We start from the raw sequence: 108343 nt of genomic DNA, 5'->3' as shown, positions 1-108343 counted from the left end.
AACCATTCCCACTGAGAAGCCAGCTTGTTTCCTGCCTATTCCCAGCTCCCAACACATCCGGTATACAGCAAGTGCTCCATTTATAAACAGTAGGTGAGCCGAAGCCGGTTTGACTCAGTGGATAGAGCGTCGGCCTGCGGACTAAAAGGTTCAATTCCGGTCAAGGGCATGTACATTGGTTGCGGGCACATTCCCAGTAGGGGGTGTGCAGGAGGCAGCTGGTCGATGTTTCTCTCTCATCAATGTTTCTAACTCTCTATCCCTCTCCCTTCTTCTCTGTAAAAAATCAATAAAATATATTAAGAAAACAAAAACAACAACAAACAGTAGGTGAATGAATACGTAAACAGGTAATGAGTCCACAGGAGCATTTGGAGAAGAATAAAGCACCTTCCAGGGGTGAGTTTTGTTTTGTTGTTTTTTTAATATATTTTATTGATTTTGTACAGAGAGGAAGGGAGAGAGATAGAGAACTAGAAACATCGATGAGAGAGAGTCATTGATTAGCTGCCTCTTGCACGTCCCCCACTGGGGATATGCCCACAACCAAGGTACATGCCCTTGACGGGAATCGAACCCAGGACCCTTCAGTCCGCAGGCCGACGCTCTTTCCACTGAGCCAAACCGGTTTCGGCCCAGGGGTGAGTTTTTCAGGACCGAATGTGGAGTGAGAGATGGTGCCGATATACAGTAGTCCCCATTATCAGCTTTTACGCTTTCTGCAGTTTCAGTTACTTGCGGTAAACTGAGGTCTGAGAATATGAAATAGAAAGTCCCAGAAATAAACAATTGGTAAGTTTTCAATAATGCACCAATCTGAGTAGCATGATGAAATCTCTCACTGACCCACTCTGTCCTGCCCAGTACAGGTATCCACATGTATACACTCCCTGTCACTTTTTTTTTTTTAAATATATATTTTATTGATTTTACTCAGAGAGGAATTGAGAGGTATAGAGAGTTAGAAACATCGATGGGAGAGAAACATCGACCAGCTGCCTCTTGCACACCCCCTACTGGGGATGTGCCCGAAACCAAGGTACATGCCCTTGACTGGAATCGAACCCGGGACCTTTCAGTCCGCAGGCCGAAGCTCTATCCACTGAGCCAAACCGGTCTCAGCTCCCTGTCACTTTGTTAGTCACTTGTAGCCACCTCAGTTATCAATCAGATCAACTATCACTGTAGCACCAAAACTGGTTTGGCTCAGTGGATAGAGCATCAGTCTGTGGACTGAAAGGTTCCAGGTTCAATTCCGGTCAAGGGCATGTACGTTGGTTACCGGCACATCCCCGGTGGGGGGTGTGCAGGAGGCAGCTGGTCGATGTTTCTCTCTCATGGACATTTCTAGCTCTCTACCCCTCTCCCTTCCTCTCTGTGGAAAATTAATAAAAAAAAATTTTAAAAAAAGCTATCACTGTAGCACCGTGCTTGTGTTTTACTTAATGGCCCAAAGCGAAAGCGTAGTGCTGGTGGCAATTTGGACATGCCAAAAAGAAGCTAAAAGTGCTTCCTTGAAGTGAGAAGGTGAGTATGGTACAGTAAGATGTTTTGAGAGAGAAACCACATTCACATAACTTTTACTTGAGCACATGGTTAGAATTCTACTTTTAAAGAATTGATTTGAGAGAGAGAGGAAGGGAGAAGGATAGAGATGGAAACATCAATGAGAAGCAGCGATTGGCTGCCTCCTGCACGCCCCCTTCTGGTGCCGATATACAGTAGTCCCCATTAACAACACGGGCGTGTGCCCGGACCAGGAATTGTACCAGCAACCTCTGCGTTCATGGGTTTTCTATGCAAACATACAACTGAGCCACACCTGTCAGGCATAATTGTTAAGTTTATTATTATTGCGGACATCTTGCTGTGCCTAATTTAGAAATTAAGCTTTATTATAGGTATGTATGTATAGGGGGAAAAACAGTACATAAAGGGTTTGGTACTAACCTGGGGTCTCAGGCATCCACGGGGGTCTTGGACACCCCCCACAAGTAAGGAGGGACCCTTGTTGCTAAAGACCAATCAGTGGGCTTCTTTCTGGAGCCACAGGCCTGCGTGCAGGAACAAGAGTGCCGTTCTGGGACGTCATCTTTGACCCCTCCTTCATCTGCCAGAGCCGATCACTCTCCAGATTCTGCATGGCTCCTCCCCAGTGCCTCTCCTCTTCATCCCTCCATCCCTATCCTTCTCTTGGATTTTTTTCGCAGCAACTCCTACACAGGTTTCTCTGTCTCTAATGTCTTGAATTCAAAGGGAGCCTCTAAAAACAGAAAACTGATTGGGGTGCCATCCCTCTCTCCCTTTTCCTCACTAATGAACAAACCTGCCGCGGCTCCCTGTCTTCCTCTGGATAAAGCCCACACTCCTCACCCAACCCCTCCCTCCGCGCTTCCAGCCTCACCGCCTGCCCCTCTCCTCCGCAGGCCCTTTGCCCAGGCCACTGTACTGCTATATAGTAGAAGTTAAGAGCATGGAAGCAGAGAGACCTGGTTCTCCATTCTGTCCCACCATTCACCTGCTGTGAGTGTTTGTAAACGTATCAGTTCCCTTCTCTGAGCCTCAGTTACCACGTCTGGAAAATGGGCGTAATGATAGTACCCACTTCCTAGCACCCTTGGAGGGATGCAATGAATGCATAAGGCGCTGAGCACAGTACCTGAGACTCGGAACAGTCACTGTAGTTCTTACACTTTCCTCTGCCACCGAGGGCACTTCTTACTGTCAGTCTTACGAATTCTTTATGACCCAACTCAAGTGTCACCTCCTGGTAGAGATTTTCCTTGATATTCACACCCTGTTCCCCAAGTGAAAGCAGCCTCACTCTCTACACTCGCTTGCACTTTGCACCTCTCTGAAGCACATGTCATGTTGTGCCCTCTTTCTCCCATTACCCCAAGAATTCCCTGAGAGCAGGAACAATAGTGCCTTTTTTCCTTCCTTCCTTCCTTCCTTCCTTCCTTCCTTCCTTCCTTCCTTCCTCCCTCCCTCCCTCCCTCCCTCCCTCCCTCCCTCCCTCCCTTCCTTCCTTCCTTCCTTCCTTCCTTCCTTCTTTCCTTCCTTCCTTCCCTCCCTCCCTCCTCCTCCTCCTCCTTCTCCTCCTCTTCCTCCTCCTTCTTCTCTCTGTCTCTCTCTCTTTCTGTCTCTCTGTCTCTGTCTGTCTCTCTCTCTCTTTCGGGGGGAGAGAAATATCAATGTGAGAGAGACACATCAAATGCTTGTCTCCGGCACACGCCCTGACCAGGGACTGGGAATCAAGCTTGCAACTGAGGAATGTGCTCTTGACAGGAATTGAACCCGGGACCCTGCAGTTCATAGGCCAACGCTCTAGCCACTGAACTAACCAGCTAGGGCTATAGTGCTCTAAACTCCAGCTCAGAGCCTGGCCCGCGGCAGGTACTCAATAAACATTGGTTGAATGGAATGGAGTCACCACTGTCAGTGCCTTTCTTGAGTACCTTGCAGGGAGGAGACCCGAGTGATAAGAAAGCTGGACACTGCCGGTACCTGATGGCTAAGTCCTCCTTCAGCTCTGGCTCCGGCATATTGGTTTCTGTATGAGCGGATGGAAGAAACTCCTGACCTCGGGGTTCTTTCTTTGCGGCAGAGTCTCTGCCATCCTCCGAGGGAGTGAGGAAGAGGGGCACGGGGGCGAGGAGGTCCCGGTGCTGAGCAGGGGTGAGGTGGGGCTGTCGAGGGAGCTGGCGTGTGGGTGGGAGCTGGCAGACTCCTGCTCCCCCAAGGCCAGGGCTGGGCGTGGTCCTCGCAACCCAAGTCCCCACCTGCCATGCCCTGCCTCATCCCAGCACATGGATTAAGGGACTTTTCAAGCTGAAAAGCTGCTTCTTGATTTGCAAAGGAAGCAGAATCCAAGCCTGGCCTGTCCGGTTGCTGAGCTGGGAGAAAGGGGAGTTTCCTTTTACTCTCCTTTCTGTGTGGGCAACACCTTGCCATCCTGGCGTACATCAAAGGGGGTGATGCTCAGTTTTGCAGACCTAGATTAAGGTCACACGTTCCCCAGCTGCTGCTTCAGTTGCCGCTCCTGCCACTCCCCCTATTGAAACCTTCTCTGTTTGCCTAGCGTCCTCGGGATAAAGCCCTGGCTTCTAACCCAGCCCACGAAGGCCCGGATGGTCTGGCCCCTGTATGCTTCTCGGGCTTTCTCTCCCTTCACTCTCCTGCTGCCTACGCTTCGTTTCTCCTGGCCTTTTCTCAGTTCTTCCCACGGAACCGGCCCCTTCTTTCCTCTGGGCCTTCACACATACTGTCTTCTCTGTCTTGGCTGCTTTGCACCATCCCCTGACAATTCCGTTTCATGTTTCGTGCTTTTGATGCCTAAGAAATCCTCGCCTGTCCCAAGGTCAGGGAGATATTTCCATATATTTTCTTCTAGCGGCTTTGTAGCGTTAGCTTTCACACCTAGGCCCGTGACTCGGGTTGAATTCATGCTTGTGTGGTTCGAGGTAGGGACCGAGAGTCATTCCCACACTGTGAATTCATGCTTCCTTACGATTCATCCTATGCCTCACCTCCTCTGAGAAGCCTTCCATGACTGCTCCTGCATGAGATCCAGTCCTCCCGCCCCACAGCCCATAGCACCCTCTATTGTAGCATTTGGTACACTTGTAATTGAAGAATCATTTCTGTAATCACTTGTTTAATATGTCATCTCCTCCAGTATACTGTGGCTCTGTGAGCTCAATGCTTGTGACTGTCTTTTAAAAAACTTTTTATATTTTTTATATATCAAAATAGATAGCTTGGTGAATTTCCACAGACTGCACACACTATGTAATGGTCCCCAGATTCAGACATAAGAACATTCTGCTGTTGCCCATTTCCTATACCTAGAAGCCCCCTCATGCTCCTGCCAGCTACCACTGCCTTTTTTTTTTTAACTCTTATGTTTTCAGCACTCAGCACAGGCTCTCAAAAAAGAAATCTGTGTGGGATGAATGAGTTCGCTGGTGATGCTTAATTCTTCTTTCAAGAACTGGACGCGGAATCTAATATCTCAGCTCCAGCTCCAGCTCAGGGTGACCCTGCTTTCTAGGTCTCTGTTTATGAAACGGAGGTGGTGGATGGAGGCAGGTTGGGCTAATAATCGCTTTTGAGCTTTTCCAGATACGGCATTTGGGGCAAAGTTACCCGCCCTGGGTTATGAAAATACTTTGCCAGGGACTCTTTGGGTCTCCTTCCTGAAAACGAGGGCCTGGGAGGCTTAGAAACTTGATGCAGGTCACGTGTCAGAAGCCCGAGCCTTTGAGTCAGAAGGCCTGGGTTTGAGTCTCGGCCTGACCTCTGGGTGACCTTGGGCCAACATCTTCCCTTCCCTGGGCTCCCTGGATCTCTTCAGCCAAAAGGAGGCGCAGGCTGACCTCGCACACTGGAAGAACAGCGACGCTGGCTCCGGGCCTCTGAGCACCGAGGTTCAGTTCCTGCGGGCTCCTCCCTGCCGGGCACCGTCGGGGGAGAGGGAGGCGCAGGATGCGATAACCGCCCTGGGGCAGGGAGCTCGCAGTCTGGCCAGAGGGACCCAATGTTCAGCCAGGAACCAAATGGAAAACGGGCGGATGGTCCAAGTGATTCTGTGTGTGGGGCTGACGGGAGAGGAGCTGCAGTTCCAAATAGGGGTAGGAGACCTGGGCCTGGGGGGGCCGGGCGGGGAGAGGCAGACATGGCTTCCTGGGGGAGAAGCCTTTGGAAATTGGCAGGGCGGCCTGGGGGCGCTTCCCAGCGCTGGGAGGAGGCAGGAAGGAGGAAATTGGGTCCAGGTGACCACAGAGCAGCAACTTGGCCGGGGGGTGGAAGAGGAGGGGCTGGCGGGAGCTCCGGCAGCCGCCCCACAGCTGGGCTTTAGGGGGGGCCCGGGGCCGCCTCTGCTCTGGCCCTGGGAAAGCACCATCTTCTCAGGCCGCCGGCTGGGAAGCAGGCATGGCTGTGAGCTCAGGCCCGGGGGGCCTCTCTGCGCAGCCCCCAGGGCCCTGCCTGGCTGCGCCGGGCTGCAGAGGATTCAGAGCAGAGTCAGGCTCCAGCCCTCAAAGCTTTGCCCATAGGACCCTCCCTCCCTCCCTCCGGCTTGGCTCACTTTTTGGCCTCTTCCTGGCCTTACAACCAGGGGGCACTCAGAGCCCCTGTACCATACCCATTCCGCAGGCAGGTGAGAGGCAGAGTGGCTGCCAGCCAGACTCAGAAACGGAGCTGTAACTATGATGATGGTAAAACACAGCCGAGCTTACAGGTCAGAGCATAGCCAAGGCCCCACACCCAGGTCTGCCGTTCATGAGCCGCATGAGCTTAGGAAGTCCTTAACCCTTCTGTGCCTCCATTTCCTCATCTGTAAAGTGGGATGGTGCCATTCCTTATATCCTGGGGCTGTTGTGGGAATGGAAGGAGATAATGGATGTGAAGTATGTGAACATGGAGCATTGCCACTTCAGAGGCAGTAAAATGAACACGTTTGGAGTCGCTCCTCTGGTCTGAGCCTCAGTTTCTCCATCTGGAAAACACCGCCAGTTCCTGCCTTCACGGGCATGTGTGACGATTGGTAAGGGCAAGCTGGTCTCTGATAAGGATCCATCGGAGGCCCGTCTCCTCTCTCATCCCCTCCCCGGCCCACCATCTGCAGGTTCAAGCTCTAGTCACCCGTCCCCAGAACAGAGCTGCCCCTCGGCCGCCTCTCTCAGGCTTAGGAATCCACCCTGACAGTGGGGTCTGGACCAGGCAGTGGCCCTTTTAGGCCCTTGAAACTACCCGAAGGGACTCTAGGATCTGGGTTCCCAGAGGTAGGCCTAGAAGGGGCTAGGGGTGTGCTCTGGTGTGCATGGCCTCTTGGTGTATCTGGCTTCTCACTCGGTGAAGAAGAGCCTACTACAGCTGGGCTAGAGGGGGCCCTCTGAGACACAGGGGCTCCCGTCTCCCTGGCTGCCTGGGCCTCAGAGCCAAACTAATTAGGAGTAAATGGCAAAGCTCGGCCTAGCACATGGTAGACACTTGGGAGAAAGTAAAAATGGCTGTCACTCATGCTCTTCACAACAAACCTGGAAAGCGGGCACCATTCAGCCTATTTAGAACATGAAGAAACAGACTCAGAGAGGTAAAGCCACTTGCTTGAGGTCACACAGCTCTCTAGAAGGGCACAGCTGGTAGCTGAAGCTGGATCTGATTCTGAAGGGGCTGCTAGCCCACGAGTGGGAATCTCAAGGTCACCAGCAGATCCCGGTTGGGGCTGGGCCAGGAGCGGGGGGCTGGCTGGCATGGTGTCTATCCCAGGAGGATAACCAGATCCACTCCAGAGAGAGGCTCCCGTTGACCCTCAGAAACCTGTCTGTGAGCCCATCTCACACCCTCCAGTGTTCCAGCTGAAGTTATTTATTCATCCTACACACGTTCGCTCTCCCCTCCAGTGCATAGAGCTCTAGGCTAGGCTCTGGGGACCCGATCCCGTGGTCGGCAAAACGCGGCTCTTTGGCCCCTTGAGAGTGGCTCTTTCACAAAATACCACGGCCTGGGCGAGTCTATTTTGAAGAAGTGGTGTTAGAAGAAGTTTAAGTTTGAAAAATTTGGCTCTCAAAAAAAATTTCAGCTAAAACCGGTTTGGCTCAGTGAATAGAGCATCCGCCTGCGGACTGAAAGGTCCCAGGTTCGATTCCGGTCAAGGGCATGTACCTTGGTTTAGGGTGCATCCCCAGTAGGGGGTGTGCAAGAGGCAGCTGATGGATGTTTCTAACTCTCTCTTCCTCTCTGTAAAAACTCAATAAAATATATTTTTTAAAAATGTTTTTCAATCGTTGTACTGTTGATAATTGGCTCTGTTGACTAATGAGTTTGCCGACCACGGCGGCCTAGACGAACCATACTACCTTTGGAAACCAGGCCAGTCATTTAACCTTTTGGGCCTCGACTTCACGTGTGTGAAGTGGGGGTGATGACAAGATACTTATTTAAAAGATCGCCATGAGGATTAAATAATGTCACCAACACAAAGTTCTTCTCTAAAGTCTAGCTGCCAGCCTGGCACCTCTGAAGAGGCATTCGATGAGCATTAACTGCCTGCACTGAAGGGCGCAGACCGAACACTGGCTCTTGTTGGGGAACAGGGTCAGGGCCTGCTCGGAGAAGGGACAGCTCTGTGGGCCCTGACGAATGAAGAATCCACCTGGGGAGGCCGTTCCAGGAGGAACGTGCTCCCCGGACGAAGGCCCAGCGATGGGGAAGGAGGTGGCTGTCCGGGTGTGGCCGAGCAGCGTCAGCCGGGAGGAGCGATAGGAAATGAGGCTGGAAAGGCGGTTTCCAGGGCCTCAAGGGCCTGGCTGCCGAGTTTAGACTTTAAAGGCCTGGGGACAGAGCAGGACTCTCGGAGCTGGGCAGGGACAGGGCTGTGCCTATTTTAGAAAGATGATTCTAACTGTAGTGCGGAGAGTGAACCGGAAGGGGAGAGCCTGGGTGTCGGGGAGCAGATCTGAGCATGCTCCCTGGGGCTTTCCGCTCCCCACCAGCCTAGAGGCCAGGCCCTGGCCTGTCTCACGACCCGCCCACCCACAGGCTCGTTCCTGGACGGGGCATATCTTTCCTCCCCCTTTGTTCGGCCACTTTCTCACCCTCCTCCAGGTCTCTGCTCACCACACTTTCTCCTGGAAGCTCCTCCTCCTCCTCCTCCTCTCCGGCACTTGTGGGCGTGCCCGCCTCCCCGAGGACTCTAACCAGAGCAGGCTGTGTGGTCCCGTGCACGGCCGGCCGTGTCCAAAGGTCCCAGCAGAGAGCACAGCACACGGAGGACACGCAGCCGCCTGACCAAAACCGTTAGGGGGGGGGGTGATAGCCGGAGGGCAAATGACGGGGTCTGCGGTGGCAATGAGGGGGGTCTGCGGTGGCAATGAGGAGGGAGAGGGTGAGGGAACTGACAGGACATGTGACTGATGGAAGGTGAGCCCAGGGGACAAGAAAGAGTTGGTGAGAACTCAGAGATGGCTCCCTTGGGTAAGCCCTGATAGATAGGAAACACGGGTGGGGGTGGAGGTGGGGCCGGAGGGGCAGGCCAGGGCGGCGCCTGGGGCCTGGGGCCTGGGGCCTGGGGCAGGCTGTTCTTGGAATGCTCCACTTCTCCATCTCCCCAAGAGTGGGTCCCCATCAATGTCCACGACTCTGCCGAAATATGGCCTCCTCAGAGAAGCCATGCTGGCCGCCCTCGCTGGGCTGACCCCTACCAATGAGTCTCCACCAGCCTGGCTGGGCAGCTCAGTTGGTGAGAGCATTGACCTGATAAGCCATGGTGGTGGGTTGGATCCCTGGTCAGGGAACACACGAGAAGCAACCGATGAATGCATCCATAAGTGGAACTACACAGTGATGTGTCTCTGTCCCCTGCCTGACACCAGTAAATACAAACAAGAGGAAGAGAGCAAATGCTGTCTTAAAAAAATCATTCTCTCCCCATACACACTCTCCACCTCCCTCCCGGCCCTCCTCATGAGTGTGACCGGGTAGCTGCTGGTTTGTATTTTACTTACGGAGTGTCTTCCTCGCTGATTTGGAAGTGCCTTCAAGTCAGGGATCCTGCTTGTTTTAGTGACTGCGTGTACCTGCTGCCAGAGTGCGGGAAGGAAGGAAGGAAGGAAGGAAGGAAGGAAGGAAGGAAGGAAGGAAGGAAGGAAGAAACTGAATGGGAGATAAGGAATTTGACTCCTAGCCTCGAGGGGATGGGGAGCCATGGAGAGTTCTGGAGGAAGGCGGCATTGGGATTCAGCTTGTGTTGCAGAAAGCTCGCCCTGGGGGCTGAGTGGAAGATGGATCTGGAGGGGAGGCAGGGAGGATGGAGGTGCCACAGGGGGAGACAAAGACATAGCACCTGGGGCTGGGCTTGGGAGCCCCCCCCCACCACCCCCCCCCCCCCGCCTGTGGGAGCCCCAGCCCCCTCCCCGTCCTCACCGCCCCCGCCCAGGCCTGTTGTCTCGGAGCCGGCGGAGGGCGGTGGGAAGAGCAGGGCTGGCAAAGCTGACACTCACTAATCACGGCCCTCACCCCGGAGGAGCCGCACTGACTGTCTGGTCTCCATGGAGACACGGCAACCTCCGGCCACTTGTTAATGGCAGCTCAACAAGGCTGCAGCAACAGGGACGGGCCTGGCCGGCGTGCCCCAGCCCTGCACCACCTGTCGCAGCCTCCTCCGCTGCAGCGAACCCCAGGGGGCGCCGGAGTTGGGGGACAGGCCCGGAGGAGGCCTGGTGGCTGGGAAGCTCCCCCAGCCCCTCCGCAGCCCCGCCTCCCTTGGCACTGCCAAGCAGCCAGAGGGCAGAGACAGTCTCTGCCCTGGCTGACTCCTCCGCAGGGCTGCTGGGAAGCTGAGCTCATGCGGGTCGCCCAGGCAGGGCCAAAGGGCTGGAGGGGGTGGGGAGGAGAGTGTGGGGGCGACCTGCCTGCCTGCGTCCCACGCACAAGAGGAATGGAGGGGAGGGCACGTTGCCTGCCCTGACAGCCCGAGGCAGGGGCCCGATTGGGAACCATCTGTCCAGAACCTCTTCCCTCGTCTGCTGTCACTGCATCTGAAATCTGAAATGCCACCATTAGCCATTCGCTCCTTTGGGAGGCATTGTGGCCGAGCACACAGACGCGGGCTTTGCAGCCAGGCAGGCCTGGGTGTGAGGCCTGGCTCCAGCGCTCCGCCTCTGGGTGTGGGTTTCTGTAGAATGGGGCCATAAGGGCGCCTGGTCAGACACACACTGCAGCGTGCATTACTGCACCAGGCCTATTCAATTTACCCCAGAAGCCTGAGCTCAATGCCTGTGACCCCTCTCAGCGGCTTTCCTTCACCCCCAGGTGAGCTGGGCGCCTCCTGCAGAGTGCTCGGGACAGGTCCCACCGCACTCAGCACCCTGCGGGTGTGTGTCCCACAATGTCCTCCCCACAGACTGCCCTTAGCTCCGGAGAGGGGTGGTCTATGGAGTAAACAGAGGAGGTGGGGAGGGGGAGAGCCTCCTGCCTTTTGTTTTCCTTCCTCCTCAGGGGCTGCTAAGCACTGGCTGAGGGCCTCTCTTCCCTTTTCTCCTTCACACCTTTGTTTATCCATCTGTCTCTCCATCCATCCGTCCTGCAAACTCTCCCAGAGAAGGACCAGATGCACCCCCAGCCTATAGGTGAGGCAGGGGCTCAATCCCGCTGCCCCAAGCACCTGAGACACACACGTGGCCAGCGGGGACCTTGGTACAGCCAGCTCCCCCATCACGTTTCTCCTGGTCCCGCCCTAGGCGACTGTCCAAGCCGAAAGGGCCCTGCGAATGGTCCAGCCCAACCGCTGCAGAGCCAGGGCCCAGAGAGGACTGTGGCTTGCCCGAGATCCCACAGCAGCTCTGTTTTGAGTTGACAATGTACCAATTATGTGGGGCTGCTTGGGAGGCGGCTTCTGGCTCTCTGGGCCCTGCTGACAGCTGTGTTCCCAGTGGCAGCTGGAATGCTGGTGGGAGGCCTGTCCGGCCTTTGCACCCTGACTCCCCAGGCAGAACCAGGTGGCTCTGGCGGGGCCCAGGGCCGGGGCGGGGGGAGGGGAGGGGATTCTCAGGGGGGCCGTGGGGTATGTGGGATGACTGGAAGAAGAGAGAGGCCGCACAGCATTGATTTTAGAGACGAAATCAAGAGCCCTGCGTTCCTCTCCCACCTCTGCCACTCGCTAGGGAATATGGGGTACATCACTGACTTTTCTGAACCTTGGTTTTCTTTTTTTTAATGTAATGATTATTTTTTATTGATTTCAGAGAAGAAGGGAGAGGGAGAGATAGAGATAGAAGCATCCATGATGAGAGAGCATCATGGATCAGCTGCCTCCTACACTCCCCCTATTGGGGATCAAGCCCACAACCGGGCATGTGCCCTTGACCGGAATTGAACCTGGGACCCTTCAGTCCACAGGCCGATGCTCTATCCATTGAGCCAAACCGGCTAGGGTTGAACCTTCGTTTTCTTCTCTGTCAAAGGGAGCTACAACACATTTTGTCACCAGTGACAGCTGTGCAGAGGCGAGGACAGAACGGATGCATCTCTGAGAGGGAAGGGGCTAGGCTGAGGCCACGGCGTGAACCCCTGTCTCCCTCCCGAGTCGTCCGCACTGAACTGACATAAGCATTGGGAGCTAGAAGGAGTGTCCAGTCTGGAATGCTCCCTTTCTGAAGGAGAAATAGGACCAGGAAGCAGGAGCCAGTGGCCCAAGGTCACCCAGTGAGTCTGGGGCCGGTGTGGGCCCGGAGCCCAGGCCAGGCACGCGGTCCCCCTGCCCAGCTGCCTTGCTTGCTCGTCCAGCCACCTTGGTTTTGTCTCCCTCCGTGAGTGGGCGCCGAACGGGCCCAGCTTCCTTCCTGCCGCCCTGCCCGCCGTCTGCCACGTTGGCAGTCGCCCGCAGCCTCCTCGCCCCTGCTGCTGCTGCCGCTGATGCAGCATCAGCAGAGACCAACCCGCAGAGAGTTTGCCCAGAAAAGCCAGGGCTGCTGGAGCAGGGCTGTGCTGGCTGGCTCTGCCAGAGGGGAGGGAGTGGGAGCGAGCCAGCAGGCAGAGGGAGGGAACAAGGGCTGAGCCAGCCTCCTACCTCCCCAGCCCCTCTCCACCCTGAGCAGCCGAGGGAGGGGGGCGGGAGGCTGTGGCGAGGGGCTGGGGCTGGGGTGTCTGTGTGTGAGCGGCAGAGAGCCCTGTCTGTCTCTGTGAGCAAGCGCACTGCAGTGTGCAGAGCGGAACAACACGCTGAAGTGATTTGTGAGGCTGTGCTTGCCTCCATGTGGACGGGTGGTGCTGTGTGTGTGAGTCTGTGCCGAATGGTGCATACCCAGGGGCCACCGTGTGTTGGTGTACGCACAAGGGGAAGCCAAGTTTGAGCACCAGCCTGTGTGCACACAGGGAAGACAACCAACCGTTAGCGACCGGGAATCCAGTCTGTGTGTACACAATAGGGTCAGCTCATGGGTTTGAGTCTGTGTACTCAGCTCATGTCTGGGTGTGATGGGGGCTCCTGTGAGCTTGTTAGGCACGAGAGGAGAAGGACATGGCTGTGAGTTTGGGCTCATCTGTGTGCGCATAGGAAAATGCTGCATGTAGCTGTGATTTTAGCATGTGTCTCTGTGCCCAGGAAGACACCGTGTAACCACGTGGGCTAGTGCAAATGCCCAGGGTCTAGGCGGGCAGTGTCTCTCTCCCCACAGACCCTGCAATGCAGCTATCTATGGCGGTGCAGGGGACCACCATGTGTGGCTGTCTGTGCTTGGCTGTGTGCACGAGAGAACAGGCGGCACTGGCTTTGTGTCCCTGTGTCGCAGCCGCACAGGGCGGTGGCGGTGGCGGGGCTGTGCTGTGCAGGGAGACAATGTGCTATGGTTTGCACTTGTTTCCCTGCATGGCACAGCCAGCGTGTGACTGTGCCTGTGCGTGTCTGTGAGCACCGCGTGCTGGAAGCCGTGCGTGCTCCTGAGTGTGTGGGGAGCCGCGGGGAAGGAGGGGGAGGACATGGCTGTGTTTGTACTTGCCTGTGAGCCGGGGTCAGATGCGCTCCGTGTGCTGCCTCCTGTGTGCACAGGTGGCCGCTGTGTCCAACCGTGTCTTTGTGTGTTTCGGGTCGTCTGAATGCGTGCGGGAGGAGGACACGGAGGGAGGACTTGAGTGCGTGCCTGTGCAGGCACCTTGAACGTGGCAAGTCTAAGAAATGTCGGCCTTCTTGGCAGCGGATCCGGGCTTGGTTCCACTGGGGGTGTCTGCAGAGAGGGGCTCTTAGAAGGGACGTGCTTGAACGAGAGAGACAGGAAGGGAAGGGGGGGCCAGCCCCAGCCTGGGGTTTCCAGGAGGGAAAGCCAGACATTGGAACTTGTCAACGCTACCTCCTTCCCCGCCCCCACCTCCCGGCTGCTGCCTCCCCTCCTGGCGCCTGAGAGCTGCTGGCAGCTGGACAGACAGAAAGACAGTGCACACATAGACTGGCTCACCGGCCCAGAGCCCCAGTGTGAGCCCCTAAACACACAAGCCTGCACACCAAACGTCCAGGAGGACAAAGGACGGGACTAAGACTGGGGGTGGGGGGCACATGTGTTTCTATGTTTTTGGGGGCAGGGGGTGCTATTGGCCTCTGGTGTATCAACTCAGAAAGGAGGAGGCTGCAGGGAGGGTGTGGGAGAGAGGGGAGAGCCTTCGGGGGGAGGGCTCTGACTGCTCTAATCAGGCTCCCAGGGCTCCCAGCCCCTCCCTGATTAGCTAGACGCTGCAGCGTCTCTGAGAAGCTCGCTGCCTCTGAAATCACTGAGCGCCACTCCCTCTCTGCACAGAGCGGAAGAGAGCCAGAGAGGGGCAGCAGCTACTCTGGGCAGCACAGCAGAGGCAGGACTGGAACCCAGGGACTCTCTCTCCCAGTTGTGCCTGCCGGGCATGCTGCGTGGGCCAGTCCGTCCCCTTCTTCCCGTGGCTCATTTAGCACCTTCTCCCTCCCAGGTCTTCAGGATGGAGAGATAGATTGTCCTGAGTGACCTGTTCGCTTGTTCGTCCATCTGTCTGTCACAAGGTTCCGGGGCCCTCTAGGGCAGCAGAACCTGGAAGAGGAGAGTTTGGTTCTTGGCCAATTGTTCCTGGGGAGGTGGGGGTGGGATGGGGAGAGGGAGGAATTGGAGGAAAGGAACTCACGGAGAGAGGGAGGAGGGGAGAAGCGTGAAGGAAGGGGCCCGGGGGCTGAGGGCGGATCCAGGAAGCATAGATTCTCCTTCCTGTCCACTTCCAGCCTGGGCACCAGGGGCAAAGTCTGAGCTCAGGGGGAGTCCTGCCCCTTGGGGACTGGGATAGGGACCCCAGGGTTTCTCTATGGCCTGGACTCAGCCCGTAAAGCCAGGGCAGCAGGGCGGAAATCTTGGGGACAGCATTCTGTGTGCTTGTGTGGCGTGCAGTCACCAAACTCACCTACTGAGAGAGGAGGGAGGGGTTTGCGAGGAAGGTGGGTGTGAACCTGGGTATACATTGAGTTAGGGTATGTGGCCTCTTCTTTGGAACATGGGAGTTGGGTGTGTACGTCCAAGTTGTGAGTGTGCTAGGACTCTGTGTGTACACCTGTGAACAGGTTTGGATTTCACAGGGTGAGGGGGAAATTGTAGGAGTGTGTGCATGTGTGTGACTGTAACAGGCGGAGAGAGAAATTTTACTGAGGGAAAGGTTGTGTGCCTGTGTGTGTGGAGTGCATGAACCTGGAGGCTGTATTCTGTGTCTGTAGGTAGGTAAATTATATAGTTACGTACAGTGTGTGTGTGGTTGAATTTATGTGTGTATATGTGTTTGGACTGCATGAATATATGTGAAGTGTGCAATTGCATATGTGTACTGCTGTGTCCACACATCTGTGATTTTTTTTTGAGGTACATAGTGAAGTTTGTATGAGTCTTGACTATGGGTTACGTGTGCAACTGTATGTATTTGTGGGGCAGTGAATGTTAGAGAACTGTTTAAACATGTGGTTGTATATTTTGGGGGATTGGCTTATATGTGTAGTTCTTTGTTTATTTTTTGTTTTTTTTGTCAAACTTCCCCTGCCAGAATGTAAACTCTAAACGGGGTGGAATTTTTATCTATTGTGTTCATGGTATCCTTAGTATTGAGAATAGTGTCAACACACAGTAGACACTGAATCACATTTTTTTGAATGAATGATGAATGAGTGTGTACTTGCTTGGCTAGATGTGTGAAGTGTGAGATATATATGTATGTGATATATATAAATTAGTGTGTGTGTGTGTACATGTATCTGGGTATGTGAATAGATGTATTTTGTGTCCAGGTGTGAGAGGTGTTTGTTTTTATAAATATTTTTATTGATTTCAGAGAGGAAGGGAGAGGGAGAGATTGAAACATTAATGATGAGAGAGAATTGTTGATCCGCTGCCTCCTGCACGCCCCCTACTGGGGATCGAGCCTGCAACCCAGGCATGTGCCCTTGACAGGAATCGAACCCCAGACCCTTCAGTCCGCAAGCCGAGGTTTATCCACTGAGCCAAACCGGCTAGGGCCAAATGTGGGATGTTTTAGGCATAAGTGAGTGGCATGTGACCAAATTTGAGCAGAGGTGCGTGTGTGCCTCCAGGTTTGTGGCTGTGTGCCTAACACTGTGCCACATGTGTGAGCCTGGGGAGTAGTGGGGGGCGGCTGTGTGCGTGCACAGTGGTGTGTGCGTGTGCACTGCGCATGGGGGCGGGAAGGCGCTGTCGGCTTCTCCCAGCCTTCAGCACTCACTCAGCTTCACCCCAGGTCGCCTGCTGTGAAATGTCAGTGGCAGAGAAGCTAAAAATATCCCTTCTCCTCCTCCTGCTCTCTGCTCGGGCTGATGGGGCTGTGGGGCCCCAGCAGGCCCCTTGGGCCCTGGGGGGAGGAGGAACTGGTGGATGCGGGGCAGGGTGTGGGGTAAAGAGAAGGAGGCCCTTCTCGGCACACTCCCTCCCCCCTTTCCTTTTGGGCTCCACAGCCAGGCCCCGGGTTCCCCTCTGTCAGGAAGCCCTCAAGAGCCCCCCAGGAGCTGCCACATGTGTGCATGTGTGTCTGCCTGTGGTATCCAGGGCTGCCTGGGAGGGAGATACGGTCTCCATCAGCCTGGGGCTCATCTGGACAAGGCCTCTCTGTCAGTCCAGGGGCTCTGGAGGACGGAGCTTCAGATGGGGGCTCTGGGGGCTGGGCTGTATCTTTCCACTCCGTCCGGGGACTCCAGGGAAAGAGCTGGCGCTGCTTCCTCCCTCGAGCGGAGGGTCAGGGGTGCGGCCCGGCCGTATGGGCCCGTCTGGTGCCGGCCCAGCGGCCACTGGCGCTCACTGACCCCAAGGCACATCTGCTGCTGCTCAGGGCTGTGGGCAGGGAGCCGTCTCAGCTCTGCCCACGCCCCGGGCAGGCATGTGTTTGTTACGGGTCTGCGTGTGGGTGTGGTGTGACGTGTCGGGGCCTGTGGTCTTTCGGGGACCTCTTCCCATGTTGGGCTCCTGGGCGTGTCTCCGCCGACGGCAATGGTGTCAGCAGCCGCCTGCCTCGAGCGTTCTAGGCAATCGATACACGCTGGCGGCATTGTGAGTTTTTCTGTGTGCGTGTAGGTGGCTCCATGGGTGGGTCTGGGTTTCTCTCTTTCATAGTGCAGACCTGCAAACTCTAGCCGGAAGGAGCCGTGTCCGTGTGAGAGGTGCTGGGTTGACACCCGGGTGTTTCCGTGTGTCTCTGCCGGACGGTGAGTGCCTGCGTGTCCTCTGCATCACGAGGTTTGTGGGGATGTCTGTGCTGGGCTTCCGGTCACTGGGTGACGGTGTGTGTCTCTGTCTGCCTGAGTATCACCGTGTCAGCAGGCATCTCTGCGCCTGTGCGTGCGGCCTGAGTCAGTTGGATGTTTGTGGGTCTGTGTGTCCACGTGTCCCTGTGAATGCCGGTGTTCTCTGTGTGGGTGGAAATCTAGGCACAAGCTCTCCCCCAGTCCTTGCTTAGTCTCCCACCATTCTGTGCTGAAGGCCTCAGGTTGTGTGTGTGTGTGTGTGTGTGCACAATCAACTTTCCCCAGCACCAAAGTCTCCAGCTCTGAGCTCGGCCCGCCCACTCCCTCTGGCTGGACTGGAGGTGGGAGCTGAAGCCCAGGGCAGGCAGGCACAGAGCCCACCGCAGCTGGGGCCGGGGCCAGGTTGCCACCAGGGCCCTGCCTCAGCTTTCCTCCAAGCAAGCGCTAAGCCAGAGCCTCAGTTACATGTAAACACCAGCTGTGTCAAGACTGCGCAGCTTCTTCTAGGTCAACAGACAGCTGTGGGGTTGCTAGGCAACCGCCTGGCTCCCCCCTCCATCAGGCCCCCCTCCCACTGCCTGTACCTGCAAACCCTCTGCCGGCTGCCCCCACCTCAGGGTACCGCCGGGCTCCTCCATGCCAATTAAAACAGTGGGGCTGCGGGGGGAGGAGGGGTCACGGCTGGGCTGCGGTGAAAACAGGGCTCTGGGATTGGGATCAAGGTATTGGGGTGGCGTTAACCCTGCCCGTGCCGCTGCCCCCCTCCCCTCGGGCCTCAGTGCCTCCTCCTCACCACCACGTCACCAACCATACAGAACAGAGCTGGAGGGATGGTAGCTGATGCCTCCCCCCCACAGGTCTAGGCAGGACTGGAGAGATGCTGGAAGCAGCTGGGAAGAGAGGCATGAGGGCTGTGTTGGGGATCGGCCTGTGCCCCACCCCAGCCTAGCCCAGGGCAGAGAAGGGTTAAGTCTCCCCTTTATTTCCCCCTCACAGGACTGCTGCCCCCACGTCCAGAGCAGCACCTGCGCTCCCAGCTGCATGCCCTGCGGTGCCCGCTGGATGCCCGCGTCCAGGCAGAGCAGCCCCGCAGCGCCCAGGCCCTCGGCCCCGCCTGGCCCGGGGCCTCCTCTGCGGGTCCTGCCGCCAAGCGCCTCCCGATTGCCCCCCAGGCCGCGGGGTGGGGGTGCGGGGTGGGGGCTCAGACTCTGAGTGGGGAGCTCGGACCCGCAGCGGCCGGGCTGGGGCGGCCTTGGAGGAGCGGGAGGAGCCGGAGGAGGCGGCAGGCGGGGAGGCTGCACCCCTGGCCGCCCCATTAGTATGCGGCCACGCTCCCCTCGCCATGGCAACCGCTCCCCCGCGCCTCGCAGCCGGGCCGCCCCGGGCGGGCGCAGCGCGCACCTCTCCTCCCACAGGTGGCGGCGCGCACCGGCGGGCACGCACCCGGGGCCCCCGCGGGCGGGCTGGGGGCGCCAGGTGCGCCCCCGTGGCCTGTGGGCGGCTCCCAGGTGCTCCGGGAGGAGCCTCCAGGGGCCGGGGCGGGGCGGCGTGCACTGCGGAGGCTCAGCCCGTGCCCCATGCCCCGGGTGCTCCTCAGGGTGCCTGTGTGCCTGTCTCTGGCGTCCTGGAGGGTGTTTGCCTGGCTGTGCTCATGGTTCTGCCTCTCCATTCCTGATCGCACGTGGCTGAGTAGGATTGCCACGGAGTGCGACTGTCTTTGCTAACCTTTGTGCCTGCGTGAAGGTGTGTGCTTCTGTCTGCATGCCCTGGGCCCTGGGTTTCCTCTAGATGTATGCCCAGGGGTGCCTGTACCCGGAGGAGTATGTCTCTCTGTGTGTGTGTGTGTGTGTGTGTGTGTGTGTGTGTGATCCCTCGGTGTCTTCTGTGACCCTCTGCATCCTGGTGTGCTCCGGGCACAGCTGCATGTGGCCATGTGTATCTGTCCGTGTGCATTCCCTCTGAGTCCCCGAGGACCCAGCTCTCCATGTCGCCGTGTTCCTGCGAGGGCCCTGAGTGTGTGTCCTGGGGTGTGGCTGTGTCCAGGGGCTGCTGGCTCGGTGCCCTCCTCGGCTTCGCTCCCTGCTGCCTGAGCAAGCCGACACCTGCTGCCTGAGCACGGGCCCTCCCCGCCTGGCAAGGACAAGAAAGGACAAGGATACCGAGGAGACCTGGAGACAGAGACAGAGAGACTTGGAGGGGGAACGCAGAGAGCCAAGTCGGCTGGAGACGTGGTGACCTGGCGTCATGTGACCCGCCTTTCAGTCCAAGACCCAGGAGAGGGAAACAGAGACGGACATTAGGCAGAGGGCGGCCCCGGCTCACACAGAGACCCAGAGCACCACGTCAGAACCGCCGAAAACAGGCCAGAGATCAAGATGTGGGGCCCTGGCCTCCTCTGTCTCTTTCCCTCCTTTCCTCCCACTCCAGAGTTTCCAGCCCTCGCCATGCCTCCTCCTCCACTTACCCTGGCCCTGGGGCTGGAACCCCACCTCCTCCAAGCAGCAGCTGGCGTGTGTGTGTGTGTGTGTGTGTGTGTGCATGTGCCACCATCTGTGTGCTGTTCTGGGCTAGTGACCACCTTGCTCACAGCCCTCCCTTACTCCCTCTCCCCACCCCCACCACAATTGGTCATATTTTCTCAAGCCCAGATCATGCACACATGCCACACAGTCAACCATACTCATTCAAACCCCGAAACACGCCCAGGGTCTCCCTGTCTCTAACACATCTGCACATACAGCCAGAAGATCCACCCGCACAGCTGCACCCAAGACCTACTTTCCTAAGCTCTGCCCTTCACCCCTCAGCAGGCTCCGAGGAGCTGCAAACCTCTGCCACCCACAGGGAAAGCAGAGGACCAAACCGGCCAGTTCCATCAGGCTACCCGCAAAGGCACGGCCCCGTCTCTTTTGTTCACTGTCGTGGCCTGGGACATACCTGAAATCTTGTAGGTGCTTAAGAACTATTTGTTAAATACATTATTTGTTATATAAATGTGTGTATAGTGTCTAACAGTCATTCAGAGAATCCATAGTAGTTTACAGCCACTCAGTGAAAAACATGAATGCACCCCATAGTGTACACACAAGAAGGCATCTGATACACACCTAGGACACCTTCCATATAGGTGTGTGCACACAGGTGCCTGCTTGTGTGCAAACAGTATAATACCTAGGTTAGAGGTTCTCAGCGGTGGCTGCACAGAACCACCTGGGAGCTTTTATTTATATTTTTTTAAATCCTCACTTGAGGATATTTTCCCCATTGACTTTTAGAGAGAGTAGGAGAGAGAAAGAGAGAAATATCCATTAGTTGCCTCTTGTGCGTGCTCTGACCAGGGCCTGGGCCAGGGAGGAGCCTGCAACCCCGGGCATGTGCCCTGATTGAATCGAACCCGGGGACCCTTGGGTCCAGTTTGGTGCTCTATCCACTGAGCCAAAGTAGTTAGGACCCACTTGGGGGAGCTTTAAAAAATTCCAATGCCCAGGCCCCACCCAGTTCAATAATCTCAGAATCCCTAGACTGGGAACCACCGATCTAGATGAATGGACTCAGAAATGTTGACAGTGGGGTTATTGCCAGGAATGGCAGTGAAGTAGATTTTAACAGTGAAGCAGACTTCTACAATCTAGCGTTTGAACCCTGGTGTCACTGTTTACTGAGTGGTCTTTGTAAATTACCTCTCTATCTGTAAAATGGTGATAATTATCGTTACAATAAAAAGCCTCGTAGAATTGTGAAAACGGAATGAGTTCATACACACACACACCCACACACCCACATATATATGTTAAATGTTTAGAACAGTATCTGGGACATAGTGTTATAATTGTAAAATTATTTCTGATTTCTATTTGTATAATTTAAATTTTTATTATAGAACAAATCATTTTTTGGATGAATTTTATGAACAGGGTCCCCCCCCTAAACTGTTATGAAAAGGCCAGGGCTCAGAGTCGGATTCCAGGCCAACCTACTTCTGTCACTTCCCATGTAATCTTGGACAAGCCACTTACTCCGAGTCTCTGAAGCTGTCTTTTCATTTGTAAGTGAGGTGAGTATCTTTCTCTACGTCAGCGATTGTTTTGAGGAATAAACACCTCCAGGAAGTATTTAATAAAAGGTAGAACTGAAACCGGTTTGGCTCAGTGGTAGAGCGTTGGTCTGCGGACTGAAAGGTCGCAGGTTCGATTCCGGTCAAGGGCACACCCTTAGTTGCAGGCACATCCCCAGTAGGGGGTGTGCAAGAGGCAGCCAATCGATGTTCATCTCTCATCGATGTTTCTAACTCTCTGTCCCTCTCTCTTCCTCTCTGTAAAAAATCAATAAAATATATTAAAAAAAAAAAAAAAAAAAAAAAAAGGTGGTAGAATCCAAACATCTAGGGGCTAGTGGCCTTATACATTCTGGGATCAGGGGTGGGACTGTGGCGATTGTGGTAAGAACAGATCAGAGCGCTGTGCCATGGCTGGTTGTCTAAGTTGGTTAGAGCATAGTCCTGTACACACCAAAAGGTTGTTGGCTCGATTTCCAGTCAGGGTGCATAACAGGTTGTGGGTTCGATCCCCAGGTGCAGTGAATATGGGAGGCAAGAGAGATGTCTCTCTCTCTCAAATCAATAAGAACATATCCTGTGTGAGGATAAAAAGTAAAATAAATAGGGTAGCACCCACCCTCCCCCACCCACCTGGGCAGGGTCTCTGTTGTCCTTTCCCCAAGGCCCCAGGGCCCAAGGGCACAGAGAACCTTAGATCCCAAAGGCTGGGCCTTGGCCTTTGGAGTTTGTTCTCCAAAATACATCTCAGCTCTCTTGCCCCTTACTGAGCTATAGAACCCCGCCCTCCCCCATTATCTCGCTGACCCCTCCTTTCAGGGAACCTGCTTTCCTTACCAAGCCTGCCTTCCATCCCCAAAACTATAAGCTCTTCTCCGAGTTCCCATCTCTCTCCTGATGCCCCTCCTTTTTTAAAGAATCCTCACCAGAGGCTATTTTTTTCCATTGATGTTTTTAGAGTGGAAAGGAGGGAGGGGGAGAGAGAAACTTTCATGTGAGACACATCAATTGGTTGCCTCCCCAACACACCCTGACTGGAGCTGGGGATCAAACCTGCAACCCAGGTACATTCCCTTGACCAGAATCGAACCCACAACTCTGGCCCTTTGGTGTGAGGGGGTGGGTGCTCTAACCACTGAGCACACTGGCCAGGACACCCCTCTCTTTGTAGTTAATCCCCTCAAGTTAAGCTCTCACATTCATGAGCCCCCTTGCTGGGCTATAATCACCTCCCTGAACTCCCATTTCCTTCTTGAGCGCCCCCCCCCCTCTACCCCCACTCTTATTCTGTGGTAGCGACTCTTCCCATCTCTAGACCAATCCCAAGTGGAGCCCCCACTGGGCACTGCCTCTGCCCAGCCTGCCCACCTGGGCAGCCTCTCGGAGTCTCTTCTGCTTCCTCAGCAACCGCAGAATGTTTTCCCTGCAGGCGATTCCTGGGGCTGAACACAGCTCCTCCGGCCTCCCCGACTGGCTCCTGCCATGCCCCCCCCCCCCCCCCCCAGCCTCCTCCCTGCCCGAGTGGTCTGCCAAAGCTCTCCCCTCCCCACAGTGTCTACTCCAAACAGGCCTAACTACGTGTGACTTCCGCCCCCTGCCACCCTCTCACACCTCCAGGCCTTTGCACATGCTCCTTCCTCCTTCAGGAACAAAGCCCCGCTCCCCCTCCGGCCTCCCCGCTCCCCGCCCCCCCCTCCCATCTCTCGGCGCGGCGGCTGGAGCTCAGTGCTGATGCCTCTGCTCTCACCACGCAGGAGGGTGCGGCCTCCGGGACGCGGAGGGGCCTCGGTGGGCGGATGAGCCGTCACACCCAGCACAGGTGCTGCGGTTCTCTTCCCCGCCCCGATCCGAACCCTCCGGCCTCCTCTTTCAGACAGGGCTGCCCGCAAGGTGGGGGTCTGTGTTGCTTTTACATTTCGTACATTTTAGAAAAGTATTTGCAGTTGCTGGTTTGTGAGAAAGGACTCACCTTGGGCTCCCCAGGCCTGGCCCTTGCTGGCTGGGTCAGGGAGGGAGGCCACGGGGAGCTGGCCACGGGGAGCTGGCCCCTGGGGTCTCCCTGAGCCTCAGCAGGGAGGGCCAGGGAGCGGCCATGTTGGACAGAGCTTTGACATACAGTGGGCCGATGGGAAAAGCTGCTGCTAAAGACCAGGCAGCCCAGCGTGGCCCTGGGGTAGTCAAGCAGCCCAGTGTCCCAAGGTCAGGGAGTGGGAACCAGCTCAGTTCTTCCGGGCCCACCAGAAACCAGCACAGGATTACGAGTTGTCTCTGCATTTCCAGCGTTTACAAAAGCTGCCAGGAAACCCAGACTCAGCACTGGGGGCTCGGGAGGGGAGAGAGAAAGCAGAGGAAGGGGTTACTGGCTTAGCCGCTCCCTGCAGTTCACAGGGACAGATGGAGGTGTATTGGAGCAAACTGAGGGCCTGGGGCGAATGGGAGACAAACGGGGTGTGTGTGTGTGTGTGTGTGTGTGTGTGTGTGTGTGTGCGCGCTCCAGTCCTTGTGGGGAAGGGGGTATCTCACAAGGGTTCTTGGGCTTAGGACGGAAGGAGTGTCTCAGACAAGTGCCCCTGAACCAGAGGCTGGGGAAACAGGGCCCGGGCTTAGAGTAAATGCGGGGTCTGGAAGGAGGGGAGGTCAGGGCCCTGACTCAGAGAGGAAACGAGGACTCGGGGGAGCAGGGGTCCTAGAGGCGGGCATCCTGCACTTGGAAAAGGATGGCGGGCCGGGGCAGGGGAGACCGGGGACATGACAAAGGGCCAGAGAATGGGAGAGCTGGGACTTGGGACAGAGGAGGGGTCTTAGAGTGAGGGGAGACCAAGACCGAGGGCAGTGGTCGCCAACTCATTAGTCAACGGAGCCAAATATCAACAGGACAACGATTGAAATTTCTTTGGAGAGCCAACTTTTTTAAACTTGAACTTCTTCTAACGCCACTTCTTCCAAAGAGATTCGCCCAGGCTGTGGCATTTTGTGGAAGAGCCACACTCAAGGGCCAAAGAGCCGCATGTGGCTCGCGAGCCGCAGTTTGCAGACCACGGGCCTAGGGCAAAACGAGGTGCTTAGAGGCAGAATCCCTGCACCCAGGACACCCAGGACACAGTGAACGGACCAGGGGCCAGACGTGCTAGGGGCAGACCGGGGAGCCAGAGGCAGGGAGGCTCAGGGCCTGTCGGGTAGTGGGCCCGGATGTGAGGACTCTGACCTCAGGCAAAAGGGGAAACAGAGAGGGAGGGACCACAGAGCAGTATTTCACCTTCTCTGGGTTCCCAGTGCTGGTGACAAAGCCCAGACATAGCCCTCCTCCCCGCCCTCCCCCCGCCCTCCCCCTTCACAAGACACAAGGTGTGTGTGTGTTTTTGTTTTTTTTTGCTTTTTTTTCATTTCTTTTTAATACAAACTTGGATCTTTGGGTGTGTCCTGCCAACAGAAAACAACAACAACAACAGAAGAGAAAACCCAAAAGAGTGAAAAATAAGAAAGAAAGAAAAAAAAAAAAGCTCCCACAAGAGGTTCTTCTCCCTCCCCCCCCCACCATGCGAATTTGCACACCACGGGACCACAGCAGGTTTACAGAATGCAATATACAATCCACGATTTATAATAAAACAGTATATACAATAAATAGGATATTGTTCATTTTTGTCAGACGACCTGCAGATAAATTTCTCAGTGCACACTGGCAGGGCTCTGGACACCTCGAGGCCCTGCTTGCAACCTCTTCCACGCTCTCTCTCTCTCTCTCTCTCTCTCTCTCTCTCTCTCTCTTTTTTTTGTCTTTTTCTAAAATTGTGTTTTGTTTTTTTAAGTTTTGTACATTTTTAAAAAGTATTTACAATTGCTGGTTTTGTGCAGAAGGGGCTCACCTTGGGCTTCTGCGTGGAGGAGATGGGGGGTTGGAGGAGATGGGGCTGCAGGGGGTGCAGGTGGGGGGTGGGAGGCAGAGGGGCAGGCGCTCCTGCCGGAGGACGATGTGGACGCTGGGAGGGGTCTTGGCGTTGATTTTCTGAAAGCTGCAAAGAGACAGAAGAGAAGAGGCTGAGGTCAGCGGCAGGCAGACACGGAGCTCTGAGAACAGGGAGGCTGAGGGTGGGGCCCCACCTACTTCCTACCAGGACCCCACTGTTCCTCCTCCAAACAGCTCCCCGTGAAGCTCGGGGCTGCTTCTGGCTTTCTCTGAGCTCAGTTTCCCCATCTGTAAAACCATGTGTGGTCCACGGCCTACTCCACGGAGAGGGAAAGGATGTGCTGGGTGAGTGGTTGGAGATCCAACACTTGAACTCTAGCCTGGCTGGCATGGCTCAAGGGTTGAGCATCAACTTATGAAACAGGAGGTCATGGTTCAATTCCCAGTCAGGGCACATGCCCGGGTTGAAGGCTCAACCCCCAATGTGGGGCACGCAGGAGGCAGCAATCAGTAATTCTCTCATCGTTAATGTTTCTCTCTCTCTCTCTCCCCCTCTCTCTCTCTTCCTCTCTGAAATGAATACAAATATATATTAAAAACAAAACGAAAACTTGAACTCTAGAACCAGACACAGCTAAGTTCAAATGCTAGCACCACCATTAATAGCTCTATGACCTAGGGCAAGTTGGGGAATCTTCTGAGAGCCTCAGTTTACCCATCTGTAAAAAGGGGACAACAGAACTATTCCATAGGTTTGCTGGGAGGATTTAGCGGTTCGAGGCAGAGTAAGCCTGGTACATAAATGCATTAATAAAGACACTAATTACTAGTTGTTATTCTTTTCCTGGGGCCTGGGCCAGCTAGTCTCTCCAAGGCTGGTCTTCCTCATGCGACAATGAGTTTAGTCATTCTTCCAACCGAGGCTGTTCTGAGGAATGACATGATGGAGAAGACGGGGCCTTAGCACAGCACAGGTGTGAACTGCAGCTTTAATTTCTTCTAAATCTAACCCTCTTCCAGCCCCCACCAATGCCATTCTGTGTCTCAGAGAGGTGAGGTGAGGAGGAAGTCTGTCTGAATAAAGGAATAAAGAAATCGCCCAACACAATAGCATCTGTGTTTGGCTGCACCTCCTGCCTTCCCGGAGTCCAGGAACTCCCAAGTCCCTGGTCCCTACCGTCACCAGACACTTTCCCTAGAAGGGCCCTGGGGTACTGACTCCCTACCCCGACCCCAGCTTTGCTGGGATGAGCAGGAAGGTGCCCAGCGGGACAGGGATGGGCTCAGTCATTCTCAATTCGCCCAGTCATTAGCCCGACCCTTCCAGAGCTCTGTTCTCTCCGAGCCCTGACATTCACATCTCCCACACTCGGGGAGTGACCGCCCCGCCAGAATCCAGGGGCAGGTGAGGGTGTTAAAAACACCTTCGAAGGCTCCTCAGCGAGCCAGCCCGCCCTCCCCCACCCGCAGGAAGCGGCAGCCACAGAAAGCCTTTCCTCCCTCGTCCTCTTCTTGGCTTCCCTTCCCAACAGGCCACATTGAAATTCTGCTCAGCCTCGGCTGTTGTCTGCTGGGCAGTCAGCCCCGGGGAAGACTTTTGTCCTGAGGTTGGACTTGCCAGGGATCCCCCAAGGCCAGAGCACCCAGGTGGGCTCCCCAAGGTGGGAGCAGCACCCCACCGAGGCGCCTGGGCCCAGGTGGCAAACAGAGATGGGAGGGGGAGGGCGGAGCGGCATCTTTGTTCGGCTGTCAGGTCCCTGCAGCGGAGGGGAGGGTGGAACATTAGCCGCAGGGGTAAGAGGTGTGCCAGGTAGGGTGACAGCTATATTGCGACTGGGGGGGGTGGTGATTGGTGGAACAGCGGCTCTTGGGGCAAGGGGTGCGGTGGATGGCTGCCAGGCCGCCACAGGCAGGGGATAAACAGGAGCAGCTGCAGAGATAAGCAGGGTGGCCATTAGCAGGGCTGGGAGATGGGGGGGAAAGGTGCAGCTGAAGGGCTGGAGGCACCGATCTGCAGGACAGTTCTCTGCGGTTTGAAAACAGCTGCGGAGCTAAGGAACCTCCTGTTGGGGTGATGGGTATAACGTGTTGGGGAGACAAAAGAGGGGGAGACTTAGAATGGGCTGCTCCAAACCACTTAGCGTGGATTCTAACAAACCCCAGCCTCTCCTGCTCCCCCGAAGGGCCCCAGGGCAGGCTGGGAGCCTCCTCACAAATCCCTGTCACCCCCACCCCCTCCAGCCCTTAGCCACTGCCAGTGACCCTCTCCAAGCCGGGTCTCCATGGTGATCTCAGCCCAGCAGGCAGCTCCTGCCAGAACCATTCCCATGGTGCCCGTGGCCAGGCAGCGGGGAGGCTTTCTCACCCTCTGCTAAGCCATCCTGTCTCACCTTCCTCCTCCCACCGCCCGCCCCAGCTTTCAGGACTTGGCCGGAATCTGGGGGATGGTGGGGGAGGGGGAATCGAATCCAGAGGCTCCTGAGCAGGGGAGGATGGAGAAGCTGCGGCCATGTAGAACCCTGCCCTCACTAGGTTCAATTTTCCACAAAATGGAAGCAAGGCTGACGTGCCAGGTGGCCCAGGGCTGCCGCTGGAGACAAAGCAGAGAACACGGCTGCTGGTCCCTGGCCTTGAGGGGCTCACGGAGCAGAGAAGGAAGCAAAGCAGACCCCAAACCAGGAAATTACAAGGCAGGGAGAGGAGGACTGTGCCAAGGGAAGCCCTGGGGGGGAGGGGGCTCCAGGGGCACAGAGGGGTGCCTGGCCCAGCCTTGGCAGGAGGCATGTGGCTTTTGTCCTCACTGCTGAGCACAGAGCCCTGCACATGCTGGGTCAAGAGTGTGTGCTGACTGAACGGCAGTGAAGATGGCAAAGACGGGTCTAAGTCTGAGCAGCATGTCAAGGTCCAGCTCAGGTCCTGCACACCTCCTGGATGCTGCCTCCACCACCCTGTTACCATAGCTACCAGTGCACTTGTCATTCCCTTTCCTGCTCCTCCAGGGCAGACTGTGTGGTACCTCTGTGTCCCCAACACCAGCATGTGCCTAGCGCCCCAGGGCACCAGCCACTGTTCATGCGACTTAACCTTTTAGTGCCTCCATGATGAAGGACTGCAGAGTCACACGCCACCAAGTCCTCCTGCTCTAGCGGTTTTACTGACTGAGGTGTCAGGGCATGAAATGGTCTCTGCCTGTCAGTGGGGGCTGGCACTGGGGGGCACTGGGCAGGGACTCAAAGTGCTGCAGATCATGTACAATCAGCTTGTCTGGAGAGAGCGGCCCTCCCACGAGAGGAGCACACATCCCGTGCTCATTTACAGAACAGCAGACATATATTCGCACCCGCTAACTGCAGGCCCCGGCTAAGACCTAACCCCCACTCCCGGGATCAAACAGGGCAGCGGGGCAGAAGCCAGAAGAGTCCACGGAACGGAACTGACTTGCTGTGCGACCTGGGAAAAGCCCTTTCCCCCTCTGGCCTCCAGCTGCTCGGGAAAGTAAGGGGATTGGGCGGTAATGGGAGAGAGCTCCAGGCGCTGAGAAAGGCTCCAGAGACAAGTGGCCAGAGGCAAGCCACAGCTGCCCAGAGGCTAGCCCACCCCAACGGACACTTCCAGACCAGCAAGCCCCTCCAATGTGGAGAGGACACTGGTCGAGAGAGAGAGAGAGAGAAAGAGAGAGAGAGAGAGAGAGACAGAGAGAGAGAGAGAGAGAGACACAGAGAGAGAGTTGAGGAGGGCGGGGCTTCCAACTGGGAATGGGCAGGCTGTGGGGGGAAGCTCCTTCCATACTCCAGGGAAGTTTAAAAAAAAACCCGAGTCCAGCCCAGGCTAGTGTTTCTCAATGGTTAGAGCATCATCTCACGCACAGAAGGGTCATGGGTTCAATTCCTGGTCAAAGGTACCTGGATTGCAGGTTCAATCCCTGCCCCCAATTGTGGTGTGTGTGGGAGGCAGTCAGTCAATGTGTCTCTCTCACACTGATGTCTCTCTCTCTCTCTCCCTCTCCCCCACTCCTTCCAGTCTCTCTAAAATCAATGGGAGAAACATCCTCAGGTGGTGATGAACGGAACGTAAATAAATAAAATGACCTGTGTCCACCAGAGTGGTGCTTCTTCAGCTCCAGCTTCCCCACGCCCTCCTTCGGGGTCCCCCTTCCTCCTGCTGGACAGACAGGGACGCTAGGGGGCCCAGCAGGCCTCACACCATGGCTGCCCTCCACGCTGCGTGGCCTCTGTCCACCTCCCACCTCTCGGGAGCCTCTGCTTCTTACAGGCGCTGGGAGGCGCCACCCTCACCCCTCCCGCCTCCTGAGGCCGCCTGTGTAGACAGGGATGCCAAGGCATACGTGTTGGGATGCAGCTGAAGCGGATGGAGGCTAAAGGAAGGACAAGAGAGTGGAACCGTGCGATCCCACGGGCCCTTCCTGACGCTGCCACGTGGTGCGTCCTGGCCCGGGTGGGTTGTTCTCGGAGCTCTCCAAAAGCCCAGTTAGCCCTGCCCCCCTTCTAGGAGCTGAGAGAAACCATCTTCTACCCATTCCCCTCACAATTCTCCCTCGTCTACATACTGTTCTTTGACTCAAGGGGAAAAAAAAACAAAACAAAAACCCAAACCCTGACCCTGAAATGTCTCAGGCATGATGAGATGCTGGGGAGGAGATGGGGACGGCGCACGGACATGAGTAACCGGCCCAGAGAGGCCGATGGCCTGGGGCGGACATTCCCAGGAGGGCTGTCACGGATGCACGGAGGTCTGGAGATTAATTGGGTCTGGGAAGGATCCTGGAACGCTTCTCGGAGGAGGTGATGTCTGAGCGAAAGATAGGAGCTGACAGGTGGGAGACGGATGGCGGGTAGGAAAGGGCAGCCCAGGCCAGGGAACAGCCAGAGCACAGGCCCAGGGCACGCTGGGAAGGGCGCCCGCCCCCCACTCCTGGTTCCAGTCCGGAGCCGAGAAGGGAACGCGCGCGAGGAGGTCGGGGTCGGGTCACAGAAGCAGCCTTGAATACCGGGAATACCAAGCCGGGGAGCTGGGCTTCATTTTGTAGGGAAGGAGGCTGGAGCGGGGAGGAGGCACCCTGGCCTGTGGCTCAGTTGGCTGGAGTATCGCTCCATGCACCAGAAGGTGGTGGGTTCGATCCCCAGTCAGGGCAGGTGAGGGAGGCAACTGACCATGTTTCTCTCTCACATCCATGCTTCTCCCGCCCTGCCTCCTCTAAAACCAATAAAAAGAAAAGAAACGCTTGTGAAGGTGTTAAGCAATGAAGTCCTAGGAGCAAATCAAATCGTTCAGTAAATTTTTGGGGGGCTCCAGACGCCAGGCACGGACGGACAAAGCACTCTGGGGTGGCAGTGGAGGGAACAGACCCGGGCAGGGGGACAGATGTTGGGGCAGAGACCGGGAAGGTGCCGGCTGCGCTGCCCAGGCGGCTGGGCGGGCGTTCCGGCTTCCGAAGTCTCAGATTTGTCCGAGGCCCACTTTCTGCCTCCGGGAAGCCCGCCCTGCCCACGCCCTGCCCGGGGTTCACAAGTGGTCCCTGGCACTCCTGGGGGGAGTGTTCCATTCCCCTCCCTGGGGAGGGGTGCCCACACGGAGGCTCTGCACAAACACCTATTTATAGGCTGCAGACGCCATGAGGGCAGGCCACTGCTCGTCCCGTTCAGGGGTCCCTTCAGCGCCAGCTGCAATGCGTGGCCCAGGAAGGTGTCTGGTTCATGTGCGCTGAATACAGAACTGATCTGCTTCCTCCTGCCCTCCGGCATAAACAGAGGGCACTACGGCAGCAGGCGCTGTGGTGACAAAGGTGGCCGATCTGCCAGGGGGAAAACCGTGACCTGCTACGAAGTCACAGGCAGTCTTTTTCAGATTCTCTGCACCGAGAGAGAGGACGGGCGCGGATAGGTGCGTGGGCGGGGATTCTGGCTGACCTGGGTCCCTCAGGGTGAGGCCTGGGACTTCCCTCTTCTCCCTGGCTCCCCGGGGAGAGCCGAGTTGCTAAGGCAACGACCCAGGAAGCATTTCGTCTCCCACCAAAAGCCCCGCACCCACACCGACACCCGAGAGACACCAGGCCCTCCTCGGAGGGAGTCGGGCTGAGCAGGTGGAGGAGGCCCGGCTGCGGCGTCCTGGGCGAGCAGGAAAAGGTCAGGGGTGTGTGACTCACACAGATGGGATCAGAGGCCCCGGGATTCAGGTGGCGAGGAGGATCTTATCCCCCCATTTACCAGCCACGGATTACGTGCTTCCTGTGCCAGGGACTCGGCTAAGTGCTTCACGGGTAATCTCATTTAATTCTCCTACGAGAGGCAGCAAGGTGACGTGACTCACCAGGCCACTTGTCTGGTTTGAGATGGAATCAGATTCTGCACAGAGGCCTGTCTGTGCCCACAGGCGTGCCCCCCCCCCTCCTTTCAGGGCTTCGCTCCCTTGGGTTCTCCTTCCAGGGCCACGGGGATGTGGGAGAGAAGGAGCGTGAGAGGGCACGCTCGTGGAGAGATTAGATTTCCAGGAAATGAGGGCTCAGAACAAGAAGGCCTGGCCTGAAAATGGCTGCGGGAGAGGCGAGATAGCACTGAGGGAGGACGGCCTCGGGGGATGAGGAGAGGAGCCCAGAAGAGCAGGGCAGGCGGCTGACCCCTGACGGGAGGGCCTCTTCTTGCTCGGAGCCAGAGGCAAGATCAAGTGACCTCTTGAGGTTTCAAGACACGAAGAGACAAAGCCCAGAGCAGCCGGGGCCTGGCCCAGGTCCGGGCATGCCTGCTGACCCTGGCTGGATGGTGGCCTTGGAAACTGCTTCCTGCTCTGGTCAGGCCCCAGCTGGCTAACCTTGGAAGACCTGTGACATTTCTCTTGGACTCAGATCCAGGCTGAGAGGGAGCAGCGAGGGAGGGGGACTCGAGATTCCGAACACCTTGGAGGGCCCTTCCTACCCTCCCACCCTCTCCCCCGGCATGGCAGGGCCCCCGGGAGCCAGCCTGTCTGGCTTCGCTTTCCATCGAAGGGACTAGAGAAGCTGCCTGTAAGGGCCCGGGTGCCCGCGACCCCCACCCCCTTTATCCTGTCCCATGAGCTCAGCGCCCAGACCGGTTTGGCCCCACATCCTATACTCTGGCTCCTCTGAGCTCTCCTCTTCTGGTTCCCGTTGGGATGTGACCTGCCCTGGCCCACAGTTCCCTCTGCCTGGGATGCCCCTCCGCCCTTCTCCAGTGTCCAAATCTTGTCTACTCTTCAAGGTCGAGCTAAAATGCAGCTTCTTCCACGGAACCTCAACATCCATTTAAGATGTCAGGCCCAGGAACAGCTGCAGGGAACATCCAACCAATCTGTCATGCTGTGGGTGGGGAGGCAGGGGTGTGGGGTGGCGGGGGAGCAGGGTGGCGGGGATGTGGGGTGGGGGTGATGACAGAACTGGGTTCAGATGCTGGCTCCACCGCTTACTAACTGTGGGTCCCCTGGGCAAAGTCCGCAGCTGCACCTGTTTTCCTCCGCTCCCGGGCTGAGGGTGGGGACTCACCTCCCTGGCTGCTGTACACAGCGCCCAGCACGGAATGTGTCCCTTCCCCACCAAAGGGGCAGAGGGAGGACTTCTGACCTCAGCACCCACTTCCCGGAGCACAGGCTTTGTGGCTCCTGCCTCTTGGCGCCTGCCCCTTCCCCCAGGTGTGCTCAGGCTCTTTGTGTACGTGTGTTAGCTCCCTGGGGTGGACGCTGGCCTCTGAGAACAGAGGTCTCCCACATCTGGCCCTGGGATGGGCATGGAGGGGCTCAAGATGTGGCTTCTCCCGTGCCCGGCACCGAGCGCTCCGTCTGTGGGTGACCGAGCCTGGCACTGCCCTCTCGGCTGAAGCCCTGCTGACAGTGACCCTCTCGCTGCTACCTCTTCTTCCTCACCATTCTAGGTCCCTGCACCCCCAAACCATGCTGGTCCCCACAATGACTCGTCAGTGCCTGGCCCCGGAAGGCTGTCTGAGGAGAGGGAGCTGCTGTGCTGTCTCAGATAACGGGAGAAAGCTCTACCGCGGCCTTGGTCAGAGCCATTGGCAATGCCTGCCTGGTCTCCCTCCCTCGCCACTTGCCCTGCTCCCCGGAGACCCTTGGCCCGTCCCAGCGGAGGGCTGGCCTCAGAGGTTCCCTATTTGTCTTGAAATACAGTTCAAACTCCTTCCTGTGCCCGGCATGACTCTGGCTTTGCCGGCCTCGCCCCCTCACTCGGCATTACTGTCCTCAAAGCTGATCTCCTTCCTGCCTCAGGGCTTTGCCCACTGCTGTTCCCTCTGCCCAGAATGCTCTTCCCACTCCACCCTTGAAGCATCAGATTCGGGACCTGGTCGGCTTGCAGCAGCCTCAGGTTTTCCTCTCTGCAGTCCTCGTTACGATATTTCCCAAACGTGCTGCGCCATTCTGTTTGCAGCCTTCCTCCCCTCTTCCCCTCTAAACTGGAAGCCCCCTCCCCCCTCAACCCCCGAGGACCAAGATCTCATCGTGGTGCTCACTGTGGTGTCCCCACGCCTGGCACGTAGTGCGTGCTGGACAGATGTCTTCGGAATGACTGAATGCACTGGTCTGAGGACAGTGCTGTCAACTCCTGGCTCGGAGCAGGGAGCAGGGCCAGAATGTGGGGCTGGACGGTGTCCCAGTTCCTCCTGTGCTCAGGCCTCACTGGTGGCTCCATTATGCATCTCAGTGAGCTGTGACCTGCCCAAACACCCAGCCCCCACACCTACTTATTTCCCCTCCCAGGGCCTGGGAGGGATGGCTTTTGGATGATTTCACGTTTCTGATTATCCAGGATACATCTCCCCTCCAGTGAGAAGGATCAAGAGTTTGACATTTTAAACCCTAAGCAGCTTCCCCTTGGCTGGCTTCAGATCTGTGGCTCCAGTGCTTGCAGTAAGACGCACAGGGAACGGAAGGCCATTTTAATCTCGGCCTGGCTTCATTAGAAGGAAAAGCAAGCTGGCCCCCGCCCCCAATAAGTTGGATCCATTGTCTGTGCCATGCAGAGTTGCAAGGGCCTAAGAGATTATCACAGTAAATTTCCTTGAACAGATGGGGAAACAGAGGCCGGAGTGGGGATGGGGGTGGGGATAAAAGCTTGGTCGGGGGCGTACAGCAAGTTGATGGCCAATCGGAGAATGGTCCTCTCCAGGCCTCCTGCCTCCCACATGCTGCCCTTTGCCACCTCCAGGCACCAAGGGAGCCGGGTCAGGCAGGGAGGGGGGAATAAGTTTCCACTGACATGACTTCAGGACCCTGAGTCACCCTGGCCTTGAATGGCCTCCCCAGACCAGGGCCGGGGCTTTCCAGGGGCCCGCGATTCTTTCTCAAGGAAGAGACGCTCCCAGGAGGCCGCAGTGCAGCAGAGGTGACGGGTGAGGGGCTCAGACCAGCCCCCGGCCCACTCGCCGCCACCGCACCTGAGCCAGTTCTGTGACGGGCAGTTGTTTGAAAGTGGGATCTGATGGGCCGGTTGTGCCTGTAATTCGGGAGTGGGCTGTTCACCAAGAAAACCATTTCTCCAACCTCCTCCCCTTCCACCATTCTGGGAACATTTCCCCTCTTTTCTTTTCCTTTCCTAAAACATTAAATCTTGAGATCATAAGACGGTGACTCTAACTACTGAGGTCACAGTGCGCGATAGAGACTCTGAACATCTAGCGATATGTAGCTGAGCCCCTGGGAGAGCATGTGGCTTCAGCAAAGGGGCTGGCTTCTTCTAGGCAGGAAACAGCCTGCCCGGGGATGACCCACTGTCCCGGGCTCAGCAGGATCCAGCACCCCTCCTCCCCAACAAGCCCGACCACAGTGAGCCTCCCCCAGGCCTTTGGGGGACCATGGGGGACCAGGACAGGACACTCCGGGCCATTCTATAAGGCCCTTAGAGAGTGCGACCCGCCATCCTGGCTGCACCGTTAGCCTGGCCCTCCCAGACCGCATCTGAGACTGAGTGAAGCTTCTGGGCCAGTGGTCGGCACACCCTGGCTTGAGAGCCACGTGAGCTGCAGTTTGCTGTTCGGATGACTAATGAGTTTGCTGACCACTGTCCTAGGCAAGTCAGGGTTGGTACCTTGGACGGGCCCTGGCAGACAATTACACAACCTGCACTCTGCGGGCCCCCCGCCCCCCCAGCCATTCAAACGACCTCGGTTACATGAGGTCAAGTGGTGACTGTTTCCTGGGACTCAAATGTGCCTGGCGGGCCCTCGCATGAAGGAAGGAAATATCCGGAGGAACCGAACTAGATGAGACTGTCGTCTACGGTTCTCCTGCCGTTTCAGTGACATCCAAGTCCCGGGCTGGGTTCTGCGCCCAAGCAACCCGTTTCCCTGACTGTCCCCAAAATCCAATCCTGGACTCGGCACTCAGTCCCAGTTCCTTGTTTTCAGCCCCCCAACCCTGCCCTTAAATTCTTCCTGCTCATCACTGTACCTCTTCTCCTTGGCCAACCTCTGTCCTCATCTCCGCCCCCACCCCCCAGGCCTCTGCCCACTGCACCCACATCCCCACACTCACCCAGGAACAAAACCTCGAGGTCCAGTCGGCACTTCAGTTGGCACTACAGGGAGGTGACGGTGAATGTGTCCTCGGGGTGAGGCTCCGCCATGGGCCCCAGGAAGCCGCTCTTGGGGCCCCCACCCAGGCAGGGATGCGCCTGTGGCATAAAGCCCGGATACCTGTAGGTGGTATCCTGCAGGGGCAACAGTGAGTCCCTTGGCACAGGGGACAGGGTCAAGTCACTTAGGAGCGGGCAGCCGTAGCCAGCAGCGGCTGCGGCGGGGCCACGGGGTGGCCCGGGCGGCCGGCCCAGCTCCAGGGGCTCCTTGTCGGCCTTGGGTGTAGCTGGCGGGCTAGCCAGGTGTGGGGCGCTGAGGCACGCAGCCTCCGTCCTGCCCAGGAAGTCAGCCAGCAGCCCCGTGCCCACCTTGCCTTCGTAGGGTGGGCTGCGCGCAGCCGAGCCCGGCGGGTACCAATACGCTGTGCCCTTGCAGCTGGGGGAGTCGTAGTGGGGCTGGCCCAGGGGCAGGTCCCGGCAGCTCAGGTGGGCCTGGGCCGAAGCCGCGTGGCTCAGGCTGGCCCCCTGGAGCCCATGCTTGAGGGGCTCACAGGCAGCCAGCTTGGTGGGCGGCGGCCGCAGCTCTTCCTTGAAGCCCAGTGTCGGCGAGCAGGTGGGCGAGTACGCCTTCTGCAGGCCAGCGTCGAACACCGTGGGCGGGTGGGCCAGCGGCGGGAAGTGCTTGCCGTCCAGCTCGGGGGCGCCCAGGCTGGGCGAGTCGCAGTGGAAGCCTTGGCCGAAGGTGCCGTCGGAGGGCGTGGACGGGTTCATGGAGTAAGGCCCCATGAAGTCACAGGGGTCTCGCTCGCCCACCCCGAAGGCCCTGGACTGCGAGGGCAGGGGGGACATGCTGCTGTCCCCGCTGTAGTAGTCCAGGCCGAGGTCCGGGCTGTCCTGGAACAGCGGGTTGACCGGCTGCGGCTTGGGGATGAACTTGGCTTTGGCCGCCGCGCCGCCCCGCTCCTTCTTGGCGGAGCAGGCCCCGCCGCCCCGCCCGCCCCGCGGCTGCCGGGGGCCCGTGCTCCGTTTGGACGGGTAGCCGGAGGCGGCGGCCGAGGCGGAGGACGGGAAGCCCAGATGCGAGGCCTCGAACAGGTCCACCTTCTTCCGCCGCCCGCGGCCTGGCTTGGAGCTGCTCTGGAAGAGGACGCTCTGGTTCCAGTTGTACCCGGGGGCGGACGACGCCTCGTTCCAGTCCATCATGAGCTTCTCCAGGCTGGACAGGCTGGACTGGCCCTCGCTGCTCGAGGCCTCGCTGTTGGCGCGCCGGAAGCCGCCCCCGACCGGCTGATTGAACTGGGTGCTGTCGGAGGACGACTCGGAGAAGGTCTCGGACATGGCCGTCTGCTGCTTCACCTTCTGCGGCGTGTAGTTGGAGATGTCCAGGATCACGTTGGGCTCGCTGACGTGGCAGTCGAACCCGGGATTGTAGAGCTGACTGAAGGCCTCCGAGGCCCAGTCCAGGCCTCCATAGCCCTGCCGGAAAGGCCACTGAGACGCCCCCACAAACTGCCGACAGTTCTCGGGCGAGGGCTGGAAGGAGGAGGAGGAGGAGGAGGCAGCGGAGGCGGTGGTGCCCTTGGGCACCATGTAGCCGCCGGGCGAGACGGTGCTGGCCCGGCTGTCACAGCGCAGGGGCGTGGGGGCTGACCCGGAGAAGGCGGCCCCCTCGGAGCTGTTGAAGAAGGAGGCCTTGCTTGGTGGCAGGCAGGGGCCACCGGTAGGCGGTGGGGCGTAGCCGGCGCTGTGGGCACTGCTGGGCGAGGCGGGCAGGCTGTTGCCGCTGCCGTAGGCAAAGCTGCAGTCCTTGCTGTTCGCACAGTCCTGGCCCGTGAAGGGCTTTGCCGGGGCGAATACACTCTGTCCGGCCCCGTAGCCGCCGTACTGGGGGGTGTAGGTGTTGGCAGGCGGGTGGGTGGTGGGGGAGCGGGCCATGGCGGAAGGCGGAGGAGCCAGCTTCGGGAAGGGCTCGGCTGCCCGGCAATCGGACGTGGCGGGGGTTATGCCGTAGCTCCCCGCCCGGCCCGGGGGGAAGGTCTGGCGAGCAGGCAGGACAGGCTGAAAGGAGGGCTCCGCTCCGGGCCCACTGCTGCCCACCGCCACCGGGCTGGCCTTGGCTCCGCGGCTGGGGAATGCGGCCAGGCCCCGCTGGGCAGGCAGGGCGCTGGTCGGGGGCCCCGCGTAGGTGCCCGATGCCTTCCGGGACTCGGGGCCAGGGCGTGAGGCTGAAAGGGCAAAGTCCAGGAGGTCGGAGGAGTCGTCCGAGTCGAGCAGGGAGCGGAAGTAGCCGGTGAAGAGGTTCTGGCGCTCCTGGCTGAGCTCGCTCTGGCCCGCGGGCGTGCCCGCGCCGTAGTAGCTGCCGCGGCCCGAGGCCCCGCTGTCCAGCCCGGCGGAGGCAAAGGCCCGGGCCTCCGTGCCCTGGAACCCGCAGTTTCGGCCGGCCTGCCCACCCGGGTGCCCGTGGTGCAGGGCCCAGCCGCCGCCCTTGTCCCCGGCCCATTCGGCGCCCGCCTCCCCGAAGCCGGGGCCGCCGGGCACCTGCTCCGGGAACAGAGTCCCGTTCTTCCGGGACCGCCGCTTGCGCTTGGGCTTGCCGGTCAGGGCGTCCACCTCCCCGCGGCCCCGTTTGCGGGGGTGGCCCAACTCGGTGAGGCCGGGGCCCCCCACCCCGGCGGCCGCCACCGCCACCGCCTTCTTCTTCTTGCCGATGCCCTCGAAGAAGTCGCTGAAGGAGCAGCGGGCCGCCTTGGCCGCGTGGCCCCCGCCGCGGCCCCCGAAGCCGCCCGCCTTGCCGCCGCGCCGCCGGAAGCCCTGCACGCGGTGCAGGAAGTGGGAGATGCTCTGCGTGTCGGGCGCCTGGTGCACGGACTCGGGCTCGCTGGGCGTCCAGCAGCGGGGCGGCGAGCAGCGCCCGGCGCACTGGCTCTGGCGGTTCAGGAAGGCCAGCTTGGCCAGCACGTCCGAGTACTCGGCCTTGCTGTCGTTGGCGTCGGCCGCGTAGGACGGCTGCGGCGACGCCAGCTTCTGCTTCCGCCGCCGCCGCTTCTTCACTTCCGGCATGGCCATGGCGGCCGCCGCCGCCACCGTGGCCGCCTCCGCCGCCGCCGCCACCACGGCGGCCGGCTCCTTGGGCTTGCCGGGGCCCAGCAGCAGGTTCTTGGGGGGGCGGCCGCGCTTGCGCTTGAGGATGATGGGCATCTCGCCGGGGGGGAAGACCACCACCACGTTGCGCCCGTTGTTCTTCATCTTCAGCAGCGGCGTGGGCTCCGCCGACACGCGCAGGCCCAGCTCCTTGCCCTCCACGCTCAGGCTGCTGCTCAGCGAGGACACCTTGTAGGTGGTCTTGTTCCGCCGCCCCAGCGACACGGGGATCTTGGCCATCTTCACCACCATGCGGCGCACGCCCCGGCACTTGCTCTTGCGGGTAGGCATCATCGGGATCTGGGAAGGCTCCGGCTCCAGCTCCGGGCCTGGGCCCCCGGGCAGGGCAGGAGGCGGCAGAGGCGGTGGTGGGGGCGGCTCGGCCAGGGCGGCCGCCATCCCCGTGGGCATGGGCATGGGCATGGGCATGAGGCGGCCCTCGGGCCCGGAGTCTGCCTTGCGCCCCCGACCGGCCTTCCGCCGGCGACACAGAATCTTTGGCCTATCGGTGCGCCGCAGGGCGTACTTGGGGAGTCCCTCAGCCCCGGGGGGACCGTGGGGTGAGCACAGGTCCAGGTGCAAGGGCTCGGCCAGCGGGCAGGGCCCGAGGGGCTGCTGGGGCTCCAGACGGCGGCCGGGGACGTCCAGCAGTTTGGGCAGCGGGTCCAGTCCCTGAGGGTCCAGCAGCTGTGACTCCAGGGAGTCGGGCAGGGTGTCCAGGGCCTGCAGGGACAGGCTCGGCAGCCCCAGAGGGTCAGCCAGAGGCTGCAAGGGCGGCAGCTCCAAAGCTTCCCCAAGCGGTTCTAGCGCCTGTGGGTCCAGGAAGCGGGGCTGGGGGTCCAGGAGCTGAGGCTCGGGCTCAGGCGACGGTGGCTCAAGGGCCTGGGCCTCCAGCAGCTGGGCCTCGGGGCAAGTGAGGGAGGCCAGCTCGTTAAGGATGTCGGCGTCGGCGAGTTCCGAGTAATCGGGGCCGTCCGGCTCAGGTTCCGGGGGCAGGCCGGTGGCCGCGGCCGTGGCTCCGGGACTGTGGCCTTGACCGGGCTGAGGGCTGTCTCTAGGCTCAGGCTCGGGCTCATAGAGGGGGTGACCGGGCCGCTCGGACTTGGCGTGGGGCGTGGCCCGCTCCTCTGGGCTGCGGATGCTGTTGGCCAGGCTCGGGGAGGAGAAGAAGCTGTACTGGAGGTCGCCCGGGGGCGGGGCGGGCGGGCGGCTGAGCCGGAGCCCACCGCAGTCCAGGTGCACGCCGCTGTGCTGCAGGTCCTGGGAGAGCCGCGTCAGGTCCTTCATGATGTCGATCAGCTGCACCACCGGACGCAGGTTCACCCGCCCGTTGTCCCAGTGACGCTGGGAGCTGCTGCCGTCTCCAGCAGGGGTGGGGCAGTGGGCCTGTGAGACCGGGCGGGCGGCCCGAGCGGGCAGCAGACTGTCCCCCTTGGCGAGGACGGGCGGGCGCCGGGCGCTAGGGTCCCGGCGTGGGGGTGGGTGGGTGTTCTCGGAGAAGGTCTGGGCGAAGGCCTTGTCAGGTGGGCTGGCGGGGGGCCGGGTGGGAAGCAAGGGGCGGGGGGTGGGGGGGCCGCTGGGGTAGTACTTGGGCTCCCGGAGGTAGTCAGGAGAGCTGCACACGGCACTGGAAGTCACCACCAGGCCCTGGGGCTTCACACGCATCCTGACCTTGTCCTCCGAGGGCCGCCAGGCGGGGCCGGGGCTGACATGAGGGTGCGAGAAGCCGGGACCAGGACCTACCGGGCAGGACAGGCAGGAGGTCCCTCACATCAGCTTCCCGCATCCCCAGTGAACCTCTGCATTCTCTCAAGTCCCCTCCCCACGTCAATCTGCCTGCTGACCCCCAGCTCTTCCCAAACCACCACATGCACCCCGAGCCCCCCCAAGCCCCAGCTCCACTTGGTAACAGCTCACCCCCTTCTAGATCCTGGCCTCTGACAGGGAGGAACAGCAGGGCAGGGCAACCACTCCAGGTCAAACTGAGGCAGAGGGCTAGGCCCCTGCCAGAGGGCCAGGAAGTCCTATCCAGGGCAAGGCCTCTTCCCTCCTTCTTGTCCCCATTCCCAGGGTTCCGGGGGACCCCAGCCACTCACCCTCGGCTCTGCCGCCTGGGCTGTCACACTGGAGATATCTGCGGGCAGCAAGACAGGCAACGGGAGATCTGAATGGTCTGGTGGCTGCGGCCCAATCCCTGCCCCCCTGCCCACCTGCCCGGTCTCCTCCACATACCACGCCCCCCCCCCCCCCCCCCCCCCCGCAGCTGCCTCCAGGACACACACCCGGCTGACCTGAAACAGAGAGGGCCCCCGTGCCTGGGGGCTCGGCTAGCTGCTGGCTGTCAGCAGGGGGTGCAGTGGAACAGCTTCGGCCTGAGCCCAGGCCTCGGGGTGGGGGCAGCGCCTGGAAAGGACCACCGCAACTCAGGTTTAGTGAGCACCTACTGCATGCCAGGCCCTGGGCCAGAGGCTGTCTGGGCATCGTTTCGTTTCATTCTTCACACCAGTCCTGCGAGGCAGGGGCTGTTAATAACCCCACTTTTTGCAGATGAAGAAATGAGGCTAAGAGATGAAGTAACATCATTCATTCATAGTATTTATGGAGTGCCTATTTGCACAAGGACTGGGTAGACAAAAGCATCAGATAATCAAAATGACTTAATTGTTATTGGGATAGAAGCTGTAAAGAGAAAGCGAAAAGTGCCTGAGGTCAGAGGTTTAGCAATCAGACCAGGGAGTCAACAACAATGGAAGCTCATACTTTGGGGACCTTTCTCTGTTGCCAAACTCTGGCCTAAGCAGTTCCTAAGGATTATCTCATCTCACTTCCCTACAAAGCTAAGATCAATGTGATTATCATCCCCATTTTTACTGAGGAGGAGACCACCCACTGTGAGATTTTAAGCACCTCGAGGGCAAGGATTTCTGTCCTGTTCATGTCTGTGTATCTCCCAACACCCTGACTGCACGTGGCCCACAGTGTGCTTCCAAAAACACCGGACGGATGCACGAGGCACTTGCCGGCTCTCTCATTCCTCCCCAGACCCAAGTGTGACCTGAGGAGGAGGAGGAGCAGGGAAGGGAGGGAGACAAGAATGTGGAAAGGGACATTTTCTGACACACACCACCACCACCACCCCCACCCCACCCCCGCTAAACACTCTCAGAGCCCTCTCCATCTCACCTTCGTAGTATTTATCACGACTGCAATCAATTACGTGTACAACTGGCAGTGCAGTGTGTCCCCCTGGAGTGTGGGCTCTTTACGGGCAGGGACTGCATCTGTCTTGTTTATTACCGCCGTATCCCAACCCTAGGGCCTGGGCTATGGATGCTACATAAATATTTACCAGCTGACTCCCCGAGTGGGTCTGGGCAGAGCTGGGATTTAGACCCAGGCATGTCCGACTTTCAAGGGAGCCTGAGGACTCAGGCCTTGGCTGATCCCCAGGAGATGGGATCTTGGGGAGCAAGGAGCGGACTGGGCCCTGCCTACCACGAGGGTCTTAAAGACCCCGACTGTGCCTACTGCTTGGCCCAGGGTCCACCCCTCACAGACACCGCGGGCTCTCACTGGCTGCCCGCGGGTGTCTGTGAGGGGTGGACCCAAGGCATGGGGGAGGGCCCTTCGGTCACCCCACAGGAAGGCTGCAGGCCTGGCTCAGGACGGGATGGTGTACATCCCTCTTGGTGGACACCGATTTGCAATCTACAAAGCGCCTCCACACAGAGGACCCACTGAATCCGTACAGCTGCCCAGGACTCAGAGTTTACCGTCCCCTCCTTCCAGAGGCAACAGGCTCAGCACGATTGTGTAACTTGCCTGAAGTGACATAGCTGCTAAGTGGCAGGATTCCTGACTCTGCCCCAAGCCCAAAGCCTCCTTCTCCTCCCAGCTCCTGCAGCTCTCCTCCAGCCACTCCTGAAAATGCTCCTCCTGGAGCGGTGATCTAATTTAAGGCTGGGAGGAACCGTCAAACCATCTAACCCACTGGCTTCCAAAGCCCGGGCCTGGGGGAGCTGTGGAACATTCCAGATGCCCAGGCCCTAGTCCAGGGGAGTCTGACTCACAGATCTGAAGGACATCTGAGAATCTGTATTTTTACTGATTTTTATTTATTTAATTAATTAAAAAATTTTTTTTGGTTAATCCTTAACGGAGGATATTTTTCCATTAATTTTTTTTGGGGGGGAATGTGGAAGAGAGAAACATCAATGTGAGAGAAACACATCCCGGGGAGGAGCCTGCAACCAAGGTACATGCCCTTGACCGGAATCGAACCTGGGACCCTTCAGGCCAGAGGCTGACACTCTATCCACTGGGCCTTCAATCCAGGCTGGGAGGAAAGCCTTCCAAACTGGCTAGGGCTTTTATTTTTTAAGAGAGAGGAAGGGAGAGGGAAGTAGACACAGAAACATCACTGAGAAGGAAACATCAATGAGAAAGAAGCATTAATCAGCTGCCTCCTGCACACCCCCACTGGGATAGAGCCTGCAACCTGGTGTGTGCCCTGACTAAGAATCGAACAGGCAACCTCCTGGTACATGGGAACCAATCACTGAGCCACAGGGGCCGGGCTGGGAACCTGCATTTTTAAACAGCACCGCCCCCTCAGTGGGTACAATGTTTTAGTGCCACCTCGAGCCCCTCCCATTTCACAGACGAGGAAACTGAGATGGAAGAGGGAAAGGGCCTTTGCCCAAGGCATGGGGGAGGGCCCTTCGGTCGCTCATTCAGGCAGAACATCCCTCTGTCCACTGCCCCTGCCCGCCCTGCAGCTCCCAGGCCTCCGCGGTCCTCACCGTTGTCCGGCCTGTTGATCACTCAGGCTCTGCTCTGTCCGCCTCGCCCCTCCCGGCCGGCTCACCCTGCTCTTGCGGGAAGGGCTGTGGGTAATGTCCCCACCGAGGAGGGAAGGGGCCCGGGCTCTGCAGTCTCCGGTTCTGACTTCCACACGGCTGACCATGGCTCCTGAGACCTTCCTAGAGGTGCCTCGCCAGAAGCCGCCATCCCTCCCTTCCTCAGGGTGGTGTTTACTGAGCAAGCTCCCTGCTCTAGAGACCTCCCACTTGGGACTAGGGGCTGTGATCTTGGCAGAAGAGAAAAACCTCCTTTCCAGTGGCTGCTTCTGTTCCACCCGCCCGCGAAGACCTTTGGGCATGTCCTCCTGCCAGTCCTCTGCGAGCTCGCGCTCCTGCTCGCTCTCTCTCTCTCTCTCTCCCCCCCCCCCCCCAGGCTCTGGGATCTGAGGGAAGCAGCTGGCTCTTCTCCCCACCACACCCAGGTGGCCATTTTCTTGGACCCCTCCCAAGGGTGCCACCTATGCCATGTCTGTGAACAACGTCAAAAGGATCTTTCTGTCTCCGTCAGCTTCTGGGTCAGTGTGTCTGCGCCTGCCCACGGGGACACACGGCGGCGGGAGGGGGCCCCAACCTGCCGTGCACAGTGCCGGGAAGCGCCAGCCCACATCCTTGAGTCCCCAGCCCCACCCTCCCCGGCTGTGGCTGTGACCACCCCACCCCTTCCCCACACGGCCCCCCTCCCCCACCCACAGCCTCCCCAGGGGAGCCAGACTGCCAGGCCTAGCTCTCACTTCCGGCCTCATGACCCTCTCTCCAGCCTGCACACTCCTCCCCCGCCCCCCCACCATTTCCCTCCCAGCCTGGACTGAAGGCCCGGGGATGTCCTCAGATGGAAAACACTACATCAAAAGGGCCATTACTGCTGCTGTGAGAGCTCCAGCATCGCCCTCTGGGGCCTTTATCTCCCAGGACCTGTCCCCTCAGGACCTGTCCCCTCTCCCCCTCTTCAGCCCTCCCAGCCGCCCAATGACACCTGAAAATCCTCCAGCCTGACTGCAGCCCGGAATGATAGCAAAAATAACAGGAATGAAAAGATGTCACTTATTTGGCATTTAAATGGAGGCCCAGAGGTTAAATTATGCCCTTAAGGACGAACAGCCATGATGTGGAAGAGCTGAAGTCTTAATTTAGGTTTGTTGGGATCCTCTAAACCAGACTCCCTCCCTGGCCAGAGCCAGCCCCTTCCTCCGCAGCCTCCTCCAACCGTTCCAGTCCCAACAGCAGTTTTAATTTTTGAATTCTACCTACCCCCTGCCAGCTTCTCCACCCACCCCTCTCACCTCGGCCATCCTGCTGCACTATCCTCCCTCACCACTAGGTGTCCCCTCAGAGCCACCGATGCCCCCAAGGGGAGCAAGCCCCGCCCTGCTCCCCGGAGCCAGCAGCCCCCGCCCCAGCACAGCACACCCCACCCCACCCCACCCCCAGACACACAGAGCTCCTTTGTGAGGCCCTCGCCCACCCCCTTCCTGCATGGAGTGGGGCACCTGGCAAGCAGGTCTGCCCTAGACCCGCCCCTGCCAGCCCCCTGACCTGGGTGCCAGGTGTGCAGGCACCACAGCCAGCTCTGGCTGAACCCGAGGGTCACCCTGCCTGGAGGCCCTCCCTTCCTCCCTCCGAGGTCACCCAGGGACTGTGCTTCCCGCCCTGCTCCGCCCCCATCCCCTCCTGCCCTTGGCCCTCCCAGACTTCTGTCCTTGTCTTTCCCTGTCTCCCAGAGGACTCCCCTCCTCCAGCCCCACCAGGCCCTCCCCACAGCCTCTCACCCCCGCCCACCTCCTTCCCCTGAGAGCTCCTGGTTCCGCCCCCTCCCCCCCTGCCCAGGTCTGAAGAACTCCTCCTCCTGGAAAGTTGCTGCTGGAAAGGAAGTGACTTCAGTGATTTGGCCACAAGGCTGGGCACCGCTGAGCCCAGCTCAGCTGAAGGCCTGCCCGGCCCACCTCCGAAGCACAAATGGTGCCATGTGCACACAGCACCCAGCCCTGCACACACGCTCTCCCAGTGACACACGGAGGGATCCCAATGTATACACACCCCACCCCATCCCGCGTACCCGCCTATCACCCAGTGTACTCTGATTCTTGTCCACACGCCTCCCCAGTGTAGACTGACACCCTGTACACACCATCCAATGTGGTACACACAGCACTCCGGTATTCTCACACCTGCCTGGGACACACTCGAATCCTGCACACTCCTCACTCCAATGTGCTATATACACAGCCCTCAATCACCCCTAACTCAGTCCACTTACACAATAACTCTCATAGACAGATCCTTGCACACGTAGGCTAGAGCCCCCACCCCCACGCCCACTCACACACACACCGGCTTACATGCACACCTGTGTGTATGTACACAAGATGCCCTACACTTTCCCTGTGGGTACACAGCCCCGTATCCTCCCACAACCGAACCTCCCCGCCCTCACAATCCCAGGAGGCCCCACCCCCAGACCTCAGGCCCCAGGAATGCTCTTTTGGAAGTTGGGTGGAGTCCCCAGGCAGGCTGGGCTCCGGGGAGCTTCCTGGAGCCTGGGGCTTCGTGTGTCAGTCAGGGAGTTGCCTCTGCAGGGCAGGGCCGCCCCACCTGGCCTCTGTGGCTCTGGCGCCCGGTGGGCTTGTGTGGGCCAGGAGCAGGGAGGTGGGTGCTGCCCCTGCTCTACCTCGTCCCGGCTGGGCAGCTGGCGTACCTGAGACTGGGTCCTCTCAGCACCCAGCCTTGGCGGCCCAGCCCTTGCTCCCACGGAGTTCAGTCCGGGCGTGGGGAGTGGGCTGCACACACCAGGCACTCTGGTTCCCACCTTTGGCCTGAGTTCTGCTCATTGTTCCAAACCCTCTCTTTCCCATTATCTCAGGTCGTCAAGGAGCAGGGAAGAGTCCCCAGACTAGGGGGCAGGACTCGGGAAACTTGCTGTTACCCCTGGGCCTCGGTTCCCCTTTCTGGGTAATGAGGTGTTGGAGTAAGTTGCGTTAATATATTTGGGTTCTATCAAGGGCCTCTTTTGGCCTAAGCTGGGAGGGGAAAGTCCCTGCTAGGACAGGAAGTAAGTCCCCCTGGTGCCTCCGTGGTGGGGGTGGCCGAAGCTCAGGCCTGGTCTCCCTGGACACCGCTCCTTACCTGAGCAGGCTGAGCAGACAGGCCCGGCTCAGCAGGCAAGGCCAGTCTTCCCCAGTGAGGCCAGGGGGGTCTCCGCGGCAGCCTGAGCGTCGCCCCAAACCCGGGGCCCTCTGCACGCACTCAGATGGGCAGGCTCTGGGGTCCAGGCTGATGGGCAGACAAGCAGGCAAACTCCCATCTGTGGAAGCAAACAGCAGCACAAGCTTAAGCACGGCCACAGGATGCGCCAGACAGAGGGACCAGGAGGCGGTCCGAGGTGGGGGTTCACTTTTGCACACAATTCAATCATCTCAAACCTCATTTCACTGAGGAGTTGTGAACCTCAGGCTCCTATGGGGGAGCAGTATCTTTGCATGTGTAGGCACACACACACATGAACATGAACACATAGGCTGTGGTGGGACGAACGTGGCCCTGGGAGCTAGGTAGTCCTTGGCTCAAACCTCACTAACTGTGTGGTCTCAGGCAAGCGAGTTAACCTCTCTGGCTCTCAGTTTTCTCATCGCGTAAGTGGGGAGATGCTGTGACTCGGGAGGAGCACTCTGGGGGGACTATAAAACGCTAAGAGCTCGTTTGCAGAGCTGCTGCTCAGGGTGATGGTAAATGCAGGTTTCCACGAGGGGTGTCCATGCAGCTGGCACCTCCCCTTCTCCATCAGCTGCTACATCTCCCGTTTTCCTTAACAGCCGGGGCCCTTCGCCCTATCCCGCTGCTTCCTGCCCGTTAGTCTGCCTCCTGAGGTGTGTGTACAGGAGCCAGAAAGGACCTGAGAACTTGGCCCCATGGCCGCCTCACAGGTCTGGTTGCCTTGGGATTTGTATGTGTTAGAGATCCTGCCTGTATGATGCCTGGCTATGCGTGTTCAGTTGTCTGGGTAAATATCCCTGCACACAGGGTCCTGGATCTATGTATGTCTAAGAGTATACATGTATGGGATTGTGTGTGTGTGTGTGTGTGTGTGCGCGCGCGCGCGCGCCTGATGTATATCTGGATCTGGTGTCTTACTTGTGGGTGTGTGCATCTGGGTCTGTTCAGCTCTGTTTCTGTCCACTGAGCCTGTGTCTGCACACCTGTGAGGACAGAGGTGAAAGTACATGTGCGTAGGTGTGAAGAGGTGTGCCCAGCGGTGGTCAGGCCAGGAGTGTGCCTCTCTGCACACACTCTGCCCGGCTCTCTGCATCCTCTGTGCCGGGAGCCGCATGGCGTCCGCCTGTCTCAGAGCTCTCTGGGTGTGCGTGGTGAGGTGGTCCTCGGCTGTCCCTGCAGGTCCAGCGACCGTGGGCACTGGAGTCGCCGTGGGTCAGCACTGCCTCCCTCCCGCCGCCGCTGCCTTCCTCTGCGTTCTCAGGGTCACGGTGTCCCTGTGGGTCTGCTTCACCGTGGGTCGGTGTGTGCTCACGCATGTGTCCGTGTGTTTGTGCGCTGTGTGGCCTTATTGCTGTGCCCGTGTGTGTCGATGGGTCCTTGGTGCCGTGTCATTCTGTCGGCGCAAGCATAGCTCTGTCAGTGTCCACACGGGTGAGAGGGTCTGTGCCAGTGTGCCTGTCAGACAAGGGCGCCTCAGGATCTGTGTGGTACCTTTGTGCGGCTCGTCAGTGCGTGTGTGAGCGCATGTGAGAGGCCCTTTGTGAGACAGTGTGTCTGTGTCACTGTGTTTGTGTGCCTGCTTCCCTCCTCCCTATCTCCTGCCTTCTCTCTCTCTTTCTCTCTCTCTCTCTCTCTCTCTCAGCCAGACAGCTCCCCAAGCCTGGATTAGGGACAATTTATCCACAGGCAGAGAGGAGAATTCCAACCTGCCAGAGCCTCCCTCCTCTGATCCATCCCCCTTTCCCCGTGGTTGGGTGGGCACAGAAACGCAGCCCAGCAGCTCCAAGCCCTCAGGGAGCCCCCCCCCTGCAGCTCCCCAGGGGCACAAGAGGGTGGAAAAGATGGAAATCTGGGTGGCTCCAGAGCCCTCCAAGGCCCCCACAGCTCAGCTCCTCTTGGCCCTGCTCTCTTACACATGGGGGTGGTGGTGGGAGTCTGCATGGGGTCTGCCTGGCCCTGGGTGCAGGGGCGGATGGGGCGGGGGCCAGCGGAGCAAAGCTGCTCCCAGCCCCTCCAGAACCTGATACTCCCCAACTGATAAATGACAGCCCCCCAGTCCCTGAAATGTAAATGACTAGGGAGCTCACGACTGTGCCCACACAGGCTGGGGAGCCAATGGCAGGCGGGGGACAGTGTGGTGGGGGGAAGGCAGCGAGGGGGGAGCCGGGGCTGAGCTGGGACTAAGGCTCCCTTCACGGTGCTCCAGGCGCAAGGCGGAATCACATGTTTTCCATTAGCTGCTCTGGCCTCCTTGTTCAGGGGGTGTTGGCTGGGGGAGATTTGTTCTGGTTGCAGACACCAGCCGAGACCACACAAGAAAGACGGGGAGAGAGAGAGAGGGAGAGAGAGAGAGAGGGAGAGAGAGAGAGAGATTGAGTGCCAGAGGGAGAGAGGAAAACACAGAGAGGGAGAGAGAGAAAGATACAGAGACACCCAGGGGGAGAGACATGAGAGACAGTGACAATCAGGAACTGTGAGATACAGAAACAAACAAAAGCAGAGAGAGCGACTGGAGGGAGGGACAGCGAGGGGACAGACGGAGGTGGAGAGGCTGGTCAGAGCTGCAGAGCGGGTCCGGGAGGCACACGGGAGGCACACGGAGTGAGTCAGGCCAGGTGGGACGGGGAGGGGGAGAGGGAGGGGGCAGAGGGGATGGCAGCGCAGGGAGGCCGGCCTCACAGAGGGAGACAGGAGGGCGATGGAGGCAGACAGGGAGGAGGCCAGGTGGGAGGAGCCAGGGAGGAGAGCTGGGTGCGGAGCCCAGTGGGCAGCAGCGGGCAGGGGACGTGGGTGGGGACAGGCTGGCAGGCGGGGATGGCAGTGTGGGCAGGGGAAGAGGACCTCCAGACGGGCCCGGCGGGGGTGGCCAGCAGGCCGGGAGCCTCCGCCTCCTGACCCTCGAGCCTCGGAGAGATAACAGGCCCGAATAGTGCTGACTTGCGGTTCAGAAATCCAATATCCTCCGCGGCACACTAATCGACTACCTGAGCTCCGGGCCCGAGAGCTGCCCCGATTAATCCTGCGGCTCCGCAGCCTTAATTAGTTTAACAGTTTCGGGGGCAGAGGAGGCAGGGAACAGGGTCCCCAGGCCTGGGGGGACAGCCCCTCTCGCAGACCCTGCCTGGCGCCCCACCTCCCCAGGCACACCTGCCCCGTCCCCGCGGCCCCGCTGCACTCGGGCTGAAAACACCGGTCCTCCCTCCTGGGAAACAGGCTCGGGGCTGGCCCCTGGGCCAGGAGGCAGGTCACGTGGGAGTGAGACACCGCCCCCTCCCCCCACGTGTCCTGGCGTCAGGGCCTCTGCTGGCCACCCCTTTGGGGTCCTGGGGTCCCCACGGGCAGGCTCTGCTAGCTGTCAGTTCCAGGCCACCAGGCAACACGCTGTCTCTTTAGGGTGGAAGGCAAACTCCTAAGTTACTGACAACCTCCCAACAGCATGAGGTCATCACCCACGTCACTCCCCCCCGGCAGCATGAGAGGGGCTCATGGTGACATCTCACACACCCCCAGCAGCTGGAGAGACAGGCACAGGACAGCACTGACCACTCTCCTGACCGGTCACTTCCCACAAAGCGTGAGGTGGGCACAGCTGATACCCCAGACAGTGGGAACGCAGGCTGTCACCCTCACAACGGTGCAGCTGACATACACCCAGGTGCCGGGTGTGAAATGACTGGAGAACCTCCCCCCACCCAACCCCGACACAGACACGAGCCTCACCTTCCAGACTTACCCCCCCCACAACCCCAACCCATGGTCTGTGCCAGGGACACAACCTCACGCCTTCCCCACGAGTCCTCCCTCCAGACGGCCGGGCACACGGCAGGTTACCCCCTGCCCGCTTCGGACAGGTGACAGCATGCTCCCGGGGGCCCCCCCCCCCGCCCCCGTCCGCCTGGGTGGTGCCGTCCTCTGCCTGCAGCGGCGTCACAGCTCACAGGGCATGAATGTCACCCAGCTCTGCCAGAGCCAGGCACAGCCGCACGCACGTTGCCCCAGTGACAAACACCGCCGGCCCCAGGAGGAGGTGGAAGCGCACCCGGCTCCGGGTGTGACCTTGGTCCCTGGACACCGGGAGGGGAGGTGACACCGGCCGCCCTCCTGGGCAACCCGGTGGCCTGGCGCTGGGGAGGAAGCCACCTGGGCACACAGATAACCTGGAAACGCACCAACCCCGAGCTCCAGCCTCACCTCGTTTCCAACCGAATGTGGCTGTTAGCGAGGGAGGGGCGTGAGTGCTCACTGAAGCCTGAGCGCCATTTCCTATGAGGCCGCTCAGAGACCGGTGGCGGGGAGGCAGGTTCTGGGCGGCTCTCGCCATGCCCTCTGGGCACAGCACTGCTGCCAGGGGAGCCCCCTCTCTTACAGAGGCGGCCCTCGTCTCCAAATTCAGACCACAGAGCCCGACAAGGAGGCCAAAGTCCAGGGCCATGACTCACCCAGGGAACAGGCCCAGCCTGCTGGCCAGAGCAAGCGAGGCCTGGGGCCAAGGGGCCTGGGTTCAAGTCTGGGCTCCTCCCAGGCCAGGCTGAGCGACCCTGGAGCCCTGGAGCGGAGCTCGGCCTCAGGCTTTGGAGAGGGGGAGGGGCAGCGGCCGGGGCAGGGGAAGGGTCTGCAAGTGGCAGAGGCTGGAGACCAGCGTGTAGAGCACTGGGGGGGCCATGGGAAGGAGGACACAGCCCTCCATCCTTAGCTCCACCGCTTCCTCACCTTTCCGCACCTCAGTTTGCCCATCTGTGAAATGGGGATAATCATGTCAGCCTCAAGAGACAACGTGACAAAAAGTGGGCGGGTGCTCAAGAAAAGGGAGCTTGTTATGGAAGCGGGGGGACTAGATAAAGAGAGGGCAGGAGACTTGGCCAAGCCACAGAGGAAGTGAACATCAGCTGAGCTCAGCCTCCACCTCCTCCGGCTTCCCACTGGAGCTGTTTTGTAAGACCGCTTGGAGTTCCATGATGTGTGCATGTAGGGGACACAAGGGGGGGCGGGAATGCTGGGGTGTTGTTGGACACAGAACTGCCCTACTGTCCAGCTAAGGCCCAGGAAACGGACAGCAGTCTCTCATACACCTCGACCTTTACCCTAACGCCCGCGTTGACCACCTTCACAGAATGGAAAGAGAGGGGGCCCGCTCTAAGGGAGAAAAGCAGCTCTCACCCCAGCCCCCCATGACCGGCATCAGCACCTGGCACTTGCAAGGACTGGGGGATCCAGGATGTCAGAACCCAGGGCCCAGAGAGGAGCCCAGAGAGGGCCTCTGCGAGCCTGAGGTCACACAGCACGAGAGCAGTGGAGCCAGAGCCCTGGCCGGGGGCAGCCTCGGAGCAGAGTCCCTCTAGCCCCTGGAGGTGGCTGGAGCCGGGGGATCCTGGGGGACTGAGCGAAACGTGGCGACAGATGGCCTGCCGAGGCAGCGGCGATCCGGGCGGCTGGCAGGCATGCTGGTTCCCGCGCAGGGAAACGGCTAATTTTAGCTGAGGCCTTGGTGCCAGCTTTGTTCCCCCCACCCACCAGGCCGAGGGGGCCCAGCATGCCTTGCGTGCAAGCCGCCTCCCCCAGGCACCTTGACTCCCCCTCCTGGCCCCTTGGTAAGGAGTGCCAAGACCCCAGGTCCCAGAACTCCTGCCTGGCCAGGCCTCGTCACACCCAGAGGCAAGAGCTGGGCCCTGGAGTGCTGGCACCCCCACCCCAGGGCTGTTTCCCATGACTCTAACCTCATTCCTTGAAGAGGGGCTGCCAGGAGGAGGGCCAGAGGCCACTGCCCAGAGTGGGAGGGAGGGCCTGACAGCAGGGGCTGCCAGTCTTGGGGAGGAGGCGGGGCACTGTCCTCCACCAGGCGCTTAAGGGGACAGGACCCTTATTCTGCCCCTGCCCCGAGACAAGCTCTTCTGTGCTCAGTCCGAGGGGGTGGGGATGGGGGTGGGGGCTGGGGCTGAGCAAGGGGGTGGGAGTCACTCTACCTTTTCTCTCTTCATAACTGTGACTTTGTTCCGGGAACTCAAAGCACTTTAAAGAAGCCAAACATAGAGCAAGGGCAGTGATAACCTGTGCCACTGGGGGAAACTGAGGCACGGTCTGAGATAGTCGCCACTGTGGCAGGGGAGGAGACACATCCCAGGAACCAGTGAGGTCTAGGCATGCTCTTCTTTGAGTCCTTATCGCCAGGGGGCTCCTCGGGCCAGCTCAGCCCCTGAGGCTCCCCTCTGCCCCTACCCAGGCCCTGCCCAGGCTGGCGGGAGGTAGACCAGAGAGATGGAGCCCCGCCTCTGGAACCCCGGAAAGGGAGGCGGGCACTCTAGGTTCCTAGTGCCCCACCCCATAGGCTCTTTAACCTTAGACCCTCTCCTCCCCACCTGAGACCCAACTGCACCTGCCCAAGGGGGCGCCAGGACACCTGGCCCCTACTTGAGAGGGGACTCCTTTGGGGGTGACCTGGAAGGCCCCTGCTCCCAGCGCCATCCGGGGACCCATGAGGGAAAGATCAGGTGGGAAAATGAGAAAGAAGACGTGAAGAGAATCTACGCCTTTAGAGGGACAGGGCCAGAGAGAAGAGAAAGAGGGAGGAAGAAACCAAGGCAGAGAATCCGATTCAGGAAGAACAGAAAGAAACAGGACAGGTTGAGGCTGAAGGAAGGAAAGGATGAGAGAGGCAGACAGAGAGAGGGACAGAACATATGAATGCTGAAGGGGAAAAAGGGAGGAAGAGAGGGACAGAGGAGGAAGAACAAGACAAAGAGACAGAGAGACAGAGACAAAGACAGAGAGTGAGCAGGATACACGCGGGAGGAGGCGGGGGGCATATGGAGAAGGAGCCTGGCTACAGGGCAAGGCAGAGAGAACTGAGGGCACTGGGGGAGCAGGAGACGCCGCGGACTGACACACCCAGAGACCAGGAGCCAGTCTGAGGAGGAGACAGTCAGAAAATGGGGTGGGAGGAAGGGGGAGACCCTAAATGATTGTGTGTGTGTGTGTGTGTGTGTGTGTGTGTGTGTGTGTGTTGGGGGGGTAGCATAGACAGAGGCAGGAGGGAGGGGGTATGAAGGGGAGAGATGTCGACGCCAGCGCTGGGGGGCGGGGGGAGGACAGAAGTGGAATGTGGGTCTGGGCATGAGGCTCACAGATGCATCAGCTCCGGTTTCAGCTGGGGCAGTTGGCTGCTGGGGGGGGGGGCAGAGGAAGAAGCAAAGCTGTCGAGGGAGGGGGCTTGTTGCCATGGCTGCGGGCACGGCAGGGGCACAGTCTGCTGGCACTTGGAGTTCTGGGCATGGTAGGGGGCTGACTGAGGGAAGGGGGGGCGATGATGTAGCCTCACCCATGCCCCAGGGGCTCTGCCAGGAAGAAAGTTTCCAGAGAACGGATGGGAGGTGCTGGGAGCGGAGGTGGGCTCTGGGCCTGCTTCACCCCGTGGTGGCTGCCAGTGGGGCACCACTTCCGGGGCCGCCTGTGGGCACCCGGGCTCCCACCATGCTTCAGAGGCTGGCCCCTGGGGATCTCGCGCCTCTGCCCCCTCCAGTCTAGCTGCCGATCCAGCATGCTGCGGCAGGGGCTGCTGCTTCTGCTCGCAGGGAGCAGCGAGATTGTGAATTCAGGATCTGTAATCCTAACGTAGAGCCCAAGCCTACCGGGCTCCAGTTGCCAAGGCGACGGAGGGTCAGAGGGCAGCTCGGGGCGCCCGCTCCTCCAAGTCAGAATCCCAATTGTTAAAGCCCAAGAATAAACAGCTGAAGCGGCCGTGGGGGGGCCGGGAGGGGGGCTGAGGTCTGCATTGGCTCAGTGTGGTGTTGTCAAGCGAGATGTCACTAATTGTCTGAAGGAACAGGCTGAGGCAGCTCTTAACTGCTTCTGTGCCACCGGAGACACCTTGGCTGCCTGGCCCCCATCCCCTGGGCCTCCCAGCATTCCTCCGGGGCAGCTTGTAGGTACGGGGAGTGCTGGCCCGGAAGAATACCTGCCCCCCTTGCACTGAACCCCCATATACTTTAGCTCCCAACATTCCTCCTTGCCCATCTTGGAACCTCCCACTTGCAAGCTAAGTCCTATCCCCATAACTAGTCCCCCCTAATCACTGAGCCCACAATGCTTGCAGCCCAGAACTGGCCCTCTGGCCTACAAAAGCCTCCCAGCTCCCCCGATATCTCCTCCCGCTGCCGTTTCCCCGCAGGAGTCAGGGTTTCTGGTCCACGGTGTATGGATTGCAGAGGAAGATAGATCTCGGATTCTTCTGGTCTTTTATTTGGGGGAGGGGGTGTTTACGGGGGGAGGAAAGGCTTATAGCATCTTTCTGTGTTAACGTCTTCCCTATTCTTAGTCACACGGAAGAACCGAAGGACTGAATGGAACCAGGAAACCTGGTTCCTACCTTTGACTGTTCTCCCTACTTGCTGTGAGACTTCTGACAGGGTACTTTCCCTCCACAGCCTGTCCTCACCTATCATCTATCCTACTTTGAGTGAGGCCACGTCTGGAACCCCTATCCAGAGGAACTCCCAATCCAGTGGGTGAGAAAGGCTCATAGTACAAGGCAGAAAGCAATCAGAGATCATCCTCAGGCAAGACATTCCATGAAAAACACGGAGCGGTCGGTACACAGCAAACTGTTCCGTGGACAACCACTGGTGGTGGTGGTGGTAGCACCGGTACTGCCATGACAGGGGGTCGCTAAGGGTGTAGGTAATCCGAAAAAAGACGAGGGTGCAGGTCAGGTCTGGGAGGCTTCCTGCAGAAAGCGGAACCTGGCCCCCGCGGGGCAGAGTGTTCCCAGAGAGCGGTCTGGGGAAGCTCTTCAAGGGGAGCTGAGCTGTGAGGTCTCAGGGCCGCTAGCTCAGCCCCGCCCAGAGCAGGAAGGGCGAGGCCCGCAAAGGTCTCCCCGCCCCACTGGCCCGCCTCGCCGCCTCCTCCTCCACCCACTGCGCCTCAGGCTGGCAGCGAGCGGTGCCCGGTGGGGGCGGGCCGCCCTGGGGCAGGCCTCCCGGGGATTGGTGGTACCTGGGCTGACGTCAAGAGGGGCGTGGTCACGGCTTCAGTGCGCCGCCCGCCCCAGACCCCCGTCCCGAGGCCGGAGCCCAGGGTCCCCGGGCGGGGCGGGGCGGGGCGCCCAGGTAGCGGGCGGGGCCGGGCGCTGCCGTGGGCGGAGAGCTGGGCGCGGAAACAGGGGATCCCCCAGAGAGGGCCCGGCCCAGCCCGAGGCTGGACTCTCACAAAAGACGGCTTGTTCTTTCTTGGGATGCCTGCGCCTTCTCAAACATACCTACAGTCACACTCCAGGGACAGCTACACCCACATATGGCTGCGCAGAGCCCGCTGGCCTGGGGAGACGGGGCTGCTGCCAGCTCCAGAGGTCATGGCGAAGAAGCAGGGCGCCCCAACCGCCCCTTGTCACAGATTCCGCGCCGTTCACCTGACGCCACCCCACACCAGGTGACCTGGATACTCCCACAGCCCCACGCACAGCCCTGGGGACACTGACCCACTCACACTCCCAACCGCCCTCCTCCCTCACCGGCAGCTCGCCGACTTCCTGTTCTGGAGCCACGCTGCATGTGACCTTGGCCCTCGGTGAAGCTCGTTAAGGTGACTTTTTACTGAGCACTTACTCTGTGCTCATCCTCTCACCCTGACCCTTTATGGTGAATACTCCCCGTCCCTTTTTTCGGTTGGGAAACTGAGGCTTAGGTTGAATAGCTTGCCTACGGCAGAGGCAAGGATGTGAACCCAGGTCAAGCTTGACTGCAGTGCCCATGCTCGCCTGTGGGTTATCGCTGCCTCCCATCATCCCACCCTCACACCCACCGCGCACACGGCCGCAGACGCGAAGGTGTAATTCTCCACCCCAAACACATCACCGTCTACTACCGGGCAGTTTCTCTCACTCATCAGTGTGCGCTGGGAGGGGGGCGAGCCCCCCACCTCCTCCTTCCCTCACGGTCATTATAAATGGGGCGCAGAGTGAGAGCAGGGCCGGAACAGGCCACCTCTAACCTCTCCGGCAGGCTCACCTCCGCCTCCCCTGACCCCGGATGACAAAGCACTGACATACTGGCTGGGGTGCCAGGCCTGCGGCTCTCCCTGACCCCTGGGCCAGGACCCTCCCCGAGACCCCAACCCCTGCTGAGAACAAGCAGACACCAACTCCTTCCCGGGGACTCAAAGCACCTTTCCTGGGGGGAGGCGGCGCTGTGAGCCCCTGAGCCTGGCGGGAGGAGGATCGGGTTACTCTTTCCCCAGCTGTGCCTGGACTCCTTGGGGCTGACCTTTCACCTCATCCAGGCCAGGACCCAAAGGGGGCAGGAGTCCAGCCCTCACCCTGTTAACCCTCTGAATTCCTCCTCTCTCCATTCCAGAGCCCCTGCCAGGGCCCCAGCGGGTCTCAGGAAGCCCGGAGCCCAGCGGGGCATGCCAGCCGCTCCCCACCCTCCCATCCCGGGTCCGGTTTCCCAGAGGGCTTTACAGAGTGCTCCTCCCTGCCCCCTGCCCAGGCCGCCCTGCCCTCCCAGGATCAGATACCTCTGCCCAAGCAGCTGAAAATGACCTGGGCTATTTTCGCTCTGGGATCGAGTTGCAAACTCCCCCTTACACTGGCAGCTTCTCACAGCCCTCCAGACAACGGCCCCCCACGCCTCATCCCTCGCCCAGAATCCGTTAACGGGACGGGAGGGCTTTCAGAGACCACTGGCCCAAGCCCCTCGGGAGGGGAGACTGAGGCCCTGAGTCAGGCGCAGGGCTGGGCAGAGAACCAGGCGCCCTGGGTTCCCGCCCAGGTCTCTGTCTACTGTCTAGCACAGCCTGCTCTGTACCCTAGATCTCGGAGCCTCTGACCCAGCCAAAACCCCAGCTGCCGTCGGAGCACCAGAAAGTCACGCTGGAGGCCACCCTCAAATCTCCGTGCCACCGTGCACATCAGAAGTCGCTCTCACTGCCCTCTTTGTTTAAAACGGGGCCCAGGCCTGTCCCCGTATCACAACTCTGAGGACTAAGGATCAGTATGGGAGGTGCGAACTGGGAGGAGAGACTGGGAGACTGCGGCCCGAGGAATGGGAGGTGGACTCAGGCTTCTTTAAGGTTTAGATTGCACAACACTCCCAAGTTCCCAGCAGCCCCTCACCCCAGCTTCTCAGGACCCCCCTCCTCCCGTTTCTACAAACCAGCCTCTTCCTGTCCCCGGCCCCTCCACCTCCAGCTCCAGCCCTCCTGGGCAGGAATGTGACTGGTCAGGTCTGAGCTGACCACATGAGTGCCTATAAGGCAACAGACCCCCCAGCCTCCCATCCCCCCCAGCCTGGGGGAGCTCACATACCAAGACAAGGCGGGAGGGGGGAGGAGTGCTTTAACCCTTTGCAGCCAGGCTTTCGGGGTGAAAAGAGGGGTACTCTACTTCCCACGGCCACTCCCACGTGTGAGTGCTGCCAGGTGAGGGAGAGGAGGAGGAATCGAGGTCACCCAGGGGGTGGGATGGAGACATCTGCCCCTCCCTCAAGTCTCTGTTAAGAAAAACTAGACTTTGCCACCCCAACAGTCAAATCCCATCTCCCGTGCCGTTTGGAGAAAACAGTCCTGAGGCGGTGCTGAAGGGAGAGGGGAAGAAGGCAGCAGGAACCCCAACCTCAGGAGCCCTTAGTCTGAGCGGAGAAACACAACCCTGCCCCGGGGAGCCTGAGACCAGCACGGAGGCCGGGACAAAGAGCCGAGGGCAGGGCGTGCAGGGAGCTGCGCAGGAGTGGGAGGAAGCCAAGGCAGGAGCAGAACAAGCCAGGTGGGGTCAGATCGGGCAGGCTTCCCAGAGGCCCCTCGGCCCGCACCCCTCCCCCAAGGCTGTGGAATCTCGGGGGTCAGGGCTGAGGGACAGCCCCGCCCCCTGCTCCCCTCGGGCTCAGGAATTCCACCAACCAAGGAAGGGGGGGCTGCTTCGGCCCCAGTCCAAGTTGGCTCCCACTGGACCAGGAATTGAAGCTCTTCCCCGGCCCCCGCCCCCACCCAGCCGCCAGGCTGGCCCCGGGCCCCCTCCCCTCCCCCGCCCCGGCTGGCACCGCGTGTGCCAGGCGCTGGCAGAAAACAAACCCGCCGGGGTGGGTTTGCAGGGAGCGGGGTAACCTTGACACAGTTGCGGCAGTCGCTAATGGCAGACACATACTCCGCCTGTTCTGGGGGGACTGTTGCCGTTGCTAGGAAACCGGCAGCCGCGTGAATGGAAATGGGTCAGTAAACCTGGGGAGAGATAGTGTGACACTCGAACCACTGCAGCTGCTCCAGCCCACACCGAAATCCCTCCTCTTCAATATTTATCACTCCCGCCCGGGCCCTCAGCTTCCTCACTGGCCTGGCCCTCAGGCCCCCCAAGGCTCAACAGGGAGGGGAGGGAGAGAAGTTATGGGGGGGGGGGGCTTCTTAGCCGCTCTTTTTTGGGGGGCGGGGGGGAGGCAGGCGGGATGGAACTGGTTCTGGAGGAGGCTGAACAGGAAAACAGAGTCTAATCCCACGGCACGGAAGGGGTTAAAAGGTCAATTCACGCCTGTTCCCGACTTAGGCACCGTGGCAAAATTACTGCGCGTGTGCACAGGCTTGCCTGCCAGCATGCCTACCTGCCCCAGGGCTGATTAGGGCCAGGAGACCTCCCTTCCCGGGTGGGAGTGATGGAGGGGGAAGAGGCGCCCGAATCGTGGCCAGGATTTGCTCGCGGCCTGAAATCGTCCTCCGCTGAAACCCAAGCAATCCCAGCACCGCCCAAGGCTTCCTAACAGCCAGAGCGGATGCCCCCGGTACAATCTGATAAGCACCCCAAGCGGACAGGAGCTGCCCACTGCCTTACAATACCGTTCTGTGCAGACACATGCACCCCAAATAGACACCCATGGCTCAGAAAACCTTTACACACGGGCACAGATACCCCACAAAAGAACCTGACAACTGCCATTCAGAACAGAGAGGCTACAGGCGGACAGACCGAGGCACAAGCGAGACCGCACTGTGTCCGACTGTGCTGAACCTCCTACCACTTCCTCGTCAACGGGAGCCGCCCCACAGCCTGCCATCCTAACCCAGAGCCTGGTTCTCTGGCTCTTTTCCCCCCCTCCCTCTCATTGCCAGCCTCCACGTCTTGCACACACCCCGATATACTGCCCCTGCAATTGCCCTCTGGACACACCATCCCACTAACGAGCTGCCTCGTGCACCACACCCCCATTCCCCGGAGGCTGACTGGTCACTGACACACACATTCCCTTCCCCTGGAAGCCAGCAGTCTCTCTGCCCCGCCTGCCACAAGCTCTGGCTCTTGAGCACAGGCCTCTCTGCTGTCAGCAGGGACCCTGGGATTCGGCGGTACCGCTCACCCGGATGCTATGTGCCCTCCACCCACCGCAGTCTCTGCAAGTGTCCCTGAAGGGGGTGTCTTGGGTAGGCAGGCACTGCAGCCTTGGAGGGAAGGTGGGGGGATGTACCTCAACAGGAATCTCCCATCTTACCGGGTTCTGTGTGCTCCTATCTCCTAGGATACATCCGTCAACACAGGCTTAGAGCCTGTCAGAGCTGGAAGGTGCCTTAGGGAGTCACTAATCCAGCTGCTCTGCTCTGCAGCGGAGCACTGAGGCCCAGAGAGGGGACGCGGCCTGCCCAGGGTCACACAGCCCAACTACCGCTTCCAGAGCCCTCTGTGGGCTCGAGAGCCCCCGGAGGAGGGAGGCAGTCAGCCCAGGAAGGCTTCCCTGAGGCAGGGGGACGAGGGGATTGGGTTAGTGGGAGAGAGAGAATCTGTAACCCTAAAGAGAAGTTTATAAGAACTGAGCGTTCAGTGACAATCTAGGCCGTGTAAATGTGTTCAGAGCTGGACTTTGCCAAAATGATCTGGTGGATACTTATCGCCACTCCACTTCCTAACCCAGGAACCCTGAGGGCTGTTCCCCAGGCCCAAGATACAGGAAGACTGCTCAGAATCCAGGCCTTGACCCCTGGCCTTTTATTACTTAAATACATCTACCAGGAAGACTCTGGGGTCCGTGTGAAAGAGGTTTTATGATAGAAAGTTTTTATTTCAACTCCATTTTGCAGGAAAACAAATTGAGGCTCCCAAAGGTGGGGTGGTTTGCCTAAGTTTGCACAGACAACAAATGGAGCCTTGAGTTCCTTCCAATACACAAGGAAGGCCAATCCAACAGGAAACAGGGAGAACTGGGGGGGCAGGGGTGGAAGGGAGGGAAGGGGGGGAGTTGACACAGGCCCAGGCCCAAAATCCTGGGCTGAGGGGGAGCCAACAGGCATCTGACTTTGAATCTGGGTGTCTGGGTTCCACCCCACCCACTCTCACAGTGGTGGAGTGAAAGGTCAGCAGGGAGCGGGGAGGGAGAGGAAGCAGAATTCCATCAGCCTCTCAGCCAGCCTGGGCCGTACCCCAGGGAGCTGGGCCAGGGCTGCCCCAACTTCCCCCAGCCCGGAGCTCTCTGCCAGCCCCGCCCCCACCGCACTGGGACAGGAGAAGAAGCATTATAAGGAGACCTGGTCCCCTTCATGGACCTATTTCCACATCTGTACTAAGAGCTAGCCTAGCAGGAAGGCCTTGTAAGGGCCCTTTCAGCGTTTTCTTTTTAAATATATTTTTATTGATTTCAGAGAGAAAGGGAGAGGAAGAGACAGAAACACGAATGATGAGAGAGAACCATTGAATGTCTGCCTCTTGCATGCCCCCACTGGAGATGGAGCCCACAACCCGGGCATGTGCCTTGACGGGTATTGAAACCGGGACCCTTCAGTTCACAGGCCTATGCTCTATCCACTGAGCCAAACCAGCTGGGGCCGGGCCCTTCCAGCTTTAACATAGCTTGGTGACCAGTCCCTAGGTCTCAGTCCACGGCACAAATTCAGAAGTGTCCCCCCTGGTCTGAAGCAACAACATTAAGAATGTGTTTAATGAATAAATGAACACTCAAGCCAACATCTTTCAGTCCTCCCAGCCTGAGGGAGGCACTACTTCCCACTGGAAGCCACTGGAGTGTTGTTGGAGGGGAAGGGGGTTTAGATACTCGATGGCTCTGGATGGGGCTGTGTGTTACCTGCTACCGGCTTTAAACGCTGGGCAACTCTGAGCCCCACAACAAGACCACAGCCCACCTACGAGTACCCGGCTTTTCAGACGAGCCAGGGGTCTAAGGCGTGAAGGGGCTTGCTCAAGGTCACAGCCAGGGAGTGGCAGAAAGGGGATTCCAACTGAGTCTGTCCCGCTGCTTTTGTTTAACAAGGTGTGTGTGTGTGGGGGGGGGGGGGGGGCTGGGTTGGGGCTGAAAATGAGGTTGAACTGGAACCATTGGCTGGGTTCACCCAAGGCGGGGGAGGTGCCCATGGAGCTCCCAAAAGGTCCCTCAGTTGGTAGAGCACCAAATGGTCCTGGAACTAGTCAGGTTGTGGGCAATTATCCCTTCTCTCCCCCCCCAGAGGGCAGGGCAGACGCTTCCCTCCCCCAGCCCACGGTGCCCAGCGTGAGCCCTGAGCAGTCACTTACCTGCTCCCCTGGATCTGCCCCTGTGAAAGGAGGCCCCTCCCTCCCGGGGGGCCCTTTCTCCCTGGACTTCGGGGCCTGCAAAGTGCCCAGCCACCCCAGGGACATCTGCAGCCACCGTGGAAAATTGTCCGGGGCTTTTCCAGCTCGCCCGCCCCCCACCTCCCACACACCCGCTGGGCAGTGGCGGGTGCAGGGGGGGCGGGCGAGGGCGTGTTGCGGGGCAGATAGCCGCGCCTCCCACCTGGAGGCCCCAGCCGCCTATCCTCCGGCGGGAGGCTCTCTCCGGTCCGCGGGCCTTCCCGCCGCGCCTCCCGCTACCTGGCGGGCCGGGCTGGCCCCGGTCCCCGCCCCTCCCGTCCCCGCACCCGCCCTCCCGGGGGCCGCCGAGCCCGGACTCCGGGAGGAGAGGACGGCGAGAGGGAAGCCAGGCGCGGGGGAGGGGCGCCTGCACCTGGCCCCTCGCGGCCGCCGGGCCGCGGGCGGGACTGGACCCCGGCCAGCCCCGGAGGAGCGGGGGTGGGGATGGGCCCGGGCAGATAAGGAGCCCCCAGCCCCGCCGCCGGGGCGCCCCCTAGGCCCGCGCGGAGAGGCGCCCCTGCCCGCGGCCCGCTCCCCGCTCCCGGCCGCTCCAGCTGCAGGAAATTCCAGAAGCTCTCCATCATCCCGGCGGCCCGGCTGCCAGCTCCCCGGAGGAGAGCCACATGCCGCCGGCCGCGGCCCGCCCTCCCCCAGCGCCGGGCAGCCACGTCGGGCGGGCGGGCGGGCCCGGCGGCCCTTCCCGCGCCCCGGAGGCGGAATGCGCGCAGCCCGGCGGGGGCTATTTTGAGCGGGAGGGGAGCGGCCGGCCAGTGTTTTCGGCTTTTTCCTGGCCCCCGGCCCGCCCCGGCCCTCGCTGCCCGCGGGCGGGCGGGGTCACGTGGCGGGCGAAGGGCGGCGGTGGGGGGACGGGGCTCCGGCTGCGGCCCAGGCCCGCGAGGCGCCCGGCGGCCGGACCTGCGCTCCCGGCGGCCGGTATAATAGCCCCGGGCCGGGCCGGGCTCCTCTCCGGGCGCCGCTACCTGCGCCCTCCGCGGGGGGCCCCGCGGCCCCGGCACTCCCTCCCCGGTGACGGGTCCGGCCTCCCTCGGGCGCCGGCGGCCAATCACCGGCCCCGTTTCCTTACCTGTGAATTGGGGTAAATTGGGAATGAGCGCCCTGGCTTACAGGGTGGGTACCAGTCTCATAGAGGCTTGGCTCGTCTCTCCTTGGGCAAAATGCCTTCCCTTTTGGGGGCCTAGGTTTTTTCATTTATAAACTGAGGGGGTCTGAGAAGGCTCTTTCCTCCCTCTGGAAGAGCGCGTTTTCACTTACAACCCTTTGGAGCTTAGGGACTGCCCCGTGGTCACAACCTTCACGGAATCCTTGATTACAAGGTTCCCATGAGGTAAGTAATAGTACTATCTATCTCTCTTTTGCTGAGGAGGAAACTGAGGCTCAGAAAGGTTAAGGGATCTGCCACAGGCCACATGAACTCTGACCCCAGAGACGGAGTTAACCACTGAGCCATAGTGGGTAGTGGCCTGAGACCAGGGGGACAAGCACTGCACCCTTTTTACAGAGGAAACCGGTTCAAAGAGTGATTTGCCCAGAGTTGCCTTCGGCCAGTTAGTGGCAGAGCATCCAACAGAGATCTTCGGACTCAGCCTAATGCCCCCTGCAGTGAGGATCGGTCCTAGAAACTGGCAAGTGGCCACCACCCACATGGGCACCAGGTTGTGTCCCAGGGCCCTAGAGATCACCCTCTGCTCCCAAGGGTCAGGCCCAGACCCCTGGACCCCAGGATTCACGATCCCATCAAATTCTAGCCTTAGCCCGACCTGTCACGGGGGTGAGGGAGGATGCACACAGGTGCCACAGCCTCCCGTGCAGACGGCACAGCCTCAGGCCGGGCCTGGAGCTGCTCCCTGCCCCGCCCCCAACCCCAGGCAAAGAAGCACCGAGGTTGGCAGGCCCCCCACTCCTCCCCGGAAACCTGGCCGTTTATTTCTGTCTCTGGGCCCCCTGTTTCCACAGAGCCAGTCCAGGAAGGCTGGCAGCAGCTGGCGTGGAGGGGCGGAGCTCTTGCTGCCCTGCCCCTGCCCCACCTGCCAGGCCAGGCTCGACTTCAGAGTCAGGGGTGACTGGGGATGAGGGAGGGAGGAGCAGGCCTGGAGGTCAGGACGCTAAGGGAGGCACCCCAACTCCCAACCCAGAACCCAGATGCTCTCCCAGGGTGAGTCAGTCTAGACCCAGTTCAAGTCTGAGAGTCCTAATGGAACCTCTGGTGTGTCCAACCCCATTTATTCTGTGTCGTTCTGGCTCATGATGCCTCTGGACCCTGGCCCCAACAGAAATATTGAGCACTGGAAGTGTGGCTAACTGGAACTGGACTGTGCCCTAAGCATAAAATCCATACTAGATTTTGAAGTCTAAATATGAAAAAATAAAATCTCATTAATAATTTTATAGTGATTCTATGTTGAAATGATAATAATTTGGATATGATGAATGAGGTAAAATATATTAACATTCACTTATTTCTTTTTACTTTGTTTAATGTAGCTACTAGAAAATTTAGATTACACATATGGCTGCTATTACATTTCGATTGGAAAACGTTGTTCTAGATCATGTGGTGCTTTAGCTTAGAACCAAGACTTTGCCTGCTCTAGATTATGATCTCTGTGGCTTCAGCTCATCAACTTCCCTATATCCAGACCACAGCCTGTGCATGGGTCTAAATCTCAACACACCATCCTGTCTCACCACACTCCAGCTTCCTGTGAATTTCGGCTCAGCCAGAGATTATGGCTTTGTCTGCTTTAAACCGCTGTCCACTACATTTCTTGTTCAACAATTCCCAATATCTAGATCCCAGCATCTCTAGATCACCTTCCATATTATCCGGCCTGACACCCCATCCTTGTCTGCTTAGAGATCACTTAGTCAGATTTAAGATCTAGACACCACCAGGAGGAGTAAGCTTCTAGATCAAGGGTTGGCAAACTATGGCCCAAGGGCCAAATCCAGCCTGTGTCTATTTTGATAATTCAAGTTTCATGAGAACGCAGTCATGGCCATTGCTTTCTGCATCATCTATGACTGCTTTCAAGGCACAATGGCAGAGTTGAGGACTCATGACAGAGATCCTATGGTTTGCAAAGCCTAAAATTTTAACTGACTTTTTAGAGAAAGTTTGCCAACCCATTCTAGAGGCCCAACTAGTCTAACCCATCATGTATCTAGACGAGATTATGGTCTCATCTGATCTCATCTAGATCACCGCCTGTAAGAGGGTACCACTGACCAGGATCTAGCCCAGAGCTGAACATGTGCCCCATGCTGCTGGAGTTCCAGATTCTGCTGTGATGTTAGGAAATGGGACCCACTACTCTTCTCTGGGATGGAAAGGGTGTTTCCACTTCCGAATTCCCCCAGAGAGATCAAGGCCCATTGACCCTGCTCAGCGGCCTTGAGAAGAGAGAGGGAGGGTGGACTCCAGAGACGGCACTGGAGGCTACGCCAAAGAGTTCGGGGTAAGTCCTTCCCTGCCAAGGATGCAGAACACAACCAGGCCAGAAGGCAGAGGAGCCCCACTCCACCCCTTCCCAGCAGGCTGCAGAGCAGGTCAGTTAGCTGGGGTCATGTGGGACAGATAACCAGCCCATCCAGAAGCTAGACAAAGGGCTCCTAACAGAGCCTTCACCTCCAGCCACCTGACGCCTATCACCGCGGGAATGAGTCGTGCCTCTGCCCCCCTAGTTTGCCTCTAGCTTTGCTTCTTCATGGCTTCCTTTGAAAATCCTCCCACATCTTCCTCCCTCCCTGCCATTTCTCCCTCCAGCCTAGAAATTCTAGCCTTCACCGTAGCCATTAAGATCGTGGGCTCTGGAGCTGACAAACCCAGGCTTCCATTCCAGCTCTGACTCTAGCAAGTCACACCCCACCTCTCTAGGTTTCCTCAGTTTCCCCATCTGTGAAACAGAATAAAAACCATGGCACCTATCTCACAGGGCTGTTGTACAAACTTAAGAGCATGACGTACGTCACTTTGTCCACCTGGCCCAGTAAGCATGAGATGCTAGCTGCTATTTCTATGAATATTAATGATCTAGCATGGTTCCACAGATGGACTTTGGCAGGTCTGTACAATGTTTTAACCAAAAGCTGGTTTTGCACTTTTGTAAAGAGAAGGCCCATGGCTCTCATCATCTTCTCAAAATGAATCCTTAGCCACATGGCTAAGAAAGAGGGGGTGTGGGGGGCCTTGATCCCAATGAGGAAACAGAGGCACACAGAGGGGAAAGGACTAGCCCAGGGTCCTTAGAGAGTCCCCTCCCCCACCCCGGAGTGCCAAGGCCCTACTGCTTCTAGGCCAAGCTGTCTCTCCGGTCTGACTTCATCACTTCTCACCTGCTCAGCAACGAGAGCCCCCCACAGTGGCTCCCCACCTCCAACTGCCTCCACTGAATCCCTTCCACCCAGTGCCAGATTCGTCTTCCTCAAATGCCACTCTCGTGACTCTGTGTCCCTGCTCCAAAACCTTTACTAGCTCCCTACTGCTGACAACAAGGTCAAGGTGGAGGTCTCGAGCTTGACATTCAGGAGCCTTCAAGGCAGCCCTCACTGTTCCCTCTTGTCTGGTCAGTGGAGCTTTCTTCCTCTCCGCTCTCCCCCGCCCCAGAGTCTCACACCACCTACACAGTCACTCGGTTCTGGACAGAGTCTGCCCCTTTGCTCAGTCACACGGTGTCTCCGCCTAGCCTGCTTCCCCCGTTCTGCCCTTAGGGTTGCCCCTGGGTCCAGCCGCTCTCTGAACTCACCCTGATCAGGCCACGCCTGGGTATGCCGACGGCAGCTCTGGCTCCAGGAAGCAGCCCTCTGCCCCTGCTCTCCAGCCCAGATCCGTCCCCGGACAATGCCCCACCTTAGCCGCTGCCCACATGCTCCTCAGTGAACCTCTCCCCTTCTGCCCCCCAGACTCCTCTCATCACAGTGAGACGGCTGGTACAGCACTGTCCTCGACCATGACTCCTGGGTCAGATTCTTTTGAGTTTCGATGTCCCCATCTATAAAGTGGGGACAGCAAAACCTACACCTCACATGATTCTCACGGAGGATTCGTTCCTTATAAACTGGAAGGTGCTGTTTCTATTAAAACTTGCTATACAATAAAATACTATCAAAGCCTCCGTTTATAAGTTTATTTAGAATTGCAACAACAGCCGAAACCGGTTTGGCTCAATGGATAGAACGTCGGCTTGGGGACTGAAGGGTCCCGGGTTCGATTCCGGTCAAGGGCATGTACCTTGGTTGTGGGCACATCCCCAGTAGGGAGTGTGCAAGAGGCAGCTGATCGATGACTCTCTCTCATCGATGTTTCTAACTCTCTATCTCTCTCCCTTCCTCTCTATACGAAATCAATAAAAAATATATATTAAAAAAAATTAAAAATAAATAAAATTGCAACAACACTGCAACCTTGGCACTCCCTAACTCCTTTCCCTGTTTCATTTTTCTCCTTGACACTTACCATCATCTAATAAAACAACTATTTTACTTATTTTTGTCTTTAGTGTGTTTCAAGGAAAGCTCCTGAGGGAAGAGATTTCTCCTTATTTTGGTCTCTGTTGTGTGCCCTAGGAAAGTTCCCTGTGTACTTGTTAGTTGGAGAATGAATGAATGAGTGAATGAATGAATGAAGCAAGTGCTTATTATGTGCCAAGCACTAGGCTGTTCTCACAGATCATCTCACGTTAGGAGACAAGTGCTTTCATCACCTCATTTTAAAAATGGCACCTTCAGGCCTAGCCGGTTTGGCTCAGTGGCTAGAGCATTGGCCTGCGGGCTGAAGCGTCAGGTTCAGTTCTGGTCAAGGGCACATGCCCGGGTTGTGGGCTTGATCCCCAGTGGAGGGTGTGCAGGAGGCAGCTGATCCATGATTTTCTCTCATCATTGATGTTTCTCTCTCTTCCTCCCTCTCTCTTCCCCTCTGAAATCAATTAAAAAAAAAAATATATATATATATATATATATATATATATATATATATATTGTGTGTATATATATATATATATATATATATATATATATATATATATTTTTTTTTTAAAGAGATACCTTCAGTGGCTTGCCCTGATCACCCCGTAGGAAGCAGCCTGGCTAGGATTTGACTCTAGCACCTGCCCTCTTGAACTCTATGCTCTATTTCCTGTGTAGATGGGGGGCAAGAGTGGTGTGTCTTTCTATTTCTTCATTAGCTAAGCCTCTTGAATCTGTCACCCTCCCTATCTCCCTGGGGCTGTAACTCTCCCTGTGCCCGAGGCTACCAGGCCTCCCAATCCACCCTCTGACCGCTCTCAGCCATTTCCTCCCACTTTTCATCCTCACCTCAGGGCCTTTGCTAATGCTGTGCTCGGCCTGGAATGCACTGACCCCTGAATCTTTAGGCTCTACCCCTTTCTCAAGACCCACCTCTTCCAGGAAGCCTGGCCTCCAGTCCTTGCTTGCTCCCTTCGCTGACCTCGAGCCTGGTGGTTTGCTGCTGGGAACACCCACCCACCCGCGCAGCCTGTGCTGGCTCGGGCTGGTCCCCGCTTCCTGGATTTGGCGGCTTGTGCACGTCTGTGGTCTCCTGGCCAGGTCTCTCCTCCTGCCTTCCTCTGCTGAATCACTGCCCCCACCCCGTGTCCTCTTAACCAGGTTTAAAGCTCTGAGATTAAGAGCGCCTGCCTTTGGAGTCTCTCAAACCCCATCTCCACCCCCTACCAGCTGACGTTTTGTCGGACACGTCACTACGCGTCTCTGAACCCGTTTCCTAGGGGCACAATGGGATCACAGGAGCGCCTGCCTCGTGGACCAATGTGCCCAGCACACAGCACACACTCAATACATACCAGCTGTAATTTCTCCTTTACCGTTTTATCACCTTGCTCATCCCTGTCCTAAGGCCTCAGCCTCCTCCCCAAACTGGCAATAATAAGGTTGCTAACATGTACTGACCACTTGTTATCTGCAGCAAGTAAAAATATGTCCGGCATCCAGCAAGGTGCTCAATATTGCGCACTGAATAAACGAAACTAGTTTAATCCTTACAACACCCTAGGAGGAGGCGCACTACTGTTATACCCATTTTACAGACAAGGAAATCGAGGCCCAGACAGAAAGGGTATGCAACTCGCCGTCATTGATTGTGAACCCAAGCAGTCCGACTCTAAAGCTGAGACTCCCACCGCCCTCCGTGCCTTCACCAATCCCGCCCTGCTCTGCTGCAGTGCCAACCCCCAGGCCAGGACGCTGTCCTTCTCCAGAGGCTGGACCTTAGACTCTAGGTCACCGAGCCCCGGCTCCAGAGCTCAAACCCCTCACACACCCTGTGGAATCAGTGCCACGTTATCTCTCACTGACGGATGAGGAAGCCGAGGCGCTGAGAGCAGAAAGGTAACTAAGGTCACAGAGGATTCAAAGCCCCGCTTTCGGCTGCATCGTGTTTGTGATGTGTTTCTCCCACTGTCCTATGCAGCTGCCGGTCCCTGTTGACACACATCTGCCCGCTTTTTCCAGTCAGTCAGAGAGCAAGCTCTCTGCGGGCACAGTCTGGGGCCGCCCCTTCCCTGTGACCGCCGCCGTGAGCCCTGGTCGTCCACAGAGGCTTCCTGGCTGCTGGTCTGCTCCTCCCGCCAGCCACACCTTGACACCCGCCGGCTCCTCACACAAAGCCGGGCTTGGTTTGGGAGCTGTGTCTGCCCGGTCAGCCTTGGGATTGGGGAGGGCGAGGCTGGGTCTGCTCTTCCCCCGAGGTCAGAGGCTCCCCAAATGCCGTGTCTCCCCGGAATTCCAGGCTCCCATCGCCCACGTCGAGGACTAAGGAGGCAGGGTAGCCTGGTGCTTCAGAGCAAGGAACCAGGGCTCCAAGTGTAAAGGCTGGCTCTCCCAGGCACTGGCTGTGTGACCTTGGGCAAGTCAGGAGGCTTAGCCCAAGCCTCAGTATTCTGATGTGTAGCCCTGACCAGTGTGGCTCAGTGGATAGAGCATCGCCCTGCAGACTGAAGGGTCCCAGAATCAATTCCGGTCAAGGGCGTGTACCTTGGTTGTGGGCACATCCCCAGTGGGGGGTGTGCAGGAGGTAGCTGATCAATGTTTTTCTCTCATCGATGTTTCTAACACTATATCCTCTCCCCTCCTCTCTGTAAAAATTCAATAAAAATATATTTAAAAAAATATTCTGATGTGTAAAACAAAGATGATAATAATAGGGCTGCTATGATGATTAAATAAATATCTATAAAGTTAGGTGACTGTCTGGGACATGGTAAATGCTGTGTGTTTGTTAAATAAGTAAAAGTAGGGTTCCAGCCGAAACCGGTTTGGCTCAGTGGATAGAGCGTCGGCTTGCGGACTGAAAGGTCCCAGGTTCAATTCCGGTCAAGGGCGTGTACATTGGTTGCGGGCACATCCCCAGTGGGGGGGGGGTGCAGGAGGCAGCTGACCGATGTTTCTCTCTCATCGATGTTTCCAGCTTTCTATCCCTCTCTCTTCATCCCTGTAAAAAAAAATCAATAAAATATATTTTTTTAAAAAACACCACAAAAACTATAAAAAAAATAAAAATAAAAAAAAGTAGGGTTCCATGGAAGGGTCCCCCGGTAGGGCACAGTGAAGGGACAAAGAGGGCCCGGCTCCACACAGACACTGAAGACACGCAGGGGCTGGACACAGGTGGCCTCTGCCTCACACCCCAGGAAGCCCTTGCGGCAGGGACCCACCCCTCCTTCCCCTACATCCTCCAGAGGCAGGACCCCATTTCCTGGCCGCAGCAGTTTTCTGACCTAATACTCCTGCCCCAATCCCCAAGCCACTTCCCCTCCCCTCCTTCCAGCTGTTAACCCATTCTGCACAGACAGGCGGCTGCCAGCGTCCAGGCCCTGCCTGTCTTATTGCTGTGTGACCTCGGGCAAGTCCCTTAGCCTCTCCGAGCCTCACTTCCTCATCTCTGGAAGAGGATAATCGACCCGGAGGTCTGTCCTAAAGATCGGCTATTTAATAACTGAGATCACGCCCACAGGTGTGTCCGCAGGTGCTTGGACGGAGTAGTGTCCCACAGGCCTGACCACATGGGTGGGTTTGCTGTTTGGGCAATGGGGTGGGAAGGGGCTGATATTAAAAACCAACCTTCACTTTTAAAGTTTTCCCTGCACAGTGCTTAGGGTGCAAGCCAAGCTCCCTGCCCCTTTTAAAGCACCGCCCTAGGATTAAAATACTGATCACCGGGGAGCAGGCCGGGGTCTCATGTCAGGCCTCCCTCCACCGAGTTACTGCATCGGAGACTCCGAAGCGGACATGGAGTGGAGGGGGAGCAGCAGGAGGGACCGTACGTGAGGGCAGGGGAGGAGAGGGCCCCTGTGGAAGAGAAGCAGGGGGAGTGAAGAGGACTCCTGGGTGAAGAGAGGCAAAGGGGAGGAGGGACGTGTCCCCACGGCCCTTCCTCCCCACCACGGCTCACTCAGCCATCGGCGGGCCAGGCCTTCCGCCCTCTGAAAGGGAAGAGGAGCCGGCGGCAGCACGTTACGAGAAACGATTACCTGCCGTTAATTAATTAAAATAAACAGCAAATTAAATACAGCAAAATTAAAATAGCACAGGAAATTAATTCTCTCCCAGCCCCACCCCACAGGTACGATGCCTAAAGGGGCCCTTGCAGCCAGGATGGGAGGGGGGTGTCACTGGAACCTGCCTCACACCACGACTCCCAGCTACCCACAGGCATTCACCTGGCTCTGTCCCCCCAGATTGGCTTCCTGGCTCCTCACCCCCATTCCTGAACCCAAGCCTGCTCCTTGGTCAGCGGGGAGGGAGGGTCCTGACACCCCCTGGGCCAGGAGGCATGTGGCCCACATCGCCAGTCGCGCGGGTCAGGACAGAGGGAAGGGGCTCTGCCTCCTCTTCTGGGTCCCTGCTGGGCTTGGAGTCAGAGCCGGCAAAGACCCCTCCCTGCAGGAGGAGTGCCTGGCCCCTCACATGGAGCACCCAAAACTTGTCTCTGGGAAACCCCTCACCTCCCTCTTCCCTTTCCCTCAGCATGCGCAGGAAGAAAGCGCGGCGGAGGCCCCGCATCCCAGGCCGGAAGATGCCAGGGCCAGGCAGACCAACCCTCAGGACATGACACACGATTCCCTCCTTGCAAGACGAACGGCCTCATTTTAAAGAGGGGGACACTGAGACCAAGGAGGGCCACCATCCAATGGCTTAGCGGCAAAGCCTGGAGCAGAATGCCTAATGGGCATGCTCCATGTCACCGCCAACACGTGGTATTTAAAAAATACACCATGGTATTTTCTAGGGCGCAGCTCTGCCCCATGCTGCCATCCCTCTGAGCCACCCACCACGGCCTCGCCTCCATAATCCCACCCCACAACTCCCGACTCCCCCTTCATGTGGCCAACAACACAAGAGCCGCCCTTGAGCTCTTGTTCACGTGCTTCCCTCCCCCCGAAGCTCCTCCCCCACCTCTACCTGCGGAGCCCACCGGCCTCTTCAGGGTCCGACTCCATGCCTGCCCCTCCATGAGGCACCCCGAGAGCCCTGACAGAGGCTGCCTCACCCTCCTTAACCTCCCAGGGCGCCTTCTCCCTCCCACTCCGATGCCCGGCCTCCCTGCCGTCCGCGTGAGCTGTGGCTGTCAGTGTGTGAGCTTCCTGAACCGGCACTGTCCCCAGCACCCAGAGGTGCTCCGTCAATCTCTCCCTCATTGGAGGTCTCCCACGTCCTACTGGTAACTGACAATTGGCTGTTACTTATTAAGCATTTCCTTTCCTATAAGCCTGGCTCCTGCACTGCCCCATCCTCGCACGACGGACCCAGCTCAGAGTCTGTGGGACGCTTTCCGGGGTTCCAGCTCAGGAACTGGAACTCCACCGGTTCTTGCTTCCAAATGAATCTCCTCCATCCTGCTTGCCTCTTCTAGGCCAGACCACCCTCCTCTCCCATATGGACTACGAAGACCTCTCCACTAGCCCCCCTGCCTCCGCTCCCTCCCCACCCTATCCTGTCCCTGAAGACTTCCCGTGGCTCCGTGTGGACAAGATCCAAACCTCCGAGCGTGGCATCTCAACTCCGGGACATCCGGCCTGTTCTCCTTGCAGCTTCTCTTCCAGTCTCTGCACATCACCCCCTCGTCCCAGCACACCAGGGTGGGCAAAAGTAGGCTTACAGTTGTTCGTATGGAAAAAGATATGCAGGTTATGATTATTACAGTAGCTTGATATTAACTGTCTCACGTACTCACAAATGTAGACCTACCTTTGCCTACCCCTGTATAAATGGTTTGATTCATTTCCCGGCTTTGCACATGCTCTTTCCTCTGCCTGGAAGACCCTTCCCATATTTTTTCCTACACATTCCTCACATCCTCTAAGGCAGTGTTTCCCAAACTTTTGACATATGTGCACCCCTTCTATAATTTTTGTAACGCTGAGTACCCCTCGTACTCATGAGAACGTAGAATTAGGCGCAGCTAAGCACGGTGCAGTGCATATCCCCACCCAACTCCGGTGCAACGCGTACCCCCACCAACCTCTTCCCGTACCCCTGGGGGTACGCGTACCACACTTTGGGAAACACTGCTCTAAGGTATCAAAGGGTATCTTAGAATCTAGTCATACTAGTCAAGCAACAGACAACACTGGTCACAACATTGAGAGCTGCATGAAGGAAAGGCCTGAGTCACCGCAGTATCCCCAGTGCTTAACACAAAATCAGTGTTGATCAAGCGTTGATCGAGCAAGTGAATGTTCCCTATATAACTGTTGACTAAATGGAGAGCTGACAAGCCCACAGAATGCAGGGTTGGAGGTGAAGGGGAAGAGGCTGAGGCCAGCAAGGAAGGCCAAGGACGCAGTGGGCGCAGGGACAGACGTCTGGCAGAGGGAGTGTCTGTGAGAGGCAGTGCTGGTGTGAGGGAGGCTTGCAGCATGTGTGCGTGCACACACGTGTGAGAAAGTGGTGAGTGAGGATGCATGTGTGTGTATGTTTTGCATTTGGAATCAGCCTGTGAAAGAGAAGGTGAGGAGGTACATGAAGGAGGATGTGTGAGAGGTGAGGGTGTGCAGAGCCTCTGTGTATTATCGGGGTGTTGGGTCCGTGTACACGAAGGGTGTATGCCGTGAAGGCAGTGTGTATGTGCTGGAGCCTGTATATGTCTCCTTGGGGGAGGGGGTGACTGAGAAAGATAAGGGGACACCTGAGGGGGGTGTGGTGAGAAATGTAAGTGTGGGAGTGCTAAGACATGTGCAGAAGGAGATGGTGGCCTGTGAGGGCGCCCAGTGGGGAGGGCAAGGTAAGAAAGGTCAGGGCTCTGCTGAGGGTGTGGCTGCCATGGCCTCGGTCACGGGCCCAGCGCCCGAGGTGGGGGCTGGCCCCGGGCCCGGGGTGGGGGGCTCCGACTGTGCAGAAGGCTCCTCAGAGCTCCTCCTGGAACCACAGGCACCAGATTACCATATCCCCAGGCGGGGAGGTCGAGGAGGAAGCCCAGATGTGTGCGCGCCTCACATCTGTCCACGGAAAAACCTCTGGGCATTTATTTGTCTTTGTCTGTGTCCGGGTGTGCACGCCTGTGCTTGTGTGCGGCTGCCGCTGTGTGTCTGTGCCTGCCTTTGTCTCCGTGTGTACCAGGCCTTTGTCTCAGTGTGTGTGGCTGTCGGTCTATGCCCGCCTGCATGGCTGTGATTGCTGTGTGTGTGTCTGAGTGTATCTGTGTCTGAGGGGGACCGTGTGTCCTTGATCTGTGCGTGTTTAAGCAGGGCTGTGAGCATCCCCCTGGATGCCTGTGTATTTGTGTGTCCATGTGGCCTTATTGTGAGTGGGGGCATGTTGTGCTTGGAGGCTGTGGGTCTAGATTTCGGGATAACTAAGTGTGAGCATGCGCTTGTGTCTGTCTCTGTGTGGGAGACTCTGCCATGGACTGTGGTAGGAAAATTGTTATCTATGTCTGTGGGATATACGTTTGTGAGACCAAGGAAGGATATGTGTTGTTTCTGTGCCTGTGCCTGTGTGTGTGTGTGTGTGTGTGTGTGTGTGTGTGTGTTGGGTGTGAGGGGTTTGTCACAGACTGGTGAGCAAGTTAATCTCAGACTCCATGACACGTGGAATAAAATCACGCTCCCATAATGGGATCATTCGTCTTCCTGTCCAAGGAGAGAACCGACTCTTCACCCGCCGCCCTGGGGGAGCCAGTGGGGCCGGGGCCAGGGCCAGGCACGGCCCCCGCCCAGGCCCACTCTGGTCTCAGCACCCGCCCCTACCCCTCCTCTGCCGCACCAGGCCCGTTCTGCCTCCGGAGTGCCCTCGTGCCCACTGCGGGCTGGGCTGGGCTCCAGGACATGTGACCAGGCCTCAGAGGCCTGTCCCGGGCCCCCAGCCCCACCCACTGCGGAGGGCCCGGCCCCAGATGGGAGGGGGTGCAGGAAGGACTCTGGGCCCCTCCTCCTCCCGGAGGGGAGGGATGAGCTGCAGGCCCAGCCGGGATTTTCCATCTCTCAGCAACAAGATTCCTGGTGAGCAGGCTGCAGGGTTTGGCAGGCCGCCTGCTGGAGACCCGCCCTCACTCGCCAGGATGCCTGGGTCCCCAGGGCCAGGCAGCAGCCAGTTCCCTGGGGAGGCAGGAGGCCCCAGAACTCTAGCCTCCTGCTGCCCAGGCCTGTGGGAACGCCAGACCCTTCGAGGCGCCTGCCCCCAAACAAAGATGGCTCCCAGCCCCCGAGCCAACCACTACCCTTCCTCCGGCCGCCCCCAGCCCCGGCCTTTGCTTCAGAAACCCAGCAAAGGCCGCCCGCCCAGCACCACCCCTCCCGCCGGAACCTCGGCACACGCCCGGCCTGGATTCTGGACCTCACCTCTGGGGTCGAGGGCTCCCAAGGCCAAGGCTGTGCTCCTCTCAGACCGGGGCTTCCGAAGACAGGGCCATGCGTCCTGCGGCTGTGCAGTCCCTCTGGGTCTCAGGGCTCCTTCCTGGGTGAGCAGACAGGCACCGGGAGAGAATTTCAAACCCCACGTTGAGGAAACGGGGACGTCGAAGCCCTCTGCCCCGTCTGCCACTGTGAACCAGAGGCACATCCCGGAGTGGACACACAAGGTCTTTATCCTACCCAACCGCAGGACTGACTCCTCCCGCCCCACAGGGGTGCACGGGTGCCATTTCAGAAGTGGGTGAGCACCATTGGAGGGAGAGGGGAGTGGGCAGGTGGACTCCCTTAACACACACACACACACACACACACACACACCCCGCCGCCCTGGATGAGCAACTGGGGAGCAGGTTTGGTGAGAGATTAAGGTGGTGGAGGAGGAAAACTGAGCGGGTCCAAGATTCATGAGCTTAATTCTTTTCCCTTAAATCCCCCTCCGAGCCCCCCAGCACCAGCCTGGTCCTGCCAGGGTCATGCTGTGGCCCCAGGCCAGTATCAAGGCCCGAACCCACCCATCAGCTGTTGCTAGGTTGTCTCCACCCCAATGAGTTCCAGGAGCCCAGATCCATGGGGGGGGAGGGGGGGGCCAGGCCCTAGAGGCAGTGTCAGCACCCTGCACCCTCCCGGGAGTTGAGGGCTCACAGCCTCCAGGGAAGAAGGAGGCTGGTGGGTGGGGCCCGGGAGGAGGTGCCTCCCAGCCCTGGTACCACACCCAGCCCCGCCCTTCCAACAGGCAGAAGACCTGGATCCCAAGGAGCCCGCAGCTCACGGGGTGTGTGAGCTCCTCTCCAGGCCTCCCCACGCGTGAAACAGGAAATGGCTCAGAAATCCCAGGTGTCCCCCCTTCAGCTCAGCTCCCTCAACACCAAGCCCTGCCCTCTCTCCAGTCCAGGGGTGTCGCCCAGAATCTGGGCCAGACGGGGCGGGGCCGCAGCAGCTAACCTGGAAAAGCCCCAGCAGCCACCCACCCAAGTCAGAGCTGAAGGACCTGCGGTGGCTACCCCTCCAGCCATTTTCCGGGAGAGAGAGGCTGGAGCTCTGAGATGGAGCCTGGGTCTGGACCGAGGCCTCAGTCTTGCTGGTGGTTAAGAGTAGAAAGAACAGCCGAAACCGGTTTGGCTCAGTGGATAGAGCGTCAGCCCATGGGCTGAAAGGTCCCGGGTTCGATTCCGGTCAAGGGCATGTACCTTGGTTGCTGGCACATCCTCAGTAGGAGGTGTACAAGAGGCAGCTGATCGATGTTTCTCTCTCATCGATGTTTCTAACTCTCTATCCCTCTCTCTTCCTCTCTGTAAAAAATCAATTAAATTAAAAAAAAAAAAAAAAAAAAGAGTAGAAAGAACAGAAGGACCGGGACTAAAGTTCCAGAAGCTTGTTATGTGAGGTCCCTGGCCTTCTCTCAGCCTCAGGTTCCTCATCTGCAAAATGGGTAACAGTGCTCCCGCCTAAGGCTGGTAAGCTGGCATGAAGGGCAGGGCACCGTATGGCAGCGCCAGCATAAACCCGAGTGGCCAGGCTGAGGGGAGGAACGGCTCCTCCAGCCAGACGGGGACCCCAGGGTCTCAGCCCAGAAGGGCCAACCAAACTCCTCGGAGCCCCCAGCTGCCTCCCCTCTTCGTTAGAGGACCCTCATTAGTGAGCCTGGGCACCTGCCCCTCCGCACATAACAAGCCTCATTAGTATCTTCGCCCCAAGCTCTGTGCCCAGAGTCTGTGTCTGTGCGCACGCACGAGGGTGGGGAGCGGCAACAGGCCACCAGCCGGGAGACAGCATCCCCGGCAATCACACCCCCTGCCTGTCATCGGCGGGGCCCGTCACCCAGCTTGTCACCTGCCTGCCTCGCACCCGCACCACCTGTCACCCACCCAGCTCGTCACCCACCCAGCCCATCACCTGCACCACCTGTCACCCACCCCAGCCTGTCTCCGGAGCTGCCTGACAGGCATCTGGGTGGGGAGCAGAAGATGGGGAGGAGAAGACCACAGGGGTGTGGAGCTGGGGGCCCCAGAGACCCTGTGGGACCCCCACTTCAGCTCAGCATCCTGCAGCATCGCCATGGCAACCTCTCAGCCTGCAACCACTTTCCCAAACATCCCCCGCCCGCCCCCCCCAGCCCTGCTCTTAGCTGAGCTGAGAGGAGCCTGAGTGACAGCAGAATGGGGCGGGAAGGAGGTGCTCATCAGCGGCTTGGCCTTGGCCATCCTTCGCTCTTTGGACTCGGTTACTCCATCTGCAAAATGGAGGGGCTGGGATGGGTGCGGCCTGGACAAAGCAGGCCGTCCCTCCCCGGGCTGCGTCCGCAGGAGCCCGGTGCCAGCTACCTGTGAGGGCCGGGAGGGGGAACAAGAGGACAGGAGTTCCTGGGTCCTTCCGCCCCTTTGCCCCTGCCCAGCCCAGAGAGGCCAGCTCACACAGCAAAAGAGCAGGCTGGACGGACGGGAGGGGGCTCTGCCACCGGACTGCCAGCTGGAGACAGCACACGGGGTGACCCAAGGTGACCGGGGCTGAGCTGGCCCCCACCTCGGAGCTGCATTATTTATAAAACCCACAGCTTGGAGCGGAGCAACAGCTGCAGTGCTGCCCCTCCAGGGGGCACATGCCACAGCGGAATGGAGAAGTCAAGGTGCCTCTTCAGGGAAGGCCCCGGGGTCCCTGGCTCCCTCGATGGCCGGCTAGGGCAGGGGCTGAGGTGGGAGAGGGGCCGCAGCCCACCCTTCCTCTCCCGCCCGGTCCTCTCCACTCCTCCAGCCAGGCCGCGATAGGATTACTTCTGCATGACTGCCTGCTCCACGGGGTTCCCGAGACCCTCCTGCCTGCAGCAATCTTTAAAATTCCTCCAGCCGGCCTCGCTCCCGCTCTCCCAGAAGTGAACGCTCCAGCCACTACCGCAGTGTGCCCGCCGCCGACGCCACCACCGAGCGGGCTGGTGCCCGTGGGCAAAGGAGAAGCCACCCTCAGGGTGTAGCCCCACGTCCCTCAGAGCCCTCGGAAGCCGAGGCCCCAGCCCACCCCCCCTCCAACCCCACAGAGTATGGCTGAAGCCAGAGTCAGGCATGCCAGCTGTGCCAAGGTGGGTGAGCAGATACATGCCAACACACTTGGTGGATCCTCTGCCGCCAGAACCTGGCTGCCCCCACTCAGCTCTGACCCACCCCTCCCCGCCTCACCAATCCCTGCTGCCCCTGGGGTGGGCAGACGGCTGGGCCAGCGCCTGTGGCTCCCCAGGGCACAGGAGGCAGGCAGGAGATCGATCCACTGAATTTTTCAAGGCTCTAATGGAGCCTGCGTCCTAGGACGTGGGGCCTGGGACACGGGGGATGTCTTGGGGACCCCCCCCCAGCACTGCAGTTGCTTCATTGTGAGGTATTGGGGGTCAGGGGAACCTTTCTCGGAGCCTTCCTCCAGCAACAGATGAGGCCCGAGAAGCCCCTGGGAAAGGGATGGTATTGGGTGTGGGGGGGCTGTGAGCAATACCCAGCGGCCCCCCAGTTTCCCCAGCCCTAATGCGGGCAGCAGCAGCCCAGCCTCTAAATCACTCCCCTCACGCTGCCCTCTGAGGCGGATTCTGTGCATCTGTAATTAGGGGGTGGAACAGATGGCGGAGATTCCGTTTAAAATCATGCATCTAGTCAAGTAACCTTCACTGTCGGAACTGACTCCCAGGGAGACCGAGCCCCAAGCCCGATGGGGGTGGGGGGAGCCGGTCAGGCCAGCACCTCCATGGTCTTTTCTCCCGGCGCCCACGGCCCCTCAGGTGAGCTCAGGGGGGCGGGGGAGGACTTGGCAAGCACCGGAGAGGGCACAGGCTGGGGGTAAACCCCCTTGCCCGCCCCCCACATGCCACAGCCAGGGCAGAGCGAGGTACTCCGAGTTCTTGGCTGAGAGGCCGGGGTGACCAGGTGCCAAGAGCCCCCAGAGAGGCCCCGAGCCCCCCAAGCCCAGGCCGGGTGCCCGCACACAGGGTCTGGGGCGGGGCAGCTCTGAACCAGATGCACAGCCTCACTGTCCAGGAATGAAAGGCCTGGGGCAGCGAGGGGGGCGGGGAGGCCTCCCCAGGCAGAGGAGGCCTGCGGGGTGGGGGAGGCCTGGGAGGCAGAGACAGGGAGAGAACACACAGGAGTGAGGGATGTGTGTGCAGGCGAGGGCTGTCTGGGGAGGGGGCGGTGTCTGGGGAGAGCCAGGTGGGGAGTGCTGGGAGGAGGGTGTGCTGGAATGTGTGAGGTGGGAGTGCGGCTGCAGGCAGGCTGAGGTGGGGTGTGAGGTGGGGGCTCAGGGGTGAAGACCTGCGGGGCTGGTACTGGGCCAGGGCTGCCTGGGTGCGTGTGTGGGGTCGGTGTTGGGAGGCGCGTGCGGGCTGTCCCTGGGCTCTCAGTGGCTGAGGAAAGTTCTGGAGCTGGAGCTTGTTGGGGATGCACAGAGGACTGCCCTTTGGAGGAGGCTTGGGTCTGGATGGGGAAAGCAGGTGTGTGTGTGTGTGAGAGAGAGAGTACATGAGACTGGGGGGGGGGGGGGCGGGGAGGAAGTTACCTGTTTAGAGATACACTAGGACCGAAGCTATCCACATGTGTGTGTGAGGGAACTGCTCTGGCTACAGGGGGTGCTCTCCTCTGAGGAGTGTGGAGGCACTGAGTGTGCTTGGAAAGGGGTAGAGGCTGGGCAGACGCGTTTGGGAGGTGCTGGCTGCAGCCGGGGGAAATGCCGGCTCTCGGGCGATCCGGGTGCTGGGAGGTGGCGGGGCTCAGAGCTGCAGGCGCTGCAGCCGAGTCCGGGGTACATCCGGGGAGGTGCTGGGGTGGGAGGGGGCGCCCCGGTGGCTGTGCTTCGTGTGTGCGGGTGTACACTGGGAGGTCACAAAATGTTTGTTTTGGTTAAACATTAGGGCTGCACATGCCTGTGTGGGTAGGCATGTATGTGGCGGCGGTGTGTTCAGGGGCGTGTTCGGGCTGTGTGCGACGCGGGGCAGCTGGGTGTCAGGAGGTGTTCTATGTTTGGGGAGGTGCTGGGCTGCGTGAGTTTGCAGGGGGAGCGGCTGTATGTCTCGGGGTGCTGGGCTGCGTGTGTTTGCAGGGGGGGCCGCTGTGTGTCTCGGGGTGCTGGGCTGCGTGTGTTTGCAGGGGGAGCGGCTGTGTGTCTCGGGGTGCTGGGCTGCGTGTGTTTGCAGGGGGAGCGGCTGTGTGTCTCGGGGTGCTGGGCTGCGTGTGTTTGCAGGGGGAGCGGCTGTGTGTCTCGGGGTGCTCGGCTGCGTGTGTTTGCAGGGGGAGCGGCTGTGTTTTGGGGTGCTCGGCTGCGTGTGTTTGCAGGGGGAGCGGCTGTGTGTCTTGGGGTGCTGGGCTGCGTGTGGGGAGCAGTTTTCTGCATTTAGGAGGTGGTGGGGCTGTCGTTGGTGAGGATGGGTGCCCTCTGGGGAAATGAAGAGCTGAATCCCGGTCTCTGCTCAGGTACCCAGGAGAGGGCTGCCAGCTAGAAGCCCTCCACCCCACCGGGCGCCTGCCCACCCCGGGCCCCGTGCGAGGGTGTCCAGACAGGCGGTCCATCTGTCTCTGCCTGTGCCCAGGCCGGAGCAGCCGCCTCTCGCTCCCCGGGGGATGGCAGCGGGTCCTGGCCCACCCATCTGCCTTCAGACGGTCCAGGCAGGAGCCTCACAAAGCTGCCCGGAGGGCATCGCCATGTGTGAGGAGGCATGGGCTGGGCGAGGGGGCCTCACGGAGGCGCCTTTGAAAACCAATAACGCCAGGAGAGGCAGCGGAGGCCGGAGCGGTCTGTTTGTCCTTGTGAGGCTGTGTGGGTCAGGGCCGGCTGGGAGCTGGGAGCCCTTGGCCATGTGTGCACCGATGGCCTCTGTCCCAGCAGCGGCTGGCCTTGGAGAACAGCCTGCAGCCCAGCCCACAGGCAGCCTCACACAGGCAGCCACCCCGTGTGTGCACGCTGCCTACGCTCACACCTTCTCATCCACATAGCCCTGCACCCCCACACGCACACAGCTCACCCCCGGGGCCCTGCACCTTCACATGTGCACACCCATCACACACACCCACATGATGAAAAAGCAGGAACAGCCACATACCTGCCACATGCATGCACTCACATACACATATGTGACAATCAGCTACCACACACACACCCACACACTCCACACACCTTGGATCTTCCTGTCACTCCCATGTCCCATCTCACGTGAGTTTAGTCTCTTTCTCTTAAACACCATAATAGACACTTGCCATCCCTTATAGCTGTACATCTGTATACATTTTATATATATATTGATTTCAGAGAGGAAGGGGAGGGAGGGATAGAAACATCAATGACAGAGAATCACTGACCAGCTGCCTCCTGCACGCCCCCTACTGGGGATCGAGCCCGCAACCCAGGCTTGTGCCCTTGTCAGTAATAGAACCTGAGACCCTACAGTCTGTCGGCTGACGCGCTATCCACTGAGCCAAACTGGCTAGAGCTGTATATATACACATTTTTTTAAAAATATATTTTTATTGATTTCAGAGAGGAAAGAAGGAAAAGAGAGATAGAAACACCCAGGATGAGAGAGAATCATGAATCGGCTGCCTCCTGCAAGTCCCCCACTGGGGATCGAGCATGCAACTCGGGCATGTGCCCTTGACCTGGCAGGAATAGAACCCGAGACCCTTCCCTCTGCAGACTGATGCTCTACCCACTGAGCCAAACCAGCAAGGGCTGTATATATTTTATATGTGCACACATACCCCCTCACCAAGTCTCAGCTCTTTCACACCACGCAAACCCACTAGCCAATTTACCGGTGTCCGGGCCCAGCCCTGCAACTTCCCAGGAGAGCTCCCACCCACTGAGGGCCTCCTGCCACCCACCCTGGCAGCTGGGTGAGCGTGAGGGTATGCCACCCCACCCCCCCACCGCTCCCTGGGAACCCTGATCTTCATGTCTAGAAAGAAAGAGCCTTCTCTCTGCTCTGGTGGCTGCCAGAGTACGTGTGAGAGTGTGACTGCGTGACTGAGTGTGTGTGTGTGTGTGTGTGTGTGTGTGAGAGAGAGAGAGAGAGAGAGAGATCCTGATATCCTATAGCAAGGCCTGTGTCACCACCTGTACAGGTAAAGAAGCATAGACACGGGTTCACTAGTTAGGTTCGTGAGATTCGAAATGAGTGTAAACGTGGAGACTTGTATGTCACAGTGTGTGTGTGTGTGTGTGTGTGTGTGTGTGTGTGTGTGGTGAGGCCTGTGTGGACAGGTGTGGTTACGGGAGGAGTGCATTTATACAAGGAGACGCACACTGAGTGAGTGGTGAGTGTGACATGCTATTTTCCAAGAGCCCAGAGGTATGTGTATACATCTGTGAGCAGGGTCAGGGCTGAGAGCTGCTCTCAGCAACTCAAGCCCCTACAGAAAGAGCAGGGAGGAGGGGTCTCCAGGCTCTCTCTCTCTCTCTCTCTCTCTCTCTCTCTCCCCCCTCCCCCTCTCCCTGACCTCTTTAGCAGCTGGAAACTGAGCTGGGGGTGGAAGGAATGGAGACTTGGCTAGCCTGGGGGTTTGGGGAGGGAAGCAGGAGAAAACACCTTCCAGATTCTCATCAAATCCCCGTTTGTGGTTTGTAGCCTCCAGTCTCTCCTCCTCTCTCCTCTCTTCTCCTCTCTCTCTGCGTTTCCCACTTTCTTTATCTCTTCCTGCCTTTCACTCCCCCCCCCCTCCCTTCTCAGTCCCCTGGTCACCCTGTCTCCAAGTTTCTGTCTCTCTGTTTCTTTCTCCCCAGGCGCCTCCATTTTCAACCCTTCCTCTCCCTGCCAGCACCTCTGTCTGTCCGTCCCTCCCTGTCCTGGTCCATATGTCCGTCTCTCTCCGTCTGCCTGTGCGTGGGTGTCCCTGTCCATCTGTTCCGCCACCCATCTGTCTGGCTGTCTGTTGTGAGTGAGGGTGGGTGCCCACTCACTCCCCAAGGTACCCTCCCCCAGGTCAGCGAAGGCCCTCCTGGCTCAGGGGGTGGGGAAGGGTGCAGGGCTGCAGCTTCTGGAAGCTTCAGTAGCAGCTGGGATGGGCTGGGAGTTGGGGCAGCCAGCTGCAGAAGGGGCCCCTCCCCTGGGCTCTCAGGCCAAGGACCCCTGAGCAGAACGAGGAGAGAAAGCAGGGCCTCGCTGCAGCTGAGTTTGCATGTGTGTACGAGGGAGGAGGCAGGGGCCTCACTCTGCCCTCCCTGGGCCCGTCCCCCCTAAAGCCAGGCCCGCAGGAGAGGGGTCCCAGTACCACCTGTGTCCCCTGGGCAGCGGGAGATGCTGGGAACAGGCCTGGGGGAGAGCGGGAGGAGCCGGGAGCCTCGGCTGCCTGTCAGCTGTGGGGGGGGTCCCTCCCTACTTCCTGCCAGGCCGTCCCTGGGGACTCCCCGCTCCGAGCCTGGGAGGCCGTACAGGCAGGTTATTCCCGCCTCCCGTTTCCCCAGAGCCTGATCCATGGGGATATGGGGGATCACACGAGTGTCACCCCCATCCTCCAGCGGAAGGTGGCTCTGGACATGGGGGACCCTGGCCCTGTCCAGGCACAGGCAACCTGAGAGGCCCCGGGTAGCCCATCGCCATCGCCAGATCAGCGCCTCACACACTCTCTCTCTCTCTCACACACACACACACACACACACTCACACGCAGGCTGCACCCCGCACTCATGGCCAGCCACCTCCACTTCCTGGCCCGGAGGCTCACAGGGTCCAGTGGGGAGCCTACTCCAGACCCTGCGCCCTGCCCTGCACCGGTGGCAGCGCCCACAGGGCCCCCAGCACAGCGACAGCAGCTGGCGGCAGCACCCTCAGCCGCCCAGGATGCTGGGCCCCCCTCCCTCCCCCAGAACAGCTCGAGGTCCAAGTCCCACAATGGACAGGGAGACTGACGGAGGGCTGGGAGGACACGCAGTCACCCCCTGAGACCCTGGGGTGGGGCCACAAGGGGAGAGGGGCACTGCAGAGGCAGGACCTGGCTCCTCTCGGACCCACCGTGGGCACAGTCCACCCTGGCGGCACCCTCCACACAGCCGGGCCTGCGCTGGGCCGGGGCCAGCCGGCTCCCTCCCTCCAGAGCCCTCCTTGCCCCTGGCCGGGCCCCTCCCTCGCCTCGCTCCGAGCAGCCCTCCCAGCCCTCTCCCTCCCAGGGCTGGCGCTCTCATCTTCAGCTCTTGGAAGCCTGACTCACTGTTTCCCCTCCTCTCTCTCCCCTCCCTCCCTCCCTCTCCGCAGCACCTCCCCCTCCCCTGGGGGGGCTCTGGCCACAAGGGTGCCTGCCTGCTCCTCTCCGCGGCTTGGCCCCCCTCTGAGCCCAGGAGGCCCCCTGCAGCTGTTCCAATTCTCCAGCTTCAGAGGGGGAGCGGAGGAGAAGAGCGTGGGTCCCAGGCCCGCCCCTGCCAAGGTCTGTGATCCTGGGCAGGCGGCTCCTCTCTCTACACAAGGTTTCCTCCTGCCAAACAAGGGAGGGGTCACAGCTGGACGACGCCCCGGCATCTCTGGGACCCTAAGGTGCCCCGCTTTTACAGCCCCAGTGCCTCCTGACACAGAGCACCCACACCCCATGGGGCTCCGAACTTGCCTGAGGCCCCACCTCCAGGTCCAGAGAGGAGCTGGGCTCTGTCCCCAGCCGTTTGGAGGCGGCAGCGGGAAGACTGCCCTGGGCAGAAGCAGGAACCGAGTGACCCCTGGAATCCCCCTGCCGCCCCATCCTCTCTCCTCCTGTGGGAATCTCTCCCTCCCACCTGTCCCTCCTCTTCCCAGAGACATGCGCCTGTCTCTCCTCCAAAAGGAGGCCCAGCACTACCCCCCTCCCTCTGGGCTGTGGCTCATGCCCAGGCCTTCCAGACCCCCTGGACCCCACCTCCCGGGGCTGCAGCCCTGGCTCCTCTCCCTGCCTGCCTTCTCTCCCCCCCCTCTCACCGCCGGCTTCTGTCACCATCTCTCCCTCTCCCCACAGGGCCAGGCTGTCTGGGTCTCAGCCTCCCGGCCTGCCTCCCCCATTCTCCCTGGGGGGGCCGTCTGCTGACATTAGCAACAATGTTGCCCATGCTCTCCCGGCAGTCCCCAGCTGCACCCCATCCTGGCTTCCCCTTTCAGGCTCTGTCCCCAGAGACCCAGGAGACCCAGCGCAGAGCCAGGCTCCATCCCATAATAGCCAGCCTGCCTGACCTTACTCCACCGGATCAGAGTGCTGGGCATCTGGTGGGAGGGCATGGTACCCCTCGGTCTTGGGTGGCTGGCTGGCATGAGACACAGAGTTGTTTTCCAAACCAAAAAAAACAAAACAAAACAAAACAAAAAAAACGCCCAAATGACACCCAGGGGGTGGGGGTTTGCTTGGGGTGCAGGTGGGGGGACAGGAAATGAGGGAGGTCAGGTTTGCCTGAAGGGAACCCCTGCTCAATGAGGAAGGAGGGGCTCTGGTCAGTGTTCCCGGCGGATCTGAGGACAAGCACTGTCCCCTTGGGGCTCTGCCAGTCCAGAGTGCCCCCCCCAACCCCCCCCCAAAAAAATAGTCCTCTGGTGTCTGCCAGGGACAGTTTCCCCCTCCAGCTTCAAGCACAGCCACAACCATCAGGTGGAGATCCCATCCCTTAATCTCCTGTAGGATCCAAGCCCAAACTCCCACAGTGCACCTCCCCTTAATTCTGCAGGGGGTTCCGAGGCCTCCCAGCCAAGATCTAAGCAGGTGGAAGGGGGAGGACAAAGACCCCCAACTCCCAAGCCCCCTCACCGAAGGCCCCTGAAAGGCTGTGGAGCAATGCAAAATAATCCCGGAACCCTCCTACCCGAAACTAAGAAGCTACGCTGTCCATCCACAGCATCGGGGGGAAGAGGGGGGGCTGGGCTCCTGCCCCCGTGACCCTATTCCAGACCCCCCAGCCCAGCGACCACAATAAACAGCAAGCGCCTTTTCTTTATGACATCAAATTTCTCCAAGCCCAACAGTTCCTTCCATCACTACCTCAGCCATAGATCACATTAAAAACTCACAGAGGGCAACTTAAACACATCACATTTGTTTCTTTCTATATTATTTCAAAAGTAACGGCATTAAAAATGGATTTTACTACAGAAAATAAATATCAGCACGTGGCCGGGGAGCCCAGGCAGGGGGGCAGAGCCCACCTGGAGCCTCTCCCCGAGGGCCTGGGCACAGCGCAGGCGCCCGCCAGAGGTGGCTGAGACGCCGGGTTACACCCCAGGGTGTGGGGGTTTGCCTGGGGAGGGGGCCATGCCCGCCCACCTGGGCACCTGCTCCAGTGCCAGACCGAGAGAGACCAGAGAGTACTGGTTTGGACTGGTGCTCACTGGCCGCCCAAAGCTCGTGCCCTCCCTGGTCTTTGCCAACTCTGAAGGGTGGGAGCTCTGGGGCAAGGAGTTCACCCGTCTCTGGGGGTTATTCCAACTCCTGACACAGCAAGAGAGAAAAAATGAATGCAACTTACTATCCGGTTTGATTTTCCATTACTATGAAAATAAATACACATCTGCTCAAAGGAGGGAGATGGCAAGCCGCATGCACATGTCACTTGGGGGCAGGTCCCCCCACAACTCACCAACACAACCCAGCCCCCCACCCAAGCGGGGTTGGGGGGGCGGGTGACAGACTGGCAATCTTTCCCTTACAGCCCAGCTCACAAAGCTGCACACACAGGGTCACATGGAGCAGGGACAAGCCAACAATAGAAACACCCCAAATGCTCCCGGCAGGACTCTGCCCAGGCCCGCGCCGACAGTGGCAGCGGTGGACAAAACGTGGCCACCGTGACCGGGAGGCAGAGCTGTCCTCACGCCCTGAGCTCTGCCCAGGGAGCCGGGGCCAAGTCCCGCCTGACACCAACTGGTCCGGCGGGAAACGCCTGCCCGGCCAGCCAGGCACAGGCCCCCCAAGGGTCCCTCCTTGTGTTCGGGGACCAGGCTGGTGCAGCCCAGCCCTGCCTCCCAGGATGACGCCTGGGCCCAAATTCAGCTGGCCCTGCCAGTCAGGCACTGGTGCAGAACTGAGGGCACCGGGCTCAGCCCCTCCCCGCCCAGCCTCCGGGCCCCCAAGCCAGAAGGGAGGGGGCCTCCCCACCCCTCCACATCTGGCCCTGGCCCCCAGGGTCTGCGGTAGAGAATTCCCGCCCCCGCTTCTCTCTCTCTCTCTCCCTCCCTCCCTCCTCCCTCTCCGTGCCCGCTGCCGCCTCAGGGACAGCCCCAGCTCCCGCCTCCGGCCAGCAAGGCCCACATCCTTCCTCCCTCCGCTGGCCCCTTCGCCTGGCAGGAGGCTGGGGGGTCAGGCTGCTGGGGAACCCCTACAGCTCCCACCAGCCCTCCTCCCCAGCCCCCAAACTCTGGGTTGCTGTCCCTTTTCCTGTCGAACAGGAAACAAGGTTATTTCCTAGACTCAGAGCCAGCCCCCTGCCCCTCTGGCTCTGCCTGGGGACCAGGACCCATCAGGGGAAGGTGCCCTCGGCCAGAGCACAGGGACTCAGCAATTCACCTCCTGCTACCGGCCCGGGGGGCTGACAGCTGTCACTCAGCACCCCACCCCCTGGGGGAGAGGGGGCCGGTTCAATCAGAGCCCCGGAGGAAACGCATTGGTAGGCGATTATTTATTTATTTATGCAAAAGTGAGCCGACTTTGTTCGCCAGGTAACCGGGCACGCGGCCCAGCCCCACTGGCCCCGGCCACCCCACATCCCTCCTCCGCCCCACACCCCCTCCGGGTCACTAGGTCCCCGCCCCTCAACTCCCAGAGCACCGGGGAACCTGGGGATTTGGGGTTGGAGGGGAGGGGCTCCTCCCTCCGCAGTCTCCCCCTCTTCCAGCGCCGTTCCTAAAACCCAGCCTTGTTCTCCGCTCCCACGGTCCCCCCACACTGCCCCCACCACCACCACCACTCCAACCACCACCTTCTCAGCAAGCTGGAGAGCGAATTGCAGTTTTAAACCCGAAGACGGAGGGAGGGGGAAGGCGGAGAGGGCGCGCGGCAGCGCTGAGCGCGCACCTCGCCCCCGAGCCGGGGGAGCCGGGGAGCCGCGGGGCGGCCAGGAAACCCGAGAACCCCCCCTCCCCGCCCCCCCTCCTCGTCCACCTCCCCCTCCCCCTTCCCGGCACTGCCTGCCAGGCTTCCAGCCGAGCCCAGCCGAGCCGCGGGCCCCGGTGGAAACAAAGACAGATCGCACCGCCGGCACCGCAGCCACGGGGTCCGACGGGCCGGACCGGGGCGCGCGGAAGGGGCGCAGGGCCCCCCCGGCGCGCGGCACAAAAGAGCCCGGCCAGCCGGTCCCCGGCGGGGGTCCGGGGCCGGGGAGGAGGCGCCACTCACCGGAGTGCTGGGCTGCCGGCTGCGCGGGTCCGAGCCAGGGCTGGGGCTTTCGGGGGCGTCCGTCTTCCGGCGGCGGCAGCAGCGGCGCGGCGCTCGGCAGCTGGGGAGAGGAGTCGTGGGGGAGCCCTGAGCCGCCCGCGGCTGCTGACAGCATGGCTCGCGCCTCGGCTCACATTCTCCGCCGCCAACTCCGCTGGACACGGCCCCCGCGCCGCGGCGCCCCCCCACCGCGCGCACCCCTCCGCGCCCCCCGCCGCGGCACCCTCTCCCCGTCCTGGGCGCCCCCGCCCCCACACCCCCAATGGCAAACCTGGGAGAGAACGCGCCCCGCGTAGTCCTCCTGCTCCTGCTCCTCCTCCGCCCGCCTCCCTCCCGCTCCCTCCGGCTGGCTGGCTGTCTGTCTGTCCCTCCGGCTGCCTCTCCCTCTCTCGCCCTCTGCCTTTCTCCGCTCCTCTCGGGGCTGGGTGGGAAAAGGAAATGAGGACAGAAAGCAGACGCTGGCTTTGGGTGGTGGTAGCTGGATTCCCTCTCCCTCCCTCCCTCGCCTCCCCTCCCTCCTCCTGCCTTCTGCTCGCTCCGCGGCGAGCGGGGCTGAGCGCAGCCTGGCGGGTGGCTCGCTCTGCCCGCCCGCCCGCCCGCCCGCCCGCCTGTCTGTCTGTCTGGTCTGCCTCCCTCGCTCCCTCCCTCCGTCTCTCGCCCTGCCTGCCTGCCTGCCTCTCTCCGTCTCCGCCGCCGCCGCCGCTGCCTCTGCGAGCTCGCCTTACCTTCGCCGCTCACCATCCGGAACCCCAGGGGGGGACGCGCGCGCGGCACGCTGGGACTTGTAGTCCCCGCCCCGGCCGCTCCGTGCGCCCAGCGGGCGGGGCCGCGCGGGCCGCTCCGACGGCGCGGCTGGGAGCCCGCGGGACGCCTGCACCCGGGTCCCTCCGGCGGGGGCGTGATCGCGTTTCCGAGGGGCGCGGGTTTTCCCCGCAAGGACTGGGAACATTGACCGAGCTCCTTGTCCCCCCCGCGGGGTGCTCCGGCTTTGGGGGAGGTGGCGGGTGGGAGGGAAGGGGCGGGGTCTGAAAATGGAATGAGAGCCGAATAGGGAATCCAGGGGATTAGCCAAAAGACCTGAGACTTTCTGGGGTGTCCCGGTTCAATGGGGAAGGAAGGGGAGAGGGAGGAGGACAGGCTCCCTGAATGTGGGGACGTTCTCCTGGTCTGAAACGGTGTTTTACTGAATAAAGCGCCGGAGCTCACGTGGGAGGGCTGCTCCAGGAAAAAAAAAACTCAGCCCCACGGGCGTCTCCTCCTCACTCTGCGCCCTGGCTCAAGCTGAGCTCTGGTCTAGCGTCCCCCCTCCCACAACCCCTGTTTTCCTAGAAGTCCAAGGGCGGCAAGGACACAAAAATCCTGGATAATACACGTTCGCACACACACACTCACACACACACACACACACACACACACACGCGCGCGCGCACACGCACACCCTTCCTAAATTCGACTGAGCCTTTTCATTGTTTCGGGAAGTAAGATTCAAATTCAACAGTTCAAAGCCCCTGCTGCGGCCAGGGGGCTGGGCTCAGCACTTTCACCTACCTCCTCTTCAGGTCACATCTGTTATCCAGCTCCCGGCTCCTCGCGCCGGCCCCCTGCCTGGCCCAGCCCCACAGATGGGAGGAATGTGCACTGCCAGGGCCTGGTTACCAGGGGGAGGTGGCTGGACAGCCCAAGCAGGAGAACTGCTGCTGCCGCCATTTACTGGACACCACGGGGCTCTCGAATCTGGCAGAGACCTGGCGAAACGGTCGTCAGCATTTCCACAGATGCTGACGGCCGTTTCGCCAGGTCTCTGCCAGATTCGAGAGCCCAGGCCTTCCCATTAACCTCTGAGCCATGCAGGGAGCGGTGACTCCCCAGGCCTCCGTCTGATCTTCTCTCCCAGTGTCTGTGTGTGGCTCACAGAGGACACGAGATGAATAATGGATGGCCACCATCCTGTCCTCGCTGTCTACCCACACCGGCTCTGACGGGCCCTGAGCTGGACCCACTTCGTCTGTGTCTGGCACTGCTTGCCCACGTAGGTTAGCTTTGTCTGTCTTGCTCCGGGCCTGGAGTTCCTTCAGCACCGCCTTTGTTCTTAGCCCACCTGCCTCTGACTCCGCCTTTGGCCCTCTGGGAGGATGCAGGCTGATGGCCGCTACGTGGCAAAGGCAGGTGGTGACGTTTTGCCAAACCCAGCTTCCTGTTACCATCTTCCCTATACCTCCACCTCTTCCAAGCCCCTCTTCTAGGACAGTGTGGGATCTGCAGAGGGCAAAAGAAGGGATCTGAGGGGCACTCCTTAGTGGCCCTTTTGGTGAGAGGAGCAGCAGCGGTGGGGGGAGAAGTCTAGGACTCTAACCGGGACACCTATTGATCTGGTACGGCCGGCTGGAGAGGCCCCGTTTGGAGCAGTGTCTCCTTGCAGGCATCTGCTCTAGCTGGTCCCCCTCTGGAGAGACTTACCGCTGGGGAGGGTAGGAGAAGCCCAGATTCTCCTTCCTTTTAGCTTCTCTCACATCCTTGCCTGTTAGGCTCTGGCCCACCCCGTCTGAACCAAGTTTTGGGAAGGAACTGGGTAGGGTAATCCAGGATGGCTTCTGGGAAATAGGGAGCCCCGGGGGCTTGGGATGAAGAAGAGCTTAGGCTCCATGGCTCCACGGAAGGAATGGAAGTTAGGTAGGATTTTGCAAGTATCCCCCCTCCCAACCCAGGCTGCCTCAGTTGTCCGCTCCCCGAAGACAGAGTGTGTGTTTAAGTGCCAAAGCGTTGGGCATCGTTGAAAATAAAGCATTTCAGGCTTTTACAGTTACTTGGGGGCTGGCCTTTCTCTAGGAGCTGCTCCAAGTTGTGTTGGGGGGCTCTCCCCAGACAAACCAAGCTGAGTCTTACTGTGGGCTGCTGCTGCCACCTAGCGTCTAATCTTCATATCTGCTTTGGCAGCCATCGTCTGAAAGGGTTAGGGCGAGCTACCCAGTTCCTGACAGGGTGGGTGCCACCAAAGGCTGGGCCGAGGAGCGGTTAGCTCCCTAAGAAAGCAGACTTGAAGGAGGGGGACCCAGGTTCTGGAAGAGCCTCCATGATCCCTTTCTGGGCTCAGCTCATTCCCGTCACTTTTGTTTCCAGCAGCAGCAGCTAGATCCTAGGAAACAGACGTGAGACTTCTAGTGATAAAAAAAAAAAAGTGGTGGGGTCTCAGGGTTTGGAGGCCGTGTGGGCGAGGAGCCAGCTACACCTGGTTCTGACTCTGCGTTGACTTGTGAGTCCTTAACCTCTTAGAGTTTCGGTTTCCATGTGTACACAAGAGGAGAGCAATCCCTCCCCTGTGTTCCAGGCAGTGCCTGCAAAAGACTTACTGAGCACATGGGTGCAAAAGCCCTTTGGGCCGAAACCGGTTTGGCTCAGTGGATAGAGCGTCAGCCTAAGGACTGAAAGGTCCCAGGTTCGATTCCGGTCAAGGGCATGTACCTTGGTTGCAGGCACATCCCCAGTGGGGGATGTGCAGGAGGCAGCTGATCAATGATTCTCTCTCATCGATGTTTCTAGCTCTCTATCCCTCTTTCTTCCTCTCTGTAAAAAAAAAAAAAAAAAAAAATCAATAAAATATATTTTTTTAAAACACACACAAACAAACAAACAAAAGCCCTTTGCGAGCTGACAAGGGCATGTTGTGGGGCTATTGAGTCATATAAAACGATGACAGTGGTAGAGACGTTGCAGCAGGCTGGGGCCAGGCCCCCGGGGCTCATGGGAAGGGCATTTGGAGTGAGGCTTGGGTAGAGATGGGCACTGCCCTCCGTGACAACAGAAGTTCTGGGGCTGGCCCACCCCTTGGAGCTCTCTCAGGAAAGGCGTGGATTGCTAAGAGGGATTCATTCCAGCCTACAGAAGGGGAAACTGAGGCTGAGAGAGGCTGAAGACCTATCCTGAGACACTGAACTACATACAGATCCAGGAACAAGAGGCCTGTTGGACTGGAGCCATTATGGCCTTGGTTTTCCCCTCCTCTGGCTGAGAACAGCTCAGGGCTGGGGCCCAAGAGACCATGGAAGCAGAAAGCTCTCCCTTATGTGGTACAATGGGAGCCGGGCCTGCAGGCCCCCATTATCCCTCCTCCTGTGCCTGCCGCTCCACTCCCCCCTCCCTACAAGTCCTCCCACATTCCTCCAGGCAACAGGAAACCCCAGCTGCAGCCCAGACTTCAAACAGCTCCTCCCTCTGGGCAGGGGGTGTGGGAGGAGAGGCCAGGGGCCAGAGGGCAAGGGTCAGCTTTGTTCCTGCCTGGAGGTGGTGAGGGACCCTGGGGGAAACAGGGGGGTAGGACAGGGTGTGTGTGTGTGTGTGTGTGTGTGTGTGTGTGTAGAGAGAGAGAGAGAATCCCGTGTCCATCAGGGTGTGCGTGGTTCTCACACGCTCCTTGTTTCCTTTCCACTATGAACCTGAGCTATGTGTCTGAGTGCATGTCAGCGGATTTGTTTATCTGTGGCTGCTCAGCCTGGGATCCCAGTGACATGTCTGTAGGTGTCAGGATGTGCCTGGTTCACAGGCCGGCTCAAAGTTATGTGTCCTGAGTGTGACCTGGTACTGTACTTTGTATCCAAGGGAGGTGTCCTTCTCCCACTTCTTCCCCTCCCATTCTTCCGTCATGTCGGTCACCGAAGGTTTCCCTCTGGAAAGGAAATGTGATATGTTACTCCCCTGCCCAAATCCCTTCGGAGCTTCCCATGGCCCCGAACCTAGAAGCCTAGCCTGGATGCACGGCAGACAAGACCCATGCCTACCTCACCATCTCCATCTTTAGCCACTGACCCCCTCAAAATTTTCACTCCAGTCACACCTACCTAATTGTAACATCCTGTGTGGTCCCAGTGAAGTCTGAAATGCCCTTCTTTTGTTTCTTTTAAAAAAATATTTTTTTATTGGTTACAGAGAGAAAGGGAGTGGGAGAGAGAGATAGAAACATCAAGGATGAGAGAGAATCATGGATAGGCTGCCTCCTGCACGCCCCACACTGGGGATCAAGCCTGCAACCTGGGCATATGCCCTGACCCCTGGCCCCTGACTGGGAATCGAACTGAACCGTGACTTCCTGGTTCACTGGTTGATGCCCAGCCACTGAACTATGCCAGCTGGGCTTTTGTTTCTTTCTTTTTTTTTTTTCTTTTTTTTTAAAAATATATTTTATTGTTTTTGTACAGAGAGGAAGGGAGAGAGATAGAGAGCTAGAAACATCGATGAGAGAGAGTCATCGATCAGCTGCCTCTTGCACACCTCCTACTGGGGATATGCCCGCAACCAAGGTACATGCCCTTGACCGGAATCGAACCCGGGGCCCTTCAGTCCCCAAGCCGACACTATATCCATTGAGCCAAACCGGTTTTGGCCTTTTGTTTCTTTATCAAGCAAACCTTCACTCCTTTTGCAAGTCTCTGGTGAACAACATCTCCATCGAGAAGCCTTCCCGACTTCCCCATCACCAACTGAGTTATACCCTTCCCTGTTCTCCCTGTTCTCTGCCTGTGTCTGTCCCTTCGCCCTCCTCACCGTCCTGTGAGCTCTGAGAGCAGGCACTGCGCAGTATCTCCCAGAAGATGGGCCTGGAAGGTTCTGACGGTCCCATCCCAGAGGGAAGTTTCTGCAGTGTTAAATATAGTACTCAGAGTGACCACTAGAGGGCCTATGGACACCTCTGCAAGACCATGCTGTGTGTGTGTGAGTGTGTGTGTGTGTGTGTGTGTGTGAGAGAGAGAGAGAGAGAGAGAGAGAGAGAGAGAGAGACAGAGAGACAGAGAGACAGAGAGAGAGAGACAGAGAGAGAGACAGAGACAGAGAGACAGAGAGACAGAGAGAGAGACAGAGATAGAGTCAGAGAGAGAGAGAGACAGAGACAGAGAGACAGAGACAGAGACAGAGAGAGAGAGAGAGTCAGAGACAGAGAGAGACAGAGAGAGACAGAGACAGAGAGAGACAGAGACAGAGAGAGATGGGTGGAAGGGAGGCTTTGACACTGTACCTGGGAGAGCACTGAAGTAGATAGGGGGTTCACCCAACTCAGTACTAGAACAGTGGGATCCAAGCTAGACCCACTCCCCAGTAGGTCTTAGGCCCCATAGATCTCTCTGACTCTTCTACTCTTCTCCATAACTCAGGGGCCATACCCCTTGGCTTTCCAACTCTCCTGCTTTTTTTTTTGCTTTTGCTTTTTTTTCTTTTTGAAACCTCACTTGAGGATATGTTTTTGTTGACTTTTACAGAGAGGAAGGGAGAGGAAGAAAAACAGATGTGAGAGAGAAAAAAATCCATCGGTTGCCTCCTGCATGCACCTCAACTGGGGATGAAACCCACAACCTAGGTATGTGCCCTGACCAGGAGTCTCGAACCTTCAACCTTTTGGTGTACGGAAGGATGTTCCCACCAATGACCCCTGGCCAGGGTTCCACCCTCCCGCCTCTTGCCTCTGACCTTCTGACCTTCCCCCATGCTCCGCCTGCTGCCTCCGCTCCCTCACACGGAATTAGTCGCGCTCGCCTGGCTTGTTCTACCATAGCTCTGGGCCTTTGCATGTGCTCTCCCCTCGGTGGGAGGCGATCTCACCCTCTGGCTGCTTCAGCAGGCACTTTCCTTTACATCCTCCAAACGGTCTCCCTTGGCCTCCAGGCTGACCTTGACCCTGAGTGTGGTAACTGTTTACCGTTCTGCCGCCTGGGCAGGACCAGCCTACAGGAGAGATCAGTGTGTGTGTGTGCAAAAATCAATACATGACTTGGTTCTTTTACAAAAACAACCATCAGCATATATGAGCCACCCCAGACCTCTATCTGCAGCATGCCCTCCCAGGGCCTGACGCTGGGTTAGTATACTCACCCATGCTGCTCCATCAAACGAAGGAATGGGACCCAGTGGGATGCAGGGTTCAAATCCTGACCCTGCCATCCGGCTGTGTGACCTTGGGCAGGTGTCGGAGCCTCTCGGCGTCTTTGTTTCCTCTTTTATAAAGTGGGAATGATCACGCTCCTGCTCTGCCTCGGGAGGATCGCATTAGATGATGCATGTGAAACACCAGCATTCGTCAATTCTGCGCCCTTCTCCCCCGCCATGAGCTTGGAAATAAAACTGCCCTCTGAGTCTTAAGCCAGTAAAATCCACGCTTCAGGAGGAGAAGAGCCAGGTGGGGGAGTGAATGAGGCGAGAGATGGTTTCGTAAACGACTGAAGGGTTTTGCGAACCGTGGGAACTGCAATCAAGGTGACCCGCCCGCCTGTAATCTCGGGAGGCAGGGCGAGGGTGTGATTGAAATGGAGAAAACAGAGGCCTAATCAATTGCATTGTGCTCTATCTGGAGGGGACAGAAGGCTGCACAGAAAGGGGGTGCCAGGGAGGGTTTGTTCACTGCACCGGAGGGAGGGGCAGGGAACCAAGAGATACACGATTCCAGGCTCGGGGGCCTCTGGTCTCTGCTGAGCAGCGAGGGCCTGGGGAGCTCCCCGGGGCTCACTGCCCTGCTGGGCCTTCATTTAAGCTCAGTGGGCCTCCTGGGACCAGGCAGAGTCCCATCCTCAGACAGAAATATTTTGGTCCCAGGAAAAGACTATAGAGACCCAGAACACTGATTCTGAAGTCAGAGGGTCTGGTTCAAGCCCCTGTAACCTACCACTTATGTCCTGTAACCACTGGCTTCACCGTGCCTCCGTTTCCCGATTAAGGAAACGAAGGTGCGACAGCCTTCCGCTCACAGGGCTCTGTGAGGCTTACATGGCGGCATGCACTGAATGCACTGAGCAGGCTGCCTAGCATATAGTGAGCAATTAGCAAAAAGTATAACAAAGAGCCAATACCGGTTTGGCTCAGTGGATAGAGCGTCGCCCTGCGGACTGAAAGGTCCCAGGTTCTATTCCGGTCAAGGGCATGTATCTTAGTTGCGGGCACATCCCCAAAAAGGGGTGTGCAGGAGGCAGCTGACAGATGTTTCTAGCTCTCTATCCCTCTCTCTTCCTCTCTGTAAAAAATCAATTTTATATATATATATATATATATATTTTTTTTTAAGTATAACAAACAGAGCTAGCATGTATTGAGCATTGTATAGCCATTTCGCAGATAAGGAAACGGAGGTTTGGAGAGGTTAATAACTTACGAAAATCACACGGCTGGCGAGTGGTGGAGGCAAGACTCACCCCAGGCAGTATAGCTCTTGAGCTGTGCTCTTATCTGCTTACTCCAAGGCAGACGGAAACATGGGGACTCTGGCTTATACGTCAGGCTCTTGTGAGTTTGGTTGGTTGAAAAGGCCTCAGGAAGCCCAGGCACCTGAGAGTCTGGGTGTGCAGAGTCACGGCTCCCACTTCTGTGGTCCCCTCGCTCAGCCATCACGTGGCCTCTCTCCCTGTGATGGCGCCCATCCAGCTGCCCCTCGCCCAGGGCGGGACACAGGGAACGCTCCATCTGCGTTGGCCACTTGGTCCCCTTTTCTTTGGGCCACTCAACTTGGGTTTCCAGGAAACCTTTCTACCAACATCTAGAGGGAGACGGACCTTCCCAACATCCACCTGGGGCCGATACGATTTATTCCCCAAAGTCCAGAGGCAGCGAGGTCTGGTAGAAAGATCACGGGCCTTAGTGCAAGAGCAGGGTTCAAATCCCAGCTCTGACACATACAGCTGTGCAACCCATGACCTCCGTGTCCTCATCACAGAACCAGACCCGGGACTAGACGAAGTGGATGTACACACACCTGGCATTCAGCAGACACGTAATGAGTGAGTGATTGTGATTATATCTCTCCGGGACAAGGACTGGTCTTGCTCGCGTTGGTATTCCTGAAATCCTGCCTGGCAAAGGGCCGTCACACGCTGGATGCTCTGTAACTGTTTGCCAGTCACAGCGGTGATTCTAGGCCCCCAGCCTCTTGCCCCGTCCCCCCTCTTAGTCAGCCAGGGGGTCAGCACTTCCCTGACGGGAGAGGTGGGAGTCCTTACTTCCGGTCCCCTTATTTCCACATGGTGCACGTCAGCGGCCAGAGTGTCTCGAAGGGGAACTGGGGATGGGACAATTCCTCACTGCACATGTGCCTGGCGGGTCGCTTAGCACCTTCAATCCCTGCCCACTCCATGACAGGAGGCCCCAGTCATCACCACAAACAAAACTGCCCCCAAACCTCTCCCCAGCCCCCTAGGGTGCAGAGCTGCCCAGTGAGACCCAGTGAAACCACATCAGTAATGAAGTTGACATTTTGATCTCTCGCTGCCTGTCTTCTGTATCACTCTCTCAACGTGTCCTAGACTCAACGGGGACGAGCATCAGGACTGTTGGGTGTCCTAAAACACCCCTCGGTGCACCCTGTGCTGATCAGGACTACGGGTACTCCCTCTTCCCAGCAGCCAAAGCAGCCCCACTCACCTCCCACCGACCATCCTCCCTCCCAAAGGAAGGGGTCTTCTTAGCGCACAGATTCACATTGTCATTTTTCTTATTTACAAAATCCACACACACACATGACGCGGGGGGGGGGGGGGGGGCGCGTGTAAGCCCTCAGCAATCCTCTCCCTCAATCTGGGCCTTGGACCCAGTCCTGGACTACAGGGTACATCCAACCGGAAAGGGATCCGGCAAAGGGTTTCCCTCTCTTGGTAGCTTACAGACACGGGAGATTGATAGGACGGAGTTGAATTCTGGGGTCCTGGGCCAGGGTGGGATGGCAGGGCAGGAATGCAGGGATGGGAGGCAAGGGGAAGGATATAGTTTTATAAATAACTGGACAAGGTCTGCGCATTTCCTTTTGGGGGGGGGGGGGCGTAAGGAGACTAGAGGCATAGAGGGTCCTAAATTGGAGGGAGACAGAGTGCCTGGGCCACACGGGGTAAAGGATAATCTCTGAGCCTCGGTTTGTCTGTCTTTAAAATGGGTAGATTGTCCTCCATGGTGTCAGAGCAGCCTGTTTGCTCTGACAGGCTGGGACTCTAAGCCTGGGGGCTTTGGGACCGAATCCCTGGGGCTTGAGAAGGGCTGGCGGGCACCCCCAGAGGCGGCAGACGCCCACACCGGCTATGTCTGGTCCCCGGGCTGGTACTGGGGCTCTGTGGAGGTGAAGTAGTCCTCCAGGAAGGACTGCAGGTACTCGAAGGTAGGCCTCTCCTCTGGGTCCAGGCGCCAGGTCTGCAGCATGATCTCGTACAGGGACACCGGGCAGCCCGGGGGGCACGTCATGTGGTAGCCATGCTCCACCTGATCCAGCACTTCCCGGTTGTTCATGCCTAGAGGGGGGGCTCCATCAGCCAGGGGCCCCGTCTCCCCCAGAGCGGCAGCAGGAGGAGATCCTTCCCCGCGACCCCGTCCCCACCTCCCCGTCCCCAACGCCCGTCCCCACCGCCCCGTCCCACCGCCCGTCCCCCCGCCCGTCCCCCCGCCCGTCCCACCGCCCGTCCCACCGCCCGTCCCACCGCCCGTCCCACCGCCCCGTCCCCCCGCCCGTCCCACCGCCCGTCCCACCGCCCGTCCCACCGCCCGTCCCCACCGCCCGTCCCACCGCCCCATCCCACCGCCCGTCCCACCGCCCGTCCCACCGCCCGTCCCACCGCCCGTCCCACCGCCCCATCCCCACCGCCCGTCCCACCGCCCGTCCCACCGCCCGTCCCACCGCCCGTCCCCCCGCCCGTCCCACCGCCCGTCCCACCGCCCGTCCCACCGCCCCGTCCCCCCGCCCGTCCCACCGCCCCGTCCCCCCGCCCCATCCCACCGCCCGTCCCCCCGCCCGTCCCCACCGCCCGTCCCACCGCCCCATCCCCCCGCCCGTCCCACCGCCCGTCCCACCGCCCGTCCCACCGCCCGTCCCCACCGCCCGTCCCACCGCCCGTCCCACCGCCCGTCCCCACCGCCCGTCCCACCGCCCGTCCCACCGCCCGTCCCACCGCCCCGTCCCCCCGCCCGTCCCACCGCCCGTCCCACCGCCCGTCCCACCGCCCGTCCCCACCGCCCGTCCCACCGCCCGTCCCCACCGCCCGTCCCACCGCCCGTCCCACCGCCCGTCCCACCGCCCCATCCCCACCGCCCGTCCCACCGCCCGTCCCACCGCCCGTCCCCACCGCCCGTCCCACCGCCCGTCCCACCGCCCGTCCCACCGCCCGTCCCCACCGCCCGTCCCACCGCCCGTCCCACCGCCCGTCCCACCGCCCGTCCCACCGCCCGTCCCACCGCCCCATCCCCACCGCCCGTCCCCACCGCCCCGTCCCACCGCCCGTCCCACCGCCCGTCCCACCGCCCGTCCCACCGCCCGTCCCACCGCCCCATCCCCACCGCCCGTCCCCACCGCCCGTCCCACCGCCCGTCCCACCGCCCCGTCCCCCCGCCCGTCCCACCGCCCGTCCCCCCGCCCGTCCCACCGCCCGTCCCCCCGCCCGTCCCCCCACCCGTCCCACCGCCCCGTCCCCACCGCCCCGTCCCACCGCCCGTCCCCCCGCCCGTCCCCCCGCCCGTCCCCCCGCCCGTCCCACCGCCCGTCCCACCGCCCCGTCCCACCGCCCGTCCCACCGCCCCGTCCCCACCGCCCGTCCCACCGCCCGTCCCACCGCCCGTCCCACCGCCCGTCCCCAGGGACCTGGGTAAGGCACGCGGCCCTTGCTGATGAGCTCAGTGAGCAGGATTCCGAAGGACCACACGTCTGACTTGATGGTGAATCTGCCGTACAGGGCCGCCTCCGGGGCTGTCCACTTGATGGGAAACTTGGCGCCTGGAGAGGTTGGAGGAGAAGGGGCCATTAGTGAGGGGGACCCCTGGGAACAGCTGGATGGAAAGAATGGTGTCTCGCCCTAGCCGGTTTGGCTCAGCAGATAGAGTGTCAGACTGTGGACTGAAGGGTCCCGGGTTTGGTTCTGGTCAAGGGCACATGCCCAGGTTGTGGGCTCGATCCCCAGTAAGGGGCGTGCAGGAGGCAGCTCAGGGTAGATTCTGGTCAAGGGCATATGCCCAGGTTGCGGGCTCGATGCCCAGTAAGGGGCGTGCAGGAGGCAGCTCAGGGTAGATTCTGGTCAAGGGCACATGCCCAGGTTGTGGGCTCGATGCCCAGTAAGGGGCGTGCAGGAGGCAGCTCAGGGCACAAATAGGGACCCCGCCTGGAAGAGGATGCCCTTCCGTTGCAGGCTGCACTCACACGCACGCTCACGCAGGCAGAGGCGAAGCAGACACGCCCATTCCCCTCACATGCACAGCTTTGGGAAGAGAGGGAGCCAGAGGACCAGGAGAAGACCCACGAAGACATGGGGAGAAGGTGCAAACCACACAGACAGTGGCCTAAGCCTGGGAATGCATGTTTTCGCATCCGTGTTATAAGAAACGGTGTGAACAAATGGACATTGTTCGAGGACCTGCAGTACAGCCTTCCCTGTATGCCAGGTGCTGTCTTAAGTGACTTACATGCATGAACCCATTTAAGCCCCACAGAAACCCCTGGAGCTACACGCTATTGTCCATGTTGCACAGATAAGGCAAAGGGGACAGACCACACAGTTCACAGGCGGTTAGGACTCAAACCCAGGCGTTCTGGCTACAGAGCTCATGCTATGATGCTTAGTGTCTCTCACTTGAGAATTCTGGCAGTACTTGACACATAGTAGGTCCTTGATGAATCGTTGTTGACTTACTATTATCTGAATATTTTCGTTTTACAGATGAGAAAACACAGCCCCCAGAGCTTAGGTGGCTGGCCCAAGGCCACGTGGCTGGTAAGTGGAAGAGCTTGGATTTGAACGCAGTTACCTCTTACACTTCATTGGGCTGGGCAGGGGAAGGGTTCCGGAGTATGCGAGGCCCTGAGGGGGGTGAGGCAGGCACCTTGCTGGGGGTTGTACTCGTCATCCTCGATGAGCCGGGCCAGCCCGAAGTCAGCGATCTTGCACACCAGCCGCTCCCCGACGAGGATGTTCGCCGCCCGCAGGTCCCGGTGGATGTAGTTCATGCGCTCCATGTAGGCCATGCCCTCCGCCACCTGGGGGCCGAGGGGTGGAGAGATGGGAACACCACGGCCGTGTGACGGATCATCAGGAAAACCAACTTCGCAAGGCACTGGCTCGGGGGCAGCCGGCACTCTGCCTCAGTTGGCACAGCTGATGTGGTGGGTGGGGCTGCAAGTCCAGGGGAGGCTGTGTTTAAGGGCACAGGGCTTATGGGCACAGGATCTGTGGAAGGTTAGTAGGAGGGGGCTCTGGGAATGAAGGCTGCTGTCCCAGTTTACCTGGGCTGCCATGTCCACCAACTGGGGCAGCGTCAAATCATGGCCCTCTCGGTCCTTGAGGAACTCCAGCAAGCTACCTGGGGAGAGGAACGCAGAAAATCAGCAGCAAGACCCTACCGCCTGCTCCAGGCCAGCCTTTCTCCCTCGGCCCCACCCCTGTCCAGAACTCATCTCCTAACCTACAGCTCCATCCCCTCCTCCCAGCCCACTCGTGTAGACCGGCCCCCATTCAAGATCCCTCCAGGCCCCTCAACCCTTCACACATCTCACCGGATCCCCTCCACAGATAGCTTGACTCTGCCCACATCTCTCTTCTCTTCCTACGTCACCCCTAGACATACCACTCTCAGACTCCGTCCCAGACCCTACCTCATCGCGATCCCGCCTTCCCTGGCCCCAAACCCAACCACCAGCTGACCACCCCTCTCGCCAGAGGCCCCGGCCCCACTCCCAACCCCACCTGGTCCAGCCTGGCCCCGTCCCCACTCCCAGACCCCACCTGGTCTGGCCTGGCCCCGCCCCCAGCCCCCACCTGTCTATCTGGCCCCGCCCCCACTCCCAGACCCCACCTGGTCTGGCCTGGCCCTGCCCCCAGTCCCGCCCCCACTTGGTCCAGCCTGGCCCCGCCCACACTCCCAGCCCCCACCTATCTTACTGGCCCCACCCCCACCCCAGCAGTCACGTGGCTTCACTTCTCAGTGCTTGCTCTGGGACTCTCCACCTGGTCCATCCTCCCATCCCAGATCGCTACCCAAGTCCCCCTCCCAGACACTCACCTTAACTTCACCCCAAACCCCGCCCGGCCCCGCCCGGCCCCGCCCGGACCGCGCTCACCGTTGCACATGAACTCGGTCACGATGTAGATGGGCTCCTCGGACACCACGGCGTACAGCTGCACCAGCTTGTCGTGCCGCAGCAGCTTCATGACCTGCGCCTCCTCCAGGAAGGCCTTGGGGGACATGGTGCCCGGCTTCAGCGTCTTCACCGCCACCTTCGTGCTGCCGTTCCACGTGCCTGCGGGCACCGGGGCTCGTCAGGACCGTCAGGCCGGCTCCCCGCCCGCCCTCGCCCGGCCCCGGACCCCCGGGGACCCCGGACCCCGTACCCAGCCACACGTCCCCGAAGCAGCCGGTGCCCAGCCGGCGCTCCAGCGAGATGGAGCTGCGGCTGATCTCCCAGGCGTCCTTGGCCAGGCCCAGCGTCTGCGGCCGCATGGTCGTGCAGGCCGCGGTGAGCAGGTGGCACAGCCCGTCGTTCACCTCTGGGGAGCGGGGGTCGGAGGTCACCGAAGGGCTAGAACGGCCCTCAGTCCTCAGCCCAGCTCAGTCCCCCAGACCAGTTAGAAGGAGCTAGGCCACAGGTGAGGTCCCAGGCCAGGGCAGAAGGCAACGCGGCCCACTGAGCCGGTGGACATGTTGGTGCCCAGAGAAGGAGGCGGCACCAAGAGGGTGAGGTGACCCCTGCAAGGATCAGGGTACCCCTGGCAGGTGGCCTCCAGCTGGGCTCCGAGAGGAAGGTGGGATTCTGCCGGTGGAAATGGAGTGGACAATTCCACGCAAAGATGTGGACGTGGCCCTCGTCCCCTCCCTAATCAACCAAAGCAGAAACCTGAGCATCATGCCCCCTTCCCCTTCGCCCTGCAGGCATCCTCCAAGTCAGTGCTATTCTGCCTCCTCCCCGGCTCAGACCCTGGGCACTCCCTCGCTCTGGTATGAGCGGCCTCAGCCTGTTTCCTCTGGAATCCCACAGAGCAGCCTGCTGGGTGAGAGCCTGGATTGGGTTCTAGTCCTGGCCTGCCACGCCCGCTCTGGAGACCCTCCTCTGGGCCTCGGCCTCGTGGCTTGGGGCAGGGTCTGCAGCCCGGGCAGCCCCATGGGCCCGCCTCACCCATGTAGTGCTGCACCAGCTCCTGCACCGACTCAAACTGGGCCCTCGCCGTGATGTAGTAGCCACCGGTGTCCAGCTTGCGGATCTTGTAATGCTTCACATGATCGCCTCTGGCCTGGTCCCAGTCCCGGATGGACAGAGAGAAGGCACCTGTTGGGAAGGATCACCTTCTGGCCTGCCCCAGTCTGGAAGCAGGAAGAGGCCCACAAGCCTGGGGACGCTGGAGTTGGAAGGCCATACACCCCTTGAACCCAGTCCCAGTCTTGGCCCCGACCCAAGCCCCCCCTCCTCCTAGCCCCACCCACCCTCCTACCCCACCCCCTTGCTTTTAGCCCCACCAACGCTCCTAGCCCCACCCTGGTGGCTAGGCTGTCCTGATCAGGGCCAGCCATTTCACAGCCCCCACCTTTGGTTGTCTCACTCTCCCGAATGAGAAAGGCTCCCCGGGGGTTGCCAGCGGAGAGCAGCTGCCTCTCAGAATCCTTCCTTCCCATCTTTCCAAAGTACCACCTGTAGGGAAGGGCCGGCAAGAGTCAGCTACACACCTAGTTCAACCCTCAGTCAGCCTCCTGGGAAAAGCCACCTCACAAGCCAAGCTGCAGTGTCCTCATCCCATCCCTGAGAGGGGCTCACCCACCTGCTTCACCACCTGGGCAAGGGGGTCACAGAAAAGCCCAGCCATTAGTGGGCACCTACTGTGTGCCAAGCCTTCCAAGGTGCCCACTAACGGCTGGGCTTCTCCTCTCCACTCTCTGGGCTTCTCTAGAATTAAAATTGCTAGAACCCCAGTCACCAGCGGCCTCATCAGGGTGCCACCAGCCCATTAGCCCATCTCATTACCGCTCCTCTAGAAGTTCATTTTACAGGTGAGGAACTTGAGGCTGGGAGAGGCGCCGTGACCTCCCGTGAGGCCTGCAATGAGCTGTATGTGAAACCTTTTGCAGCCCACCCTCGTTCTTTTCACACCACCCCGGCAACCTCTCAGCTCCCTCTCTCCACACCCACCCCACACCCACCCACACCCACCGGAAATCCCCTTCCTCCTCTGGCTTCCAGAACGACACTCTTTCCTGCTTCCCTTCCCCTCTTTCTGACTGCTCCTGCCTGGGTCTTCGGCCACTTTTCCTCCACTCGCTTACATTTGAATATTGTTCTAAGTCTCAACTTCAACGTTAGACCTCGAGCATGGCTGCTCTCTCTTGGATATTCTTCGGGGACTGAATTGTAGCTTCAAACCAACTGTGAAGGTATACTGGGGAGATGAAATGACCACAGGTGCCATGGAAGAATAAGATGTTATTCGGTCACAAAATTGGCCCGTGACCATCTTGGGCTCAATTAAAAGGAGCATCGTTTTCAAATCAAGGCAGATGGCAGACTCTGGGAACTCTAAAATTGTCATCCCACACCTGGGTTCTGGGCACATTTTGGGGATCGGGGGAAGCCATTGGCCAAGGAAATGTCCAGGAGGGTAGGCAGGAAGGAGAAGGAAGAACTGTAGAAGGACTGTGTAGACCAGACACATTTCCAAGTTTTTTGAGAGCCCCGCCCCCACCCATACCCATGACATTAGCTATTCCTTAATAATTAATGTAAGAACAACAGCGCTTATTTTGTGTCAGGCTCTGCTTTCATACATACATGCATTCATTTAATTCTTATAACAAGGTCGTGAACGAAGTGCTATTATTAACTCCCATTAGACAGATGTGGAAACTGAGATACCTTGTGGCTAAGCAACCTGACCAAAGCCACAGGCTCTAAAAGCTGTGTTTCCAGAATAGGAACCCGAGCCGTCCGCTCTGGGGCCTGCACTCTTAACCACCACGCTGTCTTCGCAGCGACCCTGCACGGAGGGCCTCTGCCCCCGAGCTGTGGACGCAGGCATGAACCCCATGAACTGCTCATCTTCTGCGTCATCACCCCTCCTCTTCTCCACGCCTCCTACCACCTTCACAGACCAAGTCCTCACTCCGCTTGAGCTCTGGACCCTGTCCACGCCCCTCTGCTCAGAACCCCTCTTTCCCGCCAACCTCTACATATGCCTACATTTCTTCCTTCCCCAGAGGAAACTGTTCTAAGCCCTATCTTTGTTTTGTTATTCTTATTGAGCTCAGGAAGGGGGTGGCGGGGGGGGGGGGGGGAAGAAGAGAAGAGAGAGAGAGAGAGAGAGAGAGGGAGGAACATCAGTGATGAGAGAGAATCATTGATCGGCTACCTCCCACATGTCTCCACTGGGGAACAAGCCCACAACCCAGGCACATGCCCTGATGGGGAATCGAACCATGACCTCCTGGTTCGTAGACGGATGCCATGCGGGCCGGGCTAAGCCCTATCTTGCCATCAACATTCTGCTCCACTTCTCACCTTCTCTTCTCTTGAAAAGGCACTTCACACTTGGGGCTCCACTTCCTCACTTCCTACTCCCAGCTCTGCAGTCTGGCCTCTGCCCCACTTCACACAGAGATGTCTCACAAAGGTCACCCCCATTGCCAAACCCAGTGGAAGCCTCTGGTACTCATTTCTCTTGTTTCCCGAAACCTCTCCTCCACGCTCTGGCTGCTCTGACGTGGCCTGGCCTGGTTTTCCAGCGGCTCCTTCCCCGTCCCTCTTCCTTCAGCTTTAATTATCATCTTCACTCTGAAGATTCCCAAAGTTCCACCCCAGCCCCAGGAGTGCCAAGAGCCACAGCAAACAAAGGAAGAGCCTAGTGCCAACTAGAAGATGCCCCTTGCTCTGGGCCAAGTTGGGGCTTGGCTTGGCATGGGCTCGACACCTCTCATGCAAAGTACAACCAATCCACATTGGCGGTCTCCTCCACTGGGTGTTCCCAGCCTTGAAACTTAACCCAAGTCCACCCTAGACACCGGCCCGCTCCTACGTTCCCCTTTCAGCAAATGGCACCATCGCCCACCCAATGTCTCAAGAAGCCTGGGCCACCCTTGACTCCTCTCACTCTCCACGTCCCAGTGGCAAATCAGCCCCCAAGTCCTGCTGCCTCTCCCTCTGCTGTCTCTCTAATCTGTCCTTTTCATATGTGCGTGCAGATTTAAGTATGAGCCTCAGTTTCCTCACTTGTGAAATGGAGATGATAGTAATGTTAACAGTGTGAGAAGCAATCAGGTAGGCACCTATAACAGTATCTCAAGTATATAAAGGTATTCTGTGAATGACTCCCTGCCTCCTTAATAGAATTAATTCTAAGCATTTGTTTAGCAGTTTGCAATTTTTTTTTAAAGCCCATGCACTGTTGTCATCACTGAGAGCCAAGACTTAGAAATGCTCAGCAAACGCAGCCAGACGATCTGGGTTCAAAGACCAGCTCCACCTACGTACCAGCTATGTGAACTTAGGGCAGGATATGTTGTTGTTGTTGTTGTTAATCCTCACCTGAGGATGTTTTTCCATTGGTTTTTAGGGAGAGTGGAAGAGAGAGGGAAAGAGAGAGAGAGAGAAATATTGATGGGAGAGAAACACATCGATTGGGT

The 108343-nt window shown here is 59.1% G+C and overlaps 2 protein-coding genes across 17 annotated transcripts in view; both read right to left on the bottom strand.

Annotated features, from left to right (window-relative positions):
- Nucleotides 1-24935: 24935 nt before the first annotated feature.
- On the bottom strand, nt 24936-90636 carry AHDC1 (AT-hook DNA binding motif containing 1). 6 transcript variants are annotated; one of them, XM_084874824.1, is made up of 9 exons: nt 90423-90437; nt 90027-90176; nt 89717-89816; nt 76357-76471; nt 46879-47056; nt 41188-41299; nt 40993-41030; nt 35716-40635; nt 24936-25309 (listed from the first exon to the last, which is right to left on the bottom strand). In XM_084874824.1, the coding sequence occupies exon 8, from the start codon at nt 40559-40561 to the stop codon at nt 35759-35761; it is 4803 nt and encodes a 1600-aa protein (XP_084730950.1). In that variant the 5' UTR covers nt 40562-40635; nt 40993-41030; nt 41188-41299; nt 46879-47056; nt 76357-76471; nt 89717-89816; nt 90027-90176; nt 90423-90437; the 3' UTR covers nt 24936-25309; nt 35716-35758. The 6 variants fall into 6 exon arrangements, with proteins under 6 accessions (XP_084730950.1, XP_084730951.1, XP_084730952.1 ...); XM_084874825.1 differs by lacking the exons at nt 90027-90176; nt 90423-90437 and adding an exon at nt 90481-90636; XM_084874826.1 differs by lacking the exons at nt 46879-47056; nt 90423-90437 and having other exon boundaries at nt 90027-90416.
- An 8890-nt stretch (nt 90637-99526) lies between these two features.
- Nucleotides 99527-108343, bottom strand: part of FGR (FGR proto-oncogene, Src family tyrosine kinase) — a 22039-nt gene continuing 13222 nt past the window's right edge. For all 11 annotated transcript variants that reach the window (XM_084874984.1, XM_084874985.1, XM_084874976.1 and 8 more), the window contains exons 6-13: nt 105262-105365; nt 104856-105005; nt 104074-104229; nt 103803-103982; nt 102969-103045; nt 102569-102722; nt 101337-101468; nt 99527-99996 (exon numbers count right to left, since the gene is read on the bottom strand). In XM_084874984.1, the coding sequence (XP_084731110.1) occupies nt 99788-99996; nt 101337-101468; nt 102569-102722; nt 102969-103045; nt 103803-103982; nt 104074-104229; nt 104856-105005; nt 105262-105365 (1162 nt within the window). In that variant the 3' untranslated portion in view covers nt 99527-99787. The remainder of the gene's footprint in view (nt 99997-101336; nt 101469-102568; nt 102723-102968; nt 103046-103802; nt 103983-104073; nt 104230-104855; nt 105006-105261; nt 105366-108343) is intronic.

The sequence above is a fragment of the Pipistrellus hanaki genome, assembly GCF_964339955.1.
Source record: "Pipistrellus hanaki genome assembly, chromosome: 2".
Lineage (NCBI taxonomy): Eukaryota > Metazoa > Chordata > Mammalia > Chiroptera > Vespertilionidae > Pipistrellus > Pipistrellus hanaki.
Note: the sequence above shows the minus strand (reverse complement) of the source record. Positions and strands in the feature narration are given on the sequence as shown.

What these genes read in the sequence shown, in the direction of transcription:
- AHDC1 (XM_084874825.1), bottom strand. Translation starts at nt 40,561, where the DNA reads ATGCGTGTGAAGCCCCAGGGCCTGGTGGTGACTTCCAGTGCCGTGTGC.